The sequence below is a fragment of the Podarcis raffonei genome, chromosome 8 (assembly GCF_027172205.1).
Source record: "Podarcis raffonei isolate rPodRaf1 chromosome 8, rPodRaf1.pri, whole genome shotgun sequence".
Lineage (NCBI taxonomy): Eukaryota > Metazoa > Chordata > Lepidosauria > Squamata > Lacertidae > Podarcis > Podarcis raffonei.
The window spans coordinates 86,946,838-87,091,016 of NC_070609.1; the positions used below are offsets into that span (position 1 = coordinate 86,946,838).

The 144,179-nt window shown below is 48.8% G+C and overlaps 1 protein-coding gene across 1 annotated transcript; it reads right to left on the reverse strand.

Moving 5' to 3' along the window:
- Window positions 1-25,391: 25,391 nt before the first annotated feature.
- Window positions 25,392-109,142, reverse strand: GFRA2 (GDNF family receptor alpha 2). Its single transcript, XM_053401325.1, is given in 9 exon segments — window positions 25,392-27,041; window positions 27,043-27,093; window positions 37,369-37,526; window positions 38,180-38,320; window positions 40,831-40,940; window positions 63,061-63,409; window positions 83,008-83,091; window positions 90,665-90,979; window positions 108,802-109,142. Coding segments are annotated over 9 exon segments (1,311 nt in total). The 5' UTR covers window positions 108,842-109,142; the 3' UTR covers window positions 25,392-26,978.
- Between the last annotated feature and the right edge of the window lie 35,037 nt (window positions 109,143-144,179).

Genomic DNA, 144,179 nt, shown 5'->3' on the forward strand with positions numbered 1-144,179 from the left:
AAGCAAAGTTCTTAACCCAAGGTACTATTTCTGGGTTAGCCAAGTCTGTAACCTGAAGCGTATGTAACCCAAGGTACCACTGTATAGTGTTAAAAGTAAAGTTGACAGGAAATTTAATTTGCTGCAGCTGTGAGGCTTTTAATTGTTTTATGATCATTCTGTAGTTTCTAGTTTTGTTTGATGGTTACTGTATATTGATAAATGGCAGCCCACTGATGGCAGCAGGCCAGTCATGTTGTGGGGTGGGGCATGGGAAGCCAGAGGGTGGTGACTGCAATATCACCATATTTTCTCATTAGGGAGTAATCCTCATTTATTTCAAGACAGGTACTTCTGAAACGGGACGCGGGTGGTGCTGTGAGTTAAACCACAGAGCCTAGGACTTGCCAATCAGGAGGTCGGCGGTTCAAATCCCTGTGGTGGGGTGAGCTCCCATTGCTCGGTCCCTGCTCCTGCCCACCTAGCAGGTCGAAAGCACGTCAAGTGCAAGTAGATAGTTAGGTACCGCTCTGGCGGGAAGGTAAATGGCGTTTCTGTGCGCTGCTCTGGTTCGCCAGAAGTGGCTTAGTCATGCTGGCCACATGACCCGGAAGCTGTACGCCGGCTCCCTTGGCCAATAAAGCGAGATGAGCGCCGCAACCCCAGAGTCGGCCACAACTGGACCTAATGGTCAGGGGTACCTTTACCTTTTTCTTCTGAATAAAGCATACCAAAACCAACCAGTTGTATTTTATTCTGAAAGGCAGCACACTTGGGGGGGTGTGTGTGAATGGAATACAGTGGTACCTCAGGTTAAGTTCTTAATTCGTTCCGGAGGTCTGTACTTAACCTGAAACTGTTCTTAACCTGAAGCACCACTTTAGCTAATGGGGCCTCCTGCTGCCGTCGCACCGCTGGAGCACAATTTCTGTTCTCATCCTGAAGCAAAGTTCTTAACCTGAAGCACTATTTCTGGGTTAGTGGAGTCTGTAACCTGAAGCGTTTGTAACCTGAGGTACCACTATAATGTGGACAGGAGGAAAGTACTAAAACAGAGAGAGAGAGGGGGGGGGCTGTTGGCATGGGGCCTGGTACAATTGTACCCCTATAGCCCCCTAGGAGTGGCCTCGTTTCCTGGCATCTGGGAGTTTGAATGAATACGGATAGTGCCTAACACAACATGTTAATCCAAAAGGGATTTTATTGAACGGATTGGATTAGAAGCAGAGTTCCATCTCCTGCTCCTGAATCGTTCCCAGCTGGTCATTAGAAGAACAACTTTCTAACTTCAATAACTGGCGCCTGAGTGTGTTTTACCCCTCCTCCTCCCCCCCCCGTCCCTTTGTGTGTTGTGCCTTTTAGATTCTAAGCCCTCCAAGCAGGGACTGCCTTGCTTGAATTGCTTGTATTTAAGCCACCCTGGGAGTCCTTCTTGGCCCAAGAGTGAGGTCCAAATTCTCTGAGGATGCCTCCGGACTCTCTCTCTATAATTTGGCCCCATGGATGATATTTAGCAAGTGATTTTTTTTCAATGAGAACTTCAGAGAGCTTCATTGTTTTTCTATTATTATTATTATTATTATTATTATTATTATTATTATTTGCAGTATTATATTATTTGCAGTATTATAATCTGTATCATGGTTTGTTAATTTTTATTTGTCCTTTCAGTGCACTGGGTAAGGCTGTTACCACCACCCAACCCCTAACCTTAGATCATCTAGTGAGCTTTGTGACCGGATTTGAAGCTGAATATTCGTGGTCCTACTTCATGAATCACATTTCAAACCATTGACAGGCATGACATCGTAGGGTGGGCTGTCTAGGACTCAGCTATACAGCTGCAACTAAAACGTTTTAAATGTGTTGCAAAGTGCAATAGACAAATGTGATACTAGGTGGCGAGAGTGAGCTATGCAAAATTCGAAGTATTTTTAAAAACTTTTTTAATTTCACAGTGGGCTTTTTTTAAAATAAAAATGTGTGTAGATTCCACCTCTATCTGTCTGTGCAGGCACACCTGTCTGCATGCACCATGGCTCCACAGGTGTGCAAAAGAAACAGAACTGGTGCTTCTCGGATAGTAGCTTATTGCTTATTTTCTTGGGTAGCTTATTGCTTAAAATATTGCTTATTTTCATGGGTAGCTTATTGCTTAAAGATGGGTAGGATTTTACTTAAGGTGGGAGAGAAATTTCCAGAAAAGGGCTAAACCAACCTTTCAGTATTGGAAGGGGCTTATTTATTTATTTATTTATTTATTTATTTATTTATTTTTGAAATACTTTATTGTCCTTTGTACAACTTGTATACAGTGAGATTACACGAGCACCCCCCACTCAGCTCTCTTAGTCTTAATTCCCCTTGTTTACTGACGCACACCCACCAAACCCGAAAGTCAGTTGCCCTGTTGTTATCTTTTCATTCAGCAGCCTAACAGCCCACAGATAGAAGCTGTTCTTTACCCTGTTGGTGCGACTAATCATGCTTCTATATCTTCTGCCTGAGGGCAAGAAAGTGCCGGCCAGGGTGTGAATCATCCCTGAGAATTTTCCTCACTCTCCTGAGTCAACGTTCTTCCGCGATGTCATCCAGCGGATTCACGGAACAGCCCATAATATCTTGTGGTGTATTCACCACCCTCTGTAGCCACTTCCTATCAGTTGATGTCAAACTAGCGTACCACACCGTGATGCAGTGTGAAAGGACACTTTCTATTGTAGACCGGTAGAAGGAGATCATCAAATGTTGATTGACATCATTCTTTCACAATACTCTGAGGAGATGGAGTCTCTGCTGGGCTTTCTTAAATACCTGGGTTGTATTGAGAGCTTTCTGCCCTCCCTCCTGGCTTCCAAAACCAGAATGATGCCAAGTAGCTCTGACTGCTGCATTTGAATTATGGTGCTGGAGGAGACTCTTGAGAGTCCCATGGACTGCAAGAAGATCAAACCTATCCATTCTGAAGGAAATCAGCCCTGAGTGCTCACTGGAAGGACAGATCCTGAAGCTGAGGCTCCAGTACTTTGGCCACCTCATGAGAAGAGAAGATGCCCTGGAAAAGACCCTGATGTTGGGAAAGATGGAGGGCACAAGGAGAAGGGGATGACAGAGGACGAAATGATTGGCAGTGTTCTCGAAGCTACCAGCATGAGTTTGACCAAGCTGTGGGAGGCAGTGGAAGACAGGAGAGCCTGGCATGCTCTGGTCCAGGGGGTCACAAAGAGTCAGACATGACTAAACGACTAAACAACAAGCTCTGACTGCAGAAAACATCAGGAACTGGGCCCATTTACCCCCAGTTAGCAAAGTCTGTCCAGGTTGCAGAATCTTGATAGGCTAGTTGTGCAGAATAGCAGGGAATGTGCTGCAGGAGAAGGCTATAAACAAACAACTGCCCCCGCCCATAAGCCATCAGCAAAGACTTCAAAACAAATTAAAGTTGTTATAGCAACTGGAATGTGAGGGCAGCAACTCGTGCGGCCCAAATTAACACACAGGCTGCCTCTCGCTGCTAATTAAACGATCCCTTCCGTATTCCAGCCCAGGGAGTGAATTGTAAATCTGATCTTGCTGGAACAGGCAGAGTGTTTACATCAGCATGACGAAAAGGTGGGATGCGGCTGTTTTATATGAGCATTAGCATGTTTTTCTACTCCTCCCTTCATGCTTCTGTATTTCCTATGTACAAAGGTGAGTGTGGGTGTTGCAATTGTCTTAGCTGATGCCCTGCTCTGCTTTGTTGCTCTCCATTTGGGAGGGAGGGGAATTCAAAAAAAGCTTTCTGACATCAAGAGCTGTTGAGAAGAGATTTTCAAGCTGAGGTTGGATGGTCATCTGTCATGAATGCTTTAGCTGAGATTTTTGCATTGTGGAGGGGTTGGACGAGATGATCCTTTGGTCCCTTCCAGCTCTAGGATTCTAGGATCCTATGATCAGCCTAGAAGCTACAGGTAGAACTGGATATGGAACAACTGATTGGTTCAAAAGGTGTACAACAAGGCTGTATATTGTCTCCCTGCTAATTTAACTTATATGCAGAATTCATCATGCGGAAGGCTGGACTGGATGAATCCCAAACTGGAATTAAGATTGCCAGAAGAAATATCAACAACCTCAGATATGCAGATGACACAACTTTGATGGCAGAAAGTGAGGAGGAATTAAATACCCTCTTAATGAGGGTGAAAGATGAGAGCGCAAAATATGGTCTGAAGCTCAACATCAAAAAAACAAAGATCATGGCCACTGGTCCCATCACCTCCTGACAAATAGAAGGGGAAGAAATGGAGACAGTGAGAGTTTTGCTTTCTTGGGCTCCATGATCACGGCAGATGGTAACAGCAGTCATGAAATTAAAAGATGCCTGCTTCTTGGGAGAAAAGCAATGACAAACCTAGACAGCATCTTAAAAAGCAGAGACATCACCTTGCCGACAAAGGTCCGTATAGTTCAAGCTATGGTTTTCCCAGTAGTGATGTATGGAAGTGAGAGCTGGACCATAAAGAAGGCTGATCGCTGAAGAATTGATGCTTTTGAATTATGGTGCTGGAGGAGACTCTTGAAAGTCCCATGGACTGCAAGAAGCTCAAACCTCTCCATTCTGAAGGAAATCAGCCCTGAGTACTCACTGGAAGGACAGATCTTGAAACTGAGGCTGCAATACTTTGGCCACATCATAAGAAGAGAAGACTCCCTGAAAAAGACCCTGATGTTGGGAAAGATGGAGGGCACAAGGAGAAGGGAACGACAGAGGACAAGATGGTTGGACAGTGTTCTCAAAGCTACAAACATGAGTCTGACCAAACTGCGGGAGGCAGTGGAAGACAGGAGTGCCTGGCGTGCTCTGGTCCAGGGGGTCACGAAGAGTCAGACATGACTAAACGACTAAACAACAACAAGATCAGCCTGTTGGAGCTGTGGGCCTTGAGGTTCCTTCCAACTTTACAGGTCTATAATTCAATGAAATCATGCGTGCGTGCACACACACACACATGCCCCAACTGGGAGATTTTGGGGCTACTGTCAATTGTGCAACAAATAAACTGCTCTCCTGTGTTTCTGCCGTTCTCGTCAACCTGTCTGCAAGCTGCATTGTGTCTATTTTTAAATCAAGGTGCATCAAGGCCAGTAATTGCAAAGTGGGGACGCTTTGCCATTATGTAAATGACAAAAGGAAGACCATGATTCTCCACTCTGACTCCCCCAAAGGCCATCTATTTGAGGAAGGAAAGGAGGAAGGGAGGGATAGCCCTCCTTGCTGCAGCTTTTCAGTCCAGCACGTTCAGATCTCGTCTCCAGCGCACCTATGTACACAGCAATGTTCACTGGCTGATCTCTCTGGCAAGGTTCCAGGGCGTGCCTAGGTGTATGTGGCAACAGGCAGGAATGCCTCTGAACACCACTTGCTAGAATCCACAGGGAAGCACTCAGGTCGTGCTTGCAGAATTCCCTTGGGGACATCCGATTGGCCACTGAGAATAGGAGGCTGGACTAGATGGACCATTGGCCTGATCCAGGTGGGATGATCAGAAAAGGATAACCCTGTTTTCAGGCCACAGGCCATTTGCCAGCTTACCCTTGTCCTGTGCCATATCCCATTCTGAATTGTTTCCCCACAAAGCCAACCATGAGGGCCGGCCAAGGGAATGGTGTCAGGTGTGTGTGCAGGAGCCAGGCCCTGCGACCAATAGGACTTTGCAGGACGGGGGCCTTCCTAAGGTTGTTCTGAAGAGGCAAGGTGTGGTTGCACAGGTGAGGCTGATTGGTAACTCACAGCACCTGGTGGCAAGAGCCGGGAAGGGATATAAGGTCAGCATTTCCCTTCGGCTCTTTGCCACAGCAACATGTTCCCTGCCTTGCTTCTTGATCCTCGGACTCCTGACTTCGTGACTCCCTGCTTCTTGATCCTCGGACCCCTGACTTCGTGACTCCTTGCTTCCTGATCCTCGGACCCCTGACTTCGTGACTCCTTGCTTCCTGATCCTCGGACCCCTGACTTCGTGACTGCTTGCTTCCTGATCCTCGGACCCCTGACTTCGTGACTCCTTCCTTCTTGATCCTCGGACCCCTGACTTCGTGACTCCCTGGTTCTTGATCCTCGGACCCCTGACTTCGTGACTCCTTCCTTCTTGATCCTCAGACCCCTGACTTCGTGACTCCTTGCTTCTTGATCCTCGGACCCCTGACTTCGTGACTCCTTGCTTCTTGATCCTCGGACCCCTGACTTTGTGACTCCTTGCTTCTTGATCCTCGGACCCCTGACTTCATGACTCCTTGCTTCTTGATCCTCGGACCCCTGACTTCCTGACTCCTTGCTTCTTGATCCTCGGACCCCTGACTTCGTGACTCGTTTCCTGCCCCTCGGGCCGCTTGGCTTCTTGACTCCCGGCTCTCTGACCCTCGGACTCTTGGCTTCCTGGCTTCTGAACTCCCATTCCTGCTCCCACCCCGCCATCTTGCCCCCGGTCCTGACGTCCCTAGCTGGGACTTCGATCGCCCGTGAACCGGACCGTCATAAATGGTCTTGCTCACAACAGCTCCCACTGCATCATCATCTCGCTTTCCTTTGCCCTCCCCTGCCCACCCCTTACTGGGTGCATGTTTGGGAGACATGTGTGCGCAATCAATCTCCAGCTCCCCTCCCCCTGGTCTTCCACGAGCTGCAATTCCTTTGGGTTTTAAAAGCTTTGTCAAGAATGGGTGGGAATTTTCACACCGCCAATTTCCCTGCCAGATGATATGATCCCTCTGTGAGATTCCCCTGGAAAATGTCAATTAGGATGAAATGTTTCAGTTTAGAGTGCAGAGGAAAATGAAGCTGCAAAGGGTGTGTTTCACCAGATTAAATCATTGTGATTCAATTGAAAAGCCAGCGGAAATGCACAAAGCCTTGTTGGCTTTTAACGTTCTGTGAAATTCCCTGACATTTGGGCTTCTGATGGGATGTGAAATGTTTTTAAGGGCTGGTTGAATTTCACCCCCACCCCCACCCCAAATCAGTCAGAAAAAAGTATGGGCAGTGCTGATGAAAGCAAAATGTTTTGAGGGGTGGGGGTTATGGTGGAAGAATTTTGAAAACAGTTGCAACGTTTTTAAAAAATGTGTATTTAATTCTGAATATTGCATTTTACATTTTCCTCTGAGGTTAGAATCCCCTTTCCTGTCTTCTAGACTGGGGCACCTAGGAGCCAAATATGGCTGTCCAAGGCTCTGTCTGGCCCGCTGGACTCCCCAAGACAGAACAGAGGGCTACTATTACTAAACACTAGACTTTTGTTGGTGTAGCCTAGAATTGCATTAGCTTGTTTTTGCTGCTGCATCACACTGTTGACTCATGCTCAGCTCTTGTTCTCCTAAGGCTCCCAGATCCCGTTCACATCTGATAATCACAAAACAATTATTAATAGACACAATCACGCAGTAACACACAAAGCTGAGCATTATTCTGGGGGTTTGTATAGCAAGTGGCTCCAGGACTGTTCACAACGAGTTGAAGTTTTTATTTGATTGATTGATTGATTTGTATTCCAACTTTTTCTCCATGGAGCTCATGCAATCCCTCACTTTCTGGCCAAGTGAGGATTTCAACCCTGGTCTCTCCCAGGCCCTTGTATGACCCTCTAGCCACAACACCAGACTGACTGTCAAAGGCAGTTGAACGTGTATTTAAGCTCTTCCACATGACTTCTCCCTCAAACTGCTCCTACCCAATTGGTTTTCCCCTTTAAATTTGGGTTTCCCTGATCCAGGGATCATCCAGTAAGTTTTGAAAAATGCAACTCCAAACTGCTCCTTTTGAGACAGCAGAGGCATTTCCCCTTATGTGTGTGTGTGTGTGTGTATTTGTGTATGTATATACAGTGGTACCTCAGGTTAAGAACTTAATTCATTCTGGAGGTCCGTTCTTAACCTGAAACTGTTCTGAACCCGAGGTACCACTTTAGCTAATGGGGCCTCCTGCTGCCACCGCGCAATTTCTGTTCTCATCCTGAAGCAAAGTTCTTAACCCAAGGTACTATTTCTGGGTTAGCGGAGTCTGTAACCTGAAGCATCTGTAACCTGAGGTACCACTGTATCGAGCATCCATAAGCAGGCTGGTAGCTGGATACACAGAGACCTGCTTGCTCTGTGCTGGATCCATAGGTGTGACTAAGGGAGAAGCAATCTCTGTTGGGGTGCCAATGCTGTGAGCCCCTCCGTCCTATGCTCAGCATATAGAGATGTGTAAATAAAATCATATATCCTAAAGACACCACAGTCTCTACTGACCTTCATTCCAAGGAAACCAAACCCTAGACAAATGCTTGGAACCCCTGGAGTCTCTCACTTCTCAGAGATTAGGGTGCAATGTAATGGTATCAAACGGCCATTTTCCTGTCTTGAAATGGGAAATCCCATTTTTGTTTTTTGTTAATCATTTTTATTGATTTTCCATTAAAAAACATCCAATTAAATATCCAATCATAATACTTCAATTAAAAAAACTAAAATAAAAAAGATCAAATTATAGTCCAAATTGTATTTATTAATTTCTTGGGGCTCCCCACGGTCTGGATCTCTGGAGCATATCTCCACATCTTAATCCTGCTTCTCATTGTTGGGGAAATCCCATTTCTGGATTGTGTATAAAACAAAGTCTGTGCAGGTAAGTTTGCATTGCATGGGGAGGGGAAATGCAATTCTATTCTGCAATTCTGGGCAGGGCGGTTTGCATGCACTGTTCAGCTGATTCCTGTGTGCATGCCCTGTTTCTGCAAAATTAATACATTTGAATAAAAAAAGATGGAAGGCAGAGACAAAAAAGGAAACACTTCCTGTTATGGGTTGGGAAAAGCAGCTTGACCTTCAGCTTCAACTGTAAATGCATCTGTGCATGTGTGAACTAATAAGGTCAAACGGAAAGGGAGACAATGTGGATCCCAAGTGAGATCCAGCTCCCAGGTGTGATCAAGGCCCCAGCCTCACTATTAATTTGTTAGATGCCCATCTGTCATTGCTTTTGATAGTTAGCAAGCTTTGTTGGACAGGCTCTCTCCCAGGTGCTGTCATACCTTTGTGGTCTGTCAAACGGTTTACAGGATTTACACTTAGTGGCAATCACCTGCCTAACATCTGTTAGCAGGGTTTTTGTAAGCTTGCAGCTTTGTTAAAAGTTCCTTCCAGGTAAGCCGGGAGGGTTCTGTTCGGCATCCTGAGAATGGCATATCACCTGCATTACGTCCTTTATTAAATCGAGCATTTCTTGCCAGAAGGTTAATGTTTGAGGACTTGAGCATCATAAATGTAGGTCAGTGGTGTGTAGTGTTTGAGACCTTCAGCCCCTGCCCACCTGAAGGGTTTGTGTTCTTCAGAAGACCAGGAACCATATGCCACCTATAACTCAATTGATTCAGTGTCAAATTTATCTGAAACATCTCACTTCTAATCACTCCTCTGCTTTGCTGCCTTCCTACACTCCCACCCCATGCGGGGAAAATATCCTTTGATCTCTTGAGAAATCCAGCAGCGCCCTTCTCTGTTTCCTAGACACTCACTGCATGGCCAGGCAGAAGAAGAAGAAGAGTTTGAATTTCATATTGTGCTTTATCACTACCCAAAGGAGTCTTAAAGCAGCTAACAATCTCCTTTCCCTTCCTCCCCCACAACAAACACTCTGTGAGGTGAGTGGGGCTGAGAGACTTCAGAGAAATGTGACTAGCCCAAGGTCACCCAGCAGCTGCATGTGGAGGAGCGGGGAATCGAACCCGGTTCACCAGATTACGAGTCCACCTCTCTAACCACTACACCACACCCAAGAACAATCCCCACCACCAACTCCACATTTTTCAGAAGGAGAACTTTCCTGCAAGGGCAACCGTTATAGTTTTAGGGGAGGTCTAATAAAAAGGATTCGCTTAATCTCCCATAGTGTTTTATGGTCAGTTGGTTTGGAAATAGCAGGCATGAAACAGGTGGCCTGCTATATATTTATAAAAAAACCTGTCAAAGTGCAGATAGATAGGTCCAGGGGCTTTAATGCCAGGCCCCTTTGAAGTTGATTTGGGGGTAAAGGTAAAGGTACCCCTGACCATTAGGTCCAGTCGCAGATGACTCTGAGGTTGCGGCGCTCATCTCGCTTTACCAGCCGAGGGAGCCGGCGTACAGCTTCCGGGTCATGTGGCCAGCATGACTAAGCCGCTTCTGGTGAACCAGAGCGGGTGGCCTGGACATGATACTGTAGCACCCCACTTGTCACTTTTTTCCAGGATGACAAGGAACCATTAATGAGTACTTTTGGGGTTCAGACAGTCAACCAGCTACAAATCCACCTAACAGTTACCTTATCCAGCCCACATTTTACCAGCTTCTTTGCAAGAATATCATGCAGGACTTTGTCAAAACCCTTATTGAAATCAAGATACACTACATCCACAGCATTCCCCTGATCCGCCAAGCTTGTAACTCCATCAAAAAAAGAAAAAGAAATGAGATTTGACTGCTATGACTTGTTTTTGGGGAAACCCTTGCTGGGTCTTGGTAATCACAGCATCCTTTTCTAAGCACTTACAGAACAACTGTTTAATTATGTGTTCTTAGACCAGGGGTCAGCAACTATTTTCAGCCATGGGCCGGTCCACTGTCCCTCAGACCATATGGTGGGCCGGGCTATATTTTGAAAAAAATATATGCATGAATTCCTATGCCTCACAAATAACCCAGAGATGCATTTTAAATAAAAGCACACATTCTACTCCTGTGAAAACACGCTGATTCCCAGACTGTCTGTGGGCCAGATTGAGAAGGCGATTGGGCTGCATCCGGCCCCTGGGCCTTAGGTTGCCAACCCCTGTCTTAGACCCTCCTTTTAAAATAACGATGTTCGCTGGCCACTTAAGTGTTCTCGTCAGCATCCCAAAGGAATGAGCAAAGTTCCAAGAATTCCAGCTTAGCTGCTAGGATGAAGAACAATAGCCAAGGTTGTGTGTGAGAGCTGAGCTGAACTCAGGCTGGAAGATGGAGACACACAGACCTGCCTGCTCTGTGCTGGATCCAAATTTGCCACCAATGGCGAAGTAGGATCTGTTTGGATGTTAATGCCATGGGCCCCTCCATCTTATGTTTAGGTTGCGTCCATGTATAAATAAACCATATATCCTAATGACGCCATAGTCTCTGCTGAGTTTTATTCCTAGGAAACCAAAACCTGAGGAAGTAGCTGGAATCTCTGAAGCCTCTCACTGCTTGGTGATTGGGGTGGTGTGAAAACAGGCCTTCACAGCTGGTACTTCCAAGGAAGACGGGGAGGACATTAGAATCAAAAAATTTAATAAGCAAATCTTTCCGGGGTTTGTTTTTTTCCTACTAAAGCAAATAAAAGTAAATATTCATGCACATCATCAATCATTTTGCAAGTACAGCTATTAGGCAACAGCAAAACCCTCTTTGTTCCCCGGTATAGCAGAACAATTGCAGAGTTAAATTGAAACATAAGCATATATGGAGTTTGAATTATTTAGCAGACAGTATCCCTTACATCCCTGGACTTCTCTTTTGTACCAACCATGTGCAGCTTAAAGTAATTCTGCATGCAATGATAACATTTTTCATCCCTATAATTAATTTACTGGAAGTAAGTTAGGGAAACCCACCACTGCCTTTCTCTTTTGATAGAACGCATGGATCTGTGATAAATTAACGAGGTATTCTTGCTCCCAAGCACGAAAACAATACAGAGGAAAGAAGGGGCGGGGAGAAAGAGAACCCACCAAATAGCATATTGAAATTATTGAGATGAACGCTTCTACAGGGGCTGCTTTCGGAGTTTTACCACAAAGCATATATTTCACTGTGCATCTCAGCTGCAATCTTGTGCGCTGCTAAGGGTGACAAAACAAAAACTTAGTGCAAAAGGACTGCACTCTTTCCATGCTCTTGTGCAGGGCCATCTTAAGCATACCTGGCGCAGTGGTGCAAAGATCCCTCAGGCGCCCCCCCCCTTTCCAAGAGTTGTTGACCTTTTCTTAAGGCTGGAGGAGGCGCACAGCGGCTGGAGGGCGCCTCCTCCGGCGGGGAAGAAGCGGAGGCTGGACGCGGTGCCTCCCGGTTCAACTAGCCGCTTTGTGCTACAGTGGCCACGGCAGGCAACACACTGAGCGAGCGGGCCTGCACCAAGTGAGCGAGGGCGTGTGCGCCGCTCCTGCCACGCATTGGCTCGGTTTTTTCCCTTTTAGCCTTCTGGCGCCCCGCAGAATTCGGCGCCTGCAGGCTAAAAGGGAAAAAACTGAGCTGATGCTCAGTGGGAGTGGCACACACACCCTCGCTCACTCAGCATGCTCGTTTGGTGTTCCCCGGACTCTCGCCTGGCGCCCTCCAGAACTTGGCACCCTGGCACCCCGCAACACTAGCCTCTATGGGAAAGACGGGCCTGTTGTTGTGCAGCATTCATTTTCACAAGGAATACTTCAGCTGGAGTGAGCCAGTGTCACAGAATCACAGAACGGTTCCACTGTTGGATAGCTCTCACCGTCAGGAAGTTATTCCTAAGGTTTAATCAGAATCTTTTTCCATGGCTTATCAAATGGTAGAGTTGTAAGGGACCCCAGTGGTCATCTCGTCCAGCCTGCTGAAGTGCAGGAATCACTCAGTGGGACTTAGTTCTGAGTAAAAATGCAGAGGATTGCAATGTAAAGCTACATGGTCTCTCTCTAGTAACCTGAGAGAAAGCTCTCTTGAATACAGTGGTACTTACTTCTGAGAAGATGTGTAAAGGCTTGCAGCTCCATTTCCAGTAAAGGAAGCAACACTGCGTTTCCTTAAAAAATGGCTGGCTGGTGAAGCATTTAGGTTAAAGAATTTAGAGTGGATTGGTGACATTTTCCTTCAAAATTATAGGAAGGGCTTTGTATGCCAGCTTCCCTATTTCCTTCATTTGATGCAGACATTTTATTTTCCATATAAACAGGACTCCGTTTTTACACCTACGCCCACACACGGCGCTTTTAATTGTCCTCTGAGACGTGGAGAAGAGGAAAACTGGGACATTCCAGGAAAAACCAGAAACTGGGATGGCGGCTGTAATTCCGGGACTGTCCCTGGAAAATCGGGACACTCGGAAGGTATGCAACCAGCAAGAATATGTATTTGTTAGGTTTGGCTGCTAATCTCCCACACGACCTAGTTTGAAAACCCGAGGGAGTCTATTCTACTGTCGAACAGCTCTCCCCACCAGAAAGCAATTCCTAAGAACTTGGTTTGGTTTGGTTGGGTTCTCCCTTCTTGTCATGTGAATCCATAGGTGCAGTCCCATTTCCCTCCATCTCTGTAGCAACTCTGTGCCCTACACAAAGGAGGCTTGCCCTTTGCAAGAGGATGCCTGGGTCAGCCATGTCTGGTCCTGCCCCTTTGTGCTAACTGGTTGATCACCGAAGAATTGACGCTTTTGAATTATGGTGCTGGAGGAGACCCTTGAGAGTCCCATGGACTGCAAGAAGATCAAACCTCTCCATTCTTAAGGAAATCAGCCCTGAGCGCTCACTGGAAGGACAGATCGTGAAGCTGAGGCTCCAATACTTTGGCCACCTCATGAGAAGAGAAGACTCCCTGGAAAAGACCCTGATGTTGGGAAAGATGGAGGGCACAAGGAGAAGGGGACGACAGAGGACGAGATGGTTGGACAGTGTTCTCAAAGCTACCAGCATGAGTTTGACCAAACTGCGGGAGGCAGTGGAAGACAGAAGTGCCTGGCGTGCTCTGGTCCAGGGGGTCACGAAGAGTCGGACACAACTAAATGACTAAACAACAACAACAGAACTGGTTGACAATAACCGCAGGGCTGCCTTCCTTCGCTCAGAGGATTGTGGAGCCACATCCATGAAATCACATGCTAGTACCACAACAACAACACTGCAGGTGAACATGACCCACGTCAAGTCCTTTTCAAACCACCACCACCCTTTCCATTTTGAGCAACCAGCTTTGTTTATGAGTCTCTAACATATTTGAGTGCCGGCTGAGGAGGTTTTTCTCCCCGACACTCCAGCAGGCGAGTAATTCCCTTTGCACAAACATGTGAGCAGAATGCCAGCCAGACAATTAGTGCGGCTTTTATTTTGCCTGCTTGCCATTCTTGCTAAGCTGAAGGAAATTTGATTTCTTTCAGTAATAGGGAGGCGAATGCACTGCTCCTTCTAAGTTCACCCTCTCGTGTGCCTCGCCATACACATCGCTGAGTGGGGAGAAGGCAGGGAACAAACCGTGTCAACCCACGGTGCTCAGCTGGAACAAGACCTGACGGCCACAACGTTCTTAGCTCAATGCAATGCATGAGTTTGGCAAGGGGAAATAAAGAAGGAAGGTTATCTCTGGCCCAAGACCTGGAAAATGGGATAGACTTACTCCCTTATTAGGGAAGGTTACTGCATTTGGGACTTTTCAGTTTAGTGAAAAGGCAAGTAGAAGTTTATAACATTATGCTATGATAGAAGTTTATAAAATTATGCCTGGCATGCAGCGAGTGGATGGAGAAATTGTGGGATGTGAAACACAAGAGCAGTCAAGTACAACATTCCTAGAGTGAACATGTTTACACGGGGAGGAATGTTTGTCCAGCCAGCAGGTAAACTCCCTGTTTCCTTCTGGGCTGGGACAGACTTCCTCTGCATGTGACTAGAGGTGGGCGTGGCCTCACCTGTGCAGGTAACGACAAAAGCACAGGGCAGGGCAGCCATCTCTCTCTCTTTGACTACATGCATCAAAGAAGCAACATCTGCTTAGCCAAAGATGCTGGAAGCCAAGAGAGGACAAAGGGACTATCTCCTTATGAGATAGTTTCCAGGTGTATGTTACTTTTCAAAGCTAAGTCTGCCTTCTGGGATCCGATTGTGAACAGAATGTGAGTGAGTAAACTCTTTTTATACTTTTATAGAAGACTGTGTTGTGTCTAATCTTTTATGATGGAATAAGGGGGAAATACCAGAACAATTATTATAGAGGCTTTAGTGAGCCTGAGCGAACGCATCCGCTGCAAGTTTAAAAAGGGGAATGTTACTCTGCTAAATTGTGAACTTGTTTACACAAGTTGGAAAGGCTATAATCAGACAATATATCCTCTCCTGCATCCCTGAACATTCCCACAGAAATGTTGCCCCCCACTGCCCCTTCTAACACTAGAACTTGTGGACATCCATTGAACCTGGATGTTGAAAGATTTAAGACAGATAAAAGGAACTCCTTCTTCCTGAAGCACATTGTTAAACTATGGAACTCCCACCCACATGAGGCAGTGATGGCCACAAACTCGGATGGCTTTAAAAGGGGATTGGACAAATTCATAGAGGAGACATGGTTAAGTCCGGGGGGCGGGGGGACAGGAACATGATATCAGGGGCAGGCAGGACTCCAAAGAGTGTGGGATGGAGGCAAGGGACCAGGAGAGTGACCCAGGAGAGGGGACAAGTGATTGATAGGGCTTGGTGCTGCCCATAAGGAGCCAGGGGAAGGGGAGAGTCGGGGCAGTCTGCGTGGAGAAAAGCATGCCAGATGTGGTGCCAGAAGGTGAGGCTGTTCAGCCAACAGATGGGTCTGCAGGCTCCCCACCTTCTCCTGCCCTGCCGTCTCCTAGATTCTGGAGGGCCATGGGGCAGCAAGAGCTCCGGTGACTGCTGATGACACCCAACTCTATCTGTTGATGGATGGCCATCCTGACTCAGCCCCAGACACACTGACCAGATGTTTGGAAGCTGTGGTTGGATGGTTACGTGGGAGCCGGTTGAAGCTAAATCCTTCAAAGACAGAGGTCCTGTGGCTGGGACAGGACGATATGGGATTGGGGGGGCAACTCCCATCTCTTGCGGGGGCGCAATTAGTGCCAGCACCGTCCGTTAAGAGCTTGGGTGTAATCTTCGACACCTCCCTTTCCGTGGAGGCGCAGATTGCAGCTATAACAAAGGCGGCATTTTTTCATCTCCGCCAAGCTAAGCAGTTAGCTCCTTACCTCTCTCGCCCTGACCTAGCCACTGTGATCCATGCAATGGTCACCTCCAGACTGGATTATTGTAACTCGCTCTACGTGGGGCTGCCCTTGAGACTGACCCAGAAACTCCAGCGGGTGCAGAATGCTGCAGCGAGGCTCCTCACGGGGTCTTCGCTGAGAGATCACATTCACCCGGTGCTATACCAGCTGCACTGGCTCCCGGTGGAGTACAGGATAAGGTTTAAGGTGCTGGTTTTAACCTTCAAAGCCCTATACGGCCTAGGACCCTCATACCTACGGGACCGCCTCTCCTCATATGTCCCACAGAGAAACTTACGGTCTTCAAACAAAAGCATCCTGAAGGTCCCAGGCCACAGAGACATTAGGCTGGCCTCACCTAGAGCCAGGGCTTTTTCGTCTGTGGCTCCGATCTGGTGGAACGCTCTGTCACAAGAGACTAGGGCCCTGCGGGACTTGACATCTTTCCGCAGGGCCTGCAAGACAGAGCTCTTCCACCAGGCCTTTGGCCAGGGCACAGCCTGACTCCCTCCCTCAGCAATCTTCGCGGAGCTCTGGCCCAACGGTTGCCAGTGGCTTGATTTGAATTAATTTTATAATGAATGATTTTAGAGTGTTGTGTTGTGTTGTGTTGTACTTTTGTACTGTTTTATTGTTGTTAACCGCCCTGAGTCCGGCTTTGGCTGGGGAGGGCGGGATATAAAAAAAATTATTATTATTGTTGTTGTTGTTGTTGTTGTTATATAAACCAGAACACTGGTGTGTGCGTGTGCATGCTTGCTTCCTATTGCCATAACTGCCTCATAGGGCCCAGACCAGTGGACAGCTGCTTAGAGACTGTACTTTTTGAGAATTCTAAGGAAAAACCATCTTCCGCAGAAACTGCTGCTTGCCTTCTATCACTGTGCCATTGAGAGCATGCTCACTTATGGCTTATGTGTGTGGTACGGAAGCTGTACTACCCAGGACAGGATGGGGTTGTGCAGAGTTGTTAAGGCAGCAGAGAGCATTGTTGGCTGCCCACTCTCCACCTCAGAGCAGATTTATGCCACAAGGTGCCATAGGAAGGCACTGGACATAGTAAAAGATCCATCGCATCCTGGTCACTGTCTCTTCGAGCTCCTGCCGTCGGGACGGAGATACAGGACGATGAAGACAAGAACGAGCCGTCTTAAGAACAGCTTCTTCTCCAGAGCGATCTCGGCCCTGAATGGGAAGCCTGGACTTTGAAAGTCATCTAATCTTCCTTGCTGTACTATACTGTATTGTTTTAATTAGTGTTTTTATGGAGCAGTCAAGTAATTTCGTTGTCCCCGAGAGGGGGCAATGACAATAAAGATATTATTATTATTATTATTATAGAGGCTAGAAGCATGTTTACGTGTGTGTTTCTCTTGCGAAGAAAGAGTTAACTGTCATATGTGTGCCTTCCTTATCTGTGACGGAACAGGACACATAAGAATTCTCCCTTGGTCTCCTCGCTGACCCAAATAGGACTAATTTAGCCAGCTAGCCCTGGTGATCATCTAATGTTTATTGGATAACCCCTCCCCCCCACTAAATTGATTTTTGAATTCTGAAATTATCGTTATTCATGTTTTATACTATCTTTTATGCTGTTTTTTGTTGCATCAATTAAGTGTTTTCAATTTGTTGTTAGCCGCCCTGAGCCCGGTTTTTGAACCGGGAAGGGCGGGGTATAAATAAATTATTATTATTATTATTATTATTATTATTATTATTATTATTATTAGCCACAACAACTATGCTCTGGCTCAACAGTTGGAGGCAGCAATGCTTCTGAATACTGGTTCCTGGAAAGTACAGGAGGGGAGAGGGCTCTTGTGTTCAGATCCTGAATGCAGGTTTCCCATTAGGACATCGGGTTAGCCACTAAGAGAACAGGATACTGGACTAGATGGGCCATTGGCCTGATCCAGCAGGCTTTCCTTATGTTCTAATTCTTGGAGGTTAAGCACACAGATGGCGGTATGGGTTAAACCACAGAGCCTAGGACTTGCCGATCAGAAGGTCGGCGGTTCAGATTACCGTGACGGGGTGAGCTCCCGTTGCTCGGTCCCTGCTCCTGCCAACCTAGCAGTTCGAAAGCAAGTCAAGTACAAGTAGATAAATAGGTACCACTCCAGCGGGAAGGTAAACGGCATTTCCATGCGCTGCTCTGGTTCGCCAGAAGCGGCTTAGTCATGCTGGCCACATGACCCGGAAGCTGTACGCCAGCTCCCTCGGCCAATAAAGCGAGATGAGCGCCGCAACCCTAGAGTCGTCCGCGACTGGACCTAACGGTCAGGGGTCCCTTTACCTTTAAGCACATCTTTTAGATTTTTATTTTTATTTTTCAGAGCCGGCAACTCCCAATTCCCCATGGCTGCCAATGCAGAATGATCACAGACCACATCTAGATGTTAAGTGTGTATTTGGAGTATTTATACCACGCCTCTTAACAAAGGCCTGCTCATTGAGCAGCTTCCAGCAACTGCAGGAATCATTGCTGCAGAAAGGGTCTTAGGGGTCATCTTGTCGAACCCTGGTCAGCAATCCCCGCCATCCGCCATCATGCTTTATTAGCTGTCGTCGTGACTGCAATTCAGCCTATAGACTTCCTGAATTCAGAATGTGGAGGGGGGGGAGGAAGCAGAGCCTACACTTTCCCAGCGCTCTCCCGCAGGAGCACTGCATAGCTTGGGAAATGTGCGGCCGCACCATTTAGTCAATTGATCGGTCGCATTTCTCTCTTAAAAAGAGCTCCCCTGCTAAATCAAGCAGCAGCGTTCAAAATACTTTTGCATTGCTGTTTATAGGAAGTCCTGTTTTATAAGAAGATTGGCACCATCGCAGATAGAAGAGGCACTGGCAAATACCTGATACGGCTGTCGAGAGTTCAGCCTACACTCGAGTAGGACCCTGGCAGAGACACATGCCCGACTGGCATGTTCTCTCCCTCCTTGTTGATCGTTCGGGAGCTTCAAAAGCTTTCTTCTGCCCGAACATCACAGCGACCGATGCCAACCAACACCGGCACACTTAGGGATCTGCAGAGTCTGCACACTTGCGTAACAGACCTCAGCAACTCAGCATTTTGGCTAATCTACTTTATTTACATACAAACACACACGGAGCACTGCAACATGGCTCCCTCTCTCTCTAGCATCAGACAGGCACAGCAGGCGGCGTCTGAAAAGAAATAAATGAACTATTCTCTTTGAAAATTCTTCACTGAGAGAGCCAGTGTGGTGTAGTGGTTAGGAGCGGTAGTCTCGTAATCTGGGGAACCGGGTTCGCTTCCCCGCTCCTCCACATGCAGCTGCTGGGTGACCTTGGGCCAGTCACACTTCTCTGAAGTCTCTCAGCCCCACTCACCTCACAGAGTGTTTGTTGTGGGGGAGGAAGGGAAAGGAGAATGTTAGCCGCTTTGAGACTCCTGAAGGGGAGTGAAAGGCGGGATATCAAATCCAAACTCTTCTTCTTCTTCTTCTTCTTCTTCTTCTTCTTCTTCTTCTTCTTCTTCTTCTTCTTCTTCTTCTTCTTCTGTTGGTGGATCAGTTTAGATTTCAGGTGACAGCCCAAACTGACCATCCACTTACTCCTGAGCCAGGTTCAAGATATTTGCATGAATTCACAAAGTTCTGAAGAACTTAGGTCCAGGGGACCTTGGGGACCTCCTGAACGCTTCCATCCCAGCTTGGTCACTGAGATCAACTGCAAGAGCATCATTGCTCATTCCCCAAGTTTTGACGTTCATTTGACAGCATTGAGAAACAGTGCCGTTTACTGCCATTGGCCCAGTCCTGTGGAACTCTCTGCTACTGGAGATTCAGCAAATAAAAAAAATGTCCAGTAGCACCTTAGAGACCAACTAAGTTTGTTCTTGGTGTAAGCTTTCGTGTGCATGCACACCTCTTCAGGTACTTAGTTGGTCTCTAAGGTGCTACTGGACTGCATCAGATATTTCGACTGCCTCAGACCAACACGGCTACTTACCTGAATCTGGAGATTTAGCAGTCACTTTCTCTGCCAATTTTTTAATGCCTGCAGGCAATGAAGAATGCATCCTTCCATAATGGTTAATGGAGGTCTGTTTTAAACTTTTAAAACAGTTTTTATGGCTGTAAAGCACTTCAGTATTTTTTATGACACAGCGATATGCATTTCCCCCACATAAATAAATAAATAAATGTGGAAGTGGCACATTTTATTCTTGGTGGGCATGTCCATGTGTCTCACCTCTGAGAGAAAGAGACGAGCTGCTTTGTCTGGCCAGTCACGTGGCCCATGGGCAGCCTTGCCTGTTATGTACTGAAGTTCTCACCCTGGGCCAGCAGGGGGATACTGTAGATAGTTATGCAAATGAAGGATCGAAAGTGACATTCAGTGATTGGTTAGTTTGTATGCAAATGAAGGATCGAAAGTGACGTTCAGTGATTGGATAGTTTTAGAAAGTTGCAACAGTTAACATTGTTCTGGAGCTCTATATAAGCAGGCTGACTAAGCTCCTCAGTTCAGTTGTGTTTCAGCTTACAAATAAAGAGCTGCTTGGAAGAATCGCTGTGTCGTCTGATATGTTCGCCCACAACTTAACATTGCCCTTCCGCAATGCTTCTATGTCCACTTCAGTAACCAACTAGCATGGTACAGAACTGTGGCTCAGTGGTTAGAGCATCTGCCTTGAAAGCAGATTGGGCTAATTTGGACAAGAAAGTTGGTTTCCAGGTGGAAAAATCTAAATTGGAAACAGAACTGCTAGAATCCAAAACTAAGACTTTATCAAAAATGTATAACTTGCTGCTGAAATGGAATACTCAGGATGAGACGGTTAAATCTGTAATGATTAAATGGGCACAAGACGTTGGACATAATATCATGTTTGCTGACTGGGAACAGTTGTGGACCATGTAATGCCTTAAGAGAGAATATTATGAAAATGATATATAGGTGGTACATGACCCCAGTCAAGCTTGCAAAAATCTATCATTTGCCCGACAATAAATGTTGGAAATGTAAGGAAAATGAAGGTACATTCTTTCACCTTTGGTGGACGTGTCCCAGGATTAAGGCGTTCTGGGAAATGATATATAATGAATTGAAAAAGGTATTTAAATATACCTTCTTGAAGAAACCAGAGGCCTTTCTCTTGGGCATGGTCGGCCAAGTGGTGCCAAAGAAGGACAGAACTTTTTTTATGTATGCTACAACAGCAGCAAGAATACTCATCGCAAAGTATTGGAAGACGCAAGATCTACCCACTCTGGAAGAATGGCAGATGAAATTGATTGACTGTATGGGATTGGCAGAAATGACGAGCAGAATCCGTGACCAGGGAGAAGAGTTGGCAGAAGAAGATTGGAAAAAATTCAAGGACTATCTACAGAAATATTGTAAAATTTAAGAAAGTTAGATGGTGTTGGATTGAAATTGAGAGGTTTCTAGCTGTAATGATATAAAGGAACATAGATGGGGGGGGGAAAGGGTTTGAAAAATAAGGTAATGTTATAAGCTGTAATGCTTTAAATGAAGGATTTGCTGAACAAATAATCTTAATTGGGATACAAGAAGGAGAAGTATGAGGAGGTCTGAGAAATTTGTTATTTAAAAGTATGGTTTATGAATTTTATGCTTTTGTTTAATGTTTCTGTTTGTTTTGTTTGTTTGTCTGTTTAAAAAATTGGAAAATTTAATAAATATTCTTTAAAAAAAAAAGAAAGCTGATTGGGCTAGGTTCACTCCCCAGTGACACCTCCAGGGCTGGAAGCGACTCCTGCCTGAAACCCCAGGTTGCTGCTGGTGGTCAGTGTAGACCAGGGATAGGCAACCTAAGGCCCGGGGGCCAGATGCAGCCCAATCGCCTTCTCAATCCGGCCCACAGACGGTCCAGGAATCAGCATGTTTTTACATGAGTAGAATGTGTCCTTTTATTTAAAATGCATCTCTGGGTTATTTGTGGGGCATAGGAATTCGTTCATTTTCCGTCCCAAAATATAGTCCAGCCCACCACATGATCTGAGGGACGGTGGACCGCCCCCCTGGTGAAAAAGGTTGCTGACCCCTGGTGTCGACAATAGATCAGGGCTCAGCAAACTTTTTCAGCAGGGCGTCAGTCCACTGTCCCTCAGACCTTGTGGGGGGCCGGACTATATTTTGAAAAAAATAAATAAATGAACGCATTCCTATGCCCCACAAATAACCCAGAGATGCATTTCAAATAAAAGCACACATTCTACTCATATAAAGACACCAGGCAGGCCCCACAAATAACCCAGAGATGCATTTTCAATAAAAGGACACATTCTACTCATGTGAAAACACGCTGATTCCCAAACTGTCCGCGGGCCGGATTTAGAAGGTGACTGGGCCAGATCCAGACCCCGGGCCTCAGTTTGCCTACCCATGCAATAGATGGACCAATGGTATGAGCCAGAATCACAGAATTGTAGAGTTGGGAGGGACCCTGAGGACCATCTAGTCCAACCCTTTGCCATGCAGGAATATGCAGCTGTCCCGTACAGGGATCGAACCTGCAACTTGGTGTCACCAGCATCATGCTCTAACCAGTCGAGCTTGTCAAGCTCCTGTGTCACTAATGAGCTATGGCTCATATTTAAAGGCAATTGTGCGGTCTCTGGATAGGTGCACCCTTCTCATTTTGTCACCACTGTACAGTGGTACCTCGGGTTACATACGCTTCAGGTTACATACGCTTCAGGTTACAGACTCCGCTAACCCAGAAATAGTGCTTCAGGTTAAGAACTTTGCTTCAGGATGAGAACAGAAATCATGCTCCAGCGGCGCAGCAGCAGTAGGAGGCCCCATTGGCTAAAGTGGTCTTCAGGTTAAGAACAGTTTCAGGTTAAGTACGGACCTCCGGAACGAATTAAGTACTTAACCCGAGGTACCACTGTAATTTGCTCACCAGCAATTCCCCAAGGACAAAAGACAACAACAAAAACAGCTGGGGGGGGGGAGGCACAGAACCCCGGCAAAGGACTTCCCTCCACCGAAGGCAGACTTGCAGCTGACTGGCAATTTCAAGCCACGGCCATCACCGTGGCTTCTGGCCTGGCTCCCTTCAGCCCAGAAGCGATTTCCTTTGCCTTGGAATACCTTGCAAAGATGCGTTCCCTCCTGCTCCCCACCCCTTCCCCCCAATCTCCACCTGCAGGTAGAACAGGTGGAAGGCAATTATCATAAAGGCAGCGGCAATAGGCAATTTCGTGGAGTTCTGTTTGCTTGCGAGGCACATCAGAATCTTTCAATTTCATTGCCCTCCGGAGATTGTATCTATTTTCTTCCCCATTTGGAGAGGCGGCTGTTGAGAGCATATATAATGGGCCTGAGTATTTCTGAGAAGAGCTCTGGTTCTTCCACTGAGCTTGTTTCCGATCAGTCACCTGAACAAGGGACCGTATGCCTCTTAGCAAATGAGGCCATTCAGACCCACCATCTCTTGCCCCTGGCCACATTTGAGCCCCGCAGCCACAAAAACATGAAAGGAGGCTGCTGGATCAGGCCAGTGGCCCATCTAGTCCAGCATTCTGGTCTCACAGCAGCCAACCAGTTGCCCCAGAGGGAAACCAGCAAGCTGTACCCAAAAAACAAGTGACCTCTCGTCTCCTGGGGTTTCCAGCAACTGGTATTCAGAAGCATTGCTGCTTCCAGCTGTGAAGGCAGAGCATAACCATCATGGTAGTTCAGCATCCAGTAATGTCTCCAGGTATGGCTGGAAGTGAGGGACGCAGGTGGCGCTGTGGGTTAAACCATAGAGCCTAGGGCTTGCTAATCAGAAGGTCAGCGGTTCGAATCCCCGCGACGGGGTGAGCTCCCGTTGCTCGGTCCCTGCTCCTGCCAACCTAGCAGCACTAAGTGCAAGTAGATAAATAGGTACCACTCTGGTGGGAAGGTAAACGGTGTTTCCGTGCTCTGCTCTGGTTCGCCAAAAGTGGCTTAGTCATGCTGGCCACATGACCCAGAAGCTGTGCGCCGGCTCCCTCGGCCAATAAAGCGAGATGAGCGCCGCAACCCCAGAGTCATCCGCGACTGGACCTAATGGTCAGGGGTCCCTTTACCTTTTTACTCATGACCATCTTAAAACACAGCAAGGTTGCCCCCAACCCACTTTGTTTCAAATGTCATGTGTGTGTCATTAAGGTCAGGGATGTGTCCACATTGCCAGCTGCCTGTCCACACAAGCGGGTGAAGAGGGAGCATAGGTGCCTTCATATAGCTTATGTGTATTCCTGCATTGCAGAGGGTTGGGCAATATTACCCTCAAGGCCCCTTCCAACTTTGCAATTCTATGATTCCAAATCAGGTCAAAGCTGGTTTGCGGGAATGCAGGAATCACGGCCGAAAAATCCCAGACAGAGGGCCACCCAACCTCAGTTTAAAACAGTGTTTCCCAAACTTGGGTCTCCAAGCGTTCTTGGACTACAACTCCCATCATCCCAGTGGTCAGGGATAATGGGAATTGTAGTCCAAAAAGAGCTGGGAAACACGGGTTCAAAGCCTCCAACGAAGGAGAGTCCACCATCTTCTGAGGGAGTCCGTTCCACTGGCAAATACCTCTTACCGTCAGAAAGTTCTTCCTAATGTTTAGTCAGAATCTCCTGTCTTACCCTTTGAATCTATTGGTCCAGGTTCTCTTCTTTGGAGCAGCAGAAACCAAGCTTGCTCTACCTTCCATGTGAACAGTTGAGGGAGTTGGAGGATGTTTAGCCTTGAGAGGAGAAGATGGGTAGCTATCTTCTACTTTCTGAAGCTATCTTCAACCTGTCTTCTCTCAAGGCTAAACACCCTCCAACTCCCTCAACTGTTCATCGAAGGCTTGGTCCATTAAATGATTGAAAAAAAATTTATGTTAACCATTTAGAGATTTTTTAAAATTAGGTTAAGCTCATGGGACGTGGGTGGCGCTGTGGGTTAAACCACAGAGCCTAGGACTTGCAGATCAGAAGGTCGGTGGTTCGAATCCCCGCGATGGGGTGAGCTCCCGTTGCTCGGTCCCTGCTCCTGCCAACCTAGCAGTTCAAAAGCACATCAAAGTAGATAAATAGGTACCACTGCGGTGGGAAGGTAAACGGTGTTTCCGTGGGCTGCTCTGGTTCGCCAGAAGCGGCTTAGTCATGCTGGCCACAGGACCCGGAAGCTGTACGCCGGCTCCCTCGGCCAATAAAGTGAGATGAGCGCCGCAACCCCAGAGTTGTCCACGACTGGACCCAATGGTCAGGGGTCCCTTTACCTTTTAAGCATATAGTTTTTTAAAAAATGAAATCGGCACAGACCAGAAATATGGTGGTCTGGCCATTTCCAGCTGTATTCACCTACAGAAAGTCAAGTTGAGGCAGGTGCTCTGAGCTTTACCCTCACCTTCCTCAAGCAGGATGGGGAAGTAGGATTGGAGTGGATGGCCAGTGACTCAAACAGCACACACTTTGCTTCTTGGTATGTTTATTTTAGATACTGGTTAAGCACTCCCAACCGCTCTCCTCTTGCCAATGCCCCCACCAGCCCCAGGGCTCTGGAGGAGGTCATCTTGCACATGGAGGGCAGAGATATTTTGTTCCCTGTTGTAGACATTGGTTAAATAATAATTGGAGAAAAAAACTTTACAATAATACATTTTTGTTGTGGTTTTGACCCTTAAAAAAGAAGACAGGAAAGCTAAAGGAACCCTATCCAGGTTATGTGTTTGGTTACGTATATCCATATGTACCGTATTTTTTCGCTCTATAAGGCGCACCAGTCCACAAGACGCACCTAGTTTTTGGAGGAGGAAAACAAGAAAAAAAATATTCTGAATCTCAGAAGCCAGAACAGCAAGAGGGATCGCTGCGCAGCAGCAATCCCTCTTGCTGTTCTGGCTTCTGGGATAGCTGCGCAGCCTGCATTCGCTCCATAAGACGTACACACATTTCCCCTTACTTTTTAGGAGGGAAAAGGTGAGTCATAGAGCAAAAAATACGGTATATAAAGAAGCAGGTCTCTCTTGATATACATATGCTAGATATGCCTAGGATCAAAGGAGAGCAATGAATGCTGGTTGCCAGCTATGGCTGCTTCCATCCATCAGGAACCCAAAGTGACATTGGGGCAACCTTGAGAAGAGGAGAAGTTTCACCTCTTGGACAGCAAAAATCCTAGAAAAGAGAGAGGAAGGGAATCAGAAGAAACAGCAGAACGGGGTATCTCCTCTGAACCTGTCCGATACGCTTTTTGTTCCACCATGAGACTTGACTGGGTTTGCTATCAGGAAGGCTGTCCTGAAGGCCTAGAAAATCATGGGGTGTTGCCGCTCATTTCACAGTGCTCCTTGCACTCCTGGAGGGCCCCCCTGCCCCCCACCAGCTGCACAAACATCTTCTCCACCTTCTGCTTCAAGAGGAGAAAGTTAAGACACTTCTGTGGGTGACGGAAGCCAAGCTTGGCTGAGGGGAGGAAGGAAACAGTTGTGTGTGTGTGTTTTTTTCCCAAGCAGCAAAAAGGAATGGTATGGAAACTGGGGGGACAGGGGGGAAGGGACATAGCTGTCTCTTGCCCTGCAAAGCAGTTTGGCAAACTAAGGCGCATAAGCCACAATTGGCTCAGTCTCTCCGTCCAGAGTCAGCCTCCGCGAGATTCTCCAACCGCTTGCAAAAGCAAGCGCGCTTCTTTGAAACGCCATTTGCGACCCCCTTCAAACATGGATGTATTTGGACACAATGGGAGACTCGGACTCTTGCTCTAGACACTTCAAACCAAAAAGAAACACAAAGCGGAAAAAAACCCTTCTTTGAGTATGCAGAATTCCCGGCGTTTAAGTGCTCCCTCAGCACGGATTTCCTGGGGGAAATTGTCCTGTCAAAGCTCCCGCAAAACTTGCCGCCGTGCCTTTTCGAAAGCAGAGACTCCGGAAGGCCAAACGGCCGAAGGAAACGTTTTCAAGGTGTCTTTGTCCATCTCTGCATGCGCAAAAGTTTGGGCTGCGCCTTCCCCCACCCCCTCAGAGCACTCATCCCTCTTTTCTTCTATAATGCCGCTATCAAAAGGAGGAGAGGGAGAGCAAAGAGGGTCCCTGGGACAGCAGGCCGGATGCCAGATCCACTTGTGTCCACAAACGTCTTCTGTTCCGGGATCATGTCTGTGGTCAGCGACTTCTGCAGGGAGAAAGGAGGAGGGGGCGGGAGAGAGAGAGGAAAAGAAAGGAGGGTCAGTTCAACAGAGCGGCAGCCACCCCAGGGCACTGGAGTTTTTCCTGAAAGAGCTGCCTCACTTCTTCCAAGCCAAAGAGCCAGACCTCTTGGTTTTGAGCGAGGATATTGGCAAGTGTCGTTGTGGGCATGCAAAGCAATACAGCTCTCCTGGGGAGATTAGTAAAAACCTAGGCAGTGACTGCAGGAGGCTCTGCATCAAAATAATAATAATAATAATAATAATAATAATAATAATAATAATAATAATATATTACTTTTTACCCCACCCATCTGACTGCGCCTCCCCAGCCACTCTGGGCGGCTTCCAACAGAATATTAAAAACATGACAAAACATCAAACATTAAAAACTTCACTAAACAATGCTGCCTTCAGATGTTTTCTAAAAGTCAGGTACAGTGGTACCTCAGGTTGCATACGCTTCAGGTTACATGCGCTTCAGGTTACAAACTCCGCTAACCCAGAAATAGTGCTTCAGGTTAAGAACTTTGCTTCAGGATGAGAACAGAAATCATGCTCCGGCGGCATGGCAGCAGCAGGAGGCCCCATTAGCTAAAGTGGTGCTTCAGGTTAAGAACAGTTTCAGGTTAAGAACGGACCTCCGGAACGAATTAAGTTCTTAACCCGAGGTACCACTGTAGTTGTTTATTTCCTTGACATCTGATGGGAGGGCACTGTTGTTGTTGTTTCTTTATATCCCTCCCACTACCCTGCCCAAGACTCAAGACTGCATACCCCAATCAAAGCAACACAGATAAAATGCAAAAAGCTACAAACGTATACAAATGTTTAAAAGTAATTAAACTCCAATAAAATTAAAACCGTCTAAAGAACAGATCTATTAAAATGCAGATGCTGAAAAACAATAAAAGCAGCACAGCACTTCTTAAAAGCCCTTTCCTTAAAAAAAACCAAACAGTCATTTCCCAAAGGCCTGTAGGGATAATACCATCTTTACTTGCTGTCAGAAGGACAACAAGGAGGGAGCCAGGCTAACTTCTCTAGGGAGGGAGTTCCACAGCCTGGGAGCAACCATTGAGAAGGCCCTATCCTGCATCCCCGCCAAGCAGGCCTGTGATGGAGGCAGGACTGAGAGAAGGGTGTTCCCTCAAGATTTCAGAACCCAGGCCGGTTTGATGGGAGGATATAGTCCCTCAAATAGCTTGGGTCAAAGCCATGAACTCATGAACAGGCCTTAGACCAGCCCCTGTTCTACACAAACACACACACACACCATGTACCCCTACCCACTATTCTCACATCTGATTCGCATACTGACAGTCCTGAGTTCAAGTCTCTCTGCAACAAGGAAGGAGATTCTGGTGAATCTCAATCCACTGGATATTACAATATCTGCTTCTGCTTGTATGTATGGACAGTTCACATCGATAAATAGGCCATAGAAGGGGACTTCCATTCCTGATGCCTCTTAGAGGGCCCGGCTATAGGAGATGGCCAGATGACCTTATGAACTTCCAAATGGATCGCTGCTCTACCAGTTAAGCAGCCAGGCCAGGTGTGAGCCAAACAAATGTACAATAAGAAACCTGAGATGTGCTGGAGCGTGTTGTGGTCAGTCTAGTGCAATGGTTCCCATGTGGGGAGGTACTGCTCCTGGGGGGGGGCAGTGGGATTCCAGGGGGTGGGTGCTAAGAGGCAAGGGGACGACAAGGGGGGGTGCTAAAGGTGTCAGTGACTATCAGACTTTGAAAAGCTGGTATCACTGGATCAAGTCTGTCGAATTAATTCAACAAAAGAGTTTGAATTGGATTTTGAACACATGTGCAATTAATTGTTGCTGTTTTGCATTTTTTTGTGTTCTATGATCTGCCTTAGTGGGTCATGCAAACCGCTCTCCCGAATAATCCTTTTTATAAGGTAAGATGGGGGGCACTGGGGATGAGTTTATGGATCCAAGGGGAGTGGCCCCAAAAGTCTGGGAATAAATAAAGTTAATTTTCTACGTCTGCAATCCTATACCCACTTATCTAGAAGTAATACCTGTGAATTTGCAAAAGGTTATAAAGAAATAAGACCCCAACTTGTCCTATCCTATATAAATCAGGATTGGATAAATGCTGGAGAGGTGGGTTGAATAAAAACAGATTACATAAACATCTTTTGGAATTGTTCTCAACTGGAGATATTATGGAAATCTGTTCATGCTAATGTCTTTGGCATGTTAGGATACAATATACCCCTTGGAACCTTAAATAGTTCTGCTTGGTTATCTAAAAGCTGCAATTCCACAAAATAATCAAGAAATAGTGTTCAAACTTATAACATCTGCTAAGATTGCAATATCAAATAATTAGGAGGTGGGGGAATCAAATCTCCTGCTATATCTGAATGGACTGAAGAAAATTTGGTTTGATTAAGCTAACTTATTACAAAACAATACATATAAACCAGCCTAACAGGTTTGGGGGGGGGGTATATTTTATCATCTTTTGGAACAACAAGTTCAATGATAATGTCCAACCTTTTGCTGGTTTGAACCTGCTGTGGCAGCACAGTAGTTCTTTATGCTCTTTGTCTTTGGCTTATTTTGTTTACTTTTTAAAAGAATTTAAGACCCCAAGGTAATTACAACTTGGTGGAATGGCCCCGCTCTTTAAAATGAGTACATAGTCCATGGGTCCCTCGAATCTGCACCCCGGCACCTCTTTTGATCCCCGAATGAGAGATTCTTTCTGGGAAATGGGGCCTAAATAGATGTCAAAGGAGACTTCTCTGTATTTGTCCCCTCCGGTTGAAATCTCTTGAGCCTGGGAAGAACGACAACGTGAGCTTTGAAGATGCTCCTCTCGGGGATGAGCAAGAAAGGACCAAAGAGCCACTAATGTTTCAAAACCAGGAGCTAGTCGAGGAATCAGGGATCAGAGCAGCATCCTTTGGCATGAAACCATCAAAGACGCACGTCTCTTTCCCTTCATGAACTTGAGAGAGATAACTTCGGCTGCAAAAAAAAGACCTCATTAAATTCCACAAGATGGATTTCCTTCAGGAGCTCCTCAAGCCACAGAGAACAAGCAAATTACCTTGTTTATGAGATGCTGCTGTACATATAAAAACCATCTCTGAATTGATGGAGTGCAATTTGACCTGGGCGACAGGGGGAAGGCAGTTATACCAGAACGCCCAGTTGAGAGAGGTGGAGGCAGCAGAGGACGGGTGGCCTTCATTCACGATTTACTATGTATTATTACTTATTGATTACATTTTTATCCCACTTTTTTTCTCCAAGGAGCTTGAAGGGGCATGCAAGGTTCTTTCGCCCCCTCCTCCTTTAACCCCCATGACAAGCCTAGGAGAGAGGTCAGGCTGAGAGGCAGTGAATGCCTCAAGGTCACCCAGTGGGTGTCATGAAACTGCCAAGCTCCCAACTTAGTTTTGCTGTTGGATTTTGTTAATGTACTCATAGAATTGTAGAGTTGGAATGGATCCCGGAGGGTCATCTAGTCCAACCCCCTGCACTGCAAGAATCTCAACTAAAACACCCATGACAGATGGCAATCTCTGATCTTGTTACATTTATAGTACTGAAATGTTAGGAAAACGTTTTTGCACTCTTTGCTTTTGAAATGCCTTCTTGCTTGTAAGCCGCTTTGGCCTTATTTTTTTGAGTGGAAAAGTGGCATACAAATAAAATTACAAATGAATGATGAGCGAATGATGGTCAAGTGGGGATTTGAACCCTGGTCCCAGAGGGACGCGGGTGGCACTGTGGGTTAAACCACAGAGCCTAGGACTTGCCGATCAGAAGGTCGGCGGTTCGAATCCCCGCGATGGGGTGAGCTCCCATTGCTCGGTCCCAGCTCCTGCCAACCTAGCAGTTCGAAAGCACGTCAAAGTGCAAGTAGGTAAATAGATATCGCTTCGGCGGAAAGGTAAACGGTGTTTCTGTGCGCTGTTCTGGTTCGCCAGAAGCTGCTTAGTCATGCTGGCCACATGACTTGGAAGCTGTACGCCGGCTCCCTCAGCCAATAAAGCGAGATGAGCGCCACAACCCCAGAATCGGCCACAACTGGACCTAATGGTCAGGGGTTCCTTTACCTTTACTACCCAGAATTCCCAGTATGCAGAGCCAAGGGGGGAGATACCTGTCCATCTCTAATGTGGGAAGTAATCCTCTGGAGCAGTCAAGTACAACATTTCCTGTTTGCCTAGAGTGAACATGCAGGGGAATGTTGGTCCAGCCAGTTGAACTTCCAGTTACATCTGGTCTGGAGCATCCTTCCTTTTGCATGTGACCAGGTAGGTGGGCATGACCCTTCCAGACCTAACAAAAGGTCCAGTCACTCAGCCATCTCCCTCTTTTTGCCTAAAGCCTACCTTCAGGGACCACACTGTGCTCTGATCATGAGTAAACTTCTTATTGTTACTTATGAACAAGACTGTTGTGTCTTTATTCTTTTATGAGGATTCAAAGGGATCTTTACCAGGAATAATAGAACTTATGAGACTCTCACGAATCTGCAAGTAGTTTCCTGCTGTGTAAATGGGGGGATGTACTCTGCTGTATGAATAAACTCACTAGCATGAGTTAGGAAGGATAATATTTGCAGTAGACACTCAGGTTGCGAATGTGATCCGTGTGGGAAGCACATTCACAACCGGCAGCGTTCGTAACCCGCAGTGCCGCATCTGTGCACGCGTGGGTCGCTATTAGGTGCTTCTGCGCATGCACAAAGCATGATTTTGTGCTTCTGCGCATGCACAAGCGCCAAAACCCAGAAGTAACCCATTCCGCTACTTTTGGGTTTGGTGCGGTGCACAACCCAAAATCGCGCAACCCAAAGCGTCTGTAACCTGAGGTATGACTGTAATCAATATATCCTCACAAAATTCCCACATCTAACACATCTGGACTCCCAAAGACCATTCCTTTCTCAAAGGTCTGCAATGGTGCTCTTCCATGGGTGCCCTGCCTGCAGACTCAGCTTGCCCCCTCACCCTCACAGGGGCCACCCTGTGACACCCATGCCTGGGCCCCCGGGATCTGTGCGCGCTGAACTCCGGGGCTTGATGTCCTTGTGAGGCAGCGGCCCAAGGGCAATGGACAAATTCTCATGCTCATCACAAGCCGGCAATTACTCAGCTGGGGAGGCGGGAGGCTTGGATGCTATCTGTTTGCTTAAATATTTCGCCTCTTTACATGCATTTCTTGACACTCCAACTGCCAGAAGAGATTTGGAGGGGAAACAAGAAGGGCCCCCACGTTTAGCTCCCTGGGAGCCTCCTGCCCTTTCCTTTTTTTAATGAGGGGGGAGAGAAGAGAAAAAGAGAAGAGATTTCATTGCACCAACATTGCTGCTTCTTCATAAATGTCTAGATCTCGGACAGCGGTTCTGCTACACGGCGTGCCAAGCCGAAGGGGTGCAAAATTGAGAAGATCCATCACTGAGAAGGTCCATTTGGGTGTGTCAAATTTTGGCCTTGCAAGGGCGCCATATTACAAAATATTACCAAAGTTTGCCTGTGTCTTGGGAGTGGGAAGCTGGTATTAGGATAGAATAAAAAGACTGTATGAGAGCAAATCATCTAGCTGATGAAGGGCCCCCACGCTTAATATTATTAATTTGCTTATTTAGCATATTTGTCTCCTAATGTTTATACACCGCTGGTTTGTAAAAATAAAATAAAATAAAATAAAATAAAATAAAATAATAAAATAATAAATAAAATAAAATAAAATAAAATAAAATAAAATAATAAAATAAAATAAAATAAAAATCTCAAAGCGGTTTGCCGAAAAGATGCCACACTCAAAGAGCGAGTTCGATTCCTGCATTGCAGAGGGTTGGACTAGATGGCTCTTGTGGTGCCCTCCAGCAATACAATTCTATGATACTAATGAAAGCAGTATGGCTCTTATGCGACACCTGTAATCGTGGTACAGTGGTACCTTGGGTTACATATGCTTCAGGTTACATACGCTTCAGGTTACAGACTCAGCTAACCTAGAAATAGTACCTCGGGTTAAGAACTTTGCTTCAGGATGAGAACAGAAATCGTGCTCCGGCGGCACGGCAGCAGCAGGAGGCCCCATTAGCTAAAGTGGTGCTTCAGGTTAAGAACAGTTTCAGGTTAAGTACGGACCTCCGGAACGAATTAAGTACTTAACCCGAGGTACCACTGTATTTCCACTGATAGAAGCAGCCAAGTGGGTGCATATGGGCTAGGTGACCTCGCAGGTAGACTGGTCCCAAGTTATTAAGGGCTTTGGATACTAATCGAACACCTTGAACTTGACCCAGTAGCATTTGAAATTTTCAATTATTCTTGTTATTTTTCTTAGTGATAATTTGTTTGCTTTTTTTGTACACCATTTTGAGGTGTGTGGTTTCTTCTTTTCTTTTAACAATCAGGCAGTGCATAAATTTTTTGAAATAAATATTCACAGTTTTGGAAGAGAAGGGATGGAAACTGCTCCGCTGATATACTGATAAACAGAGGATATCTATATTGGTGTACAAAGGCTTCTAAGTGTTGTGTACTGAGTTGAATAGGATCCAAAATGCAGCAGTCTGATTGGTCCTAGAACAATAGGATTCAGAATGCAGCAGTCTGATTGGTCCACAGGAGCCACCCAATCCAGCTCCAGGTGGAAGTGAATCCGCAACCTGATTTGCCTACAGGAGAATCCCGGAATTAGCCAATCATGTGGGGCCCATTGTGTAAATAATGTATATAAAGCAGACATTCTGGGGGAACTTCCATTCCTCCTCACCACTATGAGCTGAATAAAGAGCATGAAATCCACTCTCGGCTCTGAGGATATTTCACTAAGCCACCCCAAAAAGGGCACCTGCATCCAGCACTGAGTGCATATTATGGGGTACACACCCTAGAACTTTAGAATTGTTGTCCCTGAGATTAAGAGTCTCATGCTCTACCGACTGAGCCACCAAGTCTAAACCTCCAGACAAATTCTAGAGAAGAAGAAGAAGGAGAAGAAGAAGAAGAGGAGGAGGAGGAGGAGATTGGATTTGATATCCCGCCTTTCACTCCCCTTCAGGAGTCTCAAAGCGGCTAACATTCTCCTTTCCCTTCCTCCCCCACAACAAAGACTCTGTGAGGTGAGTGGGGCTGAGAGACTTCAGAGAAGTGTGACTAGCCCAAGGTCACCCAGCAGCTGCATGTGGAGGAGCGGGGAAGCGAACCCGGTTCACCAGCTTACGAGTCCACCGCTCTTAACCACTACACCACACTGGCTCTCTAGGGAACTCTAGGTCTTTGGAGGGGGAAAGGGGGGTTGTACAGTTTGGAACTGGTCTTTGTCAACTACCGCACCAAAAGACTTTTTTGTTTGCCTGAGCAAGATGTAACAAAGGTTGTCCAGATTTGACCCCAGGCTTGGGTAATGAATGTCCCTTGTTCCAGGGCAGGCAGCGAATCAGTCAATGGGGCCGAGGATGTGCTAATGGAGAGGAAAACGTTCTGTCCTATCCCCCACTTGCCGTGGGGGGGGGGGAGAGGTTCTGTCGCGAGTAGAGGTGCCCGCAAACGGAGCACCGGGCCTCTGATGCGATGCAACTCTAGCATGAAATTGAGCCACTGATTGTCTCATGCGGCGGTAACGAGAAGCAAAAGATGTAATTTCTCAGGCATGCCGGATCTAATTAGAGGCTGCCCAAGGGTGACATTGCTGCCTTTTGCATCTGCTCGCCGAGCTGAGGAGGGGACCCAAATGGCCAACAAGACCCCCGGGAGAGGAGGAAGGGCTTCAGCAGAGAGTTGTCTCGCAGGTGGGCTGGGGGTGCAAGCAGGCATTGTGTCTCCACGCACATGGGAATGCGCTCTTTGGCGAGGGGCTCACTGAAACGGCCATGTGGCAAGGCCTCCTGCTGCTCCCTCAGGTCTTGTCCAAGCATGGCTTAAATCACAGAATCAGAACTGTCATGTAGGAAGGGAGACCAAGGTTCATGTAGTCTAGCCCTTTGCGATGCAGAAATCATAGGTAAAGACACTCTGACCGATGCCCACCCAGTATCTATTCAGAAACCTCTGATGAAGGAGAGTCCATCACCTTCCCAGGTCATATACCATATATACTTGAGTATGTTGTTGTTGTTTAGTTGTTTAGTCATGTCCGACTCTTCGTGACCCCATGGACCAGAGCACGCCAGGCACTCCTGTCTTCCACTGCCTCCCGCAGTTTAGTCAAACTCATGCTGGTAGCTTCGAGAACACTGTCCAACCATCTCGTCCTCTGTCATCCCCTTCTCCTTGTGCCCTCCATCTTTCCCAACATCAGGTTCTTTTCCTGGGAGTCTTCTCTTCTCATGAGGAGGCCAAAGTATTGGAGCCTCAGCTTCACGATCTGTCCTTCCAGTGAGTACTCAGGGCTGATTTCCTTAGGAATGGATAGGTTTGATCTTCTTGCAGTCTATGGGACTCTCAAGAGTCTCCTCCAGCACCATAATTCAAAAGCATCAATTCTTCGTTGATCAGCCTTCTTTATGGTCCAGCTCTCACTTCCATACATCACTACTGGGAAAACCATAGCTTTAACTATACAGACCTTCGTTGGCAAGGTGATGTCTCTGCTTTTTAAGATGCTGTCTAGGTTTGCCATTGCTTTTCTCCCAAGATACTTCAGTATAAGCCAACCTAAATATAAGCCGAGGCACCTTATTTTAGCACAAAAAACTGGGAAAACTTATTGACTCGAGTATAAGCCGGTTCACCACACCACAAACCTGGTGGTGGCGGCAGTGGCGGAGGAGGAACGAGCAGCCCCAAAGCAGCCCTTTTGGGCTGCTTGTCCCTCTGCCACCGCTGCCTGCCTCACTCGAGTATAAGCAAAGGGGGGCTTTTTCAGCATAAAAAAAGTACTGAAAAAGTTGGCTTATACTTGAGTATATACGGTAATTATAAAATTGTAGAGTTGGAAGAGACCCAAAGGTCATCTAGTCCCGCTCCCAGCAATGCAGGAATCTCAACTAAAGCATCCATGACAGATGGCCATCCAACCTCCACTTAACCGCCCCCCCCCCCATGAAGATCATTTTTTTAACAAAAACAAAACCTCCATTGAAGGAGAATCCACTACCTTCCGAGGGCATCAGTTCCACGGTTGAACAGCTCTTACCCTCAGAAAACTCTTCCTAATGTTTAGTTAGAACCTCTTGTCTTTTGAATCCATTGGCTCCTAGGCTCTTGAGCAGGAGAAAACAAGCTTGCTCCATCTTCCATGTGGCAGCCCTTTAGATATTTGAAGGTGGCTGTCATCTCATCTCTCAGTCTTCTCTTCTCCAGGTTAAACATCTCCAAGTCCTTCAGGTGCTCAAATGACCCTCATCGGAGGCAGACTGACCATGAGTGTGTCTGCTCTGCCTCCCTGTGCCCCCCACTGTCACCTTCCGTGAACTGACCCCCTTTATCAGCTGCTTTTTGGAGCTAAAACTTACACAAGCAACAAGAAAATGAATGGAAAGTTGAAGAAAGTTCCTCTGAAGAAGGAAGGCTGGGCCTTTCAGACTCCACACTCTGTGACCTGCTGTGATGGCCTGGGATTTGGACTCGGATGCTGAACCTGAGGGATCCCAGCCTGCACAGGAGTCCCTGCTTCCAGAACCAGCTGAGCCGGGGCTGGGGCATGAGCCTGAAGGGTCCTCACCTGTGCTGGGTCCTCAGGTGCAGGCATCAGCTGAGTCCGCTCTGGCTCCTGAGGTGATGGAGGACCCATTGCCTACAGGTGCTCCACTCTCAGCCCCATCAGAGGAAGCTGAGGTTGCCTCTGGGTCCGGTAACCCTCCAGCCTCTCCTGAGCTGCAGAGGCTCAGGGCAGAGAGGCGGAGGGAACTAAGTTCCCGCAGGAGGAGTGCTCGCCTCCAGGCAAAGAGAGGCGAGTCACCAGAGGATCGGGGCCGCCCTATGCCTCAGGGCAGATAAAAGCCATCCAGCCCCAGTCCCAAGTTGCGGGAGCAACATAGTTGGTTGCTAGTTCCTGCCTGAACCCTGTCCTGCTTTTCTGCCTGAGCTCCTGACCCGCCCTGGCTCCCTGCTTGCAAGCCTGTTCCTGACTTCACCCGGCTCCCTGCCCTGCACCCAGCTTCAGCTACTATGGACTGCCTCCACGTTGCACCTTTGACCTCGGACTGGACTTGGACCTCGCCTCTTGGGTTACCCACAAGACCAGCACACCTGCTAAGCAAACCTGTGCTCTTGAGTCACCATGAAGGGATGCAGGGATGCCTTCTCATAGGACTTACCTGGATGGAGGCTGAAGTGGTGGTCACACCTGTGTCGTAGATGGTGTTGCTGTCATTGGCGTCATATGTTGATGTCTCCATCTTGGGCGGCAAGGTGATGTGTTGAATCGGCGGGAGAGGCCGGTCCGTGCCGTTGCCAAAAGCCTGGATGGCATTTCCTGGAGAGGGAAACAGACAGCTTTACTGAAGGAACAACGACAGCTCCTCCTTGACATCACCTCCATGCCCTTTCCTGTCAGGCTTCCCTGTTGGGGACCCACCCCTCTCTGACCTGCCCATTGCTTCCTGCAAGTGCTCTGCAGCCACACATGAATGCCATATAATGAATGTAACCACAGGAGACGGTAACGGCAACCAACTGGATGGCAAATTCATGGAGGAGGGGGCTAGCAAGGACTACTAGCCATGCATGAAGGCTAAGCTCTGCCTCCACAGCTGGAAGCTGCTCTTGTGCTCAGATCCTGCTTGCGAGTTTCTCAAAAGTGGCACATGGTATGAAATGGTGGAGAGGGCTATTGATGGCTACTAACCATAATGTGATCAGGCCAATGGCCCATCAAGACCAGCATCTTGCTCTCACAGTGGACTCGATGGGCCACTGGCCTGATCACATTATGGTTAGTAGCCATCAATAGCCCTCTCCACCATTACATGTGGCGCTCTCTCTCTCTCTCTCTCTCTCTCTCTCTCTCTCTCTCTCACACACACACACACACACACACACACACATGCATGAGGCTCCACGATGTTTGAGAACAGCCCTAACCTCCCTCTGGCCAACTTCTACTCTGGGGACCACGGAATGACTTACGCAGGCAGGGGTTTTCCATGAAGTCCTTCAGGAACTTCTCACACTCTTCCTCCATGTTGCCACTGCCCCGGCAGGAGCACGACGGGGACACGACGAGGTTGGCAGTGCTGGAGTCGACATAGTTGGGTGTCATATCCAACCCTGTCCAAGAAGGGAGAGGGTAAAGCTTGAGTCTGCCACCTCCTACCCACAGGTAAAAGTAAAGTGTCCAGTAAATTAGGTCCAGTCGTGGCCAACTATGGGGTTGTGGTGCTCATCTCGCTTTATTGGCCGAGGGAGCTGGCGTACAGCTTCTGGGTCATGTAGCCAGCATGACTAAGCCGCTTCTGGTGAACCAGAGCAGCGCACAGAAATGCTGTTTACCTTCCCGCCAGAGTGGTACCTATTTATCTACTTGCACTTGACATGCTTTCGAACTGCTAGGTGGGCAGGAGCAGGGACCGAGCAACCGAGCTCACCCTGTTGCGGGGATTTGAAGCACCGACCTTCTGATCGGCAAGCCCTAGGCTCTGTGGTTTAACCCACAGCACCACCCGTGTCCCCCCCCTACACACAGAGGGATGGGCAAATGCCACCGTCTTTGTAATTCCTTTCTCAAAACCCTGCCCCATTTGTCCAGCGCATATCAGGTACTGGACCCCCAAGGTTCAATTTAAGCATCAGTGTGTATCTCAGAGACCCAGCTCTGGGCTGCACCATGATATTGTGGGAGATTGCAGTCAAACAGAACTACGCATGACTCCTAGTTAGTACATTAAGGGGTTAAGGACTACGTTGTATTGCTAGATAGACTCTGTTAAGTCATGCTCTTCTCCAAAGAGGAAACAAAGATTGTTTCCTCCTCCTTTCTGCCATGTGCTTAAGCTACCTCTACACTTAGACCACTTGTCTGACTCTGGCTGTATTTTCTACCCAAGACTATTTTGCCGGTATTATCCCTGCATGGAACAATGCATGACTGAGACCTTGCAACTGCAAGCAGAGCATTTTAAACTTACTTAACATAGAATCGTGGAATTGCGTTGCAGGGATCCCAAGAGTCATCTAGTCCAACCCCTCCAATGCAGGAACCTCAACTAAAGCATCCTCAACAGATGGCCATCCAGGCTCTGCTTTAAAACGCCCAGTGAAGAAGATTCCACCACCTCCTGAAGGAATCCATTCCACTGGTAAACAGCTCCTACTGTCAGAAAGTTCTTCCTGATGATCAGTCAGAATCTCCTTTCTTGTAACTTGAATCCATTGGTTTGAGTCCTACCCTCCAGAGCAGGAGAAAACAAGCTTGCTCCGTCTTCCGTGTGACAGCCCTTGAGATATTTGAAGGTGGCTATCACATCCCATCAGATGGTCTTTTCATTGCAAGAGGGGCAGAAAGAGGTCAGCTGCTGTGTGCAGCTAATTGGGATAAGAAAGGTCCATGAACCTACATTCCTAATGTTGTTCTGCTGCACAAGCTGTGACTTTATTTTAGACTCTGCTATGGCTCTCGGTGTGCTAGCCCTGGGCTTCGCGTGTGTGGCAATGGAGGGCAACTACCAAAACATCACCCCACATGTGGAAAACCACCCACGCAATGTGCTCCGGTGCCAGGCTGCCCATCAACCTTGGTGAGGACAGCTGGGGTAGGAGAGCGGATCCAGATATCCCCTTTTTCTTCCTTGCCACCTTCAGTGTACCAGGGCTTCCCACCTCCAGTAGCCTCAGGTAGGAGCAGAGGAGGCAGGGAGGCAGATGGAAGCCTTTCTCTATCTTGCCTCAAGTGACAAAATGCCTTGGGCCAGCCCCATTCAGTACATTCACAATGGGGTAACATGCAATTCTATATTGGATTTTCTTCCTGTGCCAGACTATACATGGTTCAGTAAAATCTGATTTGGGAGTGGGGTGGGGAGAGTACAAACCGCTATTTTAATGAGGAGGATCATAGAATCCAACTGTAGAGCTGGAAGGTGCAGGAATGTTCAGGGAGACAGGAGAGGATATATTGTTTAATAATATCCTTCCTAACTTGCGCTAGCAAGTTCTGTAACTTAGCAGAGTTTTACATTCCCCTTTTAAACACACAGAGGTTAGCTTGTTGCAAGCTTGTTTAAGCTTCTCAATATAAGATTCCTTGTAATATTCCTCTTAAAAAGAATAGACATGACACAATCTTGTGTAAACGATATAAAAGAAGTTTACTCACACATTCAGTTCACAGATGGATCCCTGAAGGCAAACTTAGTTACAGAGTATATACATGTGGAACTAGCCCATATGGAGATAGTCTCTTTGTTGGCTAAAAGCCAACAGAGCATTTCTAGCTAAAAAAACTGCTGGTCTTGCAATGGAGAAGGCAAAGAGAAGAAAGAAGGGGGGCTGCATGCCCTGTGCTTTTGTTACCTGCACAGGTAAGGTCACGTCCACCTCTAGTCACATGCTAAAGGAAGTTTGTCCCAGCCCAGGAGGAAACAGGACGTTCCAACTGGCTGAACCAAACATCCCCTTGCATGTCCACTCTAGGAAAACTAGGAATGTTGTACTTGACTGCTATCTATGTATCACAAAAGGGATGTCATGTGGACACTGCCAAAAATAAAAATAAAAGACACAACAAGCAGTTTCAACACAGCGTTAGCTTCAGTGTGGATGAGCCTATTAATGCTACTCACCTATTAGGCCTGCGTAGGAACCAAGACAAGCCTGGTAATTGTCCCCAGGGCAGCTGGTCAGTGACTGGAAAGAGGCTTGGCAATTCGTGTGGAAATCTGCCAGCCTTGACCTGGTGACAAAGACAAGGGAGGAAAGGGGAAGGAAAGTTAAAATACTGCCCTACTCAGGAAGTAGCAAGCTGTTTATGAGAGTCAGGGAGGAGATGGAGGGAACTATGGTATTGCCAAATCCTGGAAGATCTTAGTGCCGTGGTACCTTGGTTGCCAAACTTAATCCATTCCGGAAGTCTGTTCCAAAACCAAGGCGCACTTTCCCATAGAAAGTAATGCAAAATGAATTAATCCGTTCCAGACTTTTAAAAACAACCCCCAAAACAGCCATTTAACAAGAATTTTACTATCTAATGCAGGGGTCAATTTTAGTATCTAATGCAGCAAACTTTTTCAGCAGGGGGCAGGTCCACTGTCCCTCAGACCTTGTAGGGGGGCGGACTGTATTTTGGAAAAAAATGAACAAATTCCTATGCCCCACAAATAACCCAGAGATGCATTTTAAATAAAAGGACACATTCTACTCATGTAAAAACACCAGGCAGGCCCCATTAATAACCCAGAGATGCATTTTAAATAAAAGGACACATTCTACTCATGTAAAAACACCAGGCTGGCCCCACAAATAACCCAGAGATGCATTTTAAATAAAAGGACACATTCTACTCATGTAAAAACATGCTGATTTCCGGACCGTCCGCGGGCCGGATTTAGAAGGCGATTGGGCCGGATCCAGCCCCCGACCCTTAGTTTGCCTACCCATGATCTAACAAGACCACTGATCCATAAAATGAAAGCAATAAACGACATACTGCAGTCACACAATCAATCAGTCAGTAGCTGAACTGGGTTCCACACAGTCACAAAAACAAAAGCGCAAAATAGCAGCAAAACAGACAGACCGCAGTGTAACACTCAAAACGGGGCATGTTCAGCTCCCGAAAAAGGTTCACAAACCAGAACACTTACTTCCGGGTTTGCAGTGTTTGGGTTCCAAGTTGTTTGAGTAGCGAGGCGTTTGAGAACCAAGGCACCACCGTAATTTGGATTGCTGGTATTCGAGGGTTTGCAAATGGTCCTTCTTGAAAAGGTATCTCATAAACAAAGTATCTAAAGGGCAGGGTTCGACTGGCCTTTTTTTTTTTGCTATATATAATAGAATCATAGAATTGCAAATTTGAAAGGGACCCCAAAAATTGTCTAGCCCTATTCCCCACAATGCAGGAATCACAGCTAAAGCATCCCTGACAGATGTCCAACCACTGATTAAAAACCTGAAATGAAGGAGAGTTCACCACTTTCCAAGGGAGTCCATTCCACTTTCGAACAGCTCTTACCATAAGAAAGTTCGTTCATATGGCATGATTTTATTTCTTATACAAATATGGAGGCACATGGTCACTCGGTGCCACCAGCATATGCAAATGTCTGACTCATTTAAGCATATACAAAACTTTGGACACATCTACACAGCCGCAAATAAAACATTTAAAATGTGTTGTAAAGCACAATGTACAAATGTGACACTAGGTGGCGATAGTGAGCTATGCAAAATTCAATACATTTTTCAAAACCTTTTTTTAGAAAAAAGCATGATCACAGTGTTTTGTTATATGTGTGTAGATTCCACCTTTTATTCTCAGTAATGATGGAACTCACAGATGAAGAATACTTTAATTTTTATAAATCTTTTTGTTTTTTAAAAAGGAGTATTTTTGTGAGTTAATACTTTATTATGCCTTTGGAGCTATGTTGCATCTTGAACTATGATTCCTGCTTTGCAAGGTTCAAATTAGATGACTCTTTGGGTCCCTTTTCATCTCTACAATTCTATGATTTTAGTATCTTTGTACTTTTGTCCTTCCAGGCTTTACGGTTTACATTTCTGACTCTCTCTTTTTGCCCATTTGTTACATTTGCACTTTTGGCTGTAGTCCGCAAATAAAATAGAATAAAGAATGAAGGCAGTCAAGGGTCTGAACGGCTGCAGGAGGTGGACATCATGTCACAAGTCATATTTCCAACTCTTTTGTGGCTCTTCCTGGACCTCACACCGTGAGCGAGAGAAGGCAGAGAAAGCTGCCAGGAAGATCTATGTCCGAGATGACCACGGAGGCGTGAAGACCATCACCCAGGGAAGCACAGAAACTAGAGCGGGGCTGAAATGACTCACAGCTTTTCATAAATTTTTCTGGCAGTGCAAAAAAGAAAAAAAGGCACTCTTAGCATTTGGTCCCCACGTCCTTCTTGTGAAATTATGCACTTCCTTCGTTGACAACTGGCTGTCTTTTCTCTCAGTTAACCCTCAGTGACATCTTCACGCGGCCAAATTGAATTGGCTTTGCAGCGTTGTGGCATCTCGTTCGCTGCATAGAATCAGAGAACTGAATCATAGAACTGCAAGGTTTGGACAGGACCCCAAAGGCCATCTAGCCCAACCCCCTGCGGTGCAGGAAACACAGCTAAGGAATCCCTGACAGATGGCCAGCCAACCTATCTTTATAAACCTCCAACGAAGGAGAGGTCACCGTCTTGCGAGTGAGTCCACTGCAGAACAGCTCATACCATCAAGAAGTTCTTCATAAGAATAAGAATAAGAATAAGAATAATTTATTTGCACTTTGCCCATCTGGCTGGGCCTTCCCAGCCGCTCTGGGAGGCTTCCAACAAACATGTCACACGTTAAAAACTTCCCTAAACAGGGCTGCCTTCAGATGTCTTCTAAATGTCAGGTACAGTGGTATCTCGGGTTAAGTACTTAATTCATTCCGGAGGTCTGTTCTTAACCTGAAACTGTTCTTAACCTGAAGCACCACTTTAGCTAATGGGGCCTCCTGCTGCCGCCCCGCCGCGAAGCCCAATTTCTGTTCTCATCCTGAAGCAAAGTTCTTAACCTGAAGCACTATTTCTGGGTTAGCGGAGTCTGTAACCTGAAGCGTATGTAACCTGAGGTACCACTGTAGTTGTTTATCCCTTTGACATCTGATGGGAGGGCATTCCACAGGGTGGGCGCCACTACCGAGAAGGCCCTATGTCTGGTTCCCTGTAACCTCACTTCTTGCAGTGAGGGAACCGCCAGAAGGCCCTCGGAGCTGGACCTCAGTGTCCAGGCTGAATGATGGGGGTGGAGGCGCTCCTTCAGGGATAATGGGCCGAGGGCGTTTAGGGCTTTAAAGGTCAGCACCAACACTTTGAATTGTGCTCGGAAACGTACTGTGTTTAGACACGGTCGCCTATATCCTTTTCACATGTACCGCTGTCAAACCAGGTGTTTCCCCTCCCTACATTCTCTATTTGTGGATCTCGCTATTCCTGCCTAAGTGGAGAACTTTACATTTAAAGCCTATTGGTTTTGAACCAATAAATAACCGTTCATAATTCCACACACCTGCCTGGAGGAAGCCTTTTAATCTGTGTGTCTGGGAAGTTATGTGCGTTTCATTTCGCTGGCTTTGACCTCACAGCTCTCTCTTCCTCCATCCCATCAAGAAAGAAACTTGCACCCCTATTTAATCCAGTTAACACTGAACCCCCTTTTGATGTGTCCAGTAAATGTAATAGCGCGTATTGTGGAGTGAGCAGTTTAACTACGTGGTTTGGTGAAGAAGCACCTCCTTCTGCCCAAATCTTCCAGCAATTCAGCCTGTTGGCATTTCATAGGTATTTCATCATCTTCGCGGCGATACAGGACAGGCTGGCAATGCTAAAATCCTGGCATGCGCTGCTGAGTTTGACATGTTCTCTCTGCCTCTCGCTGGAGCCTGGGCGCACTGGTGTCTTGAGGCATCTCCTGCTGGAAAGCTGGCATGTTCTGGGCAGGTAATGAAGCAAGAGAATCAATGGGTTTTCACCCTTCTTCACTTTGAGGGAGGGTTAGGGTGGGGGCAGGGAAGGTGCTGTGGCCACAGCAGGAGAAGGGGGAGGCTGTTTAAAAAGCAGAGACGTCACCTTGCAAACAAAGGTCCGTATAGTTCAAGCTATGGTTTTTCCAGTAGTGATGTGTGGAAGTGAGAGCTGGATCATAAAGAAGGCTGATCGCCAAAGAATTGATGCTTTTGAATTATGGTGCTGGAGGAGACTCTTGAGAGTCCCATGGACTGCGAGAAGATCAAACCTCTCCATTCTGAAGGAAATCAGCCCTGAGTGCTCACTGAAAGGACAGATCCTGAAGCTGAGGCTCCAGTACTTTGGCCACCTCATGAGAAGAGAAGACTCCCTGGAAAAGACCCTGATGTTGGGAAAGATGGAGGGCACAAGGAGAAGGGGACGACAGAGGACGAGATGGTTGGACAGTGTTCTCAAAGCTACCAGCATGAGTTTGACCAAACAGCGGGAGGCAGTGGAAGACAGGAGTGCCTGATGTGCTCTGGTCCATGGGGTCACAAAGAGTCGGACACGACTAAACGACTAAACAACAACAACAACATTTCATTTGCAGCCCCTTCGTGGGGCCAGGCTGGGCACCAGCAAGACACTGGGAGCACTGCTTATCTTTCTTAGTCGGTCGTGAATACTACGATTCCGGATAACCCTTTTTAGAGGGTAGGGGCAGCAGGGGTGAGTTTATGGAAATAAAATGCTTGGGAACCATTGAGAGGTAAATATCAGCCTGTAATATGAGTCTACCATATACAGTTGCTATAAGGTTTCTGGCATCACGCTTGTAAGAGATGTTCAGTGCCTGCATAGGACAAGGCCACCTAAATACTAAGGAAGCTTCTTCTTATTTTGCTCCTAGGCTGAGACCTGCTTTGTCCAGGCAGGCGGGTAGAATTATGAATAGTTATTTCTTTGTTTAACCACAGGCTAAAGGAAGCACACAAAGAATAAGCAATATTCCAGGTGGAATATATGGCTTGGTCCCTATATATGGCTTAAATCAAGGCTATCTGAAAGACTCTGTTCCCTCATAAGAACCTGCCCGGGTTTTGAGATCTTCGGGAGAGTCCCTTCTCTCGGTCCTGCCACTCTCCCAGGCACGCTTGGTGGGGATGCAGGAGAGGGCCTTCTCGGTGGCTGCTCCCAGACTTTGGAACTCCCTCCCTAGAGAAGCCAGACTGGCTCCCTCCTTGCTGTCCTTTTGCCGGCAGCTGAAGACTTCCCAAACAGGCATTTGGGAGCTGACTTCTTTTAAGGAAGGAGATGGCATTGTGCTTCTCTCTCTCTCTCTCTCTCTCTCTCTCTCTCTCTCTCTCTCTCTCTCTCTCTCTGTATAAATGTTGTTGTTTTTTAATGATTTCCCCCCTGTCTTTTAAGCTGTTCTTATTTTGATCTATAAAGGGACGCAGGTGGCACTGTGGGTTAAACCAGAGAGCCTAGGACTTGCCCATCAGAAGGTCGGCAGTTCGAATCCCCACAATGGGGTGAGCTCCTGTTGTTCGGTCCCAGCTCCTGCCAACCTAGCAGTTTGAAAGCATGTCAAAGTGCAAGTAGATAAATAGGTACCATTCCAGCGGGAAGGTAAACGGCGTTTCCGTGCGCTGCTCTGGTTCACCAGAAGTGGCTTAGTCCTGCTGGCCACATGACCCGGAAGCTGTATGCCGGCTCCCACGGCCAGTAAAGTGAGATGAGCGCTGCAACCCCAGAGTCAGTCACGACTGGACCTAATGGTCAGGAGTCCCTTTACCTATTTTGATCTATAAGCATCCTTGAGGTCCATGTCAAGGGAAAAGGTGGGGTATAATCAATCAATCAATCAATCAACCCCCTGGTGTAAATCTGGAGAAATAGTACATGTTGCATTTTCACAGATTCATTCCCTGGGTGGGTATCTAAGTGCTCAGGTTCTGCTGCATCCCTGATCCCAGGATCAGAGTCGGTCGCATCAATTGCCCCAGGAAGCGTCACAAGCTCGTTGCCAACAAGGAGAGAAATTTGTCACACACACCCCCACCGGGTCCTGCTCCTGGCTTGTAGCATCCTCCAAGGCAAATGTTATTCTTTGCACAATACATGACAGGCCAGCTGGTAATCTTTCCGTAATATCCAAGCCAGATGTCGCTCTTTCCATTAGGCACAATGAATTCACAGTTATTGGATGAGATTTTAACTGCCAGGAATAAACCTTCCTGGAGCCATTCCAGGGCTTCTCAGGTTTCCGTCTTTCAAGTGCCTCAGTCGGGAGCCCTGGGCCAAGTCCCTGGGTGTGGTGGCATGGAGAAGTCAAGCCAAGCTGCCACTGAAGCACTCCTGGGGCAGGCAGGTGGTCCCGTCCAGGCTTCAAAGCTGAAGGGGGACCTGGCTGAGGTTCTGGAAAACGGGATTAATGCTGAAGGGAGGCCAGGAGGCCAGGAGAAGAGTCCAAGAACTTGGTTGGGTTCCTTTCCTGAAATACTTTTGAGAAAGGTATAAAGAAAAACAGATGAAAAACGCAGACTGCTTTCCAAAGGCTCCATTTCAAAATTAAATCTCCCAGTTGTTCCTCTTTGATGAACTCATTACATGAATGTACTTTCCTTCTGGAACCATTTGACTTGGCCGGGACTTGCTGAGAATGTCTCCTTGGCAAACAAAGAGCACACATCGCTCAAAGTGGCTGGATCCCCAGGCCTCTGTCATGGGACAGGGCCATGATCAAGTGCTGGCCTAATTTGCAGAACCCCCTGAGCTTCCCCTGGCATTTATTTTTATTTATTTATTGCATTTCTGTCCCACCTTCTTTGCCAAGAAGCTGAAGATGGCCCTCATAGAGCCAGTGTGGTGTAGTGGTTAAGAGCGGTAGTCTCGTAATCTGGTGAACCGGGTTCGCCTCTCCACTGCTCTACATGCAGCTGCTGGGTGACCTTGGGCTAGTCACACTTCTCTGAAGTCTCTCAGCCTCACTCACCTCACAGAGTGTTTGTTGTGGGGGAGGAAGGGAAAGGAGAATGTTAGCTGCTTTGAGACTCCTTAAAGGTAAAGGGACCCCTGATCATTAGGTCCAGTCGTGACCGACTCTGGAGTTGTGGCGCTCATCTCGCTTTATTGGCCGAGGGAGCCAGTGTACAGCTTCCAGGTCATGTAGACAGCATGACTAAGCCACTTCTGGCGAACCAGAGCAGCGCATAGAAATGCCGTTTACCTTCCCGCCGGAGCGGTAACTATTTATCTACTTGCACTTTGACGTGCTTTCGAACTGCTAGGTTGGCAGGAGCAGGGCCCGAGCAACGGGAGCTCAACCTGTCACGGGGATTCGAACCACTGACCTTCTGATCGCCTAGTCCTAGGCTCTGTGGTGTAACTTCTTAGGGTAGTGATAAAGCGGGATATCAAATCCAATCTCTTCTTCCCTCCCTCCACATTTTATCCCCCAGACAACCCTGTGAAGTAGGCTAGGCTGAGAGGCACCGACTGGCCCAAGGCCACCCAGTGGGCTTCATGGCTGAGTGGGGACATTGGAACCCTGGTCTCTCCCTAGTCCAACCACTACACAACACTGGCTCTCAACCATGGAGCCAGACAGGAGTTGAAGCTACAATCTCCTTGTCCATAGTCAGATGCCTTATCCCTTACACCACTGGTCCAGTTTTTGTAAAACCAGCCCAGGCCTGGATTTCACAGCATGTCTGGATTTGAAGTGCTCTGTGCATGCGCTGATATGCAGATGTGCAAGTGCATAGTAAAAATAATGAACTAGGTATTGCAATCAAATAATGGAAGAGCAAGTCTAGAGTGGAGGTGTCAAGGTGGAGGAGATCTGGAAAAATAAGCAGCAGGTGCATTAAATGAGGATGAAGAGGACCACCTTCAATCAATCAGTAATACTGGGGATCACAATGCTGGCTATTTACCACTTAACACCTAACCATAATCGGAGGAGTAAATGGCTTGTGGACATCCAATGAAGCCAAGTGTCAGAACATTCAGGTACAATGAAAAAGTCCTTCATGCAGCATGTCATTAAACTCTGGAACTCCCTCCCAAAGGAGGCAGTGATGGCCACCAACCTAGATGGCTTTAAGAGATGTTACCAGTACGTTTCCGAGCACAATTCAAAGTGTTGGTGTTGACCTTTAAAGCCCTAAACGGCCTTGGCCCAGTATACCTGAAGGAGCGTCTCCACCCCCATCATTCTGCCCGGACACTGAGGTCCAGTGCTGAGGGCCTTCTGGCAGTTCCCTCCCTGCAAGAAGCCAAGTTACAGGGAACCAGGCAGAGGGCCTTCTCGGTAGTGGCACCTGCCCTGTGGAACGCCCTCCCACCAGATGTCAAAGAAAAAAACAACTACCAGACTTTCAGAAGACATCTGAAGGCAGCCCTGTTTAGGGAAGCTTTTAGTGTTTCATGTATTGCAGTATTTTAATTTTTTTTGGGGGGGGGAAGCCGCCCAGAGTGGCTGGGGAAGCCCAGCCAGATGGGTGGGGTATAAAAAATATTTATTATTATTATTATTATTATTATTATTATTATTATTATTATTATTATATTAATGGAGCCAGGCCACTAGCCAGGGTGGTCACATTCTGCCAACACAATTGGAGGCAGCAATGCTTCAACTTTGGGAAACCGCAGAAGGGGAGAGGACTCTTGTACATGAATCCTGATTGCAGGTTTCCCAGAAGAGGCATCTGGTCAGCCACTGTGAGAACAGGATGCTGGACTAGATGGGCCACTGGCCTGATGCAGCAGGCTCTCCTTATGTCCTTATGCTTAAGAATTCTTATGCTTCTCCAAGGCCTGCAAGTATCTGCAGAGGCCCCAGAGGCCCCGCAAGTAAAGGGCTGAGGGGAGCTGAGTGTCTGGAAGGAGAGGACAATCACAGAATGGCTTTCATTTGTCAAATTTGGGCTAAGGAAACTGCAGGTTGACTTGGAGAGATTCTATCTTACAGAAGTATTGGCTCAGTGGAGACCAACATTTGGAGTAGCCCTGGTTTTAAGGTTCTGTGTACAGTGGTACCTCGGGTTACAGATGCTTCAGGTTACAGACTCTGCTTACCCAGAAATATTACCTCGGGTTAAGAACTTTGCTTCAGGATGAGAACAGAAATTGCACAGCAGCAGGAGGCCCCATTAGCTAAAGTGGTGCTTCAGGTTAAGAACAGTTTCAGGTTAAGAACAGACCTCCAGAACGAATTAAGTTCTTAACCTGAGGTACCACTGTAGTTGTTAATCAATTGATATTAATTTTTGTATCTTTATCTTAGATCTTACTGTGATTTATGTGGGAATTGTTCAAACTGGTTGTGTATTTTTTGATGTTTGATTGTTTATGAGTACTTTGTTATGTTGTAATTATGTACTTTTCCATGTTGTAAGCCACCTTGAACGTGGTTTAAACCAGGCATGGCCAAACCTGGCCCCCCAGATGTTTTTGGGACTACAACTCCCAACATCCCTGACCACTGGTCCTGTTAGCTAGGGATGATGGGAGTTGTAGTCCCAAAACATCTGGAGGGCCAAGTTTGGCCATGCCTGGCTTAAAGTATGGAAAGGTGGCATACAAATAAAATTATGTATGCATGCATGTGTTAAAACGCACACATTCAAAATGTATGCATTAAAATGCACACCTTTAGGTGGGATCATCCGGACTGTTCCCATGCAAGTCCATGAACCACACGTGTGGACTTCTTTCTGTCACAAATGGCAAATAGAATTGAGAATGGCAGCCCATAAAAAACAACTATAAAATCTACAAGGAACATTAAGTGAGTTTCTTATTTTATACAGAGGAAGGTAATTGAGCCAACTGTTCAAACGGATGTTTTGGGAGCCTCCAAAACTAGAGAGAGAGAGAGAAAGAGAGAGAGAGAGAGAGAGAGAGAGAGAGAGAGAGAGAGAGAGAGAGAGAGACTCTGCTGAACTGGCACAATTGCTTTGGTCTTTTGCTTCCTTCTTCCACAAAAAGCTCCTGCCAGGAAAGCTCCTTTCTAGTCACCTTGTTCTATATCTTGCTAAGAAGAAGCCTTTCCTTTGGGGAATGTAGGCCATGAAGAAGTGTGACCTTTCTCAGAGATGTCATCTGTGTAGCCCTCTGTTCACTACAGTGTCTCTCTTAATGCCCTGACCTTTGAAAGACACGTACCTATTTTGTCTGTTTATCCTTGTAGTAAAATGCATCCAAGTCCCTTAGACTACAGTTCTAGCTCTTTGGCTTTTTTGCTCATCTCTCTTCTGGAAGCTTAATTCCCCTCTGGTCCCCTGAAACTTTGGATTCGCCTGTATCTTTTGGAAGTGTGTGCCTGCAGCAGCAAACACAAAGGGGATGTGGTTCCAGATCCACCTTCCTCAACCTGGTGGCCTCTGGGTGTTGTGGACCGCAGGCTGATGGGAGTGATAATCTAATAGAGGTGGAGGCTACAAAGCTGAACCAGGCTGCACTCTGTGGACCAGTCTTGGTCTAGTCCAGCACAGGTAGATGTGTTTATCTTTTAAAAACATGACCACCTGTGCTGGATCAGACTGCAGTGGGGCCATACAGTGCAGGAGGAGATTTGTAGGTGTCTATCTCAATTACTTTCTTGGGCTTCATGATCACTGCAGATGGTGACAGCAGCCACGAAATTAAAAGACGCCTGCTTATTGGGAGAAAAGCAATGACAAACCTAGACAGCATCTTAAAAAGCAGAGACATCACCTTACCAACAAAGGACCATATAGTTAAAGCTATGGTTTTCCCAGTAATGATCTATGGAAGTGAGAGCTGGACCATAAAGAAGGCTGATCGCCGAAGAATTGATGCTTTTGAATTATGGTGCTAGAGGAGACTCTTGAGAGTCCCATGGACTGCAAGAAGATCAATCCTCTCCATTCTGAAGGAAATCAGCCCTGAGTGCTCACTGGAAGGACAGATCCTGAAGCTGAGGCTCCAGTACTTTGGCCACCTCATGAGAAGAGAAGACTCCCTGGAAAAGACCCTGATGTTGGGAAAGATGGAGGGCACAAGGAGAAGGGGACAGCAGAGGACGAGATGGTTGGATAGTGTTCTCGAAGCTACCAGCATGAGTTTGATCAAACTGCGGGAGGCAATGGAAGACAGGAGCGCCTGGCGTGCTCTGGTCCATGGGGTCACGAAGAGTCGGACATGACTAAACGACTAAACAACAACAACAACATCTCACTTAGGAGGCCAGCCAGGGCTGGGTCAGAGAAACCAGCAGCCAGCCAGCCCCAGAGAACATCTCCTTGCACGGCGAGACTTGTTGAAGTGAATGGGAGGTCCCTGACAGCATCTTCCATCACTCTGGTACATGTCAATGCACCCACCAGGGGGATTGTGCTCAAAGGCTTATGTTCCACTAGCAAAACTTCCTTTTCAAATCCCACCTCCGTATTTGCCGGTGTGGTGTTGTTTCCTCTTAAGAGCCCGTGTTTTCTTTTTGATTCACAGCGGTTAAATGCACTTGAAGAGGAGCCCCCTCCCTGTGGCATCCCCTCACCTGTGCTCAGAGGCCATGATTACCTAGCGAGGGAAGGGAAGAATTAAGGGCATGCATCATTTGATTTTAATTGAAGGAAGGTTCTATCCCATTGAACTGCTAACTAAGCCGAACACAGGATTGTGTTTACATAAGCAAGCCCCGAGTCGATATACACTTGCTGTCACGTTAAGTCAATACTTATGAAAGTTCTCTGTTTAATTATTCAGTGAGGATTGACTTATTATTGTGTTAAGATGGTGGTTAGCCTTGAGCAAAGGGAGTCGCAGAACTGAAAAGGCTTCTTTCGGCTTTCCCCGGAATGGGCTGGGGCTCAGAGATAGAGAGAGAGATAGACGGTCTCTCACATCTTCACCATCGTCAGAAGCTCCTTCGATTGGGGGGGACGACACAGCTGGGGATGGGGAGAAGGAGGCAGTTTTCCATTTTTGTATCTTTCCATTCATACATTCCCGAATCAAAGCACGACCCCAGCAAGCCTTGGAGCTGAATATCAGCCAGCTGAGATCAATGATTCCCTAACAAAAAGTCACCAGCCTTATTTCACTTTCAGAGCTAATCGAAGAGCCTCAATTCCCCCAGATGTATTGTTCCACGCTGCCCCAGTCTCTGAGCGATGAGAGACTCCAGGGCTCCTGCATGCTTAGCCAGGGTTCAGATTCCCTGGAATGAAGGTCAGTACAGCCTGTTGCATCTTTAGGGTATGTGGTTTTATTTACACCGACAAACTGAGCATAAGATGAAGGGGTTCACAGCATCAATACCCCAGCAGATCTTTCTTCTCCATTAATCACAGCTTTGGCTCCAGCACAGAGCAAGCAGGTCTCTGTGTATCCTGCTTCTAGCCTGCGTCCAAAAGCTCAGCTCCTACAAACTACTCTGGCTATTTGTTCTCCTGCCTAGCAGCTAGGTGAGGAGCGACCCATCCCTTAGCTTTGGAGGGCCCCATCACTTAGTTGTAGCTCTTGCAACCTGGCTTGTTCTTTTGGGATGCTGATGAGGACGCTTAAGTGGCCAGCCTAAGGCCTTTGCCATATCAAGAAAGTTATCTATTTCAACAATAGAATCCTTTATTGGATTCTGACCCTTGCTGCCCACAAGAATTGGAGGGTCTAAACTTAGGCATCATCCTCACTGATATTCATCCCCCCCCCAAAAAAAAACCCCACAACAATATGCTTGCAGGGATGAACATGTTCCCACCCCCTTGAAGAACAAAGCTCAGGTCAGGGGGAGCAGGGGGAGGTATACCGTATTTTTTGCTCTATAAGATTCACTTTTTCCCTCCTAAAAAGTAAGGGGAAATGTGTGTGCGTCTTGTGGAGCGAATGCAGGCTGCGCAGCTATCCCAAAAGCCAGAACAGCAAGAGGGATTGCTGCTTTCACTGCGCAGCGATCCCTCTTGCTGTTCTGGCTTCTGAGATTCAGAATTTTTTTTTCTTGTTTTCCTCCTCCAAAAACTAGGTGCGTCTTGTGGTCTGGTGCGTCTTATGGAGCGAAAAATACGGTATATGGATGTCATGAGACCTATCCAATCAAAGGGAGGCTCGGGGTCACCTCCCCCTTGTGGAGCACTTTGCATTCGGCACAGCCCCTCCCCTCCATTCCTCTCTGATGGGGACCAAGGAGAGCGGACATTTCCCCATCTAACTACATGGACAGTATTCTTATTTATATAATTACAGGGGAGGTTGTGGTCCTGTGTGAAGGGTGAGTCAGCTGAATGTCATTCTGTCATGAGAGAAATGGGTGTGGGTGTGTCATTTCTATGACTTACAGTTCCAACATAATGCTAGGCCTGAGCTCAAGTTTTGTTTTCCCATGAGAGCAAAGCATCCAAAGTAAGCCATTAACCATGGATCCCTGTGGCACGTGAACAGGTGTTACCTGCCATGGTTTATTAATCCAGACAACCATTTTAGGTAAAGGTAAAGGGACGCCTGACCATTAGGTCCAGTCATGGCCGACTCTGGGGTTGCGGCACTCATCTCGCTTTATTGGCCGAGGGAGCCAGCGTACAGCTTCCGGGTCATGTGGCCAGCATGACTAAGCCGCTTCTGGCGAATCAGAGCAGTGCACAGAAACGCTGTTTACCTTCCCGCCGGAGCGGTACCTATTTATCTACTTGCACTTTGGCGTGCTTTTGAACTGTTAGTTGGCAGGAGCAGGGACCGGGCAACGGGAGCTCACCCCGTCATTGCGGGGATTTGAACCGCCGACCTTCTGATCGGCGAGTCCTAGGCTCTGTGGTTTAACCCACAGCGCCACCCGCGTCCCTGACAACCATTTTACCAAGCTGTAAAGGCGGGGGAAGCCTTACAACTGAATGAAACCCCCAACCTTGGTTATACATGAGAAAACATAACAGGGAAAGAATTCCATTGCATTGCTAGACAGGCTAGAAAATCTGGCCAGTCACATTGGGCTCAACTCCCACAATGAGAACTGACTGTTGAGCTACAGAACTCCAGATGATGAGCATAACGCCACAAATATATGGCTCTTTCCCTAAGAAGCATTTCTGAACCCCTCCTTTCCACAGATTAATAGGCAATTCTGATTCCTCTCCTGCCCTGCCTATTCTCTGGCTAAAACCTGGACCTGTGAACAGCTGCTCCAAGCCATTTTCATTATGTAGTGTAATGAGAAGGCCGAACCGCTCTGGTTGTTGGTTTTTTCCAGAGATGCATCTACTGTATTACCAAATGACATTTTGCCCATTGCTGCAGAGGGTGTGAAGCTCTGTGGGTCCAGGTAAAAATAAAAATTTAAAAAAAAACAAGTGTCCCACTTGGAACATGGATGCTCTCGAAGTCAGGTCATTTTGTCAGCATCATCTTCTCCTCTTTCGAGGTTTTCTGTTGGAGGGTGAGGAGAAGAGAGTCGGAATTGAAGGAAGAACCCCAATGAAAAATGAAGGTCTCTCCTTGCCTCTGGAGACGGTGGAAACACAGCCTTTGTAGAAGATGGGAAATTCTTCCCAGGCAGCACTCAGTGAAGCATGTTAAGACCAGATTATTTGTGGTCCTGATTTGCTGATGCAAGATGAAAAAATACAGCAAACTGCAGCTGCTGAAATCAGCTCTTTTCATCCTTTCCCCTCCTCTTTCCCCTTAGCTGAGGTTATGGTTTTGAAAAAGGTTTTATATTCTGAAGCTAAAACCTGTCCGGTACAATCAGCGCCGCGGTGCAAAGAGTCTGTCAGAAATCCCCGCAGCTGCGGGGAAGACAAGAAAAGCCACACAGAGGGGAACGAGGGTGCCAGCGGAGGGAGGGGGTGCTGCTCCTTTTTTACTACCACCTTTTTTCCATTCCAAGGGGATGGGGAGCCTGATCCAGGCACCCTGGGGTGGGGGTGGGGGCTTTTCCCCACTCTCAGCCAAGGTCCCAAGGGGTGGCAAACGACACGTGACACACAAATGCATTGGGGGCGGTGGTTTCCTGGCTGCTGCTTTAATGAAAAGCGGGTCATTGGGAGGCTGAACCATAGAATTGTGGAGTGGCAAGGGTCCCCCAAAGGTCATCTAGTCCAACCCCTCGCAATGCATGAATCCCAATAAAGAATCCCAGCCGACCTACTGTATCTTTTAAAAAACAACAACAACACCCAACAAAGATTTGTACAAGGGAGCGGCGGTGTTCGTTAGCCTTTCCCCTGCTAGCCACATTCCCATTCTTCATTCTTGCCCCCCTGGTTGCATTAGCAGTTTGACCCCAGTCCTATAAGGGGCAGCCTGCTCCCCGCCTCCTATCCTCTGATGTCCTCCTGCACTTGAGATAACAGTAAGGGGGAGGGAGGGAAAAACAACTCTCTTTAAAGGCTCTCCAATTACAGCTCATCTTTCTGCCTATTAGCTCTCGGGTTGGAGTTTTAATTACCTGCTGTCCTCCTAGCACAGAAACCTTATCTTGTCTCTAGGTTGTTATTGGGATGGTAAGTGCAGTGTTCTTGGTTGTAGCTGGAGTCCCATGACTTTATTGTTGTTTAGTCGTTTAGTCGTGTCCGACCAGAGCACGCCAGGCACTCCTGTCTTCCACTGCCTCCCGCAGTTTGGTCAAACTCATGCTGGTAGCTTCGAGAACACTGTCCAACCATCTCGTCCTCTGTCGTCCCCTTCTCCTTGTGCCCTCCATCTTTCCCAACATCAGGGTCTTTTCCAGGGAGTCTTCTCTTCTCATGAGGTGGCCAAAGTCTTGGAGCCTCAGCTTCAGGATCTGTCCTTCCAGTGAGCACTCAGGGCTGATTTCCTTCAGAATGGATAGGTTTGATCTTCTTGCAGTCCATGGGACTCCCAAGAGTCTCCTCCAGCACCAGCACAGCACCCATCACTTAAAGGTAAAGGGACCCCTGACCATTAGGTCCAGTTGCGAACGACTCTGGGGTTGTGGCGCTCATCTCACTTTACTGGCCGAGGGAACCAGCGTACAGCTTCCGGGTCAGGTGACCAGCATGACTAAGCCACTTCCGGCGAACCAGAGCAGCGCACGGAAACGCCATTTACCTTCCCGCTGGAGTGGTACCTATTTACTTGCACTTTGACATGATTTCGAACTGCTAGGTTGGCAGGAGCTGGGACTGAGCAACGGGAGCTCACCCCATCGTGGGGATTCGAACCGCCGACCTTCTGACTGGCAAGTCCTAGGCTCTGTGGTTTAACTCACAGTGCCACCTGAAAACCGAAGGAATGAGCATCAAGGAGGCATTTTTTCCCAAGAGCAGCCAAGCAGCGCCTTCCACGTGGTCTCTTGCACCTGGCATTGCATGTTTCATAAGAAAATAAGAACAGCACCTGCTGGGTCCGGCCAATGACCCATCTAGAGCAGCATCCTGCTTCTCACAATTGCCGACCAAATGCCTTTGGGAACCCCACAAGCAGGATTCAAGCACAAGAGCCCTCTCCCCTCCTGCGGTTTCCAGCAACAGGTATTCAGAAGCATTTACTGCCTTGGGCCATGGAGGCAGAGCATAGCCATTGCAGCTAGGCACCACCGATAGCCCTCTCCTCCATGAATTTGTCCAAATCCTCTTTAAAAGCCATCTAGATTGGTGGCCATCATTAGCTCCTGTGGGAGAGAGTTCCACAGGTTCACTATGTGCTTTGTGAAGAAGGACTTTCTTTCCCCCAGTCCAGCTAGAGCTGCTGTTTCAGGTCAAGGTGCATACAGTGACCACCTGTGCATTACTTAGAGGCCATGATGGCTTCTGTGGAATCCGCTCCGAATGCTTTTTGACTTCCGACCTGTGTGCTTTTCTCCAATGCCTTCAGCCACCCAATTTCCCTTTCCCCTTGCTGCCCTCTTGGGCTTGCAATACTCCCCCTTTATACCTCTATGCCCCTCCCCTTTCCCACCAAGCCTTCGGGTTCGGTCCCCTTGTGCCCTGACCCTGCTGGCAGTAACCTCTGCCAATCACAGAAAACAACAGCCCATCCTAATATGCCAGAATACCCACCAGATTTGCCCTCTTACACGTTCCTCCACTTCCGCTGTCATCTTTTCTGGGCTGATTTATATACATACATATTCTCCTTCATTCCTTATCTCACTTCTCCTCATGTAGAGCCCAGAGTAGCTACCAATGTATAAAATATAGCAATAAATGGCTCCTGAAAGCACAGACTAAAAATACAGCCATAAAAATGCCATTAAGCAGCCTATCACAATCCGAAGTGCTGCAGGCATCCTGTCCCAAAGGCCTGCCAGAACATAAATGTTCTTTTCTGGCATCTGAATAAAGTTGGGACGGGGAGGAGTCAACCTGACCTGCAGAGAGAATAAATTCCACAAAAAGGATGCTGCAACCAAGAAGCCCCCGCCCTCAGACCATCCTCAAGGGGGGGCCCACCAGCAGCCCCCCCCCCGCAGCTCCTAACGCCCAAGCTGGTCAGCACTGGGCAAGATGCTCCATTGAGTACTGGGCTCTTAGTCATTCAGGGACTTGTACATTAGTACCAACCCTCTGAAACTGGGCCAGGTCATTTTGTTGATGAAATATGAGCCTGTCTTGCCATTCTAGATAATAAATGGGCAGTAGCATTCTGTACCAGCTTCAGCTTCCCAAAGCACTTGGGCAAGAGGATCCCAGTGTGCCAGGACCTCTCCAGCCACAGAAGCTTCCCTCCTCAGACTCCAGCTCAGAAGCCCCAGCGAAACCATCATTACTCCTGCTCTACTCAACAACTGCTAGCTAAAGCCAGCTAGGCTGCTTTAATTGAAGAAGTTTCTGCCACCAAAAACAGAGGAAGCCACTGAGAGAAAGCTGCAGCTTTTATTCAGGACTCAGCCTTGGAGCACAGAGGCTGAAACAACACCTAGGCTTTTATGGAGCCTGCAGCCTGCATGGAATTGTCCAAGGTGCCACGGAAGGCTCTCCCTCAAAGCAGAAGAGACTCAGAAAAGTTCAGGTAGCCCCCCGCCCAGTCCTGACACTCGGCAAACTATCCTGTACTGGAGCAGAATATTCTGCAGGATCAGGCCAATGGGGGCCCATCTAGTCCAGCACCCTGTTTTCACAGTGGCCCACCAGATGCCAGGGGAAACCCTTCTGAAGGCATTCCACATGGGACAATGAAAGTACCTTTGAAGGACCCCATACCCACAAACCTTGTGCAAAGGCTGTTAATGGAGGGAACAAAGTGAAAGGTGCATTAATAGCAATGCTGGATGTTCCATAAACAAATTTCCCTTTAGAATGGCCTGGTTGGTTCCAAACCTATTTCAGTGGTCCCCTTTGCCACCCAGAATTCACTGCTCCCAGTTCCACAGCAGAGCTAACCTCGAGAGCCAGTGTGGTGTAGTGGTTAAGAGTGGTGGACTTGTAATCTGGTGAACCAGGTTCGTGTCTCCGCTCCTCCACATGCAGCTGCTGGGTGACCTTGGGACAGTCACACTTCTCTGAAGTTTCTCAGCCCCACTCACCTCACAGAGTGTTTGTTGTGGGGGAGGAAGGGAAAGGTGATTGTTAGCCGCTTTGAGACTCCTTCGGGTTTGTGATCAAGTGGGATATCAAATCCAAACTCTTCTTCTAATGTATAGAAAGAAACTAACAGGACAATACAGTGGTACCTCGGGTTAAGTACTTAATTCATTCTGGAGGTCCGTTCTTAACCTGAAACTGTTCTTAACCTGAAGCTCCACTTTAGCTAATGGGGCCTCCCGCTGCTGCCATGCCACCGCAGTGCGATTTCTGTTCTCATCCTGAAGCAAAGTTCTTAACCCGAGGTACTATTTCTGGGTTAGTGAAGTCTGTAACCTGAAGCGTCTGTAACCCGAGGTACCATTGTAGTTGCTTGATCAGCCAAGCAGCCACCCAAGAGTGTGCAGAGGAGGCACAAACACCAAGCAACAGATGCTGGCCATGCCCAGGGAGTCTTTCTTGGGCATCAGGAGGGTGAGGTGGCTGCCCAACATTCCTACTGAGCAGGCAGGGCAAAGCTGGGGCAAGTTTCCCATAGGCTTGTGGGTCTCCCTTTGGGGCATCTGGGTTTCCACTATGAGAACAGGATGCTGGACCAGATAAGCCATTGGCCATTCCCAGCAGTCCCTTCTGATGTTCTTACGCTCTTGCACTCAGGTTGTGCTTGCAGACTTCCCACAGGGATTTGGTTGGCCACCCTGAGTACAGGAATCATCCCTCTTCCAGGGTGAAGCTTTGCCAGGGAATTCCCCATTCCTGGGCACTTGTTGGGCCAGGGCCCAGTTCTTCTCCAAACACCATTTCCCAGGCCCACAAAAGGCCTTTCTCTACTATTATCATTAGGGAAAGGTAAAGGGACCCCTGACCATTAGGTTCAGTCGTGGCCAACTCTGGGGCTGCAGCGCTCATCTCGCTTTACTGGCCAAGGGAGCCGGCGTACAGCTTCCGGGTCATGTGGCCAGCATGACAAAGCCGCTTCTGGCGAACCAGAGCAGCACACAGAAACGCCGTTTACCTTCCCGCCAGAGCGGTACCTATTTATCTACTTGCACTTTGACATGCTTTTGAACTTCTAGGTTGGCAGGAGCCGGGACTGAGCAACGGGAGCTCACCCCGTCATTGCGGGGATTCGAACTGCCGACCTTCTGATCAGCAAGTCCTAGGCTCTATGGTTCAACCCACAGTGCCACCCACGTCCCTTTTATCTATTATCATTATGATGGCCTTAATTCATGGGAGAGCCTGAGAAATAAGATGACCTTTTCGGTTTAGAAAAGAGTAGAGCAAGAGGGAGGGAAGGACATGGCAGTGCTTGGGACTTTTTAATTTAGTTTAGGAGAGTAAAAGGTGACATGGTAGAAGTTTATAAGATTATGCATGACTTGGAGAAAGTGAATAATGTTTTCTCCCTCTCTCAAAGCACTAGAACTCGTGGATATCAAGTGAAGCTGAATGTTGGAAGGGTCAATGCAGATGTTTAAAAAGGGCTTATGTATGCAGTGCAGAGTTAAACTGTGGAACTCACTCTTGCAGGAGGCAGTGATGGCCACAAATCTGGATGGCTTCCAAAGAGAATTGGACAAATTCATGGAGGAGAGGGCTACCGATGGCTACTATGGTTCTGAATATCAGTTTCTGGAAGCCACAGGAGGGGAGAGGGCTCTTGTGCTGAGGTCTTGTTTGTGGGCTTCCCAGTGAGGCATCTGGTTGCTCTCTGGGAGAACAGCTGGACTAGATGAGCCCTGCTGGCTTGATCTTTGTATGTTCCTATGTGCTGTAGTTCATCAATTCCAGCAGCTCAGAGTTTCTTCCCTCCGCCTCCTGCCTTTGTACCCAGCATTTAGCAAGGGGCAAGGGGAGGCACACAAGGATCGGCAGTGCCCATTGGCCCTTGGAAGAGAATATTGCCCTGGCAGCTGATTAGACTGCCGGGGGGAATTCTGGCAGCTGGAGAGACAGAGAGACAAAACCAGAGAGACAGGGCAGAGCAAGAGACCGAAATTCAGGGAGACAAGTCTAGCACTAATGATGTTTCCCCCTTGGCCAGCACTTTGACACCTCCTTTTTCAACATCACTTGCAATTTCTTTCTCCCTGATCTCCTGAGACACATCCCTGCCCCTGTGTCCAGCCCTAGCAGAGCATTACGTGCCCTCCCACCCCCACAAACACGCAGACACATGCGCCTAGACCAGCTCCTTTCCCCTGCCTTCCTAAGTAGGCTTGTCTTCTTGGCAAAGTCAGCTCCAGGTTGCCTGGTCCATTGGGACTGACTGACAGGATCCCCACAGTGGCAGACATCAGGGATGAACCAGCATGGCCAGCACTGTCGCCTTCCCCAACAGCACCCCATCTGCGTTAGAGTAATAGAATTGTCGAGCTGGAAGGAACCAAAAGGGCCATGTAGTGCAACTCCCGGCAAGGCAGAAATCACAGCTAAACAATCCCTGACCTCTGTTCAAAAAATTCTAAGAAAGAAGAGCACAACATCTTTCAAGGAAGTCCATTCCCTTGTCAAACAGCTCTCACTGTCAGAAATTTCTTCCTGGTGTTTAGTCAGAATCTCCTTTCTTGTAACATGAATCCTTTCATTTGGCTCCTACCCTCAGAAGCAGCACAAAACAAGCTTGTCTGTCTTCCCCATGACAGCCCTTCAGATATTTGAAGACGGTTCTCCAATCACCTCTCAGTCTTCTCTTCTCCAGGCTAAACATTGCCAGCTCCCTCCGCTGTTCCTCACAATTCTTGGTTTCAGACCCTTGGTCACCTTGGTACCCCTCCTTTCCACACTTTCCAGCTTGTCAATCACAGGACTCCAGGTGGGGTTGAACCAAGACAGAATAGAGTGGTACTATTACTATTACTTACTTTAAAAGGGGGAAAAGTTGACAGCTATGGTTTCCCCAAGAACACTCGCAGCATGCACCCAAATCACTGCGTCAAAGCAATCCATCGCCAGAGATGCTGGAGACTCCATCAAAAACCACACACACCCAAAACTCAGAGCCAAAAATGGACCACAATGACAATGTTTCATTGGTGAGCCCAGGATGCTGAGCCGTTTTCCTTAGGGACCTTCCTTTGGAAATAAACTCCAGTGCTCAAGGCCTTCCTTCCTAGGTATCTTCTCCCACGTTTGAAAACTCTGCTCATAACAAAACCCAAATTTCACAAACCATTCATGAGCCCCAGGGGCTTTGCCATTAGGAAACCTGGCTTTGAAGGAATGGGTTTCTGTGCAGTCAGTTTGAAACTGACCCAAAATCCGCATTTTTCCTTCTCCAAGGGAGCACTTCTAAAATGCATTAACTTGAGCTGTTGAGCAAATGCGTAACAGAAACCCAGCTGTATAAACAAGTGCTCAAAGCCCTCTCCCTTATCAGTCCGTGACGGCAATGTATGGCCTTGACTGTTCCAGTGGAGCAGGGATGGCGCATCTGGGTCTTATCTTATGTCCTGACCACACTCTGACGCACAGGTCTAGTCCGGGAACAGCGCCAGGAGAGTTGGTGACCTTCTTACCCCAAGATAAGAGTGCTGGAACAGGAATACCCTTATATGGTCAAGAGTACAGGAAGAGGAACACCCTTTTATGGTTAAAAGTACCAGAGCAGGAACATCTGTGATGTCAACCTGCGTGTATAAGCTGGCGTGGCTGGATTCCTGGGGAAGGGGGGAGAGGGTGCCTGGAAGATATATATACTGCATGAAATTTTTCATGTCTTTGGACTTGCTGTGAGCTGACCACGCAAGTACCTTCTGCTATCCGGAGAGCAGAATAAACTCTTTCTCTGAACCAACCCTCGGTGTCATTTGACTTCCTTCCTCCCGTCCAGGAGCAACACTCACCCTACCAACTGGTAAAGTCCAATAAGGCTACAGCTTCACAGTGAGGCGGTCCTTACCGGCAGAGGGGGTCCGACCTGCACAGGCTGCGGAGCTCCAGGCAGTTGGGCTTCTCCTTGTCCTCGTAGGAGCAATGGGGGACGATGGTCTGCCGGCGTCGCTCGGCGCACGCCTGGTCCCTGCAGGAGCAGAAGAGCAGCCGGTAGGTGTACTCGTGGGGCACGCGGTCAAAGAACTGGCGCAGGGCTTTGTGGCACTTGCGGCGGTTGCAGCGCTCGGTGGAGGAGATCTCCTTGTTGCAGATGGAGATGTAGCTCGAGCGGAGGCGCTTGCAATTGTCGTTCAGGTTGCAGGCTTTGGCCGCGTCGAGGCAGTGGTTGCTTTTGGCATTGGCAGTCGAATCCATCCCTGTCCCGGAAGAAGATAAAAAGGGGTTAGTGTGCATAAGGACAGCCCGCTGCTTCAGGCAAAGGACCCACCTAGTCCAGTCTCCTCCTTCTCACTGTGGCCAAGCACAAGAGCCCTGTCCTCCCTGTGTGATTGCCAGCAACAGGTATGCAGAAGCATTGCTGCCCTCGACTGTGGTGGTACAGCATAGCTATCATGGGTAATAATAATAATAATAATAATAATAATAATAATAATAATAAATTTTCTTTATACCCTGCCCCCCCTGGCCAGAGCCAGGCTCAGGACAGCTAACACCAATAGAATCACAGTAAAGACATAATGGGGGGGGGGGGGGGAATCAATTTAAAGTACAGTGGTACCTTGGGTTACATATGCTTCAGGTTACATACGCTTCAGGTTACACACTCCGCTAATCCAGAAATAGTGCTTCAGGTTAAGAACTTTGCTTCAGGATAAGAACAGAAATCGAGCTCCAGTGGCGTGGCGGCAGCAGGAGGCCCCATTAGCTAAAGTGGTGCTTCAGGTTAAGAACAGCTTCAGGTTAAAAACGGACCTCCGGAACGAATTAAGTTCTTAACCTGAGGTACCACTGTATAAGTTAAAATGCAATTTAAAATGCAGCCTCATTTTAAAAGTAGCCCATAGATCAAAACCATAAGGGGAGGGAAACATAAGAGTCAGACTGAGTCCAAACCAAAGGCCAGGTGGAACAGCTCTGTCTTGCAGGCCCTGCAGAAGGATGTCAAGTCCCGCAGGGCCATAGTCTCTTGTGACAGAGCGTTCCACCAAGTTGGGGCCAGTACTGAAATGGCCCTGGTCCTAGCTGTGACCAATCTAACCACCTTGCAACCTGGGACCTCTAAAATGTTGTCATTTGTGGACCTTAAGGTCCTCCGTGGGGCATACGAGGAGAGGCAGTCCCATAGGTATGTGGGTCTTAGGCCGCATAGGGCTTTAAAGGTCAAAACCAGCCACTTAAACCTGACCCTGTACTCCACCGGGAGCCAGTGCAGTTGGTAAAGCACTGGATGAATGTGATCCTGTGGCAAGGACCCCGTAAGGAGCCTCACCGCAGCATTCTGCACCCGCTGGAGTTTCTGGGTCAGCTTCAAGGGCAGCCCCGCATAGAGTGAGTTACAATAATCAAGCCTGGAGGTGACCGTCGTATGGATCACTGTGGCCAGATCAGGGCGAGAAAGGGAAGGGACCAACTGCTTGATATGGCGGAGATGGAAAAATGCCACCTTTGCTGTGGCTGCAACCTGTGCCTCCATGGAAAGAGAGGAGTTGAATGTTACACCCAAGCTCTTGACAGAAGGCAGTAACGGTAAAGACCATTAGGTCCAGTCGTGGCCAACGCTTAGGTTGCGGTGCTCATCTCGCTTTATTGGCTGAGGAAGCCAGCATACAGCTTCTGGGTCATGTGCCCAGCATGACTAAGCCACTTCTGGCAAACCAGAGCAGCGCACGGAAATGCCGTTTACCTTCCCGCCGGAGCGGTACCTATTTATCTACTTGCACTTTGACGTGCTTTTGAACTGCTAGGTTGGCAGGAGCAGGGACAGAGCAATGGGAGCTCACCCTGTCACGGGGATTTGAACCGCCAACCTTCTGATTGGCACGTCCTAGGCTCTGTGGTTTAAACCCAAAAAGCGCCACCCGCGTCCCGACAGAAGGCGGTAGGAGCCCCCAGTAGCCCTCTCCTTTATGAATCTGTCTAATCCTCTTTTAAAGCCATGCAAGTTGGTGGCCATCACTTCCACCAGTGGCAAGAAGTTTCATAGTTTACCTATGGACTGTCTGAAGAAGACCTTTCTTTTATCTCTCCTAGATCTTCCATCGTGCACCACAGGATTCTCTGGGCACTTCCAGACTGGTCCTTTATAATGTGCACTTTGGGTGATCTGTGGCCTTGGTGCTTTGGGGCATGCGAGAGAGACATGCACCCCTCCTCTAGCTGCTCTCTGGGGTCCTTTTGCAGCAGGAGGGATTCTTATCTATGCTCTGGGAACAGCAGGTTGCAGCCATTTGAGAAGGAGAACTCCCAATCATTGCATCTGGGTCCAAGATTACTTGCATCTCTGATCCAATTTGAAGGATGTGCACCTGGGAGATTTGGCATGGTTACCTCTAAAATGCCCAGAAGGGGCAATCAAGCGAGAGAGAAGGGGCTGGCACAGAAGCATCATTGTGGGGCTTGCCCTTCCCCATCCCTTTCCTTCCCCTCCATCCAGCTGTTCCCTCTCACCAAACCACAGAAGCACTGACCCATAGTGCTTTTGGGGGGCCTCCATTCCCATGGTTCCATAAACTCATCCCCAAAGCCCAACACCTTACCCTATTAAAAAACACCACATTGTTCAGAACATCAATTTGCACAACCCGCAAAGGAAAGTAATAGCACAATAAAATTCAAAACAGTAACAATTAATTGCAGTTATTCATAAGCCAATTAAAAGTATTTCATTTAATTGATTCAACAAAACTGATCCAGCGAGACCAGCTTTTCAAAGTCTGATTTACACCTTCCACCCCCACCCCCACCCCACCCCCTGCCTCTTAGCACTGCCCCCTGCCCACTTTGGGTAACACTGAGACCCTCAAGGGCCGACACCAGCAGAGCATTCTGGAGCCCTAAACTGTTTAGTCAAAAGATTTTTAGGGTGCCCATCAGTGAAACTTGCAGGCCAGCATAAGGGTAAAGAGACGCCTGACCATTAGGTCCAGTCATGGCTGACTCTGGGGATGCGGCGCTCATCTCGCTTTATTGGCCGATGGAGCCAGCGTACAGCTTCCGGGTCATGTGGCCAGCATGACTAAGCCGCTTCTGGCGAACCAGAGCAGCGCACGGAAACACCATTTACCTTCCCGCTGGAGCGGTACCTATTTATCTACTTGTACTTTGACGTGCTTTTGAACTGCTACGTTGGCAGGAGCAGAGACCAAGCAACGGGAGCTCACCCCGTCGCGGGGATTCAAACCGCCAACCTTCTGATCGGCAAGTCCTAGGCTCTGTGGTTTAACCCACAGCACCACCCACGTCCCGCAGGCCCACATCCCGCAGGCCAGCATACAACAAGAATAACAGAGCATCAACTTTTTAAAAGAAAAGGGGGGAAATCACAATTGAAAATGCAGAACTGGACAAAAGCAGAAAATGCGGCAGAGCCTAATGAAGGCCTCTTCCAGCTCGCAGTCATCCCTGGAGGGGCTCCTCTGCTCATTTTCTCAAGGGTTTTCCTGTAAACTGCAGCTGAAATTGGACAGAGGTGGGAAGCAGGGAGACCCCACATGCCCCCAGTGGCCTGCCTTGCTCCACCAGAAGCACCACAAGAAAGGAACAAGGCACGTCTGAAGCTGCCATTAACCCTGCAGCACTGAGCTGGACTGGGTCATTTATGTGTTCTATTGTGGAGAAATATGACCCCCACCCACCCAAAGTGGAAAATCCTCTCCTGCCAACTGCAGTTGGATTCTCAGCGTCTGCCCTGCATCACCAAATATTGGCATAAACAGAGGAGGTTACAAGGAAAAATGAAAGCTGGGATTTCTGTCTGAAAGAAGCATTGCTCCCCCCCCCCCAGAAGAAGAGGAGTTTGGATTTGATATCCCACTTTATCACTACCCTAAGGAGTCTCAAAGCGGCTAACATTCTCCTTTCCCTTCCTCCCCCACAACAAACACTCTGTGAGGTGAGTGGGGCTGAGAGACTTCAGAGAAGTGTGACTGGCCCAAGGTCACCCAGCAGCTGCATGTAGAGGAGCAGGGAAGCGAACCCGGTTCACCAGATTACGAGTCTACCGCTCTTAACCACTACACCACACTGAGTCTGCTCCATAGCCACCCAGAACCTCAGCCATCATGTTATTCATACCTCATGGACCTATTAGAACCTCTTGGAGCTCTTTGTCAAGAAGCAGATAGATAGAGGTGATCTGGTTAACAGGCTCAACTTGTGGTTTGGGGGGAAAGCATCAGAAAAAGGCAACTAAAAGGATCAAGGGGTTGGAGCAACAGGTTGTAGAATGGATTTCTCTTACCACAACATACTCATTTTTCAACAAAGGTCAGTGAAGCACATAATCTGAATGAGAGCTGTGCAAGCTAGTTTTGGGGCCGCACCATTCCTCTGGCCACACATCAACAAGAAGAGATCCACAGTGACTTTCAGAGCAGCATGCACCCATCCTGGCTCCCCGCCCCAGCATGTGCTGTCTCCAGTGGTGACCAGCAAGCCGGCTTGAGGCAAGAGGCCTCCCTGAGCAACAGCCTCACTCCAGCACACAGATCTCTGACCTCAGAGATCCTTTCCAGATGTTCATTGGGGAAGTTGATTCAGTCTGCCACAAGCTGGCCTGAGTCTTCAAAGCATCTTCCTTGCCTTTGACAACCAGGATGGTCAAGGGGCCAGAGTGACTCCCCTGTAAAGAAAAGTTGCGGCTTTGGGGAATTTCAGTTTGGAGAAAAGGCAGAAGTTTATAAAATGATGCCTGGGATGGAGAAAGTAAATAGAGAAACATTTTTCTCATAAAACTAGAACTCGCAGGCATCCGGTGAGACAGAACTTTGGAAGAATCAGGACAGAAAAAATACTGTATTTTTCCGTGTATAACACGACCCCATATATAAGACGACTCCTATTTTGGGGAGCCCTCAAGCTTCTTTTGTAAATTTGCCATGCTGTTGAGCAGCTTTTCCAGGATCCCCCGCTCTGGCTGATGGAACTGGTGCCGTAATACACCGCATACTGGCACTCACCAAATACTCCTCCTCTCCAACATTTCCCTGCTACTACCGCAGCACCAGCCCTCGCTTACTTAGCATATTAACCCGTGTATAAGACGACCCTCAATTTATCGCAGTGCCTGATCAGATGCCTCAAAGGGAAACCCACAAGCAGGATTCGAGCAAACAAGTACAGTGGTACCTTGGGTAACAAACACTTCAGGTTACATATGCTTCAGGTTACAGACTCCGCTAACCCAGAAATAGTACCTCAGGTTAAGAAATTTGCTTCAGGATGAGAACAGAAATCATGTTCTGGCAGCACGGTGGCAGCCGGCAGCCCCATTAGGTAAAGTGGTGCTTCAGGTTAAGAACAGTTTCAGGTTAAGAACAGACCTCCGGAACGAATTAAGTACTTAACCTGAGGTACAACTATAAACTGAGAGATGCAGGTGGCGCTCTGGGTTAAACCACAGAGCCTAGGACTTGCCGATCAGAAGGTCGGTGGTTCGAATCCCCTTGACGGGGTGAGCTCCCGTTGCTCGGTCCCTGCTCCTGCCAACCTAGCAGTTCGAAAGCACGTCAAGTGCAAGTAGATAAATAGGTACTGCTCCGGCGGGAAGGTAAACGGCATTTCTGTGCACTGCTCTGGTTTGCCAGAATCGGTTTAGTCATGGGCACATGACCCAGAAGCTGTACACCGGCTCCCTTGGCCAATAAAGCGAGATGAGCGCCGCAACCCCAGAGTCGGTCACGACTGGACCTAATGGTCAGGGGTCCCTTTACCTTTACCTTACCACTGTAAACCAGAAAAAGGTTCGTCTTATACATGGGAAAATACGGCAGTCCTTCTTCATGCAGTACAAAGTTCAACTATGGAACTCGCTCCCACAGGAGGCAGTGATGGCTACCAACCTTGACAGCTTTAAAAGAGGTTTAAACAAATTCATGGTGGAAAAGGTTATCAGAAGCTGTTAGCCAGGATGGCTCTACTCTGCCTCCACAGCTGGATGTAGCAATGTTTCTTAATCCTAGTGGCTGGAATACACAAGAAGGAGAGCTGCTCTTGTGCTCAATTCCTCCATGCAGGTTTCTCACGGACATTTCGTTGGCCACTGTGAGAACAGGAGGCTAGGCTAGATGGGCCTGATCCAGCAGATACTATTCATATGTTCTTATGGTAGGACCACATTCATCATTAGTCATATATACACACATACACACACACACACACACACACACACACACACACACACACACACACACATTTTTAACATATCGGTTCCAACAGTCATACAACATAACTTCTCATCTTACACAATATTTTAGACTTCCGTCAACACCTCTGATGATTCTCCGTTCTTTATCACTTCTTCTGCATTCCTTAATTTCTGTATTACATTTAATTGTCCTTAACTAATAATTCTCTTCATATTCTTTCTTGCAATATTTCAAACAATCCACCTTACAAAACTTCTTGCAGTCCTACTAGCGTAATCTGTTCATCACAATTACTTTTCAAATAGTTCATATATTTACTCCAGTCTTCTGAGAATCTCTGATCCTGCAGGTTTCGAATCCTTCCTGTTAATTTATCTGATTCTGCATAGTCCCTCAACTTTGTCCTCCATTCTTCTTTCGTCGGTAGTTCTTCTTGCTTCCATTCACATTCATCATTAGTCATTCCATGCCAGTCTTATTATGGTGCCTGGGCCCTTCCCACCCTAAACCAGTGAGCCTAATGGGAAGAGAGCTTACTGGGAAGTGCTGGTGCCCCCAGTTCCCTTCTCCTGCAATAGCCAGTTTCCTTTACTGTACAGAGCCAGTTAGCCGCTTTCCTGATAGAGTTTAGGCAACACAATGAAGAAGAAGAAGAATTTAGATTTGATATCCCGCCTTTCACTCCCCTTCAGGAGTCTCAAAGCGGCTAACAATCTCCTTTCCCTTCCTCCCCCACAACAAACACTCTGTGAGGTGAGTGAGGCTGAGAGATTTCAAAGAAATGTGACTAGCCCAAGGTCACCCAGCAGCTGCATGTGGAGGAGCAGGGAATCGAACCCGGTTCCCTAGATTACGAAACTACCGCTCTTAACCACTACACCACACTGGCTCTCATATACATATGACCATATACATACGTAATAGACAATCTTTATAGAATTCCTTCAAACCATAAAGAGTTGAAAATGAAATCTTCAGTCTCAAAGTCTCTGAAAATCTTTAAATGAAGCGAGGTACCAAGCTTTGTACGATGAAAGACAAGCTGTGAAGCTTTGTTTATTCAACAAATATGATGTCCAACACTGAACAGTGATTCCAGATATTGACCACTGTTTTGCAGAATTCTTCATCAGTGTGGTGGGTGGATATAGAATGCTTCATAAACCCATCTTATTTTGAATGACGCATTATTACATGAGAACTGTTCCACAGCATTTGATATTTTCATTTACATACATTCATTCGAAATAAGATGGGTTTTTGAAGCATTCTATATCCACCCACTCTTTTTGATTTGAAGGAATTCTATAAAGATTGTCTATTACATATGTATATGGTCATTGTGTTGCCTAGATATTGTTGACGTTCTCTTTGCAACACAGGGGTTTGTTTGGATACTTCATGATAGAGTTAACATGTGTCAGGTGCCAAGTTCTAATACAGCGTAAAATTAAAGTCAGACCAGTGAAAGCATGAGACGACACGCAAGTGAAAGGGGCGCCCCTCCCACGTGCCTGCCTTGAACTCAAGCCTGTCCTCATCCACCATCTGCTCTTGATTCAAACCAGCTTTCTCTGCGAGGGGAGTAACGTTTCGGTTCCTTTTGCTGAAGCTGATCCTGGCCCTGCCACCAGCCCTCTATGGCTGCGGGATGCAGAGCTCCTAAAGTCTCAACACTAAAGTCTCCTTCTCCATGCAGCGTATAGTTAAACTGTGGAACTCCCTTCCACAAGAGGCAGTGGTGGCCACTAACCGGGATGGCTTTAATAGAGGATTAGGCAAATTTATGGAGGAGAGGGCTATTGGTGGCTCCTAGCCACAAAGGCTCTGCTCTGTCTCCACAGTTAGAGGCAGCTATGCCTGGAAACCGCAGGACGGGAGAGGGCTCTTGTGCACCAATCCTGCTTGTAGGTTTCCCTTTGGGCCATGTGGTTGGCCACTGTAAGAAGAGGGTGCCGGATTAGATAGGTCCCCATTGGCCTGAACTGGCAGACTCTTCTGCCAAATGTTGCAAGAGGAAGAATGTGGCAAGTCACACCAGCACCAGCCCACCCGTGAGGCAAGGCGATGTGAGAATGCATCTCTCGCTGCTGCTGCCACTGGTGCACTTGTTATAAGAGTTTTATAAATGTCTTATATAGTCATACTTCAGATTACAGACACTTCAGGTTGCATTTTGGGGGGTTGCAGACTGCCCAAACCCAGAAGTACCGGAACAGATTACTTCCGGGTTTCAGCGGCCGCGCATGTGCAGAAGAGCTAAATCACACTTTGCACATGCGCAGAAGCGCCGAATCGCAACCCGCGCATGCACAGACACGCAAACGCAGGTTGCGAACACTGTGGGTTGCAAATGTGCATCCCGCATGGATCACATTCACAACCCAAGAGTCCACTGTATATATAATAGATGTTCATAAATGTACCAAGCAAACACATACAAATATGTAAACCACATGTCTGATGCCCACAGAAAAGTCCTGAAACCATTTTCTCTCTCCCCAAATGACCTCAAATATTCCTCTGCAAGGTGGAAGGAAATGGAAATCTCCCCATTGTCTCTTTCACAAATCCTCTCTTAAGGGAACATTTAAGATATGAATAGGGTGTGAGCCTGTGACCTGGATCCAGGAATTGAGTAGTTATCATAACAAAAGAGTGGTCAGGATGCCCAGGTAATCCAATCAGGTAACCTGGCAGACAGGAAGAAACAACACACCCAGATTTCCGCCCCTTCTCTGATGTATTAAGGGGGTGGTCTTGGGCCACACCCCTTCTGTGATGTACGTATGATGTTTCTGGGGGTGGTCTTGGACTCCAGGGCAGGTGTGGGGGGGGAGCACCCTGTTGCAACAGCTTTAATAAAGATCAGGCTTACTAGCTACTTTGCTTCTCAATATTCTCTGGTTTGTCTCTGTTATTTTCTCCTGCCTATAGAGAACCTACAAAAGGACTCTATATGGGCTCTTGGGTACCCCATAAGGGAAAAGGAGCAGTTTTTTTCTCATAACACGCTCCTTGGAGGCTGGATCTGTTGTCCCCTTGGCAGCCCCACCCCAAATGATCCACTGGTCTGCTCTCGAGGTACATCTTTATTCCACCACTATGGGATGTGAAACACAAGAGCAGTCAAGTACAACATTCCTAGAGTGAACATGTTTACACATGGGGAGGAATGTTTGTCCAGCCAGCAGGTAAACTTCCTGTTTCCTTCTGGGCTAGGACAGACTTCCTCTGCATGTGACTAGAGGTGGGCGTGGCCTTACCTGTGCAGGTAATGACAAAAGCACAGGGCAGGGCAGCCACCTCTCTCTCTTTGACTACATGCATCGAAGAAGCAACATCTGCTTAGCCAAAGATGCTCTCTTGGCCAGCCAAGAGAGGACAAAGGGACTGTCTCCTTATGAGATAGTTTCCAGGTGTATGTAACTTTTCTAAGCTAAGTCTGCCTTCTGGGATCTGATTGTGAACAGAATGTGAGTAAACCTTTTTATACTTTTATAGAAGGCTGTGTTGTGTCTTATCTTTTATGAGGGAATAAGGGGGAAATACCAGAACAGTTATTATGGAGGCTTTAGCGAAACTGAGCAAACGCATCCGCTGCAAGTTTAAAAAGGGGAATGTTACTCTGCTAAATTGCGAACTTGTTTACACAAATAATATATCCTCTCCTGTATCCCTGAACCACCCCCGTGTTCCTGATGTGGAACTTCACTCCTTCTTCCCTGGCGAGGGACACCGTTTATTGGTTTGCCTCAGCTGCTAAAATGTCTTGGGCCAACCCTGGGCCACACACCCCCTCCCCATCTTCCTATCCTTAACCTGGCACAGGAGAAAGGAACAGCAGGGAACGCATCTCCCCTCCTCCTCCAGCTTTCAAGCCTGAATCCAAGCTGCCCTTTTGCAAGAGCATCAGTGCAGGGATCTATGTAAAGCAGGCTTGATTGCCTAATCCTCCCGAGTCCCCCCGCTCTTGCCCTGCCTGAGACCGGCAGGGACCTGGATGCATTTTAATAGATCCAGGGCTTGCAGGAGTCTTGCTTTCTGGGGAGCTCATTAATGAGGTACAAGCATTAAACTTTCATGAAGAAGAAGAAAGGGAGGCTGGAGCCGGGCCTTTCGGAGGGGGAGCTGAGCATCGCTGACCCCATTTGTTCTCGGGGGCCAAAGAGGCATCCGCTGCCTCTCCTGCTTGAAAAGGCCTCGAATACCCAAGATCCTTTATTCCACGCTCAAAAAGGAAAGGCATGTTCTCCCTTTGGCCTCCTGCATCTCCAGGGCTCGCCAAAAAACATAGCTGTCAACCATCCCTTATTTGGTGGGAAAGTCCCTTATCCCAGCGCCGTGTCCCGCTGCTGTCCCTTATTGATGATGTCCCTTAAATTTCCCGGGTTTCAAAGGAAGCAGCTCCTCTCCCTCCCTCCCTGCCGGCCAGGGAGGAGGGAGGCTCCAACTGTGTTTCTTGGCTGTGTTGCTCATCCAATAAAGAGTCTAAGAACGACTGAGGGGGTGGAGCTTGCATGCCTTGTGCCGCATTGCCTGGGGACTCGGCCGCGTTGCCTGGGGACTCGCCTTTGCTCAGCGCTTCCCAGCGGAGAGGTGACGGTGGTTTTCCTTGCTGCATCCCCTTTGCCAGGTTGCTGCGCTGTGGTGACCACCGCTTGAGGCTTCGTTTGGCTGCTGGCTGGGCTTTCTGCCTTTGGCTCGGAGGGGCTCAGAAGTTGAACATACCTGTGCTTGGAAAATCCCTTATTTTGGCTGCTGATTCCTTATTTTCAAGGCTGCTGGTCCCTTATTTTCAAATCTGTAAGTTGACAGCTATGCCAGAAAACACTTGGGACAAATAAAGTTCAGAACCTAAGGAGATCCTGCCTATCTAGTCCAGCATCTCATGGTGGCCGACCAAATGACTATTCAGGGAAACCCCAAAACAGAAACCAGGTACAAGAACCCTCTCTGGACTAGTGGGCCTTAGTCTCAGTTGCAGGGGAGGTTGTAACCTCTGCCTGCCCCTTCATGGAAAATGATATCCCGATAATGGGATCTGCGAGGAGTCACATATGTCCAGGTACTCAGGTGGGTGCTAGGGCCAGAGCACTCCTCGATGGGGACCCCTCTGGGGGTACCCCTATTTGATGAAGGTCATAGGACTCCCCAGTTGTGTCTGCCCTGGGAACACTCCAAGCAGAAGGGCTGGACTGTGAAAAGGTATATCCAGTGCCTATGCCGCACCTTTCGCATCCGTAATCAATAAAGTTGTGGCCTATTTGACGCGGGTGGCGCTGTGGGTTAAACCACAGAGCCTAGGACTTGCCGATCAGAAGGTTGGCAGTTCGAATCCCCACGACGGCGTGAGCTTCCATTGCTCGGTCCCTGCTCCTGCCAACCTAGCAGTTCGAAAACATGTCAAAGTGCAAGTAGATAAATAGGTACCGCTCCGGCGGGAAGGTAAACGGCGTTTTCGTGCGCTGCTCTGGTTCGCCAGAAGCGGCTTAGTCATGGTGGCCACATGACCCAGAAGCTGTACGCCAGCTCCCTCGGCCAATAAAGCGAGATGAGCGCCGCAACCCCAGAGTCGTCCGTGACTGGACTTAACTGTCAGGGGTCCCTTTACCTTTACCTTTACATTCTTTGTCTGCCTGTTTATTTTTACTATATTAGGGGTGATGGGGTCACAGTGCCTTGGCACGCAACTCAGCGGGGGCTGACCTGCTTAGCTAGACGACAGAAGGCCGTTCACCACTCGGAAAAGCTCTGTGCTTGTGACAGCAGAGAAGGAATCAAAGGCAAGAAGCCTTTGGAAAGGCTGATACAATTTGGAACTCCCTCCCTAGAGCAGCTAGACTTTCTCCCTCCTTGTTGTCCCTTTGCCAGCAGGTGAAGAAAGACCTTTCTATTCCAAAAGGCATAGAAGCATAGAATCGTAGCACGGGAAGGGACGCTGAGGATGATCTAGTCAAACCCCCTTAAAAGCAGGAATATGTAGCTGTACCATATGGGGATCGAACCTGTGCCTTCAGCTGCTGACTTTTTTAAAGGAACGGGATGGTACTATGAAGCTTTTATACCTTTAATAGATTTTTAAATATTGTTTTAATTCTTTTACTGTTTAATTGTTGTTGTTTTTTAATGATTATCCTTTCTATGTTCTTAGCTTCTTCTGTTTTACCTGTGTTTTTGTATTTTAATCTGGGAGCCGTCTTGAGCAGGGGTCAGCAAACTTTTTCAGCAGAGGGCCAGTCCACTGTCCCTCAGTGGTGGGCCGTACTATATTTTTTTTGGGGGGAATGAACGAATTCCTATGCCCCACAAATATCCCAGAGATGCATTTTAAATAAAAGGACACAATCTACTCATGTAAAAACACCAGGCAGGCCCCACAAATAACCCAGCCCGGACACTGAGGTCCAGCGCCGAGGGCCTTCTGGCGGTTCCCCCACTGCAAGAAGCCAAGTTACAGGGAACCAGGCAGAGGGCCTTCTCGGTAGTGGCGCCCGCCCTGTGGAACGCCTTCCCTTCAGATGTGAAGGAAATAAGCAGCTATCCTATCTTTAAAAGACATCTGAAGGCAGTCCTGTTTAGGGAAGTTTTTATTATTTAATGCTGTATTGTTTTTAACACTTGATTGGGAGCCGCCCAGAGTGGCTGGGGAAACTCAGCCAGATGGGCGGGGTATAAATAAATTACTATTATTATTATTATTATTATTATTATTATTATTATTATTAGGGCACATTCTACTCATGTAAAAACACGCTGATTCCCAGACCGTCCATGGGCCGGATTTAGAAGGCGATTGGGCCGGATCCGGCCCCCAGGCCTTAGTTTGCCTACCCATGGTCTTGAGCCTTGGTCTGGGGAAAATGCAGGATATAAATAATTTTTTATTCGGATGCTTCGACATCCCATGCTTTGCAGGTGATGCTGCAGTCATTCCTGAGCTCCCGGGCACATGGCCTATGCTCAGCAGGTAAGGGGGCCTTGTGGCCCTGCCCATAGAACATGCCATGCCCCCACCCCAGGGACAGCATCTGGAGCCACCCCAGCTTCCAACCTGCCAGTCCAGCTGCCATCCCCAGCATGTCCCAAGGGGCTCCTTGGTTTTGCAAAAGAAAGCTTTGAAAGGCTGAGCTCCGTTGCTAACCTGCTTTGTGGTGAGACTTAGCAGGTTTGACAGCTCCCACCGGGCGAGGAGGTGGGAGGTGGGAGGTTTTGAAATTTAAATAGCATGTTTTCCACATCTGCCTTTGGATCCAACCTGAGGGTAATCGTTTTACATCCCCGTGCAGCTGGAAAAGCGACGCCACCCAACGTTTAGCTTCTTCTTTCCTTGTGCAAGGACAAACACCCCCCCCCCAGCTCTCAGCCCCCGCCCCCCCCACCCACACGCATACACGCTTACTGAAAATATTTTCGGCGATGAGATCCAGAATAAATACATCCAAGCGCTAATGCTTCTTGATGCCAAACATGGCCCATTCCTTATTTTCCACCAGCTAAATAGTTTATTGATGGGGATTTGCTTCAGAGCGGAAAAAAAGAAAAGTATTGTCGACTGGAATCTAAGCGCTGCATTTCTTGGAAGGGAGTTTTGCAGATTTCCTCCTGAATGTCAATTCATATTTCCTGCCCACAGAATTAGGAGGGGAGGGGGAGGACCAAAGCGGCCCGGCAGCCCTTCGGGGCAACTCTGTGTATGGGGCATTGTCTGAGCACATCCAGTTCTCACTGCCCAACACAACACACACACGCGCACAGCGGGTTCCTTGGCGGCCCCCAACCCCAGCACCTCCAGGAAAGAGAGGAAAGAGCCCACACAAACCACAGGGCAATCAATGGGGCTGCATGGCTGCCCTCCCGAGCCACGGCTTTCCTGAAGGAATTTCCCAAAGGTCTGCTTGGACAGGCATACAATTACACATGGCATGGAGGAAGCGGGCAGGGAAAATTTTTGTCTCCCTCTCTCATAAGAAGAAGAGTTTGGATTTGATATCCCGCTTTATCACTACCCCAAGGAGTCTCAAAGCGGCTAACATTCTCCTTTCCCTTCCTTCCCCACAGCAAACACTCTGTGAGGTGAGTGGGGCTGAGAGACTTCAAAGAAGTGTGACTGGCCCAAGGTCATCCAGCAGCTGCATGTGGAGGAGCGGGGAAGCGAACCCGGTTCACCAGATTACGAGTCCACCGCTCTTAACCACTACACCACACTAGAACTCAAGGTCAACCAGTGAAGCTGATGCTGGAAGATTCAGGACAGATAAAATAAAGTTCTTCATGCACCGTGCAGTTAAACCAGGGGTCAGCAAACTTACCGCGCCTTGGGCCGGTGTCTCCAGCGCCGATCGCATGGCGGGCCGGAGGGTGGGGGAGTGCCTGCACATATGCGTGCGCACACGCTATTTCCGGCACACTTCCGGGTTGGAGGAGCACCGAAATAGCATGTGCGCATGTGCACAGGCCTCCTCCGACCAGGATGTGCACGGGAAATAAGGCTTGTGGATGCGCAAATAATGCATGCGCATGCGCACAAGCTATTTCCGGTGCTCCTCCGACCCGGAAGTGGGCAGCTGCGCAGCACAGCACCATTAAGAGCGGGTGGTGGCAGCGGGTGGAGGGGGTCACTGTGGGCCGGATAAACAAGTCTCTTGGGCCTTATCCAGCCCGGGGGCCTTAGTTTGGGGACCCCTGAGTCAAACTATGGAACCCAGTTCCACAGGAGTCAGGACTGGCCACCAACTTGGATGGCTTTAGAAGAGGATTGGACAAAGGCACTGAGAAGAAGGCTTTCGATGGCTCCCAAGCCATGATGGCTCTGCCTCCACAGACAGAGGCAGCAATACTTCTGAATATCAGTCACAGGAAGCCACAAGAGGGGAGAGGACTCTCGTTCTTGAATTCTGCTTGCGGGTTTCTCACAGGGGATCTAGTTGGTCACTTTGAAAGCAGGATGCTGGACTAGATAGGCCCCCGGCCTGATCTAGCAGGCTCTTCTTATGTTCTTATGACATTAAAATGCCACGAGCATGCACCCACGTGATGATGGAAACTGACTTTCCCTCTAAGATCAAGTATTAGTCATTGGCTATATTTATTATTATGCCTCTCTGGGTTGCCATCAGCTGTCGTCAGCTCATAATCTTTGCAACCTCGTTTACAGAATCAAGTTTATTTATTGCTTTAAATCATTTATCTGCTACTGTTCAGCCAAAATGTCCCAAATTTAAAGCAAGCAACCAGCAGAAGCATTAATAAAATAATTTGGCAACAAAAAAAAGGGATAAACAGCACTGCAACATTGTCACCAAAAGCAGAAACGACCCACAAGGTTGCTGTGGGACTACAATTCCCATTACCCCTGGCAACTGGTCAGGCTGGCTGCTGGGATTTTATTTGAAGTTATTCTTCTCTCAAATATTTACATGCCTTTATTACTGCCGTATCTGGATATTCTGTTTCCATGTCAAATGTAAGTCTCTGCTCTAAACATTCCACATATCATAATTAAAAACAGCTTCTGTATTTACCCAGGCTACTTAGTATCATGACAGGATGATCAAAGGAAAGATGTCTCCATCAGTGCCTGGAGTGAGTAGGATTTAGATGCACCTGGTGAGAGAAGGAGGGTGGATTTCACCACTCCACTAGGAGACAAGCCCCCCCCCTTCCAAGCCTACCAGAAAAATGCAAATGAAGTCAGCTGGATGACACCCTGCCTCCTTGGAAGGGAAGGGGCAAAGTCCTCTTTCTGGCATCCTTCCTGGCCAAGACCACTGAATGCTGACTCAGTGGCTTGAAGTTGAGTCTGAGAAGCAAAGAATCTGCTCCTGAACTGGGATGGGGTAGAGGAACGGTTGTTTTGCCCCACTTTGCTGACACAAGGTGCCTTTCGCCTGCTCTCGATTCCTGGAAAGGGATGACCAGACCACCGAGAGATCCATGCTCTAGTTATGTCCAGGCTGCGTTGCCGTGGTGAGTAATATACGAAGTGGTCCACAACATAGATGTCAATTTACAGATTTGAAAATAAGGGACCAGCAGCCAAAATAAGGGATTTTAGTCAACCAGCAGCCAAACAAAGCCTCAAGCGGTGGTTCCCACAGCGCAGCAATCTGGCAAAGGGGATGCAGCAAGGAAAACCACCGTCACCTCTCCGCTGGGAAGCGCTGAGCAAAGGCGAGTCCCCAGGCAACACGGCCAATTTGATCAGCACAAGGCATGCAAGCTCCACCCCCCCAGTTGTTCTTAGAGTCCTTATTGGGTGAGCAACGCAGCCAATAAGCAACACAGTTGGAGCCTCCCTCCTCCCTGGCCGGCAGGGAGGGAGGGAGAGGAGCTGCTTCCTTTGAAACCTGGAAATTTAAGGGATATCATCAATAAGGGACAGCAGCGGGACATGGCGCTGGGATAAGGGACTTTCCCGCCAAATAAGGGACAGTTGACAGCTATGGTCCAGAAGCTGATGCAGAAGATGGCTGCAAGAGCCTTAAGTGGAGTACAGGGTCAGATTTAAGGTGCTGGTTTTGACCTTTAAAGCCCTTCACGGCCTAGGAACCTCATACCCACATGACCGCCTCTCCTGGTCTGCCCCACAGAGGACCTTAAGGTCCATAAATAGCAACACCCTAGAGGTCCCGGGCCCTAAGGAAGTCAGATTAGCTTCAACCAGAGCCAGGGCCTTTTCAACACTGGCCCTGGCCTGGCGGAACGCTCTGCCTCATGAGACCAGGGCCCTGCAGGATCTGATTTCTTTCCGCAGGGCCTGAAAGACAGAGCTGTTCCGCCTGGCCTTTGGCTTAGAATTCATTTGATTCCCTCCCCCTCTTTCCTTTTTCCTTTCTCCTTCTGTGATGGAACTCCTATTTGGGGACTTCCCTGGCTTTTTTCTGGCCCATGTAGGACCAGTCTGGATAGTTAGCCTTGGTGAAGACTTGATGCTTTCATCCCCAAAAAAAGTTTCTGATTTGTGTTTTACTGAAAGGAGGCTGTATTTTAATGTTGTATTTTAATCTTGGTTTTTTAAGTTGTATTTCAATCAATTGTTCTTGTATCTGGTGTTAGTCGCCCTGAGCCCAGTCTTGGCTGGGGAGGGTGGGGTATAAATAAAACAACAACTTCTTCTTCTTCTTATTATTATTATTATTATTATTATTATTAATTATTATTATTATTATTATTATTATTATTATTATTATTATTATTATATTATTATTATTATTATTATTATTATTATTATTATTATTATTATAATATTATGCAGGATCAGGTGTTAACAGATGTATAATGTCAATGCTCACCGATCCAACAAGCTTGTTTTGGGGGACGACTGGATGTCACAGGAGGAAGACCAAGGCAGGTCACACACATTAGAAGAGGCTGCTGGATCAGGCCAGTGGCCAAACTAGCCCTGCATCCTCTTCTTGCAATAGGCAACCAGACCTGAGTACAAGAGCCCTCTCCCCTCCTGTAGTTTCCAGCAACTGAGATTCAGTAGCACTGCTGCCTCCGACTACGAAGGCAGAGTCGAGCCATGGTGTCTAATCTATGGTTAACAGACTTCCCTGTTTCCCAGGGACAGTCCCCAGATTTTCAAATCTGTCCTCGGAATGTCCCCGGATTTATATTTTAAGTGTTGTAGATTTATTAGGTAAAGGTAAAGGGACCCCTGACCATTAGGTCCAGTCGTGGCCGACTCGGGGGTTGTGGCGCTCATCTCGCTTTATTGGCCGAGGGAGCCAACGTGCAGCTTCCGGGTCATGTGGCCAGCATGACTAAGCCGCTTCTGGTGAACCAGAGCAGCGCACAGAAACGCCGTTTACCTTCCCACCGGAGCGGTACCTATTTATCTACTTGCACTTTGATGTGCTTTTGAACTGCTAGGTTGGCAGGAGCAGGGACCGAGCAACGGGAGCTCACCCCGTCACGGGGATTCGAACCACCAACCTTCTGATCAGCAAGCCCTAGGCTCTGTGGTTTAATCCACAGCACCACCCGCATCCCTTGTAGATTTATTAGTAGGGAATGAATGTTGCGTGATTGGTTCAACGTCAGAAAACACATCATATGGGGACTTCCGGCGAGGCAAAATGGCGGGCGCAATGGCAGCGAGCAGCTCCTGAAGCCAGCCAGAGCCAACTGCGCTACCAGGCTGGCTCCGGGCTGCTAAGACTGCCACTGCCGAGGGGGAACCAGGGATGCCCGGCGCGTCAATTGGGGGAACCGCTGACCCCCTCCGACCCAAATTGAGCCGGGAGCGAGAGCGCCTGGCCGACTGCCCAGTGGTGCTCCGGGGCCAGGAAAACCCCGGAGCTGCCGCAGGGAGAAGGAGGAGAGGAGAAGGAGAAGGAAGAGAGAGGAAGAAGAAGGGGGAAAGAGGGGATCCCCGACCTTGCCGCTCCACTGCCGCTGAGGAGGAGAGGTAGGGGAGCACTGGGAGGGCAAGGACATGTGGCCGAGCCCAGGCCCGACCTGAGCCTACTCCACGGTGGCTAGTCTCCAAGAGAGTAGGCTGGGGCCCAGAGGAAGGCCGCACGACAGACGAGACCACAGAAGAGAAGGTATTACTTCTTTTTTTAAAAAAAACCACCTGTTTTTTAATAACTATTTTTTTCTCTTTTCAAAAAAAAAGGTGTCCCCGAATTCTTTGAAAAAAATCTGGTAACCTTAGTCTAATCCCTATTGATGGCCCTCTCCTCCATGAATATGTCCAACCGTCTTTTAAAGCCATCCAAGTTGGTGGCCATCGCTGCCTCCTGTGGCAGTGAGTTCCATAGTTTATCTATGCGTTACATGAAGAAGGACTTCCTTTTATCTGTCCTGAATCTTCCAACAGTCAGCATCATTGGGTATCCAAGAGTTCTAGTGTTACAAGAGAGGGAGTAAAAACCTTTCTCAAGGGAGTTTGTGAGACAACCCACCAGTCAATCATGCGGCTTGGCCCAAAAGGCCTATCCTGGTCAAAAACTGGCCCACAGAGCCACAGGCATACCCCATGCCCTGCTCTATCCCAGGCACACAGTATATTCAAAAGTTGCACAGATCCGATTTCTCTTGTGAGCGTTTGCTGACACACAATGTTCTCAGTTGAACATCTCCATGTTTCTCAGGATGGGGTGCCTTTGCACTGCCTGTGGGTCTATCCACCTGCCCTGAGTTCTGGAAACTCGAGGCCCACTGTGCACCAAGCCAATTTCTAAATCATTTCCAAGATACAAGTTTCCAATATACCAGACATGCACAAAACAGGAGTTAAGGAAAAGACATTTTGCTGCCTGAGGCGAGAAACAAGATGGCGCCCTCCTCCAAGGCCCGTCCCGAAGCCAACTGGACTGATAGTTTAATCCTACTTTAATATTGGTGAAACGACAGCCCTCAAGGGCAAAAGGCTAGCCTAGGGGCTACAGGGCAGGTCATGTGGCAATCACAGCTCTGTTCACTCCCTGCCCCACCTCAGCATCCGCCGCCTGCTTCATTCTGCCTCATTGTAGAGCTGGCCCTAATGGGATGAACCAGATCCACTTTAAAGTGCCATGTGTACATACACAGACAGCCCTGAACTCCCAGGAGAGAGGAGGAGGAAGATGTTGGTTCTCCTGGATAGAAAACAGCAAACGGAAATGGCCAGGAAGCCTTTTCCCCTTGGCCTCTCTTACCTGAGACAATTGAAGCGAGTCTGAATATATCAGTGAGACGAGAGGTGACTGGTTCGTAGGGGGAAGCTTCATAAAACTCTTCTCCTGGAATGAGAAGGAGGAGAAAGGGAGACTCTTATAAACTCATAATGTCCTTTTGCTTTTGCGCGGGGCGGGGGCAGAGAGCCACAGATCCCTGGATCCCTGTTAATCTGCAATTTGTTTCTTGTGAAAACAAACACAAAGCAGTTGACCAAAAACCTGAATCAATAGCATTGTTAATCAGAAAAATTAACAGCAACAGTTTAAGGCTTTGGAGAATTTAAAATAACAATAGCTAATCGCAAATTAAAACTCTTGTCAACTTTCTAAAGATCTGGGCAGGCTTGTCTAAACAAGGATGTTTTTAACAGGCACCAAAAAGAGGACAGTGAAGACGCCTGTCTGATGTCAATAGGCAGGGAGTTCCAGAGTGTAGGTTCTGCCACACTAAAATACTAACTTCTTGCAAATGTGGAAAGGGTATTGCATGGCACCTATAACAGCACCACCTCCACTGATTGGATAAGAGGGTGGTGTTATGTACTGAAGTTCTCACCCTGGGCCAGCAGGGGGATACTGTACATAGTTATGCAAATAAGGGATCGAAAGTGACGTTCAGTGATTGGATAGTTTTAGAAAATTGTTACAGTTACGTTGTACTGGAGCTCTATATAAGCAGGCTGACTGAACCCTTCCTGTTCAGTTCTGTCCTGGCCTGTGAATAAACAAGAGCTGTTTGAAGAATCGCTGTGTCGTCTGATATGTTCACCCACAACTTAACAGGTGGTGTGGATCAGCAGCTATCATGGGTTGGCCTTAGCTGATCTATGAAATCAGATTCAGCTCACAAACACTTTTCTCCAGATGAAGCTCTCTTGCCCCCTTTTTCTTGATATCTGACCTATGAAACAGGACTGACAGCCTCACAGGGTTGTTGCAAGCATGAAAGAGGCAAAGGCTATTTTGACACGGACAGTTCTAAGCACCAAGAGCCTAAGTAGCTTGATTGAACGGCCCCTGCAGCTGCTCAGGCAAGGCATTTCAGAGGCATCTGGGAGTCCTTGGCTTCCCAATTCACCTCTGAAGCCCTGGTGTGACCGTGATTCACACACCAGACCAGAGGGGCACCGAAGGAATCCAGAGGAGAGAGGGGCCCAGTTTAAACCATGGATTTTAGCAGCTCTTAGTCCCAATGCCACTTTAAACCATAGAATTTTAGAGTTGGAAGGAACCCCAAAGGCCATCTAGTCCAATCCTCTGCAATGCAGGAATCAAAGCTGAAGAATCCCGGGCCATCCATCGTCTGTTTAAAAACCTCCTACAAAAGAGAGTCTTCTCTGTATCATTCCAATTTTAGTATAAAGGTAAAGGGACCCCTGACCATTAGGTCCAGTCGTGACTGACTCTGGGGTTGCGGCGCTCATCTCGCTTTACTGGCCGAGGGAGCCAGCGTACAGCTTCCAGGTCATGTGGCCAGCATGACTAAGCCGCTTCTGGCGAACCAGAGCAGCGCATGGAAATGCCGTTTACCTTCCCACCGGAGTGGTACCTCTTTATCTACTTGCACTTCAACGTGCTTTTGAACTGCTAGGTGGGCAGGAGCAGGGACCGAGCAACGGGAGCTCACCCCGTCGCGGGGATTCGAACCGCCGACCTTCTGATCGGCAAGTTCTAGGCTCTGTGGTTTAACCCATGGTATATGTACTGCCAAAGCAAGCACCCTACAACAGAGAGCCCACCACCTTCTGAAGTAGTCTGTTCCACAGGCAAACAGCTCTTGCCACTGAAAAGTTCTTCCTATTGTTTAGTCAGAATCTCCTTCCCCTAAAATTGGACCCATTGGTTCAGGTCCTCCCCTCTGGAGCAGCAGAAAACAAGATTGCTCCATCCTGCATATGACAGCCCTTCAGGTATCTGGAGATGGCTATCATGTCACCTGCCAGCCTTCCCTTCTCCAGGCTTAATAATAATAATAATAATAATAATAATAATAATAATAATAATTTATTGTTTATGCCCCACACATCTCTGGGTTTCCCCAGCCACTCTGGATGGCTTCCAACAAAATATTAAAATACAGTAATGCATCAAACATTAAAAGCTTCCCTAAAGAGGGCTGCCTTCAGATGTCTTCTAATAGTCTGGTAGTTGTTTATCTCTTTGACATCTGGTGAGAGGGCTTTCCACAGGGCGGGCGCCACTACTGAGAAGACCCTCTGCCTGGTTCCCTGCAATTTGGCTTCTCACAGTGAGGGAACTGCCAGAAGGCCCTCGACACTGGACCTCAGTGTCCTTAGGTTCCTCCTCCTAAGGCTTCGTTTCCAGACCCTTGATCATTTACTTCAGGGGTCGGCAAGGTTTACCTCACCTGGGCTGGTTCACTCCAGCGGGGATCCCTCTGTGGGCCAGATTGTGTGTTAGTGCACGCACACACAGGCGCAATTTCCAGCAATGAAGAAGTGAGTCCCTGCGCCGCACCAATTTAGTGCAGAGCATGGGGACTCACTGAGTGGGTGGCTCAGTTCGGGGACGGCTCGGGGGCCAGTTAAACGACCCCTGTGGGCTGCTTGTGGCCCATGGGCCTTAGGTTGCCAACCCCTGATTTACTTGTTCCACCCTTTGCGATCAGGAGTTGCAAAACAAGCTCAAAGGATCGAAAGACTCTGGTGAAGGAGGAGGAGAAGACCTCCCTCCCAGGTTCCTCCTGGGCTGCTTACTCACAGAAGATATTCTCAGCCTGCAGGAGGAGGAGGAGGAGGAGGAGGAGATGATGGTGGCAGCTGCCCCCCTCCTCTCTTGTAATTAAGAAGCTCAGCTGCTCAAACACAAGGTTATTAGCAAGCCAGGAGCACTCCAGGAAGGGTCAGCCCCCACCACGGGAGCTCCTGGCTGGACAGTTACAAATGCATTTCATTACAGTACTGGGGATTGTTCCCCATTGCCAGGCGAGTTCAGCTGCCCCTGTGCACAGAGGCTGCTTTTCAAGGGCGCGCTTCTCACACAGGCTGCTTCTCTCCTTTCGCAATAGGGAACGGGAATCCGGGGAAGGGAAAGACAGAGCCTTAAGGGGAGGTTCACATGGAAATCATAGAGTTGTAGAGGCGTCATCCCCCTGCAATCCGACTTGAAACGCAGCAAGGTCGTTTCCCAGCCGCCCACAGAGTTCCAGATGCATTTACAGAAGATCGATCCCATCAGGAAGTGGAGGGCTGGGATGCCTGAACCCGACACACACAGGATGGTCGCCAGATTCTGTGTACAGATCTGTAGGCGCAGACCATCCCCCAACCCAAACTACCGAATTTTGTGCTCTATAAGACACACCAGACCACAAGACGCACCTAGTTTTTGGAGGAGGAAAACAAGAAAAAAAATATTCTGAATCTCAGAAGTCAGAACAAGAGGGATCGCTACACAGTGAAAGCAGCAATCCCTCTTGCTGTTCTGGCTTCTGTGATAGCTGCGCAGCCTGCATTCGCTCCATAAGACGCACACACATTTCCCCTTACTTTTTAGGAGGGAAAAAGTGAGTCTGATAGAGCAAAAAATACGGTAGTTTGTTAAGAAAATCCCCATACTCGGAATGGGTCAACTCTCTGCGGTAGCTTATCCTAAAGTTTTAAGTGTCTATACGCTTATCACATTTATAAATTTTAAATTTATTGTTGTACATTGTTTTACATGTTTGTTTTCCTTCTGGGATTGTACCCCCAAGTGTGTTTTATAAGCTGGTCTCTGACCATAATAAATTATCTATCAATCTCAGGACCTTTTCAGTTTCCCACCCTGACAATTACTATTTACGAAGCTGTTGTCTGCGCACATGTGATGGCCAGACACTCGCGCGACCGCTGACTCTGCACCCAATTTCCTAATCAGATTGAAGCTGGTTTCAGAAACGGCAGCATTTGTCAAGGAACAGCAGGAACAAAACGGATCATGGCTAACATCATGTGAACGCGGCTTCTAAATTTAGCAGTGGGAGTGCACTGGATGCGGAGGAAGAGGTCATTTGAACGTGCCCAAAGAGGCTCTGGGGACATGGGTGGCGCTGTGGTCTAAACCACTGAGCTTAGGGCTTGCCGATCAGAATGTTGGCGGTTCGGATCCCCGCAGCGGGGTGAGCTCCCATTGCTCGGTCCCTGCTCCTGCCAACCTAGTAGTTCGAAAGCACGTCAAAGTGCAAGTAGATAAATAGGTACCACTGCAGCGGGAAGGTAAACGGCGTTTCTGTGCACTGCTCTGGTTCACCAGAAGCGGCTTAGTCATGCTGGCCACATGACCCGGAAGCTGTACGCCGGCCCCCTCGGCCAATAAAGCGAGAAGAGTGCCGCAACCCCAGAATCGTCCGTAACTGGACCTAATGGTCAGGGGTCCCTTTACCTTTAAAGAGGCTCTGACTTCCATCTAAGTGTGCAAAGGGAGAGTGAGTGAGGAAAGTCCTGGTGTCTGTCAGCCATAGCTCAGTGGCAGAGCAGCTGCCTCGCATGTAGAAGGTCCCAGGTTCAATCCCTGGAATGTCCAGGAAGGGTTGGGAGAGACCTCCTCCCTGAAATCCTGGAGCGCTGCTGCCAGTCAGGGCTTGTTCACACCCCTGCTTGTCCCGTGCTTAAAAAAGCTCAGGTCCGAGTGGTTTTCCACTTCTCCCATGCTTTCTAGGTACAGGTCCAAACGGTTTTGCATTTGGCCCACAGCTCCCCTGGAAAAATGCTCTGTGCTGTTGAATTGGAACAAACAGCAATCCATGGAAAAGTCAGTTGCTGTTTGGTCTGATTCAGTGGTAAGAGCCATTCAGCAGTGGAACAGACTCCCACAAGATATGACAGACTCTCCTTCTTTGGAGGTTTTTAAGCCGAGGTTGGATAGCCATCTGCCAGGGAAACTTTAAATGAGATTCCTGGACTGCAGGGGGGTTGGGCTGAATGACCCTTAGGGTCCCTTCCAACTCAGCAATTCTATGAAATCGATTAAGTGGCTAGCCTTGCTTCTGCCTCCAGTTGACTCTCATGAAGCTGGAGAATTGCTGGCGTGGAATCAAAGCTTTGTCTCTCCATGGGCAGCTCTGACAGGCCACAGCTTTGCGTTTCCCCCTCGCTGGGCTTGCAATGACAAATCACACATTCGCAATTCAGGTGCCTCAGCTGCTTCTTTTTCTATATCGCCTCGCCAGGGCCATAAGTAATTAGGTATCTGAAAAACTTTGCCCCTCGCTAGGAAAATTGCCTTGCATCAAAAGGGCAGGACTTCCCCTGAGCTGGAGGAGGCAGAAATAGCCTCTGGGGGGAAGCACCAAGATGAAACGGGAGCAGCCTTGTGGGTCGGTTAGGAGCTCAGCTGGGCTCCTTCCAGGAGGAAAGAGGACCTTTGGGCAGATGGTCAGGGGCAACACTTTGGACAGGTGGGCAGATCTTGCCATTTGCAAACTGTCCTTTGCCTGTAGGTGCAGAGAAATATGCCCAGGGACTTGCATTTGCTGGAAACAGGAAACTGTGCCACAGATCTTATATGTCTAAAATGGGGTGCACCCATCAATAGAGCACCCCCTTTTCACCACTGCTTTCCTCCCTCCTCCTGCCAGTTTACTTATAGCTGCTGCACCTTCCTAGGCTAGTTTGCTTGTGACAGATTAACATAGAAAAACGGAGATAATGAGGTAAATGTCACACGGAGGCTGGGAACTGCCTTCTTTTCTATTGACAGGGTCCCTACTTCATGCTGAAAGTTTAAATGGTAACATTTAGAATCACAGAATTGTAAGAGCCGAAAGGTACCCCCTCTCCCCAGATCATCTGGTCCAACCTTCTCCAGTGCAGAAAACTTTGCAAAATTATTTGCATTTCCAGTGAAAGGCAAAAGGCTGCATTTCAGCTGGCTGGAGATCTTTTGTGAAATCTCGATGTGTTTTGCACATTGAACCTCTGCAGTCAGGAATAATATATAATAATAATAATTTATTATTTAACCCCCGCCCATCTGGCTGAGTTTTCCCAGCCACTCTGGGCGGCTTCCAATCGAGTGTTAAAAACAATACAGCATTAAATATTAAAAACTTCCCTAAACAGAGCTGCCTTCAGATGTCTTTTAAAGAGAAGATAGCTGCTTATTTCCTTCACATCTGAAGGGAGGGTGTTCCACAGGGCGGGCGCCACTACCGATAAGGCCCTCTGTCTGGTTCCCTGTAACTGCAAAGAGTTGCATGGATCTTACCCCCAGTTAGATTGCTGATATGTGTGCATCGTAATGGATCAGCACCATTACCTGCATTCCTGGACACGCTGTGGGGAGCAGGGCCATGTGGGACTCTCCTGATGAGTTCCTGCACTTCAGAATTTGCCATGGCATTGCAAGTCTGGATTGCAGGGAGTGCCAAAGGGGACATGTGCCTTGGGCAGCCCGTTAGGGGGATAGTGAACCGTATTTTGTCCCCTTCCTTTTTCACACCTCTCACTTCCTGCAGCAACACAGAAGCAAGCCCCTTTCAATTTGGTTTCTTTGCCGGGTTTGTTCTCCACTGGGTGGAGAAGGGGAAGAGGTGTGTAACAGCTGGCCAGGGAAAGAAGGCATGGGAAAGGGAGCACATCTGGTCTGCAAGAGCAGCAGCATCAAGAGCAGCCAGCAAGGTCATGTGGCTTGGAGGATGTGCTTGAAAAGCCTACAATCTTAGGCAAGTCCACACAGCAGTAAACCTTATCCAGCCTCTCCTCAAAGGAAGCATGGTCTAGGCTTCCCTGGGATTCTCCCATCAAAGAACAAGATGTGGACTTGCACAACCGGCACTGGTACAGGTGCCATGTAATACCCGTCATGCATTTATAAGAACTCAAATCGTTTGGTTCTTTGGAACTCCCCGCCTCTTGAAATCAGGCCGGCGTCTTCACTGTACTTTTCACAATGCCAGTGCTGTCAATTGAAGCGGTCATGTCGGCAGACAAGGGTGAGGCGATCTCGCAAGTGAACCGGTCCCAAGTTGTTAAGGGCTTTATATACTAATAGCAACACCTTGAACTTGGCCCAGTAGCAAGCTGGCAACCAGTACAGATCTCTGAGCAAAGGTGTTCTGTGCTGACGAGGCCTCACTCCCGTCAGCAATCGTGCTGCAGCATTCTGCACTAACTGCAGCTTCCAGATCAAGCGCAACAGAAGCCCCACGTAGAGTGCAATGCAGTCTCATGCTTGAAATAACTGGTGCATGAACTACTGTGGCTAAGCTGTCCGTAACTGTTTGAAACTGTACTCCCTGAATTATTCCTTCACCTGCTTACAAGGAGAGACTTACTAGCCATTTTAGGCACTGATTTCTTTCTGGGATTTTTTTTTTAAAGGATCTCTTAAAGTGAAAGGTAATAATTTTTTCATGTCCTATGTATTCCATCTGGCGAAGGGCCTCATCCCTGCCAGCAGTCATGCTGCAGCATCTAGATCAGGTACCCCCAAACTCGGCCGTCCAGATGTTTTGGGACTACAAATCCCATCATCCATGACCCCTGGTCCTGTTAGCTAGGGATGATGGGAGTTGTAGTCCTGAAACATCTGGAGGGCTGAGATTGGGGGTGCCTGATCTAGATGAAGCACAATGTTCTCAAAGATCAACTGAGTTTCACACCTGCGCAGCCCTGCTAGCCAGGAAGGTACTTACCCCCTGTCAAGCCAAGGTGTATACTCCAGTAGATCTGAAGGCACAGGAGCTCCTTCTTCATCCCGCGCTTGCAGTGGCAGTCGTAGAGGGGGCTCTCCTGTAGCACCTCCAGCGCTGCCTGGCACTCCTTGTTGGCCAGCATGGTGTTGCGGTCACGCCCCGCCACACACTGGCGCAGCGTGCGGTAACGGGAGCTGCAGCTGGGCTCGGCCGCACACAGCTCGTTGGCGCGGACACAGTCCACAGGGATCCGCCAGGTGTGGAAGTCCTGGGTGGTCATCGAGGAGGAAGCAGCCCAGGTGTGCAACATCTTGTCTGCAGGCAAGGAGGAGAAGACAGGGAAACGGCTCAGAGAGGCAGAGAGCAGAGAGACAGGGCACCACGTCCCCAAAGCCTGGGTAATGATAATAATAAAATCTTATTTATATCCCACCCTCCCCAGCCGAAGACGGGCTCAGAGCGGCTAACAACAGTAAAATGATGAAACATTCTAAAATCATTTCATTATAAAATTAATTCAAATCAGATTAATGGCAACCATTGGGCTAGAGTTCTGTGAGGATTGCCAAAGGAGGGAGTCAGGCTGTGCCCTGGCCAAAGGCTTGGTGGAACAGCTCCGTCTTGCAGGCCCTGCGGAAAGATGCCAAGTCCCGCAGGGCCCTAGTCTCTTGTGACAGAGCGTTCCACCAGATCAGAGCCACGGCTGAAAAAGCCCTGGCTCTGGTTGAGGCCAGCCTGACCTCCCTGTGGCCTGGGACCTCCAAGATGCTTTTGTTTGAAAACCGTAAGTTCCTCTGTGGGACATACCAGAGAGGTGGTCCTGTAGGTATGAGGGTCCAAGGCCATATAGGGCTTTAAAGGTTAAAACCAGCACCTTAAACCTGATCCTGTACTCCACCGGGAGCCAGTGCAGCTGGTATAGCACCGGGTGAATGTGATCCCGCAGCAAGGACCCCGTAGGGAGTTTCTGGGTCAGTCTCAAGGGCAGCCCCACGTAGAGCGAGTTACAATGATCCAGTCTGGAGATGACTGTCGCATGGATCCCAGTGGCTAGGTCAGGGCAAGAGAGGTAAGAAGCCAACTGCTTAGCTTGGCGGAGATGAAAAAATGCCGCCTTTGTTATAGCTGCAATCTGCGCCTCCATGGAAAGGGAGGTGTCGAAGATTACACCCAAACTCTTAACGGACGGTGCTGGCACTAATTGTACCCGCGCAAGAGATGGAAGCTGCCCCCTCAATCCCATATCGTCCCGTCCCAGCCAGAGGACCTCTGTCTTCGAAGGATTTAACTTCAACTGGCTCCCACGTAACCATCCAGCCACAGCTTCCAAACATCTGATCAGTGCATCTGGGGCCGAATCAGGATGGCCATCCATCAACAGATAGAGTTGGGTGTCATCAGCATACTGATGGCAGCCCAACCCAAAACTCCGGACAAGCTGGGCGAGGGGGCGCATAAAGATGTTAGAAACTCAGATATATAAGCAAGGCACCAAATGGCTCCTTAAACCAAATTTGCAGTCACCAAAATGGAATGTCTAGTAGGCAAGACGGCTCTAGAGTCCTTTTTCCCCAAATGATGGACTGACCATGATTGATTCTCAGTTAAACATCTCGCTAGTTCAGAGCACAATCTTCAGCTGGGTTAAGAGCATGGAGAACTTAAAGAAGAAAAGTCACTTGGTCCAAGGACAGTCCAAGAGGCCTGTTCTGACCTCTTTCTCTTAATCATGAATCACACTGCACAGAAAAAGCATATGGGCTGCAGAAATTCATTCCAGCTGTGCAGATAAAATTTAATTGATAGAATTATGCAGAATTAGTCTGTGAAAACTGCACCGATCCAACGGTCCCCAAATGGTGGAGATTCCGGGTGTCATCCTGGCCCCCAGGCATCTTCACTTGGTTGCAAGTGGTTGAAAGCCAGGTGCAAAATGAGCCTGGTGCCAGGCTAATTTTGAACACTGTGGGTAAGGGGTGGCATGAAAGAAGTTTAGAAAAATCATGCCTGACATGGATAAAGTAGACCGAGAAAAGTTATTCTCCCTCTCTCATAACATTAAGAACTGCTTGTGGGTATCTAGCTGGGCCCCTGGTCTGATAATAATAATAATAATTTATTATTTGTACCCCGCCCATCTGGCTGGGTTTCCCATTTGGGTGTCTTCCAACAAAGATTAAAAATACATTAAAATGTGACACATTAAAAACTTCCCTGAACAGGGAACAGTCTTCAGATGTCTTCTAAATGTCAGGTAGTTGTTTATCTCTTTGACATCTGATGGGAGGGCGTTCCACAGGGCGGACGCCACTACCAAGAAGGCCCTCTGCCTGGTTCCCTGTAGCTTTGCTTCTCACAGTGAGGGAACCGCCAGAAGGCCCTCGGCGCTGGACCTCAGTTTCTGGGCAGAACAATGGAGCTGGAGATGCTCCTTCAGGTATACAGGGCCAAGGCCGTTTAGAGATTTAAAGGTCAGCACCAACACTTTGAATTGTGCTCGGAAACATACTGGGAGTCAATGTAGTTCTTTCAAGACTGGTGTTATGTAGTCTCAGCGGCCGCTCCCAGTCACCAGTCTAGCTGCTGCATTCTGGATTAATTGCAGTTTCCGAGTCACCTTCAAAGGTAGCCCCACGTAGAGCGCATTTCAGTAGTCCAAGCGGGAGATAACTAGAGCATGCACCACTCTGGAGAGACACTCTGCGGGCAGGTAGGGTCTTAGCCTGCGTACCAGATGGAGCTGGTAAACAGCTGCCCTGGACACAGAATTGACCTGCTCCTCCATGGACAGCTCGGAGTCCAAAATGACTTCCAGGCTGCGCACCTGCTCCTTCAGGGGCACAGTTACCCTATTCAGAACCAGGGAGTCCTCCACACCAGCCCGCCCCCTGTCCCCCAAGAACAGACCCAAAATGTTCTTTGGTTCTGATGTTCTAACGTTTCTGTGTTACCAGGAATGGCAATGAGAGGATCTAAGTATTAAAATAGTAGCCCCAAGCTCCTCCTGCCCCACCTGAAAGGCTGCCTCTCCTTCAACTCAGCAGGATCACCAGACCTTCAAGGCTTCACAGCTGGTGAGTGTTAGCACAAGGAGGCCACCAACCATCCTTTCCCAGACTAGCCCCAGGAGAAGCGGAGAGCACACCACCCAGAACCTGCCATCGTGCAGCATCCAAGGGTGCTTTCCTGAATACTTCATATATTTGCTGGAAACTGCCTTGAAGCATTTGTTCAGGCAAAAGGCAGAGAAGGCATCTAGTAATTAAATGCATGGACCACACATGGACCAAGAGCCACGAGAAAATCCAAGCTTCTTGTGTCTCATCATATGCAGAGAGAAACCAGGTTTGCTCCTGCCAGCCAGGAGTCAACAACCTTTGAGAGACCAGGTGCACATCTGGAGATCTGAAGAAACGCCCTGGGCACCACAAAATGTGGAAGAAAAACTGGGGATTACTCAACAACCTTCTTGCCCACACACAACAGGAAAGGCACACACAGAGAGAGAATATTTAGGACAGATAGAAGCAAGTTTTTCTTCACATTAAACTAGGGCACTAAATTATGTCTAAATTATTTGTATAGAAACATAAAAGTAGCTAGCTTAAGCCATGCAGTCCAAGTATCTAACTTAGGCCTCCTTAAGGGACACGGGTGGCGCTGTGGGTTAAACCACAGAGCCTAGGACTTGCAGATCAGAAGGTCGGCGGTTCGAATCCCTGCGACGGGGTGAGCTCCCGTTGCTCGGTCCCTGCTCCTGCCAACCTAGCAGTTCAAAAGCACATCAAAGTGCAAGTAGATAAATAGGTACCACTCCGGCGGGAAGGTAAATGGCGTTTCCGTGCGCTGCTCTGGTTCACCAGAAGTGGCTTAGTCATGCTGGCCACATGACCCGGAAGCTGTATGCCGGCTCCCTCGGCCAATAAAGCAAGATGAGCGCCGCAACCCCAGAGTCGGCCACAACTGGACCTAATGGTCAGGGGTCCCTTCACCTTTACCTTCACAGGTAGGGTTCACATGGTAGAAGTGAGCGAAAAAAGTGTTTGGTAACCCTTCCTCTCAAGGTGAGGGGGTGTGGCCTATCTAAGTCTGGCAGAACAGCTTACTCTATGGTCTTAACCCCTTCGTGCATTAATTAGGGTTAAGCATGTTTGTTGTGTGAGGCTCATTTATACCACATCGCCAGCCCTGGCAGATGGCAACACCTGTCTCAGCAGCAGCAGAAGCACCTGGGCAGCTCTTTTGCAGGTAAAGCGCTTTCTTCTCTTTCTTTCTTTCTTTTTGTCACTTTAAAACCCCCAGCTGCCAGCATGTCTTTGGCAGGAAGGTCACAACTGAATGTCAAATGAAAGTGTTACTGGAACGTCAGTTCTGGGGGCACAGTGAGGAGGCGGACTGCCCAGCACTGCCAAGCCTCACTTTTCATATTTTTGTTGTTGTTGTTTTTTATTAAAGATTTTCTTGTTTTACAGAAGTATGTGTAATGTCTCTCATATTTTTTCCATGTAACATTTTTACAAATCAGTTTCATTTGTTGAGACATTAGGGGGGCAGAGGGGGAAGATGGGGGGGTGGGGGTCGGGTGGCGATGTATATATTTTGCTTAATGTATGTAGGGTTTGGTGTCAGTGTTGCCCGTGCCGGTTCTCTGCTGTTCACTTGTGTTCCTTTGGTGGTGAGAGAGGTTGGGGTTGGCCTAGGGTGTGGTTGTTTGTGATTGGCTGTGGTGATCTTTGTTTTTGTGTGTGAGTGGGGTGGGTGGGTGAAACACCATAACCAGACATTGGAGAGACCTGTCAGGAGTAAGCATGGACCAATGGTATGGGAAACAGCCCTACTAGAAAATTAACCAATACAGTGGTACCTCGGGTTAAGTACTTAATTCGTTCTGGAGGTACGTAACTTAACCTGAAACTGTTCTTAACCTGAAGCACCACTTTAGCTAATGGAGCCTCCTGCAGCTGCTGCACCGCCGGAGCACGATTTCTGTTCTCATCCTGACGCAAAGTTCTTAACCTGAAGCACTATTTCTGGGTTAGCGGAGTATGTAACCTGAAGCGTATGTAACCTGAAGCATATGTAACCTGAGGTACCACTGTAAACTGAAACTGGCACAGGGACAAACAGAAGAAGACGCCTTTATGGTTCCCCTTTATCACATACACAGTTCACTTTTCATTTTTCATGTATCACAACTCTCCTAACTGCTAAAGCTGGGTGGAGCCAAGAGGAGCAATAAGGGTACAGCAAGCTCAGTGTTGTTCATTGAAGGACAACTTCCAAACACCACGTTTAAAGAGAAAGGCGGAGAGAGAGAGGCCTGCTGTTTCTTCTCCAAAGCCAAGAATATCCCATTGAAATGCTGGGGCTTTAGTCATTCTTGGGATTTAAAGGCCCATCTCCTGCACAGCTGTCCTACAAAGTCAGCCTTTTCTAAAGAATCCGGTTGCCTTTTTATTTTCAGGCACCAAAGAAACATCCCAGCAGACTCCGAGAGCCTCCTAAAACATCCATCAAACCTTACTGCAAGACAAGAGGAGGACAATGGCGATTCTTTCATGTGCTGCAGAAGACGGAGGAATCAGAAGGAGCTAAGAAGCAAGAGGAGTCAGGGGTTGTGCTGCGCAAAGACCTTGCCACCATCTTACAGGGGGGATATGCTTGGCAGAATCCCAGACTGCATCCCTTAACCAAATGCATGAAGATGATCTGTACTCTGCAACACTTAAAAAGTATATGCCCAACATCCAGACTTCAATGTGTTGACTGTTTTGTAGTCCAGTCAAATGAAGAAGCTGTGCTGTCATCACTTACATTCCTGGCTTTGAATCTTGGATCCGACAGATTTTCAGGAGCATGAATCGGATGGCAACAAAATTATGTTGCTTTGTTCTTTCTCCCAAGCCCAGTCCTTTGAGGTTTCCTCTAGAAGGCAGAAAGAGATCCACCAACTATTCCACGAAGAGGAAGACTACAAACAAAGAAAGCATTGAATCCTTCTTCCTTCCCTTGTCACAATGGCAAGGCCCCCCAAGAGGCAGAAATGTATCTCTCTCTTGCATTTGAGCTGTACTCTCAGGGCTTGCTTGTCCTTGGGGTACAGGAATTGTAGTGATCCAATACAATACATGTTGTTGTTGTTTAGTCGTTTAGTCATGTCCGACTCTTCGTGAGCCCATGGACCAGAGCATGCCAGGCACTTCTGTCTTCCACTGCCTCTCGCAGTTTGGTCAAACTCATGCTGGTAGCTTCGAGAACACTATCCAACCATCTTATCCTCTGTCGTCCCCTTCTCCTTGTGCCCTTCATCTTTCCCAAGTACAGTACATAGGTAAAGGTAAAGGGACCCCTGGCCATTAGGTCCAGTCGTGGCCGACTTTGGGGTTGCAGCGCTCATCTCGCTTTATTGGCTGAGGGAGCCAGCATACAGCTTCCGGGTCATGTGGCCAGCATGACTAAGCCACTTCTGGCGAACCAGAGCAGCGCACGGAAATGCTGTTTACCTTCCTGCCGGAGCGGTACCTATTTATCTACTTGCACTTGATGTGCTTTCAAACTGCTAGGTTGGCAGGAGCTGGGACCGAGCAACAGGAGCTCACCCTGTTGTGAGGATTCGAACCACCGACCTTCTGATCTGCAAGTCCTAGGCTCTGTGGTTTAACCCACAACACCACCCGACTCTTGTACTAATACAGTACATGATCTTACACAAATGTCTTACTGTTACAGTTTTAGTTTTAGAAATCATTTGGAGGACATAAATATATGAAAACTTGCTCTTAAACATTTGGTTCATCATTCTAAAAGAAAATATTTCTTAATCCAAAAACCTTTCAAAATGGCCAGGGGGTGGCGGGGGACAGGAAGGACAGAATGGGACAAAAAGGGCTTTGAAGAATGGGGAAATACCTGTTTTCTCCCCTTTTTCCAGTCCGCCCCTATATAGTCTTCAAAGCTCTACATTTGGGCAAAAATTCCTAACTTAACATATATTCTAAGAGGGTTCAAATTGGCAGGACTGTCTAGGAACAAGATTTTGGGGCAAAGGTGGATTCAATGAAGACATTGGCCCAGTGTGTGGCAGCCTTGAAAAAAGTGAATTCCGTGCTAGCGATCATTAGGAAAGGAAACTGAAAATAAAACTGCCAAGATCAGAATGACATGATGTAATTCTATGGTGTGGCTGTACTTGGAATATTGTGTACAGTTCTGTTTAAAAGGTAAAGGTACCCCTGACCGTCAGGTCCAGTCGCAGACGACTCTGGGGTTGTGTGCTCATCTCGCTCTATAGCGCCTCAAAAAGGATACTGTTCAAGGTGTATAGACTTATTATTTACCACTGAATTGGAGCAAACAGCAGTCTTCAGAAAACCTGAATCAGGCATCCCCAAACTCAGCCCTCCAGATGTTATGGGACTACAATTCCCATCATCCCTGAGCACTGGTCCTGTTAGCTAGGGATGATGGGAGTTGTAGTCCCAAAACATCTGGAGGGCCAGGTTTGGGGGTGCCTGACCTGAATTGTTGTTCGCTCCAATTCAGCAGCAAAGAGCAGGTTTTCGGTGGAGAAGGGGAGGGAAGCAACACTTCGGCACAGACCAGGAAAGCGCCAACTTGTGCCTAGAAAGTGCAGGGTGTGGATGAACCCTGACTGTTGGACGATTTTGGACAGACACATGTCTTCACATAGTTCAACTATGGAACTCACTCGCACAGGAAGCTGTGACTGCCACCAACTTGGTGGAAGATTAGACATATGAATGGAGAACAAGGCTATCAGTGGCTGCTAGGGCACCATGTTGGCAGAAGCTGGCTTCCACTGTCCCCAGCCTGGGGGTCTTCTACATTTCACTGGCCCTCCAGTCATGCGTCTCAGGAGGGTCCTGTAAGAAAGTGGAGAGGGAATTGCTGCTTCCTCTTCTAAGCCGCCATCTGTGAAATGACCTCGGTCTCAGTCTGCTGTCTGCAGGAATTAGATGCTGAAAGTCTGGAAAGCCCTGAAGGGGTTATCCCAGCAGCCTTGAAGCAGAGCATCCCCTCTTCCAAATGCAAAGGCGTTGGGCTCCATCACGTGTCAGACATGAGGGTGCTGCACGGAGGTTGGCACAAGGTGACACGAGAGCCACAGTTCACGCATTCCTTTGAATTCAGCACCCTCTCAGGGTTCACCTAAGTTCACCCAGTTCCATGCCTGGGACATGTTGTTTTCATTAAAACTGCATGATGCGCTGAGAGAGAAAGCATGACAAGATTTGATGCCTTCATCTGCTTTACAGGATTAAAGTCACGCAGACTCAGGATAGGAGGGAATTTTGGAGCGGTGAATAAGTTGGTGTGTTCTGATTTCATAGGCTTGTAGAGCTGGAAGGGACCCCAAAAGTCACCTAACCCAATGCCCTGCAGTGCAGGAATCACAGCTGAAGAATTCTTGACGGATAGCCATCGACCTTCTGTTTAAAAGCCTCCAGTGAAGGAAAGCCCACCATCTGCTCAGGTAATCCGTTCAACTTCCTGATGTTGAGCCAGAACCTCCTTTCTTGTCACTGGAATCCATTGGTTTGGGTCCTCCCCTTTGAAGCAGCAGAAAACAAGCTTGTTCCATTTTCCATGGGTCAGCCCTTTAGATATTTGAAGATGGCTATTGTGTTACCTCTCAGTCGTCTCTTCTCCAGATTAAATGTACCCAACTCTCTCCACCATTTCTCATAATTCTTGATCTGTTTGGCCATCCTGTTTTCCACACCTTCAGCTTGTCAATCTCCTCCTTAAACTGTGTTGACCAGAACTGGTCACAAGACTCCAAGTGGAGTCGAACCAAGGCAGAACAAAACAGAACAGACCAGTACTATACTACCCTTGATTTAGCTTCCTGGGAACCTCCAACAAGAGCCAACAGAGGCTGCATCTTGGGCGGCTCAATCCTGACATCCACACTTGGCCAAAGCTGTGGTTGCTCAGCTTTGGGCACCTGCTCTGAGTGCCATATGAGCCACAGAGACCAGCACTGCACAGAATGAGGCAGAACGGGTTGTCCAAGGTAAGGCCAAGAGTTGCAGGCAACCTAGGAAGCTGGTGGCCAAGGTGGTGTCAACCCTTTGAGTCAAAGCCAAGAACAAGGCTAAAGGAAAAGGAGGGAGGGGAAGGAGGAGGCCTGCCAATGGCAGCACAAGAAGATACAATGGAAACTTGAAATGACCAGTTGCCTAAAGTAATTTGACACAGGCAAACAAGCAACAGCAAAGTTTGGGAAGCCAGGAAGCTGGTTCATCCAGCATCAGACTATTGGTCCATCTAGGTCAGCACTGTTGACAGGGGCTGACAGGGGCACTCTGGGATTTGGGGCATGCTCTCTCCACCACCACCACCCCCCAATCCAGAGAGAGAAGCAGGCCTGGGTGGGAGCCATGGCAGGACAACCCCTTAGCAATGGGTGAGAAGAAACTGCTAAGAAACCTAAGGAACAGGATCCAGCTGCCGCCAGCAGAGATCAAAACTTGAGCCTTCAAAGGGCATCTTCTCCCAAGACTTTGTTGCTGGCCTGGTTGCTCTTTGAAGTGCGTCAGTAAAGTTTTAAGGCTTTGTAGATCCCAGCTCAGGGAAAGGATGGCCTGCCTTAGGGGGTTTATTAGAGCATTGCCCATCCCTGCTGGGTGCATGGCATTTTCCCACCCCCATACACTCCGGACTACAATTCCCAGCAGCCCCAGACAGCATAGCAATGCTGAAATCTTAAGACTGCACTGGCTGGGGCTGATGGAAATTGTACTCCGGAGCTTTGAAAAAGGATTGGACCACCATGGGATGAGGATACAGCTATCAATGGTTGCTAGCTAAGATGCCAAGATGCCTCAGAAAAGCAGCTGCCAGGAACTGCAAGTGGGCAGAGTGCTCATGTGCTCAGGTCCAGCTTGCAAGCTCCCCAGTGTGAGAACAGGATGCGGGACGAGATGGTCCATTTGCCTGCCCCAGCAGGCTGCTGCTCTTATGTTGGAAGGGAGGCAGAGAAGACTCTGCCCCACATCCATGGAGCCCAGCAGGCCAGCAGACACAATCACCTCCTCTCTTCGCAAGAGTGAGTCTATCTGTCTCTCCCCATCTTCCTTCTCCTCCCCCCACCCCCCCAAACTGATCCACTTAATCCAGCGTAAATAAGCCCAGCATTTCAGGGCTGTAGCTCTCCATCCTGCTCCCCCAGGAGGGAACTTCGCTTCTTTTGTACTTTGTTTGGCTTGGTCTGGCAGGAACGTCCCATTGAATGGGAAAATTCAGCTTTCCCCCTGCTTGGTTCAGGCAACGCCCCCCCCCCCCATCCTGCCACCCACTTGACTAGGGAGGGGAGGCTGGGAAAGCTTCCCAACAGCTTCTTGGCTGAAAGACAGTGGGGAGGGGGGTCAAAAGGGCTGCCTCTCCAAGGCCCCCTGCCTCCAAGCACACACAGCCTGGCACTGGCTTGTAATCTGGGCCCATAGAGCCTTTGCCCGCCCCGCCCCACTGATGCCACCACCATACACAGAAAAGGCAGAGCCCCTAGGAAGTGAGGCAGCAGCGACACCTACAGGCAGGTGGGGCCTCTGCCCATTCAGTGCTTCCCAAGGCAACACACAGATGGGGCAGTTTGAAGGGTTGCTCCTCCAGATACTTTCCAGCATCGTGTTCCAGCCGGAGCCTGCCTGCTCCATTGCAAGGCCCTCTGAAGGCCAGTGTCTGGTCCCTGGCAGTAGCCAGCACACAGCCTCTCCATCCCAGAGGCTAATGGGAGAACCTGGACACTGGCCTTGAAGCCTTGTATGGTGACCAACACCTGAAAGGGAGGTGCAGCTGCCTCAGAGAGGCCCCAGTTCCTCATGACCTGGCTCTACGGCACACAGAGGCTCAGGGGGTCCAGGGTGGAGCTGCCTGGGCAGAGGCAGGAGGGCCAAACAGCTGGGGCCAAAAGCGAAGGGTTCTGGGAGGTAGACAATATGGAAAGGTCTGGGTTGAATGGCTGTTTGTGTGGCCCTGGTCACGTCCTGGCCTATCCTTCCTCAGAGAAGAGTTTGGAGTTGATATCCCGCTTTGTCACTACCCGAAGGAGTCTCAAAGCAGCTAACATTCTCCTTTCCCTTCCTCCCCCACAAAAACACTCTGTGAGGTGAGTGGGGCTGAGAGACTTCAGAGAAGTGTGACTGGCCCAAGGTCACCCAGCAGCTGCATCTGGAGGAGCGGGGAAGCGAACCCGGTTCACCAGATTACGAGTCCACCGCTCTTAACCACTACACCATACTGGCTCTCAGGAAATGAGACAAAGTTGGAGCAGTTGAAATAATGTATGAAGGGTCTGGGTCAGGTGAAAAGGGGTTTCATCTAACCCAGTATCCCATTTTCACAGTGGCCGAATGCTCCTAAGAACTTAAGATTCTGGACAGACTGCCTCTGGACCTGGAGCTTCCACAAGAATATAAGAGCCTGATGGACCAGGCCAGTGGCCCATCTAGTCCAACATCCTGTTCTTACATTGCCCAACCGGATGCCCTAAAGGGAATGTTACAAGAAGGAGCTGAACATAACAGCAACTCTTTCCCCACTTGCGATTCTGAACAACTGGAGGATTATTCTTACTTAAATCCCCACCCCACCCCTATTTCCATGCAGAGGTCTGTGTCAGAGCAGGGTTTGTTTGTTTTTGCCCCAAACTTCCCCTGCAAATACCCATTCTTTAAAGCTGAATCGGAGAAAACATCAATTTGGCTTTTCGGCGGATTGACGCTTGCTCTGAACGAGATTTAAAGGGTGGGTGTTTGCGGGGAAAGCTCTAGAGCAAAAAGAGGGTGGGCACTCAGACACGGAGCTTTAAATCGCAGGCTGGGCCTGTTGATAAGGGAAAATAGAAGGTGTTGCAATCCCCCCCCCCCCCCCGGTTTTAACACTGGAAAGAGGGGAGGAAAGGTAAGCCCTGAGAGTCAGAACCGTGACTGCATAGCTATCATGGCCAGCACCCCTTGATAGGTCTCTCCTTCATGAATTTGTCCAATTCTCTCTTAAACCACCACTGGCGCCTGCAGTGCCATTGGCCTATGACAGTGGTCACTCCTAAGTTCAGTGACTTGAGTCTCAGAGCATTTCCAGACAGAAAAAAATAAGTCCTTTCCCACCTCTAGAGGGGAGGGGGCAGCATTTCTGTTTGGTGGGGGGGCAGGGCAGGAAGAGCAGAAGTATTAACATTTTTCCTGTACTCAAACAACCGTTCCTGGCAAAATTCACCACTGCAGAACTACTCCATCAGCATCTCATCCTGAAGGAAGGAGAGCTCTCACGTTCCAGCTGTTCCCCCCCACACACACACACCCTGTGGCTTTATTGCATCATTTTAATTGGTGCTTGTTGTTTTAATATTTTTGTGCACACCATTTTGTGGTGTGCATGCAGGAAACTCGTTGTGTAAACAAACAAACCCGTTGCAAAGAAGCAGAGTTCTGCTCCAACATTGGACAGAGTGGGGGGGGGGCGTGATGTACACTGAGATACAGTGTGGTGTACTGGTTAGAGTGTTGGACTAGGACAGGCATAGGCAAACTCAGCCCTCCAGATGTTTTGAGACTACAGTTCCCATCATCCCTGACCACTGGTCCTGTTAGCTAGGGATGATGGGAGTTGTAGTCCCAAAACATCTGGAGGACCAAGTTTGCCTATACCTGGGAAAGCAGGATTTGAATCCCCACTCAGCCATGAAGTTCACTGGATGACCTTTGGGGAGAGTCATGTATGCCACCTTGATCTCCTTGCAGAAAAAGGTGGAATATAAATTCAATAAAATATAGGAAAGATTTGTGAAATGATTTTGTGTGGACAACAGTCATTGGACAGGGTGTTGGATGGGAAGCATGTGAGCTCTACATTGGGGAAGGGGTGCTCAGTTTTAAACACCAGCTATTTCAGGAAAGAGTCCCAAAATTGGCTGCATATTGTTTCTGCAAGAGGAGCTTGAGAACTTTGACCTCGCTGCATCCATGACCACCAATCAACAGCCCACCACTGGCACTTATGTACCACCAGGTGGATTCGCCTGGTACAGTAAGATCATAAGCACCTAAGAAGAGTTTGCTGGATCAGGCCCATAGGGGCCCATCTAGGGCAGCATTCTGTTCCCACAGTGCCTGACCAGATGCCTCAAAGGGAAACCCGCAAGCACGATTCGAGCACACAAGTGCAGTGGTACCTCGGGTTACAGATGCTTCAGGTTACAGACGCTTCAGGTTACAGACTCCGCTAACCCAGAAAAAGTACCTCGGGTTAAGAACTTTGCTTCAGGATGAGAACAGAAATTGCGCGGCAGCAGTGGGAGGCCCCATTAGCTAAAGTGGTGCTTCAGGTTAAGAACAGTTTCAGGTTAAGAACAGACCTCCAGAACAAATTAAGTTCTTAACCCAAGGTACCACTGTATAGGTCTTTCAGGACCTGTGTTACATGGTACCAGCGGCCACTCCCAGTCACCAGTCTTGCTGCTGCATTCTGGATTAATTGCAGTTTCCAGGTCACCTTCAAAGGTAGCCCCACATAGAGCGCATTGCAGTAGTCCAAGCGGGAAATAACTAGAGCATGCACCACTCTGGAGAGACACTCTGCGGGCAGGTAAGGTCTCAGCCTGTGTATCAGATGGAGCTGGTAGACAGCTGCCCTGGACACAAAGTCAGGAGTCAGGAGTGTGGGAGGAGCCATTGTGGCTAGGAGACCTCTTTGCCATGAAGTTGTCTAATCCTCTTTTAAACCCATCCAAGCTGGAGGCCATCACTGCCTCCTGCTCTGGGAGGGAGTTCTGTAGCTTAACCATGTGCTGTGTGAAGAAGTGGCTGTTGCCATTCATTTTTGTTGTGTGCAGGAGAAATGTGATTCTCCCTGCTCCTTCCTCCCCTGCCCCCCCCCAACAACACACACACAGCACTTGGAAGAGAGCCATTATCTGAATAGTGCTCAGCAATGGTGTTGCCTCCCTCTTTAGTCAACTTTGGTACCCTTGTCTAGCGCAGCTCATCCCTGATCTGGAAAAGCCCCCCCCCCCCCCCGCGAGCATAGCAGACTGTCTTGCACAACCAGACAATGCATCTCTGATCAAATTTCTGGAAAGGAGTGGAGCCCAGCGCCCAGGGAACACATGCTGAGAGACAATTTCATCCCATGCAGTACCTGCTCCTTTCCTTGTGTGACTGTCAGCAGAAGGCCAAGACAGAATTCAGAACCCACTTCAGCTCCTAGAGGCCAACATGGCAGCACTGTGTGCTATGAGGTTAGACAGTTTTTCACCAGACACTTATGCAAGGCAGCATAGAAAAGTTGCAATGGCAAATGGTGGCAGAATATTATTTGTTTGTTTGTGTGTTGCATTGATATCCCGCCTCTTCCTCCAAGACCTCTGTGAGGCAGCTTAGGCTGAGAGTGAACGACTGGCCCAAGATCACCCAGGAAGCTTCATATCTGAGTGGGGATTTGAACCCTGATCTCCCAGGCCCTAGTCCGATACTCTAACCACTACACCACACTGGTTGCTTTGACTTTACCACCACCAAACACTCTTAGAAGGAGCTGACACAAAGCTCAGTAAGGAAACAAAGCAGTCCTCCCTCTAGGCTTGGGACCCACAAAGCACCACAGTTCAAGAAGGACACTGACAAACTGGAACGTGTCCAGAGGAGGGCAACCAAAATGGTCAAAGGCCTGGAAACGATGCCTTATGAGGAACGGCTAAGGGAGCTGGGCATGTTTAGCCTGGAGAAGAGGAGGTTAAGGGGTGATATGATAGCCATGTTCAAATATATAAAAGGATGTCACATAGAGGAGGGAGAAAGGTTGTTTTCTGCTGCTCCAGAGAAGCGGACACGGAGCAATGGTTCCAAACTACAAGAAAGAAGATTCCACTTAAACATTAGGAAGAACTTCCTGACAGTAAGAGCTGTTTGACAGTGGAATTTGCTGCCAAGGAGTGTGGTGGAGTCTCCTTCTTTGGAGGTCTTTAAGCAGAGGCTTGACAACCATATGTCAGGAGTGCTCTGATGGTGTTTCCTGCTTGGCAGGGGGTTGGACTCGATGGCCCTTGTGGTCTCTTCCAACTCTATGATTCTATGATTCTATAGCAAGGAAGCAGCTTCACCTAGCAGCAGGAACCTTGATCGTTAACAGAATCATCCATGAGAGGGATGGAAAAAGTCACCCACCCAGGATGGTCACCCACCAAACTGTCACAGGTCCCACTCATGATAATCCAGCCCAGATGAGACCCCTATATACCAAGGTGTCAAGAGAGAACTAAATCTAGCAACAGCAGGAACCATATTTACTGCAACTGCAATCAGGAGCACCCAGCTCAAGATACTCCACTTGGTTAAGACTTGGTGATCCATCTGTCCTGTTTCAGTTTCTGTTTCCAGAATATGCTTCCATTCAGGGATAATTTAATCCAAGCCATGGACACAAAGCTCACAGTGCTATAGGAATCCCCCGAGGGTCGTTCCAGGAGACCTAGCCCCGAAATCCCATGCCCTGCATCAAGAAAGGGGCCTGCAAACCACATTTTGCCCCCTAACCAGGAAGAGAAGGGCAACTTCCCCATTCCCACTGGGATCTCTCTCCTTTCACATGATGCCTGAGCCCATCGCACTTTAAAAAGATCAGCTTCTTCCTCGTTTTGTGACCCTGTTCAGAAGCCAGCCTAAAGACATCCGTGGAATTGATGTCCTGTCAGTTCACAATGAGACACTCTCCATGGATTTTGGACCTGCTCTGCATTGGTGATCCAGGACCCGGCTTGTGCGAAAAACAAAAAAACCAATGCCTTTGCCTGCCAAATCTTCTGGACACCCAAGTTATCCCAGGCACCTATTGATGTCTGTGGTCAGCCAGCAAACAGAAAGCAGATCTGGAAATCTAATCATGCAGTTTGTCTGGGTGCCAAACTCCTCTTCCAAAGGTTGCATTTGTAATTGGTTTGCCCCCTGCCTGGATCACCTGTCCTAGTGCCAGCCCACACCTTGCTGCCGTATCAAGAGAAGAAGAAATCCCACACACGCCTCCAGAAGATGGAATACCTCCCCCCCCCAACAAAGAAAGCCAGAAATGCTCGCTGCCAGCTAGTCAAGCCTGTACGCTCTCCTCCAAACCCACAGCAGGCCTTTTTCTTTAAAAGTCATATGTGAGGCAACACACACAGAGGACAGCAGATTTGTGGAGCTGGGCTGTTGGTTCTGCTGACAGCTTTCCTTATCATGCAAAGGAAATGGTTTCAATTGCACGCCGCTCTTGAAAGGTAGAGCGAGCCAGCTGGGGCTTTGCAACTCAACTCCCAGAATCAGCACCACAGAAGCACGACACCTTCCAGATGTTTTGGACTACAACTCTCACCACCACCCCAGCCGGCGCAGTGACTCTCCCATTCGTTGAAGCATCACACAGCTGTAGGTTTGTTAGGACACCAAGGGAAGTTGCATAGGAACGTAGGAAGCTGCCTTATAGTGAGTCAGACAATCGTCCATCTTGCTCAGTATTGTCTACACTGACTGCCAGCTGCTCTCCAGGATTTCCAGCAAAGGATCTCTCCCAGCCCCTTCTGGAGATGCTGTCAAGGATTGAACCCATGCCCTTCCACATGCAAGGTTCTACCACTGAGCTACAGCCCTTCCCCAACACAGCAGGAGGGCACCAGGTGGTTGGAGAGTATTCCAGGTGAAAGGAAGGAGGTGGGCAGTCTAGATCCAGTTGGGGGGGGGGTCCACTGGACCCTGGACTTCATCATCAGCCCTGCTGCTCATTGCTGTTGCCAACGGCCCAATCCTGGCCACCATCTCCTTACACTGTGTTGTTTGCATACACACACATTTGTGCAGAGAAAGACAACATGACAACTGGGGTCAGTCTCAGCCTCAGAAAGCATTGCATTTGGCAAGGGCAGTGGAAAGAGAAGAGGCAGAGGTGGGGAAGGGCTGGGGGGCTCAGCAGGCCTAAAATGAGACACACACACGCACCCTTCCTCCATTGAGAATTGAGGCTCTCTCTGTGACAGCACCAGTCACTAGCCCAAGCGGCAAATGGGGAGTGGCCAGGTTGTGGCAGGAGGGCAGGCAGCATCCCCCAGTGCGGGGAGGATTGCTCTCTCCTGCCCAGTTACAGCCAGGATGCCCAGAGAGGGCAAAGATGGGTCAGTGGGCTCCTGGGGTCCCTGCGGCTGTTCCAGCTGGTCTTCCTACCACGGACCTTTGCCAGGCTGGACCTTCTCTTGAGGAAGACCCTTCCTTTCCCTTCCCCTCTCTGGTTCTGCACAGACATATGGCATTCTGGGGGGTGGGCAAGTGCTTAGCTCCCACTGAGGTCATTTTCTAGTCCAGCAAAGCACTTAAGGCGGTCTCTTCACGAGGCGCTGGCCGCCCGCAGCCTGGTGTCAGCATTTGGGGAGAGATGGAGGTGATACTGTTTCTCTCCCCTCATATATATGGGTGGGTGGGCAGGAGACACCCCCCTCTCCGTCGCCCTGGCCTATTTCTCCAACTCGCCCTTCAGGACACCCCCGCCCGCCCGCCCCTAAATCTAGGACTCGACCTGGGGCAACCCCAGGAGACTGGCCTCTCGCTACCCTCCAGCAGGCGTGCGAGGCGCACTTTTATGCCCCCCAGCTCGTAAGCCAGGGAGGTTGATTCTTCCGGACAAAAAGAGAGGACGCCCCCCGCCAACCAAATACACCACCCTTCCACCCCCACAGCTCCGGTTGGCCTGGAAAGACAAAGATGACAATGTCGCCCGCACCCCCGCGCTCTCCTTCTTTCAACTAAACTTTCGGCGGGGGCTCTCCAACCCGACCTTGGCGGCGGGGAAGCAGCTCCGATCAGGAGTGCTGCGGTGAAGCAGCCGACCCCCCCCCATCCCCCCCGCCAGCCATGTCCCATTTCCTGCCGCGCTCCCAGCTGGCAAAGGCAGCGCTGCCCCCCACCAGCTGAGACGCCCCCTGCCAGGCAGATGCGCCCCTCCAACACACGCCCGTCCTCCCTTCACACAAGAAGACCCACCAGCGCGCCCCCGTTCCAGTCTTCCCCCACCCCGCTCTCAGCCCAGGCTGGGGCGCCCCTCCGCCTCGCCGTCCAGGGTCCAACCTTCCCCGGCGCACCTGCTCGGTCACTCACCCAGGCAGAGGAAGAGGCAGAGCACGCCGGCGGCGATCATGGCAGGCAAATCGTCCCCGGGACCGGCGGCGGCTCCGCCAAGGCAGCAGCAGCAGCTCCCGCGCTCCGTGCGCTCTCACGGCTCCGTCCGCCCGTCCTGCCGCCGCCGCCCTGCTCCTCAGTCCCCGCGAGGCGGAGGCGCCGCCCGCCGCTCCGCCGGCAGCATCTTGCCTGCCTGCCTCTTCCACGACGACGGAGCGGAGCTCAGAGCGGAGGCTCCATGCCGCGCCGCCTCTCCGCGCTCTCCGCCTCCCCGACGACGACAACGAGGACGGCGCTCGGCTCGCTCTGGCGGCCGCGGGAAGCAGCCGCAAAAGTGGCCGGCAGGAGGCGGAGGAGGCGGAGCTGTCCGCGGTGCTTCGCCCGGCCTCCGCGCCCGCTCCTCGGCAGCCTCTCCGCAGCCCGCCGGAGCCCAGACGTGCAGAGCTGCTCTCCCCCGGCGGAGGCGCGGGCGGGCGGGGACCTTTTGAGGCGGAGGGGAGGCCCTTGGTGGCTCCGCCAGGGAGGGAGCGAGGGCGGGGCACAGCCTCGCCCGGGCGCGCCGTCCAACTTGGCCCTGAAGACGCGCCGCCCGGGATGCCGCTACCTTCTGCCCCAGCGACGGCGATGCCTCCCCTCCGAGTAGCGGCGCAAGGAAGGCGGCGAGAGGCGGGTGCAGCGCGGCGAGGAGGAGTCGGATCGCGCGCCGTCGAGCCTCGCTTTCGCAGGACCTACCTGACCGCCCCCTCGCCGCTCCCCGGGACGTCTCCGGGGACGTGGAGCTGCCGCCCCAAACCCAGATCGTGCCTGGCGGTGGCGTCCTGCCGCGCTGGCGTCAAACGGCCCCGAGGGCATCTCTGAGGTGCATACAAGCGTGCAAAGGAACGCCCGAGGACCTCTGTGTGCGTGCAGAGTGCGTTTCCCTCCCAGCTGATTTCACGCAGCCTGCTCTCCAAAGCTCTCCACGTTCATTTTTAGGAATGCTATCTTTGCATTCGTACCCCAACCTTTCCTCCAGTTTGGTGCACCCGGTTTTCCTCCACCTCCCCATTTTATCCTCACAACACCCCTGTGAGGTAGGTTAGGCTGAAGGTCAGTGACTGGCCCGACGTCACCCAGTGAGCTTCTTTATGGCTGAGTGGGGATTTGAACCCTGATCTCTCCTAAGTCCTAGTCCAGCACTCTAACCACTAGGCTGCCCTGACTCTCTAGTTTCTGGTTTTGTGCCTTGGAGGTCATCTCAGTGCAGGATCTGACAACTGCAGCCTCCACCAGCTCATAAGGAACTCTGGCCTGTCCCATCAGTTCAACAACCTTCCTGTTGGAAAGTTTGCCCCATGCAGAGGATCTTGTCTTTTCTAGATCTGACCCCTTGCCCATTCTCTCTAAAGAGAGGCTGTCTGCATGGAGAGGCAGAGAGAGAGAGTGCAGATTTGGGAAGTGGGCCTACTGGTAGGGAGGTGGTTCTGAGAGAGGCCTTTTCAGCCTCCTCTAAGCCACCTGCCACCCCTAGCTGAGAAATCTGGGTATAGGTAGCCCTGCAGATGCATGAGTGTCTCCCAGCAGACTGGTGAGCAGCTGCTACTGGCCACAGGCTGCTCTGAGGGCTCTCAGGTGGCCAGGAAGCCTCAGCTGAGACAGGGCCATGATTCTGCCCAGCCTGCAAACCACTGGGACTTTCCCCCTGGCCTTTCGGGGTGGCTCATTTCTCCAGGCCTTAGAATCAAAGAATGATAGAGTTGGAACGGCCACCAAGGGTCAGCTAGCAATGCAGGAGTCCAGCTGTATCCCTGGGGACAGAATGCGACAACCAAAGAGGCTAGTTTTGCTCCACCATCTCTTTCCTCCTGTGCTTCTTAGATGGGTCTCCCGGCCACCATCCTTGGAGGGTGCTCTGAGCTCCCGCTGCTGCCCCTGCTTTCCCAACCTGCCTGGGTCTGTGGAATATACTCGGAGTTGAGAGTGGATTGCATGCTCTTTATTCAGCTCATAGTGGTGAGGAGGAATGGAAGTTCCCCCAGAATGTCTGCTTTATATACATGATTTACACAATGGGCTCCAGGTGATTGGATAATTCCGGGATTCTCCTGCAAGCCAATCAGGTTGCGGATTCACTTCCACCTGGAGCTGGATTGGGTGGCTCCTGTGGACCAATCAGACTGCTGCATTTTGGATCCTATTCAACTCAGTGCATAACACCCTGTGTGACATTGAGGCTGGTTTTGCCCCTGGGGCCACCCTGCATCTTGCAGGAGATCCTGCTGACTTTCTCCCCACTTCCCATGAGAGTTCTTGCCCAGGTGCCAAGATGATGGGGCAGACACAGCGACCTCTGTCCCTTTTTGGAGCTGGCTAGGACAGAAAGGGGAGGGGAAGGGCAGAACACCTGCCATGCATGCAAAAGTTTCACGGCATTACCAGGTAGGGTTTGAAGAGACTCCTGAATCTGAAACCCTGAAGAGCTGCTGGTGGTCAGTGTAGACAATACTGACCAAGATGAACCAGTGTTTACTCCGTATAAGACAGCTTCCTATGTTCCCAGCACAAGGTATTCCATTTGTGTGTGTGAGAGAGAGAGAGAGAGAGAGAAAGAGAGAGAGAGAGAGAGAGAAGGGGGGAGAGAGAAATTAATTTGTTGTTTTTGTTGTTTGTTTGTTTGTTTGTTTATACCCCGCCCATCTGGCTGGGTTTCCCCAGCCACTCTAGGCGGCTCTCAACAGAATATTAAAAGCACGATAAAAAATCAAACATTTTAAACTTCCATAAATAGGGTTGCCTTCAGATGTCTCCTAAAAGTCAGATAGTTTTTTATTTCCTTCACATCTGATGGGAGGATGTTCCACAGGACGGGCACCACTACAGAGAAGGCCCTCTACCTGGTTCCATGTAACTTTGCTTCTTGCAGCGAGGGAACCACCAGAAGGCCCTTGGAGCTGGACCTCAGTGTCCGGGCAGAACGATGGGGGTGGAGACGCTCCTTCAGGTATACTGGACCGAGGCCATTTAGGGCTTTAAAGGTCAGCACCAACACTTTGAATTGTGCTTGGAAACATACTGGGAGCCAATACAGTGGTACCTCGGGTTACAGACACTTCAGGTTACAGACTCCGCTAACCCAGAAATAGTACCTCGGGTTAAGAACTTTGCTTCAGGATGAGAACAGAAATCATGCTCCGGCAGCGCAGCAGCAGGAGACCCCATTAGCTAAAGTGGTGCTTCAGGTTAAGAACAGACCTCCAGAACGAATTAAGTTCTTAACCCAAGGTACCACTGTATAGGTCTTTCAGGACCTGTGTTACATGGTCCTAGCGGCCACTCCCAGTCACCAGTCTTGCTGCTGCATTCTGGATTAATTGCAGTTTCCAGGTCACCTTCAAAGGTAGCCCCACATAGAGCACATTGCAGTAGTCCAAGCGGGAGATAACCAGAGCATGCACCACTCTGGAGAGACACTCTGCGGGCAGGTAAGGTCTCAGCCTGTGTATCAGATGGAGCTGGTAGACAGCTGCCCTGGACACAAAGTCAGGAGTCAGGAGTGTGGGAGGAAAGGAATCAATGGTACAATGCCTGACTGAAAGGGATAGAGGGAGGGCAGAACTGGAACACCCTTAAAATTAGCCCTGCTCAAAGTAAGTCAGCCCCACATGACCAAGCAGGCTTATGGGGCCACCCACTGGAAAGCTGAAATAGTGGAAGGAGGCACTCATGTCCCCAAGGGAATTCCCAGCAGGGTGAAATTTATCGACTGTCATGGAGGTAGCATGGTGGTGGATACTTCTTAAAACACACAACACAGTTTTGCAAAAACTTAAGTCAAACAAAATTTTGATCTTTCAGGAAAGGCTTTCTTTCTTTTGCAGCCTCATGGAGTGAGGGAGCTTTGTTCTTTCTCTCTCTGCTTTGCAGGGGAAATATAACTAAAGGTTCAGAATCCGTTTTTGTTTTCTTTTGTTTAATTTTCATCAACTGATGAAGAAAAAAAGTGCAGAGATAACAAAAAGAAAGAAAACGAAGAACGAAAAGGCTGTGGCGTTTGGGACATGAAATATACTCAGAGTCGAGAGAGGAATTCATGCTCTTTAGTCAGCTCATAGTGGTGAGGAAGAATGGAAGTTCCCCCAGAATGTCTGCTTTATATACATGATTTACACCAGTGTTTCCCAACCTTGGGCCTCCAGCTGTTTTTGGACTACAATTCCCATCATCCCTTGCCACTGGTCTTGCTAGTCAGGGATGATGGGAGTTGTAGTTGAAAAACAGCTGGAGGCCCAAGGTTGGGAAACACTGATTTACACAATGGGCCCCACATGATTGGCTAATTCCGGGATTCTCCTGTAGGCCAATCAGGTTGCGGATTCCCTTCCACCTGGAGCTGGATTGGGTGGCTCCTGTGGACCAATCAGACTGCTGCATTCTGGGTCCTATTGTTCAAGGACCAATCAGACTGCAGCATTCTGGAACCTATTCAACTCAGTACATAACAGGACAGTTTAGAGAAAAAAGCAAATACTGGTAAGAGGTGATATGATAGAAGTTTATAAAAGCATGCCTGACATGGAGAAAGTGGATAGAAAAAAGTTTTCTTCCATCTCTCAAAACACTAGAACTCATGGATCTCCAATGAAGCTGAAGGTGGGAAAATTCAGGACAGATAATAGAAAATATATTTTCATGCAACACATAAACTATGGAACTTGCCATCAGTGATGGCAGCATGCGGCCAAATCTTGCTGGTCACAGTGAGAACAGAATGTTGGACTAAATAATATAATAATAATAATAATTTATTATTTATACCCCGCCCATCTGGCTGGGCTTCCCCAGCCACTCTGGCCGGCTTCCAAAAAAATACTAAAACACTACAATACATCAAACATTAAAAGCTTCCCTAAACAGGGCTGCCTTCAGATGTCTTCTAAAAGTCTGGTATTTGTTGTTCTCTTTGACATCTGGTGGGAGGGCGTTCCACAGGGAGGGCGCCACTACCGAGAAGGCCCTCTGCCTGGTTCCCTGTAACTTGGCTTCTTGCAGTGAGGGAACTGCCAGAAGGCCCTTGGTGCTGGACCTTAGTATCTGGGCAGAACGATGGGGGTGGAGACGCTCTTTCAGGTATAATGGGCTGAGGCCGTTTAGGGCTTTCAAGGTCAGCACCAACACTTTGAATTGTGCTCGGAAACGTACTGGGAGCCAATGTAGGTCTTTCAAGACTGGTGTTATATGGTCTCGGCAGCTGCTCCCAGTCACCAGTCTGGCTGCCGCGTTCTGGATTAGTTGTAGTTTCCGGGTCACCTTCAAAGGGAGCCCCACGCAGAGCGCATTGCAGTAGTCCAAGCGGGAGATAACCAGAGCATGCACCACTCTGGCGAGACACTCTGCAGACAGGTAAGGTCTCAGCCTGTGTACCAGATGGAGCTGGTAAACAGCTGCCCTGGACACAGAACTGACCTGTGCCTCCATGGACAGCTGTGAGTCCAAAATGACTCGCAAGCTGTGCACCTGGCCCTTCAGGGGCACAGTTGCCCCATTCAGGACCAGGGAATCCTCCACACCTGCCCGCCTCCTGTCCCCCAAAAACAGTACTTCTGTCTTGTCAGGATTCAATCTCAATCAAAAGCGGCCATTGGCCTGAGCAGGATCGTCTTATGTTCTTAGGTTCTTGTTTGCTACTTTTGCTCCACCCCATCTGGGGAACATTACCCTTTGCAGGAAAAAAGCAGCCTGTGTCAAACTGCGTGCCTGCTTTTCCTCAGTGATGCTTTGTCAGTTGATAAGCCATTTGCCTCTTTGACCCTTTCCATAAGGCAGCACGCTCCACTCCTCCAGGGACAAAAATGCATGTTTCCCCCCATTGCAGGGTTTCTTCCCCTGCTTAAAACATTGCGAACAGACTTCCCTCCTCACGATTCCAGAACCACACGCAGCAGGGTTGCATGTTGAGGCAAGAGATCAACACTGCCTCCCACCGCTGTGCCGGATTAGGTCAACTGCAAGGGAAGCACTAAAAATAAATGTGGTGTTTGTTTTCCTTTCCATCTTTCCAATTAGGAAAGGTCCTAATTTGGCAGCAGCTGCTTCTGCTGTGGTTCCCCTGGCCCTGGCTTTCATGGAAAAAAAGAGAGCTTGGAAGAGGCCCCTTCAGGATGGAGCTTTTAACTGATGTGGGCTAAGCCATTGCTGCTGCCTTTGGGCCAGAGCTCCCTTTGAAAGCCTGCTGAGAGATCCTTCTTTACGCAGAGAAGATCTAGAACAGGGCGGTCCAAATTTTCACACCAAGTATGCCGAAAGAACACTTGGACACGGAACCCCTGGGTTGCACGCTGCCTTGCAGTGGGTTGGGGAGCGAGGCTGAAATTTGATACCCCACCCCCAGCCTTCATTCTGCCTTCCCAAAGCTTCCCTCCCACATCCTTCCCAAAGCTAAAAGGTAAAGGTATCCCTGACTATTAGGTCCAGTTGTGGACGACTCTGGGATTGCGCACTCATCTCGCTGTATAGGCCGAGGGAGCAGGCGTTTGTCCGCAAACAGCTTCCGGGTCATGTGGCCAGCATGACTAAGCCGCTTCTGGAGAACCAGAGCAGTGCATGGAAATGCCGTTTACCTTCCCGCCAGAGTGGTACCTATTTATCTACTTGCACTTTGATGAGCTTTTGAACTGCTAGCTTGGCAGGAGCAGGGACCGAGCAACGGGAGCTCACCCCATCGCGAGGATTTGAACCGCCGACCTTCTGATCAGCAAGCCCTAGGCTCTGTGGTTTAACCCACAGCACCACCAGCGTCCCTTTTTCTCATGTACTTACAAGGAATCAAAAGCCAGGAGTGGAAGCATGCTGGAGTCATGTGTACACAGCCCGCATCTCAACTCTTTTCCTGGATCTCCTCCACAAAGCTTCCAGGCAGTATTTTTACCTTTCCTTCCAGCTGGGAGGCAACAGAAGCTCCAGGGGGCAGAGAGATCCATTATTCATTACTATAACAAAAGCCTTGGACTGATTTCTTTCCTCCACTAACACAGACAAAAATGTTCAAAATCTATTATCACAGAGTCTGCTCTGGTGGGTCGCTTTGGCCTGATAAAGACATCACTTTAATAAGGATTTTGGTTTGTTTTTTCCCCCCTTGTGGGCCAACATAACTATTTTTAGTTTATGTGTGACCGGAAAACATTGTGTCTGAGATTTATTCTGAAGCAAAGTATGTTTGAATCTGGCCAGAGTGGAAGGACCGAGTTTTCCCATTTAGCAGTGGAAATTTCCAAGCAACACAAGATCCCTTCCTTTCCCACTTCAGATTCCAGAAAGGATGGGCAATGAGTTTTGAGTACAAATGCAAGAGGGAGAAGAGAGATGTTCACCTCCCTTGGGTGGAGGTATGCATGAGTTTAAAGAAATGATTGAAGAACAGAGTTTTCAGCCTGGCTCTGGATGGGATAACTCTTGGGTCCTGCCTCCACTGCTGAAGGCAGAGGGCCTTTGAATCTCAGTTCCTGGGCACCATGTACTGTTAGACTTGGGACCTGCTTGGGGGCATCTAGTTGGCCACTTCATGGAGAAGATGCTGGACTAGATGGACCAACTTTCGTCTGATGCAGCAACCAGGTTATTCACATAACACTGGAATTTGTGGACATGCAATGAAGCTGGAAGTGAGAGCTGGACCATCAAGAAGGCTGATCGCTGAAGAATGGATGCTTTTGAATTCTGGTGCTGGAGGAGACTCTTGAGAGTCCCATGGACTGCAAGAAGATCAAACTGATCCATTCTTAAGGAAATCAGCCCTGAGGGCTCACTGGAAGGACAGATCCTGAAGCTGAGACTCCAATACTTTGGCCACATCATGAGAAGAGAAGACTCCCTGGAGAAGACCCTGATGTTGGGAAAGATGGAGGGCACAAGGAGAAGGGGACAACAGAGAACGAGATGGTTGGACAGTGTTCTCGAAGCTACCAGCATGAGTTTGACCAAACTGCGGGAGGCAGTGGAAGACAGGAGTGCCTGGCATGCTCTGGTCCATGGGGTCACGAATGAAGAATCGGACACAACTAAACAACTAAACAACAACAGCAAATGAAGCTGGATGTTGGACTATTCAGAAGAGCTAAAAGAAAGTCCTTATTCGTGAAGCACAGAGTTAAACTATGGAACTCACTGCCACAGGAGAGACTGATGGCCACCAACTTGGATGGCTTTAAAAGAAGGTTGGACATATTCATGGAGGAGAGGGCCATCCATGGTCATTAAGCCATGGTGGCTATGATCTGCCTCCACAGTTGGAAGCAGCAAAGCTAGTTGCTGGAAGCCGCAGGAGGAGAGGGGAGTGTTCTTGTGCTTGAATCCTGCTTGAGGGCTTCCAACTGGGGCATCTGCTTGGCCACTGTGAGAACAGGAAGCTGGACTAGATGGGCCATTGGCTGGATCCAGCAGGTGCTCTCCTTATGTTCTCATGTCATTATGTCTGGCAGGTGATCTGATAGGGCGCTGCTGCAAACACAGTGAAGCACCACATGTGGACTACAATTCTTGAAGGACAACAGGGTGGCTGGGAGTTATAGTGGAGGGCACCTGGTTGACAAAGACTGGACTAGGAGGATCTTGCTCTGATCGAGTAGGGAGGCTCTCATTTGGAGGGCTTTTCCTTCTTTCTTTTGAATGTTACACTTGGCTGGCTGCCCCAGAGCAGCGGTTCTCAACCTGTGGGTCCCCAGATGTTGTTGTACTACAACTCCCATCATCCCTGACCACTGGTCACGCTGGCTAGGAATGATGGGAGTTGTAGTCCAACAACATCTGGGGACCCACAGGTTGAGAAACACTGCCCCAGAGCATCACCTGGCTCATCCCACACCTTCCTGCCTCCTGCTCCCACGGAGCTCAGGGTGCCGTGTGTGGGTGATCCCACCTTATTCTCACAGGTACCCTTTTGGGGTAGGTGAGGCTGACAAAGAGCAGCCGATTCAAAGCCACACAGAGAACATAACACATGGGCAGGGAATTGGACCTGGGTCTGTCTGGCCTATGCCTCAAAGCTCTAGACATTCCACCAGAAGCCTTTAACTGGTAATAATCAGATGATACTTCAGAGGTTTCATGGCTGCGTCACCATCAAAGTCTAAATTGCCTCCTGAAGTTACCCGCAATATCTGCATAAATCTCACAGCATGCCTGGGTTTAGGCTGACTGTGCTATTGTGCAAGGCATTTGCACCTCACAGTGCAAAACCTCGAAGCTGTCTGCTTCTAAAAATATCTCTGTTTGTACCTCAGGAGATCCTCCTTGTTCTCAGCATCCTGACGTCTTGGTCAATGGTGGGGAGGGCAGGTCTGGTGGAGAAACACCATTGGAGGGATCCAGCATCAGTTTTTAGACCCATGAGGAGGAAGCAAGTGTCAAGGCATGGCGGGGCAGGCACTTGCATGGGGGGAGAGCAGGGGCGGAAGGAAGGGTGAGAGGCAGGGGTGTGTGCTTGCAACACGCCAGGTGACAGGTGTGCTGGTTTTTGGCTGGGATGGTTGTGTCCCATCGCTGTGATTAGAGATGGAATTATGTGTCTAGGATGGGGGTGGGGAGGTGAGCGAGGCTGCCGTCTCCGTAGTGGTAGGCAGAGTGGTGGGAGGGGGCTAGTTACACCAAAGCTCTTGCCCCTTCTGCTCCCCCCCACTCTATTTGGGGAGCTGACCTCCTGTTCCAATGCTGTGGGTGCCCAATGTCAAGCTTGCTGAGCACGGGGGGGGCGGGCAGGCGGGGGAGGGTCATCCAGGGTGTCACCACTGAGAGGGGTGACAAAACATAGCTGTCAACTGTCCCTTATTTGGCGGGAAACTCCCTTATCCCAGCGCTGTTTCCCGCAGCTGTCCCGGATTGATGATGTCCCTTAAATTTCCCGGGTTTCATGCTCGCCCGGCTCAGGAAGGAAGCAGCGGCTCGGGGTCCTTCGCCAAGAGAGAGAGAGAGAGAGAACGAGCTGCTGCATCTCCGTCTCTCCCTTTTCCCCCTCAGGGGCACGTCGTGAGGAGACGGGTGGCGGCGGGCGGGCAGGCAGCCCCTCTCTTGCGAGACTTCCGCCGCACTGCTAGGGGAAGCCGGAGGCGGCAGCGGCAGCTGAGGAGGCGGCCTGAGGGGAGGAAGAGGAGGGGATGGGGAGGGATGCAGAAGGGCGGCGCTTCAGCGGCCGCGGTGCAACCGCCACATGCCAGGCTCATGGGCGGCGTGGGCGAGAGTCTCTCTCCCTCCCTCCCTCTCTCTCGGGTGGGGAAGAGCCGATGGAACTCCTCGCGCCAGGACGACGGCAGCCCCGACGTGCTGCTTAGCATCCCCTCCAACCAGTGCAGCATCTTAATCTAGTGATTTCCCCCTCTGCATCCCTTTCATAACTCTATTTTTATAAACCATTTGTCCATCCATAGTTCAATTTTTTACTACAAGTTTTCTGTCAATCCTACGAATTTATGTAACTCTTTATAATAGCTTTTCAACTAAATTATAAACTTTCCCCATTCTTTATTAAAGAGGTCCTCTTCCTGGTTCCTAATTCTGCCTGTAAGCTTTGCCATCTCGACGTCGTTCATCAGTTTTGTCTGCCCCTCTTCTTTGGTGGGAGTTGTAGACCATTAGGATCATCTAGTCCGACCCCCTGCAAAACACAGTCAGTGGCAGCAAAAGCAGCATGGCTCCATCAGTGGCGGATTTCTGTATAAACTAAGCAAAATCCCTTGGCTGCTGATCCCTTATTTTCGAAGCTGCTGGTCCCTTATTTTCAAATCTGTAAGTTGACAGCTATGTGACAAAATGCTAGGTGGCACTCACCACGTTGCCTGCAGCGCACCCGAGTCATGCACCTCTCCTGGGAGTGATGCAGTGACTTGGGTGCCCGCAGGCTCCGCACTGCCCCAAACGGTTTGCCCGCCACCTCTCCCTCAGCTGTAGGGCGGCTGAGTGGGAGGAGGCAGGCAGACTCCTCAGAGGCCCCACGGAGCTTCCTGCCCCGGCTGGCCCCGCCGCCCTAGGCACAGGGCACACACACCTCCCCAGGTGCCCACTCGGCTTGCTCCACCGCTGGGGGGGGGAGGAGGGGGAACTCTGTGCTTCTGCGCATCCATTTATTTATTTACAATTTCAAATCCTGCTTTTCCTCACCAAAACAGCTTGCAATCTCCAATAAAAGCAACTCCACCTGACAATAAACCATAAGAATGAAAAATGCCGTACAACTAAACAATAAACCAGCATGAAAAGAGAAGCAGAGAAACGCAATATAAAACGTAATGCAGATCACACAAACAGTGATCCTGTAAACAGCATCAAGACAGAGAAACCAGCGGAAATTAAAGGCTGCAGGATTGTGCCCTTGCATCTGATCCAGCACACGGGGGTGGGTTTGTATTTACCAATACATAACTGAATGTTAGTGAGAAAAAAGCAAATCAGACGACAGGAAAATGTGAAGGTGCAGAGGAATCGATAACAGACTTGCACTCAGTGCTAGTGCTCACTTTTTCTTTGCTTAATTTTATTTTTACTTCATGCCAAGTTTTGCTAATAGAGCCTTGTTTGCTCTGAGGCCTTTTCGTCTTCTTTCTGCGAGGAGAAGAGATTCCTTGCTTTGAACGTCTCCCTCCTTCTGGCTATTTTATCTGAATCAGCCCTTCTAAGCCTGGATACTTGGCTCATGAATAGTTTTTATGAGATGCAATTTTTATGGGGCTTTGTTTTCCCTAAGATCCTTCATATTTTGATTTGTTTGTTCCGTTTCTTAACTGCTGAGACTCAGGCTGCATTATTCTGATTTTAAATATTTTTCCTGAACTTACTTCCCACCTGGACCATACTGGATTTTGGATTCTCAACTTTCCCTTGGAGCCCTCAGAAGCCAGGTTCACAGATTCCTTATGCTGAGATTGATAGTATAATTCTGCACACACACACACATTTAATCTTCAGGCTAAACTAAAGGAAGGCTGGGAATCTAGTAAGCTTTTTAACTAGTTTTGACTGGGGGAGGTTTGGGGAAGATGCAAGCCAGAGCATAGCAACATGCATGCTTTCATGGTAGCTGTTTGGCAAATAAAAATGATTAAACATTCTCATCCCGTTTTCCATTAATGCATAAATTAATTCATATATTCTCTTTATTCTTATCTTTCCGTTATTGCTGAGTCTGTCCTTTTTCATTCAAATCTTCCCCATTTATGTTATTTTGGTCTGACTGTGGTCCCTTTCTCATTACCACCGCAAGCTCACTGGAGCAAAAATTAAGAGCCTCTTTTTCACATGGGGCTTTCCTCTCCTCCCCCCCCTTTAATTTTTTATTTATGCACTTCCCAAAATTCATATTTCGATTCTCTTCATTCGTCTCATTTATCCAGACTTCCCCATCCCCCTGCTCCATGGCTTTCAGCTTTGTTCCTTGTTATGCTATTTATGCATTTATATCACCCATTCTATGCAATATCTCAAGTGTTATTAACTGCTGCTCACGTATCTATCCCTACTTTGAAATTTATCTTTTTTTAAAAATAAATATATTTTATTAATTTTCCATACATTCGTATCACATTAGCAATTTACAATAAATTTCCAATTTTTTGACTTCCTTCAGCTTCTCTGACAATCATTTGAATTCTAATTTTTTGATACACATTTCCAAATTTTAATATTACCTTTATGCTTACCCCCCTCTTATATTTTACTTTTTTGCAATATTTCTTATTCTGTTACAGAGCTTCTTTAAATGCCACTAACGTTATTTCGTTATCACTTATACATTCCCAATAATCTGCTAATTTTTTCCAGTCCTCAATGAAACTTTGATCTCATTGATATCTGATCTTCCCAGTCAGTTTATCAAGTTCTGCATACTCCATCAGCTTCGTTCTCCATTCCTCCAACGTTGGTATTTGTTCTTGTTTCCAATTCTGGGCCAATAATATTCTTGCCGCTGTCACTGCATATTGGAAAATTTTATAATCCTTTCTATTTATTTCATTACCAATTATTCCTAAAAGAAAGGCCTCTGGTTTCTTAACAAATGTATATTTCAACATTTTTTTCAACTCATTATTTATCTGGTTGTCGTACTCCCCCTCCCTTTTTTATCCACACAACAACCCTGTGAGGGTGGTTAGGCTGAGAGAGGTTGACTCCTAAGATCACCCTGTGATCTTCTTGGGGATCTGAAGCCCTGCCTCACAGGAATGAGATCCAAACTGTAGCCAGTCCCTCACACTGGTTCCCAACCCTGTGCTGAAAACGTTTGCTGGCCCCTGGTGTAGAGCATGTGGCCTGTTGGCATCATGGCGGTGGCTGTTAAGTTGTGGGTGAACATATCAGACGACACAGCGATTCTTCAAACAGCTCTTGTTTATTCACAGGCCAGGCCAGAACTGAACTGAAGGGTTCAGTCAGCCTGCTTATATAGAGCTCCAGTACAACATTACTGTAGCAACTTTCTAAAACTATCCAATCACTGAACGTCACTTTCGATCCTTCATTTGCATAACTATCTACAGTATCCCCTGCTGGCCCAGGGTGAGAACTTCAGTACATAACAGTGGCAGCACTCACTCTTCTTCTGATGGGAAATAGAGGACTTGAGGAGGGTCAGTTGGTGAGGGAGTGAGAAATGTCCCTGTTTTCATCTGTGGAATGTTGGGGGGTATGAGGTCATTGTCTTACAAAGAAATTTGTCCGACCAGTTCAGCAATAGAATCTTCACTGGGTAAAGGTAAAGGTAAAGGCACCCCTGACCATTAGGTCCAGTCGTGGCCGTCTCTGGGGTTGCAGCGCTCATCTCGCTTTATTGGCCGAGGGAGCTGGCGTACAGCGCCAATGTTTGTCCGCAGACAGCTTCCGGGTCATGTGGCCAGCATGACTAAGCCGCTTCTGGCGAACCAGAGCAGCGCACGGAAACGCCATTTACCTTCCCGCCGGAGCAGTACCTATTTATCTACTTGCACTTTGAGCTGCTTTCAAACTGCTAGGTTGGCAGGAGCAGGGACCGAGCAACGGGAGCTCACCCCGTCGCGGGGATTCAAACCACCGGCCATCAGATCTGCAAGTCCTAGGCTCTGTGGTTTAACCCACAGCGTACAGAACCCCCAAAAGTGGAAGGGACATCCAGACTGACCCCCCCACAAACCCACCTCATATTTTAATATTTTGCGATTGTGGTTATTTTGCTGGTGTTTTGAGATACCATTGTGTGTGTGTGTGTGTGTGTGTGTGTGTGTGTGTGTGTGTGTTGTAAACCACCAAGGGTTTCAAAAATGAAGGGTGGTATATAAATATTCTAAACAAATAGAAACCTCTCATTTTCCTGTGAGGTTTTAGGCATCAAGGGAAAGGGCCCCTATCCAAGAGTGTGGTGCCATTTTTGAATTTTCTACACTGAGCTCTTCTGTACACATCCGATCCCAGAGCAAGAACACACACACACCGGGCACCACAGCACCGGGTCAGAACAGAATTGTCTTCATTATCTGCACGAAATTGATAATTTTGATGGAAGGATTTTCCTTTCCATTTAAGCTTCATTAGGATAAGATGGATCTTCTCCCACTTTCTGAATCTAATTCGGAAAGAATTACCACATTAACCAGCGTCAAGGTTGTTAAAGTGATGGATAACTTATTAAGGGGCGATTCCCAAGAGGGAAATCCTGTCTGGACACCACAAAGTGGGCTCTGTCTGCCTTTGCAGGAGTCATTTGGGGCACAGGGAGACAGAAGCATACACCCCTTCACACAGAAACACACACCGTCAATTTTCTTCCTTGTGCACAGAGTGTGATTTTTGTGTCTGACGGCTGCCCAAAGCAACCAACCAGTTTGGCCCCTGTGAGAGCGGGATGATGGGTTAGACGGGTCATTGGCCTGATCTGGACGTGCTTATGTTCCCAAAGGAAATCCAGGGCCTCCTAGTTTTGGCTTTGTCACTAGAGTGTGCTGGGCCTGGGGGTAACCCATGAAACGCGGTTCAGGACCAGCCCAGAATCCGAAGGTTCCGCTTGGAGTCAGTCTGACAGGGCCAAGGCAGGAAACCAGGCAAGGACAGGTACAGGATCTCAGGCAGGATCTAGCATACAGCAATGTTGCTCCCGCAACCTGGGGCAGGGTCCGGCAGCCTTTTATCTCTGTCGGGGTATTGGCTGGTCCTGTTCCCCCGGCGACTCACCTCCCTGTTTCGCCCAAAGGCGAGCACTCCTCCTGCGAGTACTCAGGTCTCTCCTTCTCTCAGACCTGAGTCTCTGCAGCTTGGGAAACGTCGGTGGGTTACTAGACCCAGGGGCCGCCTCAGCCTCTCCTGACCCAACCGGTAGTGGAGCAGCTGTAAGTGATGGCCCAGCTGAAGGCAACAAGGTAATCCCCGCATCTGGAGCCAGGGCAGGCTCAGGTCCCTGACTCGGCCCAGCTGGTGTTTGTTGCAGGGGAACTGTGCAGACTGGGACTTGTCAGGATCAGGCCCCAGACTTGGTTCAGATTATGCCTGAGGCAAAAGATCTGGTGCAGACTGAGTCGCCTCTGGTTCCAAGTCTGAGCCGGAATCCCAGGCCATCACACAGAGCTGTCAAGAAAGCGGCAGGGAGAGCACCCAAGAGACCAGGAGAATCACAGTAAGGCAGCCAGCACAACTCACATATCATAGAGCCCACATCACAGAGCGGAATTATCACCACAGAACTCCCTTCCAAACTTATGTCTATGGACTTCTTGGGCCTTGCAGAGAGGGCTAAGGAGGAAGGCAAACCAATCCAGCTTTTCTCAGGGAAGACTGGCTGGTGGGTTAGGAGCCTTGTTATGTACTGAGCTGAATCCTAGAACAATAGGATCCAGAATGCAGCAGTCTGATTGGTCTGCAGGAGCCACCCAATCCAGCTCCAGGTGGAAGTGAATCAATGACCTGATTGGCCTGCAGGAGCAGCCAATCAGGCTCCTGGATGAAGTGAATCAGCAACCTGATTGGCCTGCAGGAGCGATCAATCAGGCTTCTGAAGGAAGTGAATCCGCAACCTGATTGGCCTACAGGAGCAGCCCGGAATTAGCCAATCACGTGGGGCCCATTGTGTAAATAATGTATATATAGCTAGATATTTTGGGGAAAGTTTCATTCATTGCTACTAAGAGCTGAATAAAGAGCATGAAATTCATGCTCGACTCCGAGTATATTTCAAGCCTGGAAGGGCAGAAGACCAGATTCCCCACCATCACCCCCAGCTCCTACCAACTGCCTCATCTTTTGCTCTCAAAATCCTGCGCATGCCTTGCCTGGGTGATAACTTGTTCATGGGCCATCTAATTAATTGTGTGCTAATCGCTAATGTGCAATTAGCCAGCATTCTCCATCTGTCTCAAATATTAGTGCAGTTTCAAAGTTCAGGCACTAGCAAGACTCAGCATGTGGAAATCAAGAGGAAAAGCCCATCCTCTGAAGGCTGTAGGCTCTCCTTCACTGGAGGTTTTTAAACAGAGGATGGCTGGCCCACCTGTCAGTGATTCCTTAGCTGTCATTCCTGCATTGCCGGGGGTTGGACTAGATGATCCTTGTGGGTCCCTGTCCCCCCCCCCCAATTCTATGATCCAGCAATGACAAAGCTAGACAGCATCTTAAAAAGCAGAGACATCACCTTGCCAATGAAGGTCCGTATAGTTAAAGCTCTGGTTTTCCCAGTAGTGATGTATGGAAGTGAGAGCTGGACCATAAAGAAGGCTGATCGCCAAAGAATTGATGCTTTTGAATTATGGTGTTGGAGGAGACTCTTGAGAGTCCCATGGACTGCAAGAAGATCAAACCTTTCCATTCTGAAGGAAATCAGCCCTGAGTGCTCACTGGAAGGACAGATCCTGAAGCTGAGGCTCCAATACTTTGGCCACCTCATGAGAAGAGAAGACTCCCTGGAAAAGACCCTGATGTTGGGAAAGATGGAGGGCACAAGGAGAAGGGGATGACAGAGGACGAGATGGTGGGACAGTGTTCTCGAAGCTACCAGCATGAGTTTGACCAAACTGTGGGAGGCAGTGGAAGACAGGAGTGCCTGGCGTGCTCTGGTCCAGGGGGTCACGAAGAGTCAGACACGACTAAACGACTAAACAACAACATGATCCAGGAGTCCCAGCAAGGGCCGGGAGGCTCCAAGATCTGAGCTGTAACCTCAATGCTCAGAACTGGGAAAGGACCAAGCTGCACTTATGGTGATATGTTTGGGTGCCAGATTAGGAAGGGAAAGGGAGACCAGGCTGCTCTGTGTGGGGCATTTGTGTGTCTGATTCACAACCACAGGATCTCGGTAAGAAAAGGGCCTGAAGAGTTGTGCATTTCATAGCTTTGCTATAGCTTGTCTTTGAAGAAGAAGATATCCCACTTTATCACTACCCTAAGTAAAGGTAAAGTGACCCCTGACCATTAGGTCCAGTCGTGGCCGACTCTGGGGTTGCAGCGCTCATCTCGCTTTATTGGCCGAGGAAGCCGGCGTGCAGCTTCTGGGTCATGTGGTGAACCAGAGCAGCGCACGGAAACACCGTTTACCTTCCCGCCGGAGCGGTACCTATTTATCTACTTGCACTTTGACTTGCTTTCGAACTGCTAAGTTGGCAGGAGTAGGGACCGAGCAACGGGAGCTCACCCCATCGCGGGGATTCGAACTACCGACCTTCTGAGCGGTAAGTCCTAGGCTCTGTGGTTTAACCCACAGCGCCACCCGCATCCTCATCACTACCCTAAGAAGTCTCAAAGCGGCTAACATTCTCCTTTCCCTTCCTCCCCCACAACAAACACTCTGTGAGGTGAGTGGGGCTGAGAGACTTCAGAGAAGTGTGACTGGCCCAAGGTCACCCAGCAGCTGCATGTGGAGGAGCGGGGAAGCGAACCCGGTTCACCAGATTACGAGTCCACCGCTCTTAACCACTATACCACACTGGCTCTTTGAGGACTTAAGGAACATAAGCACTTGAGAGCACCCTGCTGGATCAGGCAAATGAGTGCCCATCTTGTCCAGCATCCTGTTCTGGAAGCATTCATTCAAGCACAGGAGCCTCTTCCCTCTTGTGGTTTCCAGCCTCCAACGGTGAAGGCAAAGCACAGCCATCATGGCTAGTAGCCTCCTCTTCCTCCATGAATTTGTCTAGTTCTCTATGAGAAGTAAGAAACAAGATCTTGGCTCCATTGTTAAATATGGAGGTCTGGCTGGAAGAAATATGGACCTTATTGGAACAGAGCTTCTTCGAGATTCGGAATTTAAAATAAAGGACTATCAAAAAAACTGGCAGAGAGAAACTGAGAGAGAGTCGAGTGCCTCAGACATGAGGTCGCCAGGCTGATTGCAGATGGACTGATGGACTTTGGTTGGGGTTCGAATCCGGGAAAGGGGGTGGTGGGGCTTTGGGAATCCAAAGGGTGTATAAATATATTTTGTTTGAATTAAGTTGGTTTTGCCACTAACATAAAAATGGGGATTTCGGGGAAGGGAATTGGGGCCGACCTTAGAAAAAGATTGTTAAGAATAAGTGTTGACGTATAAAGATTGAGGTTTTTAAGTTAAAATGGGTTAATTAAATTGATGGGGCGAATTTAGGAAAAGTTTTTTAAGAATAAGTATTGATATATAAAGATTGAGGTTTATAAGTTAAAATTGGTTAATTCAAATGAATTAGAGAAAATAAGGTAAAGTGTGGGGACAAGAATTTGCTGAGCTAAAAATTGGAATTGGAATACAAGAAGGGCAGGTGTGGGGAAGTCAAGGAAATTGGTTATGGAAAGTAAGTAATGTAAACTTTTTTAATTGTTCCTTTTTCTCCTTCTTTTTTCTCTCTTTTCTCTTTTTTGTCTTTCTTTTTTAATTTTTTTGAAAATTTCAATAAATATATTTTTTTTAAAAAAAAAAAGAATTTGTCTAGTTCTCTTTTAGAGCCATCCAAATTTGTGGCCACCACGGCCTCGTGTAGGAAGGTTGTGGTCTCCCCACTTACCAAAGAACTGCACTGGTTTGCCGTGAATATGATTCATATTAAACAATTAGCCCTGCTGAGAAACATTTCTGAATGTTTGCAAGGCAGATGTTTTGTTTTCTGTATCTGAATTTGTTGAGGGGAGGCTTGAATGTTATCTTCTACAATCAAAATACCATTAAAGTGAATAAATGCAGATTATACAAAAGCCTGCATTAAAGCAATAGCTTTAGTGAAGGTGACCTGGAGATGTGTGGGTGGATTTGATTCATCATCTGTGTTTCCCCCCCACCGGATGGACTGTGGACGGCAAATGGAGAGGTGCTACAGCTCAGTGGCAAAGCGAAGGCTTGCTGTGCCCGGAACTACAGGACCAAGCCCCAGCATGTCCCATTAAAAGGAGCAGGGAAGTGATGATGGAAACAGCCCCTTTGCCCCCGCCATAGGAGACCCTGGAAAGCTGCTGCTGTCTGAGCAGAGAATTTGGGGCGAGATGCCTTAGGGCTCTGACTCATCCATCCTTGGTCAGTTTCATCCATGCAGTGCTGGGGAAGAGAATTGGTGCCTTTGCACTCCCAGCCCTTAGCACAAAGCTGTGCATGGATTTTAGCAGTGAAAAAAGCATGCCTTTCGGGACACTAAATACACACACTTCAACATTTCTCTGATGAAAATAGGGACGTCCTATTCAATTATTAAGGGACGCGGGTGGCGCTGTGGGTTAAACCACAGAGCCTAGGACTTGCCGATCAGAAGGTCAGCGGTTCGAATCCCCGCGACGGGGCGAGCTCCCGTTGCTCGGTCCCAGCGCCTGCCAACCTAGCAGTTCGAAAGCACCCCCAGGTGCAAGTAGATAAATAGGGACCGCTTACTGGCGGGAAGGTAAACGGCGTTTCCGTGTGCTGCGCTGGCTCGCCAGATGCACCTTTGTCACGCTGGCCACGTGACCCGGAAGTGTCTCCGGACAGCGCTGGCCCCTGGCCTCTTAAGTGAGATGGGCGCACAACCCCAGAGTCTGTCAAGACTGGCCCGTACGGGCAGGGGTACCTTTACCTTTACCTTTTATTCAATTATTAAGGGACGCGGGTGGCGCTGTGGGTTGAACCACAGAGCCTAGGACTTGCCGATCAGAAGGTCAGCGGTTCGAATCCCTGCGACGGGGCGAGCTCCCGTTGCACGGTCCCAGCTCCTGCCAACCCAGCAGTTCGAAGGCACGTCAAAGTACAAGTAGATAAATAGGTACCGCTCCGGCGGGAAGGTAAATGGCGTTTCCGTGCGCTGCTCTGGTTCTCCAGAAGCGGCTTGGTCATGCTAGCCACATGACCTGGAAGCTGTACGCCGGCTCCCTCAGCCAGTAAAGCGAGATGAGCGTCGCAACCCCAGAGTCGGTCACGACTGGACCTAATGGTCAGGGGTCCCTTTACCTTTATTCAATTATTATTATTATTATTATTATTATTATTATTATATTATTATTATTATTATTATTATTATTATTATTATTATTTTACTAATTATACTCCACCCATCTGACTAGGTTGCCCCAGCTGCTTTTGGCACCTTCCAACATATATAGAAACATAATAAAACTTTAAACATAAAAAACCTTCCCTATACAGGGCTGTCTTCAGAAGTCTCCAGGGTCAGGTAACTCCATACCCTCCAACATTTCTCTGATGAAAATGGGGGCATCCTAAGGAAAAGTGGGACGTTCCCAGATCCAATCAGAAACCAGGAAGGCTTCTGTAATTCTGGAAAACAGGATCACTTGGAGGATCTTAAAATATTCAGGGCCAGCCAGGAGGTGATGGCACCAGGAACGCCCATGGCTCTGGGACTCCGGCCTGCTTCTTCAGCCCACATCTCAGCCACCAACTTCAGAAGGTGTGCTTGGTCTGCCTTTTGTCATGCAGGGCCTTTCTGGACCTTAGGCTGACCCCCAGGTGCCACATTTCTTGGCCTCCTCAAATTTGACTGTCCTGACCCCTGCAAACCGATGTGCTGTGCACTGACCCCAAATACTGAGAAGAGCATTTGGTGCCTTGTATCAAACAGCCTCTGCACAATCTTGCAACAGTTGAGAAACACTTTGGTCAATGACACATCCCTCCCACCCACCCCCCTCAGTCTGCCAGGATGACACATGCATTCAGACCCAGCCAGCTTCCTTCCCTGCTCCAGGCCGCTTTCTATCTTCCCTCGCTCCTTAAGGCAGCCTTCCCCAACCTGATGCACAACTCCCAGTCTGCCAGTGTGCCAGAGACCCAGTGTGGTGTAGTGGTTGAGAGCAGTGGACTCATAATCTGGTGAACTGGTTTCTCTTCCCCGCTCCTCCACATGCAGCTGCTGGGTGACCTTGGGCTAGTCATAGTTCTCTGAAGTCTCTCAGCCCCACTCACCTCACAGAGTGTTTGTTGTGGGGGAGGAAGGGAAAGGAGAATGTTAGCTGCTTTGAGACTCTTTCGGCTAGTGATAAAGTGGGATATCAAATCCAAACTCTTCTTCCTATCAACCCCAGCCAGCATGGTTCTGCGCCCAACACACACACCCTGCAAGACAGGCCCATGCTGGTTGAGGCTGAGGGGCTTTGCAGCCCAAACCTTTGGGAGGTTGCCAGGCTGCTGAAGGCTACCATAGCTGCAATTCATACATTGCGCAGAATTGAACTAGATTACCCTTCAATTATTCTATTATTTTACCTCCAGGCATTCTACAGGATAGGGAATATTAAGTTACTCTGTTGTTGATGATGATGATGATGATGATGATGATGATGATGATGATGACGCCACCTTCTCTGGCTGGAGGACCAGCCCTGTAGGTTGTTTTTCTGCATTAGAACTCACAGATATCCAATGAAGCTGAACACTTGAAGATTCAGGCAGAGCCGGCCCACCTATGAGGCAAGGTGGGGAGACAGCCTTGGATGGCAGGATCCACAGGAACAGCAGATCTGGACGTTCATCTTTATTCCTTGTTCCTGATGTAGCCTTGTTCCTAATGGAGATCTTAACTCACCAGTTCTTCCCTGGCAGGGAGGGGGGTGCCGTTTTGTCATTTGCCTCAGACGTCAAAATTTCTTGGGCCAGCCCTGAATTCAGGACAGACAAAAGAAAGGACTTCTTCATGCAGCACATAGTTAAAGTATGGAACTTTCTCCCACAGGTGGCAGAGATGGCCACCAGCCTAGATGGCTTTAAAAGAGGAATACTGTAGACAAATTCATGGGAAAGGGTTGTGCTATTGATGGCTATTAGCCAGGATGGCTCTTCTCTGCCTCCACAACTGGAAGCAGCAACGCTTCTGAGTACCAGTTGTTGGAAACCACCAGAGGGTAGAGGGCTCTTGTGCTCAGATCCTCCTTGCAGTTTCCCATAACAGGCATAAGAACAGGATGTGGGACCAGATATGCCCTGGTTGACCTGATCCAGCAGGCCCTTCTCAAATCCTTGCATTTGTTTGCTCTTGTGATGGGCTGGGACTCGGGCTGGGACTTGGAACCAGAGGAGACTCAGTCTGCACCAGGTCCTCTGCCTCAGGCATCATCTGAACCAAGTCTGGGGCCTGATCCTGAAGAGCCCCAGTCTGCACAGGTTCCCCTGCAACAAGCACCAGCTGGGCCGAGTGAGGGGCCTGAGCCTCCCCTGGCTTCAGATGTGGGGATTACCTCGTTGCCTCCAGCTAGGCCATCACTTACAGCTGCTCCACTACCGGTTGGGTCAGGAGAGGCTGAGGTGGCCCCTGGGTCTAATAACCCACCGACGTTTCCCAAGCTGCAGAGACTCAGGTCTGAGAGAAGGAGAGACCTGAGTACTCGCAGGAGGAGTGCTCGCCTTTGGGCGAAACAGGGAGGTGAGTCGCCGGGGGAACAGGACCAGCCATTACCCCGACAGAGATAAAAGGCTGCCGGACCCTGCCCCAGGTTGCGGGAGCAACATTGCTGTATGCTAGATCCTGCCTGAGATCCTGTACCTGTCCTTGCCTGGTTTCCTGCCTTGGCCCTGTCAGACTGACTCCAAGCGGAACCTTCGGATTCTGGGCTGGTCCTGAACCGCATTTCATGGGTTACCCCCAGGTCCAGCACAGCTCTGATCCTGCTTGCAGGCTTCCCACTGGGGCATCTGGGTGGCACTGGCAGAGAAAGGGGGAGCGGAGGGAGCGCATCACCCCGGCAGCGTGATCCTGGTGGGGTGCCATCGTGGCTGCCCCCCCTGCCCACGCTGGCTGCCATGCCCCTGCGGGTTGCATGTCATGCCCCTAGGACACATGCCACGCCCCCGGGGCACCCGCCAGCCACACCCCCGCCTGCTCTCTGCCCCCCTGGTCACTGTGAGAACAGAATGCTGGACTGGATGAGTGTTTGGCCTGATCCAACAGAGCTCTTGTGCGCATACCTGGGAAAGGGGGCATTTCTCTTCCACCCACATTGTTGGCAGTGCAGAGTTTTATTTTATTGTTTGAGTCCAGGGCAGAGAAAAGTTCCCACCTGGGGAAATTAGATCACCCAGCGGGGACCCTGGCTGGCACAGTATTCATCCTCCTGATTAATCCTGATGCGAGCCTGATGAAGGCCTAGAGGCTGATTGCCAGGGTCTCCCCCTGTGTAACCTTGCTCAGGAAGCCACAACCACCTCCAGCTGATTGAAGCTTCTCGCAGGCTCCGGGATTGTTGCTGTCAGAGAAGCTGCCTTGTTGTGATTACAGAAGTGAAGGTGAGCCGTCGGCCTGGCGGAAAGAGAGTCTCCTGACAGCCGTGACCCCTCTGAATAAATACACCTCTGTTTGTCAAGCCAGAGAGCTTCCTTTGGATGGAACGCGGTGCGCAAGTTCGGCAGCGCCCTTGCCTGGGGAATTTGCTCACGGACACATCTGACCGGGACAAGTCCCCATTAAGAGAGCCCTGCTGCTTTGCGTCCTCTCGGGAAGACGGCAATTAAAGCCAGGCAGCGCCTCTGCAATGCAAGGCAGGAACCTGTCACTTGCTCGCTGTCGAGGCAGAAGGCGTCACTCACCGAAGGTCACCCTCCTCTTCTCTCCATAGCTCCGCTGTCTTTCCTCTCCCAGCTGCTTGTGAGGCTCAAGCACCACAGGAGAGGAATCTGGCTGGGTGCAGGCGACGTAAGTGGGGAAGCATGGGCAAGAGCAATCAGGCCTTTTCTAGAGAAACTAGTCTGGCTCTCTCCTTGCTGTCCTCCTTATTCCAACAGGCCTTTGAGAAGTGACTGTGTTTTAAGGAAGGGGATTTAAAAGAGTGCTGTGCTATTTCCCCCACCCCCTCCCATGTATATCTTTACTGATTTAAAATAAATACATTTATTGGGAAACAGGCAGGCAGGCATACAGTCAAACAAACAAACAATAGAAAATCAGACAACAACCACAATCTTAGAAACAACAAAATTAATATAACTAACATCCTTTATACTCCGGATACTGAAAGCAATTATAAAACTTATAGAGAAAAGAATTAACAATGACTTCCAATTAATCTCACTTTATCTATCAATTACCTTATACCGTACAGTTAAAGGTAAAGGGTAAAGGGACCCCTGACCATTAGGTACAGTCGTGACGTGACTGACTCTGGGGTTGCGGTGCTCATCTCACTTTACTGGCCGAGGGAGCCGGCGTTCAGCTTCCGGGTCATGTGGCCAGCAGAACTAAGCCGCTTCTGGCGAACCAGAGCAGTGCACGGAAACACCGTTTACCTTCCTGCCAGAGTGGTACCTATTTATCTACTTGCACTTTGATGTGCTTTCGAACTGCTAGGTTGGCAGGAGCAGGGACCGAGCAATGGTAGCTCACCCCTTCGTGGGGATTCGAACCGCCGACCTTCTGATCAGCAAGTGCTAGGCTCTGTGGTTTAACCCACAGCACCACCCGCATCTCTATCCAGTCTAGGTAGGAATAAATGGGACCCTAACTATGGGGACATCACACCTGTCGTTAAATGCAAGGAAGCTTTGAAGACTTTTCTTGGCAAAATAGATTGCTTTAATTCTATTTGTGTTAATACATCGTTAATATCTTTTTAGCTTTTTGTATTTTATCTGTGCTGTCTTAATTTGTATAAGCCACCTGGCATCCTGGTCTGGGAAAAAGACAGCAGAGACAGAATGTGGCTGGGACTGCAACGCTTCACAGACGCAGGACCACATCCAAAGTGGGCGAATGTGAGCCATTTTGCTTTCCAACTGTTTAGCAATGTCACAGCATTCCACCAAGGGCTCCTTGAACAGTTCCCCGTGAGCCAGCCATGCCAATGGGAAACTCCCAGAAGGGTCTCAAAAATCCATCAGGATCCATCTGTGACCAAGTGGGGAAGCCCTAGAGAAGCCTCTCAAACCCCTTTCCTTGCCACTGGGCCTCACTCTCCAGTAATTGTTCCCCCACCATCCCACTTACTTCTGCAAACCAGGTGGACCTGGGATGCACTAAAGCAATTACTGTGAGAAAGGTTCGGAGTCAGTGCCCCAGCACTGCTCAGTTCAGCTCACACCCTTGTGATTCACGCTGAGTGTAAAGGGAGCCCTCCCTTTCTCAGAGACCTCAAAAGGGTGTGTTGGTCTCTTACAACTCCAATCCTAAACTCCCAGTAGCCTGAATGCCAAGCACCTGGGCATGCAGGGATTCCAAAACCCTGAGGGTGGGAAACATACACACTTCAACGGTCAAATTACCTTTGTTGTGAATAAAAGTTAGGGGGGGCAGGCAGAAGGTCGAAACAGAACACAAAATAAAAAAAGAGCCCTGTGGCTCTGAAACTGAGCTAATCCTCATCCACTCACTGCCCTGGTTGTTCTGGTTTACTCAGCAAGGCTGGTCAGCTTCATAGGAAGTCAGTCTTGTTCTAAACACAACCAATACCTTACATTTAATCCTTGTCTACATAGATAATAGATTTATGAGAGATATAGAAAACTTATTGCTTAGAATATTTGTGTGACATTATATGGGGAAAGGGATGCGGGTGGCACTGTGGGTTAAACCACAGAGCCTATGACTTGCCGATCAGAAGGTCGGCGGTTCGAATCCCTGCGACGGGGTGAGCTCCTGTTGCTCGGTCCCTGCTCCTGCCAACCTAGCAGTTCAAAAGCACATCAAAGTACAAGTAGATAAATAGGTACTGCTCCAGCGGGAAGGTAAACGGCGTTTCCGTGTGCTGCTCTGGTTCATCAGAAGCGGATTAGTCATGCTGGCCACATGACCCGGAAGCTGTACGCCGGCTCCCTCGGCCAATAAAGCGAGATGAGTGCCGCAAACCCAGAGTCGGCCACGACTGTACCTAATGGTCAGGGGTCCCTTTTACCCCTTACCTTTATATGGGGAAAAATACGGAATAACAGATACACTGCACTTCCTATATACATTTTAAGCAAGATTGTAAGTGATGGAAGTCAATTAATGAAATTTTATTATTATTTTCATATTGAGATATTTGTAGAATATCTTGCAACTTTTCTTCTTCTTTTTTCTCACTTTATTTTTTCTTCTTTCTTCTTTCTTCTTTTCTTCTTTTTTTCTCTTTTGTTCCTTTTTTCATATATATGTGCTTATTCGAAATATGTATGTATGTATGTATTTGTATAGTGATGTATGGAAGTGAGAGCTGGACCATAAAGAAGGCTGATCGCCAAAGAATTGATGCTTTTGAATTATGGTGCTGGAGCAGACTCTTGAGAGTCCCATGAACTGCAAGAAGATCAAACCTATCCATTCTGAGGGAAATCAGCCCTGAGTGCTCACTGGAAGGACAGATCCTGAAGCTGAGGCTCCAGTACATTGGCCACCTCATGAGAAGAGAAGACTCCCTGGAAAAGACCCTGATGTTGGGAAAGATGGAGGGAAAGATGGAGGGCACAAGGAGAAGGGGACGACAGAGGACGAGATGGTGGGACAGTGTTCTCGAAGCTACAAAAATGAGTTTGACCAAACTGTGGGAGGCAGTGGAAGACAGGAGTGCCTGGCGTGCTCTGGTCCAGGGGGTCACAAAGAGTCGGACACAACTAAACGACTAAACAACAACAATGTGTTTGTAATATTTTGCTTATATGTTGTAACAATTTTCTTAAATAAACAATAAAATTATTTTTAAAAAGAAAAAAGAAAGAAAGTCAGTCTTGGATCCCTGGTGCTGGAAAGAGAACTGGACCCCCTGATGTTGGGAGGGGAACAATCTGCAAAAAGCAGCTCAGCTTCTTAAACCCTCTTCCCTGTCTCCTGGGAGGGAGTTTTGGAGTTTTGGATTTGATATCCCCCTTTATCACTACCCGAAGGAGTCTCAAAGCGGCTAACATTCTCCTTTCCCTTCCTCCCCCACAACAAACACTCTGTGAGGTGAGCGGGGCTGAGAGACTTCAGCGAAATGTGACTGGCCCAAGGTCACCCAGCAGCTGCATGTGGAGAAGTGGGGGAAGCGAACCCGGTTCACCAGATTACGAGTCTACCACTCCTAACCACTACACCACACTTGGCTCTTTCTGGACAGATATCTCACATTTCCCAGGTAGTACCCTTTTTGCTTCTGAAGAGGACTGGCAGGGAATGCCTCTCAGGTGGACCGGCAGAGGATGCCAGCTCAGGGTCCTTCTTCAAACCATCAGCCTCCAGTGTTGGACCCAGACGCCTGGAATTCATGCTGCTTGAAGCATAGGATCTGCGCTGTAAGAGACCAGCATGCTCTTCTGAGATCTGGGAGAGACCCAGGGAGTGTGGATCGCCTTTACCCTCTGAGTAACTGACAAGGTTGCCATTGGTCTCAGAGTTCCTGGGTTTTAGGAAGCTGAGATGGCTCTGCCAGGGAAAGGAGTGAGCTGCTTAGATCTTGGACTGGCATAAGGCAGCTGGAAGCTTTCCCCCAGCAATTTGCGTGTGGGTTGGACCAAGGAGTGCTGGGCACCCACCTGATGATCCCAGCAGAGGTGGATTTAGGGGAGCATGACCAGTTTGGTTGCACTGGGTGTGGTGCCTCTGGGGCACTGCAGGGAGCGCTGCAACTTTGATGTAGAATAGAAGGCGAGCCGTATATCTGAAGGAGCGTATCCACCCCCATCATTCTGCCAGGACGCTGAGGTCCAGCACCGAGGGCCTTCTGGCGTTTCCCTCATTGCATGAAGCAAAGCTATAAGGAACCAGGCAGAGGGCCTTTTCGGTAGTGGCACCCACCCTGTGGAATGCCCTCCCATCAGATGTCAAGAGAATAAACAACTATCTGACTTTTAGAAGACATCTGAAGGCAGCCCTGTTTAGGGAAGTCTTTAATGTGTGACATTTTAATGTATTTTTAATCTTTGTTGGAAGCCAGCCAGATGGGCGGGGTACAAATAATAAATTATTATTATTATTATTACACATGTAAAAAGACCCTTCCTGGAACCTGGATTCATCCAATGTGCCTCCAAGCCGAAGAGTCCGCTGGGCTGATCAGAACTGCGCAAAGCTGCCCCTTCCTCTCTTTTGCATTTCTGATGCAAGCCCACCTGTGCGATCTGCTCTCCCCAAACCCCGCAGTTGAACGAGGGGCCAATTAGCTCCCAAATGCTCTGCATTAGGTCCGCGGAGGGGAAAGATGTCAGGCGTCCTGGTCACGGCCACATCAGCTTCCACAGCCCCAAATTATATTTGACATTTAATTAAGCCCCCTCAGGCACCTAAGCAAAGAGTGCTGGCTTCGGAAGCAAGATGACTGGGGATTTTCTTCCTAAGGAGCAGATTTGTTTGACTCCGGTCCCTGCTTATCATTTTGATCAGCGGCAATCCAGCAGCTTCATGAGGCGTTAGGGAGACTTGCTTAATGAGAAAGGGAGATGGGGGCGAAGTGCGGAGGGGGGAAGGACAACCAAATCCAGGATTGCCTCTGAAATTGAGCAAAGCTCTTCATCCACTGTTCTCTGGGGCTCCCGTCACCTTCTCGCCCAGAAGCTGCCTGCCTCTCCCCCACACACACCCACTTGGGTTGTAGGGCTGAGAAAGGTGGCTCGCAGACCCAGAGCTAGTGGCTCAGGCTGCCTGAGCATAAGCAGAGCCTGCTGGATCAGGCCAATGGCCCATCTGGTCCAGCCTCCCGTTCTCATAGTGGCCCACTAGATGTCCATGATGGGAGATCCAGAAGCAGGACCCGAGCACAAGAGCCCTCTTGTCAGGAGTGTGTGCAGGAGCCAGGCCCTGTGACCAGTAGGACTTTGCAGGACTGGGGCCTTCCTAAGTTTGTTCTGAAGAGGCAAGGCACAGCCACACAGGTGAGGCCGCTTGGTAACTCACTGCACCTTGTGGCAAGAGCCAGGAAGGGATATAAGGTCAGCATTTCCCTTCGGCTCTTTGCCACAGCAACACGTTCCCTGCCTTGCGTCTTGATCCTCAGACCCCTGACTTCGTGACTCCTTGCTTCTTGATCCTCGGCCCCCTGACTTCGTGACTCCTTGCTTCTTGATCCTCGGACCCTTGACTTCGTGACTCCTTGCTTCTTGATCCTCGGACCCCTGACTTCGTGACTCCTTGCTTCTTGATCCTCGGACCCCTGACTTCGTGACTCCTTGCTTCTTGATCCTCGGCCCCCTGACTTCGTGACTCCTTGCTTCTTGATCCTCGGACCCTTGACTTCGTGACTCCTTGCTTCTTGATCCTCGGACCCCTGACTTCGTGACTCCTTGCTTCTTGATCCTCGGACCCTTGACTTTGTGACTCCTTGCTTCTTGATCCTCGGACCCCTGACTTCGTGACTCCTTGCTTCTTGATCCTCGGACCCTTGACTTCGTGACTCCTTGCTTCTTGATCCTTGGACCCTTGACTTCGTGACTCCTTGCTTCTTGATCCTCAGACCCCTGACTTCGTGACTCCTTGCTTCTTGATCCTTGGACCCTTGACTTCGTGACTCCTTGCTTCTTGATCCTCAGACCCTTGACTTCGTGACTCCTTGCTTCTTGATCCTCGGCCCCCTGACTTCGTGACTCCTTGCTTCTTGATCCTCGGACCCTTGACTTCGTGACTCCTTGCTTCTTGATCCTCGGACCCTTGACTTCGTGACTCCTTGCTTCTTGATCCTCGGACCCTTGACTTCGTGACTCCTTGCTTCTTGATCCTCGGACCCCTGACTTCGTGACTCCTTGCTTCTTGATCCTCGGACCCCTGACTTCGTGACTCCTTGCTTCTTGATCCTCGGCCCCCTGACTTCGTGACTCCTTGCTTCTTGATCCTCGGACCCTTGACTTCGTGACTCCTTGCTTCTTGATCCTCGGACCCCTGACTTCGTGACTCTTTGCTTCTTGATCCTCGGACCCTTGACTTTGTGACTCCTTGCTTCTTGATCCTCGGACCCCTGACTTCGTGACTCCTTGCTTCTTGATCCTCGGACCCTTGACTTCGTGACTCCTTGCTTCTTGATCCTTGGACCCTTGACTTCGTGACTCCTTGCTTCTTGATCCTCAGACCCCTGACTTCGTGACTCCTTGCTTCTTGATCCTTGGACCCTTGACTTCGTGACTCCTTGCTTCTTGATCCTCAGACCCTTGACTTCGTGACTCCTTGCTTCTTGATCCTCGGCCCCCTGACTTCGTGACTCCTTGCTTCTTGATCCTCGGACCCTTGACTTCGTGACTCCTTGCTTCTTGATCCTCGGACCCTTGACTTCGTGACTCCTTGCTTCTTGATCCTCGGACCCTTGACTTCGTGACTCCTTGCTTCTTGATCCTCGGACCCCTGACTTCGTGACTCCTTGCTTCTTGATCCTCGGACCCTTGACTTTGTGACTCCTTGCTTCTTGATCCTCGGACCCCTGACTTCGTGACTCCTTGCTTCTTGATCCTCGGACCCTGACTTCATGACTCCTTCCTTCTTGATCCTCGGACCCTTGACTTCGTGACTCCTTGCTTCTTGATCCTCGGACCCTTGACTTCGTGACTCCTTGCTTCTTGATCCTCGGACCCCTGACTTCGTGACTCCTTGCTTCTTGATCCTCGGACCCTTGACTTCGTGACTCCTTGCTTCTTGATCCTTGGACCCCTGACTTCGTGACTCCTTGCTTCTTGATCCTCGGACCCCTGACTTCGTGACTCCTTGCTTCTTGATCCTTGGACCCCTGACTTCGTGACTCCTTGCTTCTTGATCCTCGGACCCTTGACTTCGTGACTCCTTGCTTCTTGATCCTCGGACCCCTGACTTCGTGACTCCTTGCTTCTTGATCCTCGGACCCTTGACTTTGTGACTCCTTGCTTCTTGATCCTCGGACCCCTGACTTCGTGACTCCTTGCTTCTTGATCCTCGGACCCTTGACTTCGTGACTCCTTGCTTCTTGATCCTCGGACCCCTGACTTCGTGACTCCTTGCTTCTTGATCCTTGGACCCCTGACTTCGTGACTCCTTGCTTCTTGATCCTCGGACCCTTGACTTCGTGACTCCTTGCTTCTTGATCCTCGGACCCCTGACTTCGTGACTCTTTGCTTCTTGATCCTCGGACCCTTGACTTCGTGACTCCTTGCTTCTTGATCCTCGGACCCCTGACTTCGTGACTCTTTGCTTCTTGATCCTCGGACCCTTGACTTCGTGACTCCTTGCTTCTTGATCCTCAAACCCTGACTTCGTGACTGCTTGCTTCTTGATCCTCGGACCCCTGTCTTTGTGACTCCTTGCTTCTTGATCCTCGGACCCCTGACTTCATGACTCCTTGCTTCTTGATTCTAGGACCCCTGACTTCATGACTCCTTGCTTCCTGACCCTCGGACCCTTGGCTTCTTGACTCCCAGCTCTCTGACCCTCAGACTTTTGGCTCCTGACTCCTGGCTTCTGGACCCCCGTTCCTGCTCCCACCCCGCCATCTTGCCCCCGGTCCTGACGTCCCCTGCCGGGACTTCGATCGCCCGTAAACCAGACAGTGACACCTCAGGCCTCCTGGGCTTTCCATTGTTATAAGAATTTTAAGGTCATACATAAAAAAAATAAATGTTTGTAACTGTATATTTAAAACACATGTCTGAAACCCCAGAGAAAAGGTCCTGAACAAATTGACCTCAAATATTTCTCTGCAAGGTCAAAGTGGGAAACCACCCTGTTGTTTCTTTCCTCACAAATCCTGTCTTAAGGGCACATTCAAGATACGAACAGGGTGTGAGCCTGTGACCTAGTTTCAGGAATTAAGTAGTTATAGTAGCAAAAGAGTGGCCAAAACCCAGACAATGCAATCAGGTAACTTGCCAGACAGGAGATAAACAACGCACTCAGATTTCTGTTGTAGACCGCCTTTTTCGTGATGTGGGTATGATGTATCTGGGGGTGATCTTGGACTAAAGGATGGGCAATTTAAAATGTCTATATAAGGGCTTGTGTGCATGGTTCAGGGTCGTCCTCCTCTCTCCTGTGTGTGGGGAAGCACCCTGTTGCAACAGTTAATAAAGATCAGGCTTACCAGCTGCTTTGCTTCTCAATATTCTCTGGTTGGTCTCTGTTATTTTCTCCTGCCCATAGAGAACCTACAAAAGGACTCTATATGGGCTCTTGGCTACCCCATAAGGGAAAAGGAGCAGTTTTTTTACTTAAGGTATATCAGTTGGCGAGCTTTACTTATATCACCATAAAGGACATAAGAGCCTGCTGGTGGATCAGGCCAACAGCTCATGTTCTTACATTCCTCTTCATAACAAAGCCATAGCTGCTCTTCCTGGTTTGTTTTCCTGCAAAACATCTTCCCATTATCATGTCTCGCTGCCGCTCTTCCTTTCTCTCTTTCAAAAATGCTCCCATTTGTTGTTGCATAATTAGACACCAAGTGTTTGCTGGCGCACTGAAGCAAGGCCACGGGGGGGGTCATAGTTACAGAAGAATCCAGGTACTGTTTTCATCCCCCACCCCCAATAATGCTCAGATTTTTGAAAGTGCAGTCAGGGTGTGGGGGGAGGCTTGCTTATTTATTTTTTATTTTATTCACATACTTCTCTATACCAGCCTAGCAGTTCGAAAGCATGTCGAAGTGCAAGTAGATAAATAGGTACCACTCCGGCGGGAAGGTAACGGCATTTGTGCGCTGCTCTGGCGAACCAGAAGCGGCTTAGTCATGCTGGCCACATGACCCGGAAAAACTGTCTGCGGAAAAATGTCAGCTCCCTCGGCCTATAGAGCGAGATGAGCGCCGCAACCCCAGAGTCGTCCGCGACTAAACTTAATGGTCAGGGGTCCCTTTACTTTTGCCTATACCCACAGCTATCAGGGCAGTCCACAAGATTCCCCTTCGGGAACCTCTATAAAAAATATGCCCCTCACACTCTAAGACAGTTCAGGAAGTTTGTTTGTCTATATTCAGTGAGCTTCGTGTCTGAGTGGGGATTTGAACCCTGGTCTCCCAGGCCTTAAAAGGTAAAGGTAAAGGGACTCCTGACCATTAGGTCCAGTTGTGACCAACTCTGGGGTTGTGGCGCTGATCTCGCTTTATTGGCCGAGGGGGACAGTGTACAGCTTCCGGGTCAGCATGACTAAGCCGCTTCTGGCGAACCAGAGCAGCGCACTTCCCACCCACACTTTGGTGGGAAGCGTTTACCTTCCCACCCACACTTTGATGTGTTTTTGAACTGCTAGGTTGGCAGGAGCAGGGACCGAGCAACGGGAGCTCACCCCATCGCAGGGATTCAAACTGTCGACCTTCTGATCGGCAAGTCCTACGCTCTGTGGTTTAACCCACAGCGCCACCCGTGTCCCTCCTCCCAGGCCTTAGTCCTCATTAGGCTGAGAGATAGTGACTGGCCCAAGGCCACCCAGTGAGCTACATGCCTGACTAGAACCCCAGTCTCCCAGGTCTCAGACTCTAACCACTACACCACATTGCCTCACTCTGATAGCAGGGAGTTCCCCAGCTCTTCCCTTCCTTATTTCATATAAAGTCCCTCAAATCCTTTCTTACTTCTGAGCATCCCCTACCCCAACCTGGTACGCTGCAGTAGCCCGAAACAGCTGGAGAGGGCACATCTGGTTGGCAAAGGCTTACTTTGAGGATGAGCAAGGAAACTCTGCCTCTGCCCCCCTCCAAGTGGGGAAGTGGGGGGCATCTGATGGATTCTTTGGAGAGCCGCTCCTGTGGAAATGGCTTTGGGGAATGGAGCAAGCAAGGTGCTGATCTGGGCCAGCTCTGCTTTCATCCACTCAGCCTCGCTCAGGCCAGGCAGCAAATTGAGTTTTGCTAAAAGCCTGGGAGGCCTGCCTCCGATCCTGGCCGGGCGGCCGAGGAGAATGAGTGTGCCATCCATTAGGGGGATGTAATCAAGAAGGTTCCAACTGGGAGCAGAGACAATGTAAGTGGATTAGGAGCTCCCTTTGTTGAAAAAGGATGGGCAGACTTGGGCTTCGTGTCAGAAAACAATGTTAAATCTTCCCCGGTCAACATTTCTTTACTCTGGCCAAAGGGCTTTGGAGCTGATGGAGGGAGGGGCGGAGAATCACCTGATCCTGGAGCAGAGATGCAGAGCAAGGGACTAGCTCCCCATCACTTAGTTGTAGCTCTCACAACCGAGCACATTCTTTTGAGATGCTGATGTGGACACTCAACCGGCTGGCCAAGCTCATTGTCTTGCAAAGAAACTTTCATGGCCAGTTCAGCAATATAATCCTCTCTTTGATTCTAACCCGCACTGGTACAGGACCCCAAGAAGAGACTTGGGGCTGACTGCCCCCAACCCACAACTACTGGTTACAAAATGGGAGATTTTAGACTTCTACCAAAAGGTAAATGGACCCCTGACCATTAGGTCCAGTCGTGACCGACCCTGGGGTTGCGGCACTCATCTTGCTTTATTGGCTGAGGGAGCCGGCGAACAGCTTCCAGGTCATGTGGCCAGCATGACTAAGCCACTTCTGGCGAACCAGAGCAGCGCACAGAAACACCGTTTACCTTCCCGCCGGAGCAGTACCTATTTATCTACTTGCACTTTGACATGCTTTCGAACTGCTAGGTGGGCAGGAGCAGGGACCGAGCAACAGGAGCTCACCCCGTCGCGGGGATTCGAACTGCTGACCTTCTGATTAGCAAGTCCTAGGCTCTGTGGTTTAACCCACAGCGCCACCCACGTCCCTTAGACTTCTACTAGATGGCTCAATTTAGCAGGTGGGCGATCCATCTGGGCCATCCATCACATCTGGGCTTTGCCACAGCCACATCTTCCCTACCCACTGACCTTTGCTTGTTGCCTTTTTATCCCACCTTTTCCTCCAATAAGCTCAAGATGGCGTGCATTATTTTCCTGCTTCTTATTTAATCACCACAACAACACTGTGAGGCAAATGAGGCTGAGAGGCAGCAAATGGTCAGGGGGCCCCAGTGAGTTTCATGGCTGAGCAGAGATTTGAACCCTGGTCTCCCAGGTCCTCATCTGACATTCTAACCACTATGCCACACAGCTTCTTATACCCCGTGGCAAATAGCGTACAAATACAGGCTGCCCAAGGGCTTGATGA